The sequence below is a fragment of the Muscardinus avellanarius genome, assembly GCF_963383645.1.
Source record: "Muscardinus avellanarius genome assembly, chromosome: 9".
Taxonomy (NCBI): domain Eukaryota; kingdom Metazoa; phylum Chordata; class Mammalia; order Rodentia; family Gliridae; genus Muscardinus; species Muscardinus avellanarius.
In genome coordinates this window covers 6649599-6793777 of record NC_137795.1, presented here as the reverse complement: position 1 = coordinate 6793777, position 144179 = coordinate 6649599, and the positions used below count along the sequence as shown (strand labels likewise).

Sequence of the window (144179 nt, the reverse complement as noted above, 5' to 3'; positions counted from 1 at the left end):
AAGTTAATGATTTCTGGCATTTAATAACTTCTACTACAGAATAAGATAAGATTTAATTAAGTATCATTGTGAAGACCAGCGAAATGAATGGAAAACACAAAAAATAATCAACACAGCTATAACTGTGTGTTGGTTCTGTGCCAAGCATGTCCTGTGGGTAGCTCCCACGCTTTTTTTTTTTTTTTTTTTTTTTGGTACTGGGGATGGAACCCAGGAGCATTCTACCTCTGAGCTACACCCCCAGCCCTATTTATTATTCTTTTTTTTTTTTTTTTTTTTTTTTTTTTGGTGGTACTGGGGTTCCTGGAAGCCCTTCTACCTCCGGGCTACACGGGCTACACTCCCAGACCTATTTTTACATTTTTATATTTGGAAACAGGGTCTCCTAAGCCAAGCCAACGCGTGCGGCTGGCTTCGAACCTGTGCGATCCTCCTGTCTCTGCCTCCCAAGCGCGGGGATTACAAGCGTGCGCCACCATGCCCGGCTTTATTATTCTTTTTTTTCTTTTTGTTATGGTACTGAGGATGGAAACTAGGGGCATTCTACCTCCAAGTTACACCCTTGGCCCTATTTTTTATTCCTTATTTTGAAACAAGGTCTCAATGAGCTCCAAAGGACCTCACTAAGTAGCTGCGGCTGTCCAAAACCTGTGAACCTCCTGTCTCAACCTTCCAAATACTGGGATTCTGGGAATACAAGCACGGGCCACCATGCCCGCCCAGCATGCGTGGCCCTTTTTAATCTCACAACTGCTCATTGTAGAGATAAGACACTAAGACTTAGTGTGGTGAATAAGTTGCTCGAGGTCACTATCAAATTGCTCAAGAAGAGCGCTGGAATTCAAACCATTCTGAGGTTGTTAACACCGTCCACTAGTCAGCAGGGTCGGTCCCCAGCTGCACTCGCCCTGCACCCTCGTCCTCTGCAGCTTGACTACAGTGGTGTTTTTACCCATATTCTGGTAAGTGTTGAATATCGGGTCTATTTCCCCACCAACCAGCAAGCCCCAGATGGCGTGGTTCCTCACTACGCTTATTTATGTAGGCTCTCGAGCCCGTCATGGCACCAGGCGCATAAATGGATTCCCCTGACGCCTTTGTGCTGATTGATTGAATGAATGGGCTCTGCACAGCGTTCACCCAACCAGCTGAGCAGGGGGCAAGAGAGTGCTGAGACAGAAGAGGACCCCAAAGTCCAAAACCTGGCCTAGTGACACTGCACCATCTTCGGATTTGAAGGGGGGGCAGTGAGGAGAATCGATTCAGCCGCCATCTCTGGAGTCATGCACTGCTGACTCCTGTACCTAGCCACATCCTCATCTATGAAACAACCACTAATAGCAGAATCAACCTCAGCAGAATAAATACATGAAAAACACCCAAAGCCTCGCTCTTAATAAGCACAGAGTATTTACCACTGTGGGTGATTGTGGTTAGTTTGTTGGTGTTGGTGTTGTTTTGATATTTTTAAAGAACTACAGTTTGTCACATGTTTTCCCCATTGGATCAAAGGCCAGAAGAGTTAGGGCAAACAGCTTTATTTCTTTCTGGTCACTCATTACAAAGCAAATCATTACAGCCACAGGATAATGTCATTACAACGATGACTCATTGTTCCCAGAAATAACCAGCGTTTCTGGTCAATCTGAGGTGTCTTTCAGATCTTGAACCATGTGATTGTAAGCCATTTTACTTCTTAAGCTAAACCAAGAATCCAAACCTATCATCTACTCTGATGAATGAGATTTCATTTTTCTAATTTTTTCTTTTTTCTTTTTTTTTTTTTTTTTGCGGTACTGGGGATTGAACCCAGGGGTATTATACCGCCAAGCTATACTCCCAGCCCTATTTTTTTTATTTTTTATTTTTAAATAGGGTCTCATTAAGTTTCAGAGGGACTTACTAAGTAGCTGAGGCTGGCCACGAACATGCAATCCTCCTATTTTAGCCTCCCAAGTACTGGGATTACAAGTGTGCACCACCAAGCTTGGCTCTACTCTAGTACTTAGTACATATGTAGTAAAAGATAGTTGAAATATAATTTGATATAAATAGCAAAACATCAAATTTGACAGCTTCAATTCTATTTGCATAAAAAAGCTTTTTTTTACACTGGTTTTCCCAGTAGAAAAATACAAACTCGTTTGGTCTTGTATTTTGTTATTTATCTTCCAATTAAAAAATACTACCAAGCTGGGCATGGTGGCGCATGCTTGTAATCCCAGCATTTGGGAGGCTGAGACTGTTACGGTTTGAATGGGGGGGGGGGGTCTTTTTCTTATTCAACTAAGGTTGGTTGAATAGAAAAATTAAAACTAATAGGCAGCTCAGTGCAGCTTTAACAAATCTTTATTACAAAATTAGGAAATAGAACAGTAAGAAATAGAGAAGAGAAAGAAAAAGCAGCGTGCTGACCCACAATGCTGGAGAGCCCGAAAATGGAACTCCGGCCCCTTTTGGGGACCCCGACCCTTAAATAGATTTTGTTTTGGTATCTTTCTCATCAGCGTTAACAGGGCAATGGGCTAGTTACTTATTCCTTAGCCAGGTGCTGCCTCTTTGTCTCTGGACAGTGGCACGTACTAAGTGCAAGGGTCAAGAATCTACCTGCCCTTGGGTCTATTGTATTGGGCAGTATTGGTTGCTCATCAACTAGGATGCTTTGAAGCCGCACACAAAGTTTTACCTTCCCTATGCCCAAGCCGGATCCCAGAGCAGAGGAGGTAAACAGGCACCGGTTGCCTCTATTGTAATTTTAGGGCTAAAGGCTTCAGTTGACTCTCAGGCTTTAGAATGAAGGGCAAAGACAGAGAGGAACTATATTTTGCACTCTGGAAATTATCAAAGCAATTTTTCAATACCAGCACATTAATACATTTTGATGCCTCTTCCCAATACTGGCACAGAGACAGGAGGATCGCTGTTCTCAACCAGCCTCAGCTACTTAGTGAGGCCCTTTGCAACTCAGTGAGACCCTGCTTCAAAATAAAAAATAAAAAATAGGACTGTGAAGCCGGGCATGGTGACTCACGCTTGTAATCCCAGCATTTGAGAGGCTGAAACAGGAGGATAACGGTTCAAGGACAGCCTCAGCTACTACTTAGTGAGGCCCTTTGCAACTCAGTGAAACCCTGTTTCAAAATAAAGAATAAAAAATAGGGCTGGGGTTGACTCTTGGAGGTAGAATACCCTTGGGTTCCATCCCCAGTACCGCAAAAAATAAATAAATACTATCAGGCCTCGCAAGCATGGTGGTGCACGCTTGTAATCCCAGTACTTGAAAGGCTGAGACAGGAAGATCCTGGGTTCGCTGACAGCCTCTGCTACTTAGTGAGACCCTCCACAACTTAGTGAGACCCTGTTTCAAAATAAAGAATAAAAAATAGGACTGGGGGTAGAATATCTCTGGGTTCAATCCCCAATACTGCAAATAAATAAATAAATAAATAAATAAATAAATAAATAAACAAACTACAAAGTATTTTGCAATTAAAAAGTTGAAATACATCATTGGAACAAGTGATGGGGTATTTTGTTCTGTTTTTTGTTTTAATTTCTATTTATTTATTTATTGTGGTACTGAAGATTGAATCCAGCGATAGTCTACCTCTGAGCTACTCCCCTAGTCCTTTTTATTTATTTTGAAATAAGATGTCTCTAAATTGCTGAGGCTAGCCTCAAACCTGCAATTCCCCTGTCTCAGTCTCCCAATTATTGGGACTACAGGCGTGCGCCACCAGGACCAGCTACAAGTGATGATATTTTATGTGAACCTGTTTATTAGCTAAAGTATTGTATAAAGTTAACTTTGCTAGGTAGGATAAAGGTGCTAGGTTATATAGAAGGAGTCTCTGTTCCTAGATGTATCACAATACCATCTGTAGGTTTTTCAGTGCATTCAAACACATGAATCATTTTTCATCAACCCAGTTATTAACATTCTATTTTAGCTTATTTATTTTCTAATCTATTCTAGTGGCTTCGTTCTACTTTGCCTTTTTTTTTTTTTTTTTACTATTTTAATCTGTTATTCCCTTCCCCTGACACTTCTGTTCTTAAAATACTTGGACAAAATCACGTGTAGTTCACAGGCTGCTTTCAACTCTTAACTACGAAAGTGAAAGCAATTGGAAATAAACGGAACTGTAGTCCAGAAATAGTTATTAAACCTCAACACTGCTTCACAACCAGGCAATGTCATGGGGAGCGCCCAGGGGGTGAGAGCAATACGTTTGAAACAAGCTAGACAGGACTGTCACACGTTATCCATCAAAATACAGAAATACTGAGCCGGCCGGCGGAAGCACTGCGCCCTTTAGGAGAATGATCTAGTCTTCGAAAACACAGCCGCATGAGCAAGCCATTTCAATCTAGCAAAACAAAATGCGAATCGCTTCAAAAAAAAAGAAGAAAAAGAAAGAAAGAAAATTATATTCACTACCTGCCAGAAATTCAGGTTCTTAAGGGCTCAGGATTTGCTATCAGTCCGAAGATGGGCTCGATTTCACAACATTTTTATTTTCCTTCCACAAGTGAGCAAAGATCCTGGGGAGGAGGGAGGAGGTGGAGACCAGCAGGGGGTGGGGCTTTGTTACAGGAACCTTTAGGCAAAAGGCAAGTATAGCCGGCTGGTTTCACAGAGCTCCAAACCCACCTAACACTTAGATAATCGGTTTTATAGGCATATAATCCTTCTGAATACTTTTTTTTTTCAGTACTGGGGATTGAAACGCCAGAGTCAGCTCTGGCCCCGCTGGGGCTTCTCCCTCTGTGCAAGCTGAGCCCTGGTGACCAGGTCTCTGAACCCAACAACACCTGTGGTTGGGGCAGGACTCACAAAGAAGGTAAAGGGAGGGCCCCTCTGGGGTAGAAGCCAGCCACTCAAGAACAGCTTGGGCATCCTGGGTACTCGCTGACATCCTACCACCACTCAGGGGAATAAGGAGACACCAGACTACAAAGCTGCACTCCTAACTAGCCCATTATCTACTTCCCCCAGGCAAGCAAGGCCCCTCCTACCCTCCTGCCCCCAGGCGCCATTGCTCCTCTCTGGCAACCCCTGCCTTACCCTCCCTGACTCCAGAATGGCCAGGACCACTCCAAGCCCACATGGTTAAAGTTTCCACTTTAACCATGGAAAAACTGAGGCCTGAGAAATTAGGCTCTCCCAAGACCCCATAGCTAGTGAGACAAGAGTCGAGAATTAACCCCACCATCAGGAGCAGAGTCCCCACTGCCACCCTAGGCTGCACGGCCCCTCAGCAAACTCGGACGCCTGGTCCCCTCAGGGCTCAGGACAGGGCATCAGGAGAGAGAGAGGCTATAAACGCTACTCTCACATCATGGAGGCCAAAAGCAAGAGAACAAACAGGCAAGGGGATTAAAAGACAAAGTCCCCAAGGTCACACCCTCAGGGACTCACCATCTCCAGCCACAGCCCACCTGCATAGGTTACCACCCAGTAAACCCACTACATAGGTTACCACCCAGTAAATCCACTACATAGGTTACCACCCAGTGAATCCACTACATAGGTTACCACCCAGTGAATCCACTACATAGGTTACCACCCAGTGAATCCACTACATAGGTTACCACCCAGTGAATCCACTACATAGGTTACCACCCAGTAAACCCACTACATAGGTTACCACCCAGTAAATCCACTACATAGGTTACCACTCAGTAAACCCACTACATAGGTTGCCACCCAGTGAATCCACTACATAGGTTACCACCCAGTGAATCCACTACATAGGTTACCACCCAGTGAATCCACTACATAGGTTACCACCCAGTGAATCCACTACATAGGTTACCACCCAGTGAATCCACTACATAGGTTACCACCCAGTAAACCCACTACATAGGTTACCACCCAGTGAATCCACTACATAGGTTACCACTCAGTAAACCCACTACATAGGTTACCACCCAGTAAATCCACTACATAGGTTACTATTCAGTAAACCCAATACATAGGTTACCACCCAGTAAATCCAATACATAGGTTACCACCCAGTAAATCCATTACACACGTTACCAGTAAATGCACTACATAGGAGTTACATACTAATGAGATTACACCCCCACCCTATTGGCCAAATCATATCAACCCTGAACATGGATACATGAGCTCTTGGGGGATTTTTTTTTTTGTGTGTGGGTCTGGGGATGGAACCCAGGGGCATTCGACCTCTGAGCTACACCCCCTGCCCTATTTTTTATTCTTTACTTTGAAACAGGATCTCACTAAGTTGCAGAGGGCCTCACTAAGTAGCTGAGGCTGTCTGAGAACCGCGATCCTCCGGTCTCAGCCTCCCGAAATGCTGGGATTACAAGCGTGCGCCACCATGCCCGGCTTCTCGGGGGACATTCTCTACCTAACCATAACACTTTGTTTATAAACCTTGAACAGAGGGATCCCCATTGTACTCCAGCTGTACCAGGTCCTGCTGCTTCATTAAAGGACCCTTCTGTTGACCTCTGACAGTGATGTGCATTAGTCTGGTGTCCCCAAAATGACCAAGAATTCTTTGAAAGCTCCCTTTTTGACTCTCACCCAAATAGCAACAGTACATGGTAGATATGTGGAGCTGTTTGACATTCTGGGGGTCGAACACAGTCCTAATGAATCAGGGGTTGGGTTGCCACCTCATCTGCTACTTCACCTTCTATTTTTATTTTTCAAGCTTTTTAAAATGTAGCACATATTCCAAAGTGTAATAATAATAATAATAAATCATAATCATTAGAGGAGGAAAGGTTCATGTGGGCTCACAGTTTCAGAGGTTCAGTCCAGGGCTGGCAGATTCCATAGCAGAAACATCAACAGAGACAGCAAAGAAAAGATGCTCATGGTAGCTGAGAAACAGCAAAAGAAGAGGAAGGGACCAGAGACCTGCAGTCTCCAAGACCCTTCCCCTCAGTGAAACATGTGCTCCACTTACCACTTAGTAAGCCCATTGAGATTACCCCTCCAGGGGGGAGGGCACCAAGTACTGCGTGAATATGTGCCATTATCAACATGATCTACATTATGATGTAAAACTATAGTGCACCAATAAAAATATATAAAAAATTTAAAAAGGCTTGTAATCCCAGCATTTGGGAGGCTGAGACAGGAGGATCACGGTTCATGAACAGCCTCAGCTATTTGTGAGGCCCTCTGCAACTCAGTGAGACCTTGTTTCAAAATAAAGAATAAAAAATAGGTCTGGGGACATAGCTCAGAGGTAGAATGGCACTGGGTTCCATGCTCAGTACTGAAAAAAAAAATATATATATATATACATATATATATATATATATATATATATATATACAAGTTATTCATCTATCCATAGATGTATCCATTGATAATATTAGAGCCCTGATTCAATTATTTCACCTCTGTTGCTTTGCCAACAGTGAGCTTTTCTGGGGGACATTCCATTTCTAACCCATAACAAGAAATAAAAAAGGTCTCCATCCCGCCATTGCCTCCTGATCACTTCTGTATCCTTCAAAAAAAAAATTTTTTTTTTTTTTTTTTTGGTGGTACTGAGAGTGGAACCCAGAGGCTTTCTACCTCCGGGCTATACTCCCAGACCTATTTTCTATTTTATTTTGAAACAGGGTCTCACTAAGTTGCTGAGAGCCTCACTAAGTAGCTGAGGCTGGCTTCAAACCTGTGCGATCCTCCTGTCTCAGCCTCCCAAGCGCGGGGATGACAAGCGTGCGCCACCACGCCCGGCCCTTCAAAATATTTTATGCATATACACATATTTTTATTTGCCCCTCCTACTCTGTAAATGGTGACACTGTGCCTGCATGCCAACTTACATTTCCCTCTCTTAACAATGCAGACTTCACATCTGTCCACAGAATGCCCTCCATCCCTTTTGGGAGCTGCCCACTATGCTACTGTGTGGATGTACCACGATTCATCCAACCGGACCTCTGTTCACACTCTTTGTGAACGCTCTTGACTCTCGTCAGCAGTCTCAGCGGGTAACTGTGAGTCCATCGGAGGGATAAATGCTACTAGGTGAAATTTCTGGGTCCAATAAGGTCACGAGAATAACTCAGTCTGACTGATACTGGCAAGGTGTCCTCTGCAGAGAAAGAAAAGCTGAAATGAGTTGCTTCCCAAGATTTCCCAAAATTGGTGAGTTTTCAAACAGCATTTCACCTTTGCCATTCCCAAATAGGGGAAATGTGCTCTAGTTAAGTGAGATGTAACTGGTATTTTTTTCCTATTATATGTGAGATCTAGTCTTCTCCTTCTCCTTCCCCTTCTCCTTCTCCTTCTCCTTCTCCTTCTCCTTCTCCTTCTCCTCCTTCTTCTTCTTCTTCTTCTTCTTCTTCTTCTTCTTCTTCTTCTTCCTCTTCTTCTTCTTCCTCTTCTTCTTCTTCTTTTGGGTGTTTTGTTTTGTTTTGTTTGTACTGAAGATTGAACCGAAGGGCATTCTACCTCCGAGCTACACCCCCAGCCCTATTTTATTTTATTTTATTTATTTATTTTTATTTATTTATTTATTTTGGTGGTACTGGGATGGAACCCTTCTCTGGGCTACACTCCCAGACCTATTTTATATTTTTATTTGGAAACAGGGTCTCTTAAGCCAGAGAGGCTGGCTTCGTGTTGGGGCCCACTCGGCAGGACCGAGGTGGCACCCAGGCTTGTTGCCAGCGTGGACTCAAGATGGCGCCTGGGCTTGCAGCCAAGTCACGAGGCTCACGAGGCTGGCGGTGCCCTGAGCCTGCGCAGTGAGCCCTATCAGGCGCCTTATGGATAATTAGTGACGCAACGCCTCGTGCTACCACCTGCCCGCCCAGGAGAAGGTTAAAAAGCGCGCATGCCCTAGCGGGGGGAAGGAGAAGGAGAAGAGGGTTGGTGGACAGGAAGAGCAGTTCCTTGGTGGACTGCTCCGGGCTCCGAGCTGGGACGGACATGTTCACAAAGCCACCACTGTGACCGGTGTGTGCTGCAGCAGAGACGTAGAGTGCCACGGAGGAGGGTTGGTGGAGTGATGAGGGAGGAGATAGAAGACTGATGTTGTTTTTACCTGAGAGAGCATTAAAGAGGAACGGGAACTGTATAAGAACCTGGGGTAATAAAACTGCTTGAGGAAGATCGTGAAAGAGTCGTCACTGCGCACGACAGCTTCGAACCTGCGCCATCCTCCTGTCTCTGCCTCCCAAGCGCATGGATTACAAGGGTGCGCCACCACGCCCGGCTATTTTTTTTTTTTTTTTTGAAACAGGGTTTCACTAAGTTGCAGAGGGCCTCACTAAGTAGCTGAGGCTGGCCTCAAACCCTTGATCCTCCTGTTTTAGAGCAAGTCTCACTACTTGCTGAGGCTGGCTGTGAACCTGCAATCCTCCTGTCAGCCTCCCAAATACTGGGATCACAGGCGTGAGCCACCTGCCCAGCTTGAGGGCCAGTATTTTTTTATTTTTCCGGTACTGGGGATGGAACCCAGGGGGCATTCTACCACAGAGCTACAGCCCCAGCCCTATTTTTATTCTTTATTTTGAAACAGGGTCTCACTGAGTTGTATAGGGCCTCACTAAGTAGTACCTGAGGCTAGTCCAGAACCGCGATCCTCCTGAACCGCGATCCTCCTGTTTCAGCCTCTCAGATGCTGGGATTACAAATCTGCACCACCACGCCCGGGTTAAGAGCTAGTATTTTTCACATGTTTAGGAGACACTAACTTCTTTTATACAAATTGTTTATGCATATCCTTCGACCTTTTTTTACGATACTGAGAATAGAACTCAGGGTACTCTACCTCCAAGCTACACCCCCAGCCCTATTTTTTATTCTTTATTTTGAAACAGAGTCTCACTGAGTTGCAAAGGGCCTCACTAAATAGCTGCGGCTGTCCTCGAACCATGATTTTTTTTTTTTTTTTTTTTTTTTTTGCAGTACCGGGGAAGAAACAACCCAGGAGCATTCTACTTCCGAGCTACAATCCAAGCCCTAGTTTTTAATCTTTATTTTGAAACAAGGTCTCACTGAGTTGCAGAGGGTCTCACTAAGTAGCTGAGGCTGTCCTCAAACCAGGATCCTCCTGTTTCAGCCTCCCAAATGTTGGGATTACAAGTATGTACCACCATGCCCGGCTTTGAAGAAGTTCTGTTTTTGTGCTAAATCTCTAACACACATTGCAAATATATTTTATTGATTCGTGATTTGCCTTCTGTTCTGTTGATGGTGGTTTTGCTGTGCAGAACTTTTCTTGATAAAAGAATTCTGTTATTCTTTCCCTTGTGGCATTTAGGTTTTGTGCCATATATAGAAGGACCATTCCTACTCCAAAGTTATAAAAATATTCTCTTGTGATTCCTCTAAAGACCAGTCATCCGAATATGGGGGGAAAGTTTCATTCTATGGTCATGAATTACATCCTGCCAAGGGCTTTTGGCCATAACATATGAAAACTAGATTTAATTTTTTAGTAACTTTCATCTTCTGATACTCTGCAGTGCTACTGTTGTTACTTTGGTACTGGGGTAGGGGTCACAAACTCAGGGGCATTCTACCTCCAAGCTACACCCCCAGCCCTAATTTTTTTTTTTTTTTTTTTTGCAGTACTGGGGATGGAACCCAGGGGCATTCTAACTCCAAGCCTCCAAGCTACTTCCCTAGCTCTATTTTTTATTATTTTGAAACAGGATCTCACTGAGTTGCAAAGAGCCTCAATATGTAGCTGAGACTGTCCACGAACTGCGATCTTCCCGTCTCAGCCTTCTGAATGCTGGGATTACAGGGGTGCGCCACCACACTTGGCTTCTATTTTTGATTCTGTATTTTGAAACAGGTTCTCCACTGAGTTGCAAAGGGCCTCACACTGTCCGGGAACCTGAATCCTCCTGTCTCAGCCTCCCAAGTACTGGGATTACAAGCTTGTGACACTACGCCCGGGGGGTGGGGGTGGGGGGGTATTTCCTTATTTATTATCTGTCATCTCAAAAGTCCCCAGAGGGCAGGGACTGGTCCCTCTCACTCAGGCTATAACCTGAGCACTGAGCAGGCACCTGGCCCGTAGTCAGTGCTCTAGAGACTCAGGAGCTTTAGACCCTATTGAATGGGTCTGGCTAAATCTCTCCATTTCTGCTTCCATCAAGTTCACAAGTGGCCCAGGCTCCTTGGGGGGCAGCCCCTGAAAAAGAACAACATAAAGCCGGGCGTGGTGGCGCACGCTTGTAATCCCAGCATTCAGGAGGCTGAGAGCAGAGGTTCATGGTTCACAGATGGCCTCAGCTACTTAGTGAGGCCCTCTGCAACTCAATGAGACCCTGTTTCAAAATAAAGAATAAAAAAATTGGGCAGGGGGTGTAGCTCGGAGGTCAAATGCCCCTGGGTTCCATCCCCAGACCCGCAAAAAAAAAAAAAAAAAAAAAAAAAAATAATAATAATAATAATAATAATAATAATAACAAACCTGGACTCTCCTGGCACCACCTCCCTTGCCGTGGGTAATCCTGTGAGAAAGCTACCGCAGCGCCTGCGACCGCCCGCCTTCAAGACCACACTCCTCCCAGTGTCTTCTATCTGGAGTTTGGGGGGTTTTTGTTTTGTTTTGCCTTGTTTTCTGTGGTACTGGGGACGGAACCCAGGGGCATCTACCTCTGAGCTACAGCCCCTGCCCTATTTTTTATTCTTTATTTTGAAACCGGGTCTCACTGAGTTGCAAAGGGCCTCACTGAGTAGCTGAGGCTGGCCGTAAACCGCGATCCTCCCGTCTCAGCCTCCCGAATGCTGGGATTACAAGCATGGGCCACCACGCCCGGCCAATAGGAAATATTTTAATGGCTAATTAACCCTCCCTAAGTTCTAACAGCTAAAGAGGCATTGCCACAGGTATGGAGCAGGTCACTTGTAACATGAAGTCTGCATGGGCTGATAGGAACAGCCAGCAGGGCTTCAGAGAAGGCCGGCCTTCAAGAACTGAGTCCCTGCCACCTCCCGGCAGCAGCTCTGCCCCATGGGGCAGTGGGTGATTTCCAGTGCATTATGGTGCTTTCCACTGTAATAAAACAGGCTTTCTCAATTTAAAAGCAAAACTTTTTTTTTTCTCTCTGTACGGGTATCTCACTGAGTTGCAAAGGGCCTCAATAAGTACCTGAGGCTGGCCGCGAACCACAATCGTCCTGTCTCAGCCTCCCAAATGCTGACATCACAAGTGTGCACCACCAAGCCCGGCTTTAAAAGCAGACATTTAATGCTTTACTTTTTTCTCATCTGCACGCCTACACCCTTCCCTTATCTTGGCCCCAGACAAGATCACATGGATATCCTGCCTTGATCATGTCCCGCCATGTTTCCAACTGAACTGACCTTTCTTAGCTCTGAAACAGATGCCCCTCACCCTACCAGGGACACCAGTCACTCTCCAGTCACCGGGCCTGTGAGTCACCCCCGACTCTTTTTCTCCGTCCTGCTCTCTGTCCAAGTTCTTGTTATTTATTATATTAATAGTCTCTGTCTTTTAGGGCAGTTTTAAGTTCATAGGAAAACTGAGCAGAAAGTCCAGAGATCATGGGCATCCCCTGTGTGCCCACTGTGCACAGCCTGTGCCATTATCCTTATCCCCACCAACGAAGAACATCTGTAACATCTGTATAAGCAACCAGCCTTCACTGCATTCTCATCATCACCGAGTCCAGAGTTCATATCAAAGTTCCCTCTTGCTTTTGTGTTCTGTGGATTTTGACATACATTTAATAATATGTATCCACCATTATTGTACCATACAAAATAGTGTCACTGCCCCCAGAATCATACCTGTGTCATGGCATCTTTAGGTGTTAGAACTTAACGGAGGGTTATTTAGCCATTAAAATATTTCCCACTGGCCGGGCGTGGTAGCACACACACACGCTTGTAATCCCAGCATTTGGGAGGCTGAGACAGGAGGATCACGGTTCAAGGACAGCCTCAGCTACTTAGTGAGGCCCTTTGCAACTCAGTGAGACCCTGTTTCAAAATAAAGAATAAAAAAATAGGACTGGGGGAGTATCTCAGAGGTAGAATGCCCCTGGTTTCCATCCCCAGTACCACCAAAAAAAAAAAAAAAAAAAAAAAAAAAAAAAATTCCCACTGGTACCAAACCTAGAACTATCTATCGGCTTTTTGGGTTGGCTTGTAGTTTTCATTTGTGCTTTTGCAATCCCTTTTCCACTTCAAGTCCTTCAATTCTTTCAGCTGGCAGGTTCCAGCAGCCTCCTACGAAGCACATGGCCTATAATTTCTCTCTCTGTTGATCCATCTTCCGCCTGTACCCAGATGAAGCACTGCCATTGTGTCTGGCTTCCATTTATGATCAGCCCTCTATATCCGTGAGTTCTGTGTCCATAGATTCGATTAAGCATGATTTGGGAAAAAATTCCAGAAAGTTCTAAAAATTTGGAATTTGTCATGCACTGAGGACTACGCTGACTCCATGTGAGTGAACTGACGTGTAGGTGTTATTTTAGGTATTATAAGTAATCTAGAGAGCTGGGCATGGTGGTGCACGCCTGTAATCCCAGTACTTGGGAGGCTGAGACAGGAGGGTGACAGGTTCCAAGCCAGCCTCAGCAATTTAGTGAGGCCCTCTGCAACTTAGTGAGGGCATTCCAAATAAGAAAATCAGAAGCCGGGTGTGGTGGTGCACGCTTGTAATCCCAGCATTTAGGAGGCTGAGACAGGAGGGTCGCAGGTTTGCAGCCAGACTCAGCTACTTGTTGAGGCCCTCTGCAACTCAGTGAGACCCAGTTTCAAAATAAAGAATTAAAAATAGGGCTGGGCGTGCAGCTCAGAAGTAGAATGGCTCTGGGTTCCATCCAGGACCGAAAAAAAAAAAAAGGCCAGGCATGGTGGTGCACACCTGTAATCTAATTCCAGTACCTGGGAGGCTGAGATGAGAAGATCGCAGGTTCAAACAGCCTCAGCAAGTCGAGAAACTGTCATCAACCTAGCGAGACCCTGTTTCAAAATAAAAATTAAAAAAGTCAGGCATGGTGGCACAAGCTTGTAATCCCAGTAATTTGGAATTCTGAGACAGGAAGACCCAAACCAGCCTCAGCTATTTAGTGAGGCTCTCAGCAACTTAGTGAGACATTGTTTTCAAATAAAATATAAAGTAGGTCTGGGAGTGTAGCAGGGAGGTAGCAAAGCTCTGGGTTCCATCCCCAGTACCACCAAAAAAAATTTTTTTAATTAAAATAAAAAATTTTAAAATAGGACTGGGGATGTAGCTCAGAGGTACACAATGGCACATGCCTATAATTCCAGTACATAGGAGGCTGAGACAGGAGGATTGTGGATTCAAGATCAGCCTCAGCAACTTAGACTCTCAGCAACCTAGCAAGACCCTGGAGTATAACTCAGGAGTAGAAGCCGGGTATGGTGCACACGCTTGTAATCCCAGCATTTGGGAGGCTGAGACAGGAGGATCGCGGTTCGCAGACAGCCTCAGCTACTTAGTGAGGCCCTTTGCAACTCAGTGAGACCCTGTTTCAAAATAAAGACTAAAAAATAGGGCTGGGGGTGTAGCTTGGAGGCAGAATACCCCTGGGCTCCATCCGCAGTGCTCCCCGCCCCCCAAAAAAAAGAAGTAGAATGCCTCTGGGTTCAGTCCCCAGAACCTAGGTAGGTAGGTAGGTAGGTAGGTAGGTAGATAGATAGATAGATAGATAGATAGATAGATAGATAGATGATAGAACCTGTAGCTCAGTAGTAGAGTCACCCAGGGTTCAACCCCTAACACTATAAAAATAAAGTCAGTTTTTCAAGGTTTCTCAATCATCAGAAAACATGTGGACTAAACAGTCAGAAATCAGAAGACAGTGCGATCAAGGGCCCTTAGAAGAGTGCCGCATTTTAACCTCAGTCAGGCTGGTTCTTGCACGCAAAGTCCTTCTTCTGCCTACACTTTGTGCCACTGGGTTTGTAGAAATTGGGCAATATCCACAGTCACATAAGGAATGAGGCCGTGTGTCCCCTTTAGGCAGAAGTGTTAGGCAAGCGCTCTCAGCCCCCTTGACTAAAGGTCAAAAGGACATCCCATAAGGAAACCTGGATGTGGAAAGGAATTTTTTTTTTTTTTTTTTTTTTTTTTTTTTTTAGTGGTACTGGGGTTCCTGGAAGCCCTTCTACCTCCGGGCTACACTCCCAGACCTATTTTATATTTTTGAAACAGGGTCTCTTACGCCAGCACAGCTGGCTTCGAACCTGCGCGATCCTCCTGTCTCCGCCTCCCAAGCGCGGGGATTGTGCGCCACCACGCCCGGCTCAGCACCACGCCCGGCTCGTGGAAAGGAATTTTAACTATTACCTGCTTCTGTAATCTGCCTCGCTGTGTGTGGTACAAGGACACTGCAAGATCTTATCTGAGTAAAATGTGTTGTCTGTTCTGAATGAACATCTGGTGTTTGTCAAATGATGTAATGATATTTATTTATTTATTATTGCAGTACTGGGGATTGAACCCAGGAGCATTCTACCTCCAAGCTACACCCACAACCCTATTTTTTTTATTCTTTATTTTGAAACAGGGTCTCACTAAGTTGCAGAGGGCCTCCCAAGTAGCTGAGGCTGTCCATGAACTGCAAGCCTCCTATCTCAGCCTCCCAAGTACTGGGATGCCAAGCGTGTGCCACCACCCCCAGCTTGTAATGGTTTTTATAACCATGAAAACTGAAAGACCCTAGCTCAGCTTAGCTAAAGTGAAGCCATGATTAACCTAAATCTGAACCCGGAAGGTAGAGTGCTGCTGTGGAGGGTTTCAAAAGTCAGTAAGCCTGCCAAACAGGAAGAATGGGAGCATAACTGCTCGCTAGCAGTCTCCTGGCAGAACAGACCGTTACCGTATGTCCTATACAATTTTCTATTAAGTAAAGGCCAAAACAACCTCATGATCGAGGTCGTCTTGCTCCCTAGTTACCGGGACCAATAGCAACTCTGTATCTAGGCTAACAATGCTCTTCTGCTTCTGTAACCCCGCTTCCGCTGCCCCTATAAAAGCCCCCTGAAAAAGACCAGGGGCGCGCAAGTCTCTGTGCAGACTCTGCCGCCCACAGGTACCTGTGTTTAATAAAATCCTCATGCTATTGCATCCTGTGGTCTCGGACTGATCTCTGGGTTCCGGGGTCTCCATTCCTAAGGGAAAGACCACTCGGGGGTCTTTCAAAAACCTGACTTTTCCATACCCCCAACTCTGCAACCAAGGGTTAAAAAAGTCAGCTGAAACTGACGCTCAAAGTAGCAGTAAAGAGGGTACTGCTTGCCCTGGCTGGCCAGCAAATAAAGCAAATTCTTTGGTACTTTGGAGTCCGATGTTAGTTACCTCTCAACAAGGAAAGACCTGGAGATCAGGGAACCTGAGACGTGGGAGAGGGCCCCCCAGGCGGCTTCTCTGTCACCCCAGGGAAGTTGACTGACCTAACAAAGTTCATGACGGGTAGGGATTCTTCCATCCACCAGGGAAGGGATTAAGGCTAAGGAAGGGGCCAAGGCTCCAAGTTATGTGTGGAGACAGCTAAAGCAGAAAGATCAGGAGCCCTCCCCACCTGTGTTCCTGGGTGCTAGCAGAAAATGGGGCTCTGGATCTCCCTGGGCCATGACCTGGGGGTCTCACCAAGATGAATCAGCTCCCTAAAGAAGGAGCCTGCCTGATGCCTGGGCTCAGGTAGAGACCATGTCTTTCTTTCCCAAAAGCAATTAAACACAGTCTGATCTTACTGCTTAACATCTAAACATCACTGGCATGCATTGAAAAGCAAAGAATTAAAAGGCATCCACCCTCGCGCTTGGGAGGCTGAGACAGGAGGATCGAACAGGTTTGAAGCCAGCCTCAGCTACTTAGTGAGGCTCTCAGCAACTTAGTGAGACCTTGTTTCCAAATAAAATAGAAAATAGATCTGGGAGTATAGCCCAGAGGTAGAAAGCCTCTGGGTTCCACTCCAGTACCACCAAAAAAAAAAAAAAAGGTATCCACCCTCATTTTGTGTTCGTCTCACAGGCCTTACACTGCACCCATGTTCTTCCAGGAAAAGGTGACGGGCTGGGGCTGACACAGGCATAGTGATAATTCTGGGGTACCCCCCCTATGCACCCCCACTTCTTTCAGACTAGTCTCCAGACCATAGAGGTTGTACAATACGATTCCTCCTTGACCCTCTTCCGTCCATCCACACCCCTGGCCCTGCCTCCAGGCTGCGAGGGCCCGAGCAAATCAGGGGAGGAGCATGCTCCGAATTATGTTGGTTAAAGATTACTCTGAGCTGGGCATGGAGGCGCACACCTATAAGCCCAGCACCTGTGAGGCTGAGACGGGGATCGCAGGCCCAAGGCTAGTCTTGGCAACTTAGCAAGACCCTATTTCAAAATAAAATAGGAGTGGGGATGTGGATCAGAGGTAGAACGCCCCTGGATTCAATCCCTAGCACCACAAAAAAGAGACAGACAGACAGACCGACCTAGATTCCAGGTGCGGTAGTGCATATCTATAACAAGCTCCCCAGATAATTCTTATGAGTAAAAATGATTGCAAACCTCAGATCTGGCAAGAGTGTAAAGGAGCTGGGTGTGGTGGTGCACACTTGTAATCTCAGCATTTGGGAGGCTGAGACAGGAGGACTGTGGTTTGCAGACAGCCTCAGCTACTTAGTGAGGTCCTCTACAACTCAGTGAGACCCTGTCTGTCCAAGGTAGAATGCCCCTGGGTTCCATCCCCGGTAAAAATAAATAAAGAAAGAAAAAGAAAAAGAAAAAGAAAAAAAGAAGCCGGGCGTGGGTGCGCACACTTGTAATCCCAGAATTCAGGAGGCTGAGACTGGAGAATCGCGGTTCACGGATAGTGTCAGCTACTTAGTGAGGCTCTCAGTAACTTAGTGAGACCCGGTTTCAAAATAAAGAATAGCCGGGCATGGTGGCGCACGCTTGTAATCCCTGCACTTAGAAGGCTGAGACAGGAGGATCGCACAGGTTCGAAGCCAGCCTCAGCTACTTAGTGAGGCTTGCAGCAACTTAGTGAGACCCTGTTTCCAAATAAAATATAAAATAGGTCTGGGAGTATAGCTCGGAGGTAGAATGCCCCTGGGTTCCATCCATAATACTGCAAAAAGAAAAAGAAAAAAAAAAAGAGTGTAAAAGAAGAGGGCTCAAGGCAGGCCCCGGGGAGCTGGCAACTGGGACGCCTGGGGAAAGAGGAGGCCCAGGCGAGGAGATGGAGAAATGGCCCAAGAAACAGACGAGAGCTGAGGCGCGCAGAGTCACGCTGGCAAAGACGACAAAGACAGCGTGACAAGTGGAAAGTGCGAGTGGAAATTCTGGGCCAGGCCAGCCACACCGAGGAATCCCAGGAAGAAAGGCACCCAGGGCAGGGGATGTGGAGACCTAAAGCCCTTGGCATTCTGACCAGCAGCCCCCAACTGCCAGTGCTAATTTAGAAGGTCCCTCTTCTTCATAAACAGCAATAGCTAACGTACCAAAATTAACAAGATGGGGGCGCACACCTGTAATCCCAGTATTTAGGCTGAGACAGAAAGATTGCAGGTTCGAGGACAGCCTCAGCAAGTAGTGAGACTTTCAACAACCTAGTAAGAGACTCTGTTTCAAAGAAATAAAAGAACCATAATCCCTAGCCCTAAAAATACATAAATAACAAGAAATTAAAAATTAAAAAATAAGCCGGGCGTTGTGGCGCACACCTGTAATCCCAGCGCTTGGGAGGCTGAGACAGGAGGATCCCGCAGGTTCGAAGCCAGCCTCAGCTGATTTAAGCGACCTTGTTTCCAAATAAAATATAAAATAGGTCTGGGAGTGTAGCCCGGAGGTAGAAGGCCCTGGGTTCCATTCCCAGTACCAACAAAAAAAAAAAAAGATTAAAAAATAATAAAAATAAAAATAAAAGCCAGGTATGGCGATGCATGCTTAGTAATTGCAGTACTTGGAGGGCTAAGACAGGAGGATCACAAGTTCAAAGCCAGCCTCAGCTATTTAGTGAGACCCTGTTTCAAAATAAAAAATTAAAAAATAGGGCCTGGGGTGTAGCTTGGAGGTAGAATGAACCCTGGGTTCCATTCCCAGTACCATAAAAAATTAATAATAAAAATAAAATAAGCCGGGTGTGGTGGTGCACACTTGTAATCCCCGCATTTGGGAGGCGGAGACAGGAGGATCACACAGATTCGAAGCCAGCCATGCTGGCTTAGGAGACCTTGTTTCCAAATTTAAAAATAGATAAAATAGGTCTGGGAGTGTAGTCCAGAGGTGGAAGGGCTTCCAGGAACCCAGTACTACCAAAATAAATAAATAAATAAATAAATAAATAAATAAATAAATAGGGCTGGCTGGGGGTATATATCATAGACAAATGCTTCTGGGTTCGATCCCAGTACCACAAAAGAAAAGACTACTATAAATCTTGAAAAATACTGGCAAAGCTTTTCAAAGCCTTCAGGTCATCTGCCACCCACAGAGCAGATGCATTCTGATCTGGGGGAGGAGAACCCAAAACTGAACCCTGGATTCCCGTCCTTTAGCCGCCCACCCGGGGGGCTCTCTCCAGCTCTGGGTGGAAGCCCAGCCCTGGGTGTGTGCAGCGGACTCGTCACAGGAGCCAGAGCTGGGAGGGGCAGAAAGCTCGGGCGTATCTTGCTCAAGACGCTGCAGGTGAACGCAAAGGATAAGGGCACACACCACCCAAGAAGCCGCATCTTGCCAAGGTCTGGGCTGTGCTTCGTAGACACAGAATTGTGCTGTAGAGAGACAGTGCTGGGCTGTGGGAGAGGAGGCCGCCCAGGTGACCAGGGGAAATGCCCACCGCGCCAATGCGGGCTTCCTCCCAGGGCTGCCTGGGAGGGAGCTCCCACTGGTGTAGGGCTGGGGAGGGTCTCAAGGCAGGGCCAGAGCCGGCGCCCCACACCAGCTACAGCTGCCTAAGGTTCTGGGCCCACAAAGCGGTGTCTTTCTTCCTTTTCTCTGATACCCAGAGATTTTGGTCAAACGCTGCAGGGGCCTGAGCAAGATGGGGGAAGCAAAAGGAGGCACAGAGAAGGAAAACACACAGCTAAGATGTAAAAGGAGGTTAGAAAAAAGACAGGAATAAGCTTGCACCGTTGATCTGAAGGCTAGATAGACTTTCTGAAGTCTTGCGTTTGTTTGTTTGTTTGTTTGTTTGTTTATTTATTTTGCGGTACTGGGGATGGGACCCGGGGCATTGTACCTCCGAGCTACACCCCCAGCCCTATTTTTTAGTCCTTTTTTTTTTATGTTTGATACAGGGTCTCACTGAGTCATGAAGGCTCTCACTCAGTAGCTGAGGCAGTCCGTGAACTGCAATCCTCCAGTCTCAGCCTCCCACATGCTGGGATTACAAGCGTTTGCCACCACGCCTGACTAAATTACGGCCTTTTAGAACCTACATGGAATATGTTTGCGTATTTGAGAACCTCAGTACCCCATATCTAATAATATACCCAATATGGGTTTTTGTTTGTTTGGGCTTGGTTTGGGTTTCATTTCGTGCTAGGGATTGAAGGCAGGGGCATTCTATCTCTGAGCTACACTACCAGCGTGTGTGTGTGTGTGTGTGTGTGTGTGTGTGTGTGTGTGTGTGTGTTACTGGGAATGGAACCCAGGTATATTCTACCTCTGAGCTATACCTCAAGCGCTAATTTTTATTCTTCATTTTGAAGCAGGGTATCACTGAGTTGCAGAGGGCCTCACTAAGCAGCTGAGGCTGTCTTCAAACCGTGATCCTCCTGTCTCAGCCTCCCGAATGCTGGGACTACATGCATGCACCACCACGCCCAGCCAAATGCTGACATTTTTAAAGTGCTTGAAGACCACATAATCTAGGGTAAATGCCTTTCTGCCTTAAGCAATTTTTTTTGCCAAACAACTGTACAAAGATTTCAACTCAGACAGATCTGAAACCAGAAGTTGTGACCACAACTACCCTCATAGGTGTTGGGACACATTTAAAATGAGTTGCAGAAGCCAGGCACAGTGGCACAAACCTGCAATCCCAGTATGTGAGAGGCCGAGACAGGAGGTTTACAGGATTGAGGCCAGCTTCAGCAGCTTAGCGAGACCCTCTGCAACTTAGAGAGACCCTATTTCAAAATAAAATATAGGAGCTGGGCATGGTGGCACACACTTGTAATCCCAGCATTTGGGAGGCTGAGACAAGAGAATTGCAAGAGAATTGGACAGCCTCAGATAGTGAGGCCCTTTGCAACTCAGTGAGACCCTGTTTCCAAAGTAAAGACTAAGCCAGGCGTGGTGGCACACGCTTGTAATCCCCATGCTTGTAATCCCCACGCTTGGGAGGCTGAGACAGGAGGATCGATCGCGCAAGTTCAAAGTCAGCCTCAGCTACTTAGTGAGGCTCTCAGCAACTTAGTGAGATCCTGTTTCCAAATAAAATAGAAAATAGAACTGGGAGTATAGCCCGGAGGTAGAAAGCCCCTGAGTTCCAGCCCCAGTACCACCAAAAAAAAAAAAAAAAAAAGTAAAGACTAAACCGGGCATGGTGGTACACAGTTGTAATCCCAGCATTTGGGAGGCTCAGACTGGAGGATTGCAGTTTGCGGACAGCCTCAGCTACTTAGTGAGGCCCTCTGCAACTCAGTGAGACCCTGTTTCAAAATAAAGAATAAAAAATAAGGCCGGAGGTATAGCTCTAAGGTTGAATGCCCCTGGGTTTCATCCTCAGTACCGCCAAAAAATGAAATAAAATAAAATAGGGCTGGGGGTGTAGCTCAGAGGTAGAATGCCTCTGGGCTCATCCCAGTACCGCAAAAAAAAAAAAAAAAAAAGAGGGAGCAGAAGATGATTAGAAAGAATACCTCAAGGGTTGATAATATACACTGGGCACTTAAGATGGGACCTGACACATACTAAGCCCTAAATAATTATTACCTATTCTAGAAACCTGGGGTGCTGGGTGGGGTTAAGATTGAGAGGTGTTTAGGATAGGAAAGTCATAAATACCTTGGTGCTCTGTGAAGGGCAGTTAACAGAAGGTGCCTCAGAGGATTGTTGTGAATTCTAATGAGACTGTCATGCAAAGACTTTTTCTTTCTTTTATTGTTTTATTTTATTTATTTGTTTATTTGCAGTGCTGAGGATGGGACTAGGCAAGAGGACTTCTATTAAAAATTTTTTTTTGGGGGGGCAGGTCTGGGGATAGAACCCAGAGGCATTCTACCCCCGAGCTTCACCTCCTGCCCTATTTTTTATTCTTTATTTTGAAACCAGGTCTCATTGAGTTACGAAGGGCCTCACTGAGTAGCTGAGGCTGTCCGCGAATCGCGATCCTCAGGTCTCAGCCTCCCGAATCCTGGGACTACAAGCGTGCACCACCACGCCCAGCTTATTTTTTTATTCTTTATTTTGAAATAGGATCTCACTGAATTGCGATGGGCCTCACTAAGTAGCTGAGACCATCCACAAACTGCGATCCTCCTGTCTCGGCCTCCCAAATGCTGGGATTACAAGCATGCACCACCACACCCTGCTTTATTCTTTATTTTGAAACAGAGTCTCACCAAGTTGTGGAGAGCCTCACAAGTAGCTGCGACTGTCCCCAAACCTGAGATCTCCTGTCTCAGCCTCCCAAGTACTGGGATGACAAGTATGTGTCGCCATACTCAGCTTCCAGGTTCGTAAAAACTCTTTTTAGAAAGCCTGGCACATAAGTCAGGCTTGGTGGCGCATGCTTGTCATCCCAGTACTTGGGAGGCTGAGACAGGAGGATCTGGGTCCTCATCTACTTAGTAAGGCCCTTTGCAACTTAGTGAGACCCTGTTTCAAAATAAAAAGAATAAAAAATAGGTCTCGGAGTAGCTTAGAGATAGAATGCCTCTGGGTTCAATTTCCAGTACCACAAAATAAAAATAATAATGCCTGGCATATAATAAGTGCTCGATAAATAGCAGATGTTATTTATCCTGGAGGGGTCAAGGCTATCATTACCCTCTTTTATTTCAGAACGAAAAACAACTCAGACATGGAGACAGGTAAGCATCCTGCTGCCAATACCTCAGCCGGCAAACCACCGTGCAAGATTGCAATTCAGACGCATCTGAAACCAGAAGTTGCTAGCACTACCCTAGACAATGTCTTGTTTCAGCAGGATATAAACACGTAACTGGTACCTCCTGGAACACTAAGAGAAACGCAGTTGACAAAAATGGTCCAAAATCTGGGGAGAATCTCCACAGAGCCAACCATGACCTTGACCCTTCTTGGCCACCCTTCAAAACGAAAGATATGGTAGCCGGGACCCTCACCAGTTCTCTGCTTTCACAAGTAATTACGAAGCCACGACCCTGAAGCCAGAAGAGGAAAAAGAAACATTCTGTCCCATAGCTTATCACAAAGTGCCTGACTCACAAGTGCATCCTTCAAACCGGAGGAACGGGATGCTGAGGCTGAGAAAATATAACCAAGAGCGCTGCCAAGGCGAAAGCCAGAGTAGAGCTCAGATCCGACCCTTCGGTTATGACTTTCATTTGAAAAACTGAGGTCCTTTCTTTATATTTTTTGAATATTCCCATTAGCACAGTAAGAGGAAGTGATTAGCACGGCGCCCAGCAGCAGGAGAAGCTGGCGGGCTTGGGCGGGACTTGGGCGGGCAGAAGCTGGGGGCGGCCAGTCAGGGCACACCCCACCACACCCTACCACCCGGCCAACCCTCCGTGGGGGCAGAGCCGTCAGTGGCGATTTCTGTAAGGCCAGAATTAAACGGACTGGCAGGGGAACAGGAGGATCAGAGAAACACAAGTAACTGCTAGCCAGTGGTGGTGCACGCCTATAATCCTAGTACTAGGGAGATGTACAGGAGAATGGTACGTTCAAGCCTCAGCAGACAGCAAGACACTTAGCAAGACCCTGTTTCAAAACAAAAGAAATTAAAATAAAAAGAGCAGAAGTGGTGGTGCACGCTTGTAATCCCAGCCTTTGGGAGGCTGAGACCAGAGGATCGCGGTTCGCAGACAGCCTCAGCTACTTAGTGAGGCCCTCTGCAACTCAGTGAGACCCGGTTTCAAAATAAAGAATAAAAAATAGGGCAAGGGCTGTAGCTCAGAGGTCGAATGCCGCTGGGTTCCATCTCCAGAGGCAGAATGCCCGTGTTCAATCCTTAGCACCAAAAAAGTCACTGATAAATCACGGCATTTCACATTTCCACATATTTATTCTTGTTTTTAATGTGACACTAAACCCTTTTTTATTTTATTTTTTATTTTGAAACAGGGTCTCACTCGGTTGCAGAGTCTCACTAAATTGCCGAGACTGTCCTCAAACCTGTGATCCTCCTTTCTCAGACTCCCACTTACTGGGATTAAAGCATGTGCCATCATACCCAGCTTCTATTATATTTACTTCTAAATGTAGTTATTTTTTCTATCTTAATTCAAAACAGTGAATCTCAAAGTCTACTGTTTTTTAAAAAATAATTTAAGGAGCCGGGTGTGGTGGCACGTTTATAATCCCAGCATTTGGGAGGCTGAGATATGAGGATGGTGGTTCACATGCAGCCTCAGCTACTTAGTGAGGTGCTTTGCAAATCAGGAGACCCTGTTTCAAAATAAAGAATAAAAGGCCGGAGTGGTGGCGTGCGCTTGTAATCCCCGCGCTTGGGAGGCTGAGACAGGAGGATCGCACGGGTTCAAAGCCAGCCTCAGCTACTTAGTGAGGCTCTCAGCAACTTAGTGAGAGCCTGTTTCCAAATAAAATATAAAATAGTATAGCTTGGAGGTACAAAGCCTCTGGGTTCCACATCCAGTACCACCGAAAAGAAAGAAAGAAACAAACAAAGAAAAAAAATAGGGAACTGGGTCACAATTGTCATCCCAGCATTCGGGAGGCTGAGACAGGAGGATTGCGATTCATGGACAGCCTCAGCTATTTAGTGAGCCCCTCCACAACTTAGTGAGACCCTGTTTCAAAATAAAGAATAAAAAATAGGGCAGGGGATGTAGCTTGGAGGTCAAATGCCTCTGGGTTCCATCCCCAGATACCCCCCCCAAAAAAAAAACAAGAAAAAAGAATAAAAAATAGGAGCCGAGTGTGGTGGCACACGCTTGTAATCCCAGGATTCTGGAGGCTGAGACCAGAGGACCGCGGTTCGCAGACAGGCTCAACTACTTAGCGAGGCCTTCCCAACTCAGCAACTCAGTGAGACCCTGTTTAAAAAAAAAGACTAAAAACTAGGGCGGGAGGGGGGTGTAGCTCGGAAGTAGAATGTCCCTGGGTTCCATCCCCAGTACCACAAAAAAGAAATAATAATAATAACAACAACAACTACTACTACTACTACAGGGGCGGGGTAGAGTGGGGCTGCAGCAGTAGTCAGCACTGCGATGAATGAATGCTGTCCAGCCATATATTCATCTCCATTCCCCTGCCCCGACGCCCTCAGAGCTGGGCCAAGCTTGCAGGAATCCTCCCTACCCACGGATCCCCCCACCCCTGCAGACCAGCCCAGAGGGGGCGCGTTCGAGCCCCGCCGCAGCAGGAAACTCTGCGGGAGTGCGAAGCCCACCCGGCCCGCACCCCCCTCCGCCCCCACCCGGCCGGCAGAGCGGGCCCAGCACTTCCCTCCCGGGCCTCAGTTTCCCCGTCCCTGCGATGACAAGGTGTGATGGGGACCCTGCGGAACCTCCCTCCTGCTGTCAATTTCTAGGCCCATGACTCTCGCATATAAACGCGCCCTGCGGAAACAGAAGCCCTTCTTTCCGCCCTCCATCAGTGTCCCTCCCCCTCCCAATAATCCGTGTCATCTCAGAAAACTCTGATGCAGGCGGAACTTAAAGCAGGCTGTTGCTTTCCGTGCCCCCAGACCTGACAGTCAGCGTGGGTTTTCTCTCGGGCCTTATCCATCAATCCCATAAACCTACGGGGGAAGGGAAAAAAAAAAAAAAAACCTCCCTCACCCCTCCCTCCCAATTCCTAAACTCAAAGCTACCTTTCCTGCATTCAGAAATAAAAATAAAAAAATAAAAAATAAATCCCAAACCCATGGGGTGCAAGGCGGCTCCGCACTTTATGGGGGTGCTGGACGCTGGGATCCCGGGTCCCCTCTCCCTCCTGGTTAACAGCCCATCGCGCCTTCCTCCGGGCTCAGCCTCCTGGGGCGCCCACCCCGCGGTCCCCACCCCGGCGAGTCTCGGATCACTTACCGGCGGCTCCTGGCGGCCGGGCAGGCGATGGCGCGGCCCGTGGACTTTGCTGACTCAAAGGCGCGGCGGCGAGCGCAGGAGCGCACCCGAGCGCAGCCCCGCGCCCCGCGCCCCGCGCGCGCCCGCGCACTGGCCGCAGCCCCGCCGCCCAGCAGGTGCCCGCCGCCCCCACCCCACCCGGTGGGCGGACCCGGCCGCGCCCGGGGGCTGGGAAGGAAACGCCCCCCTTGGCCGCGCCGGCACCCTAGTCGCGGCCTGGGAAACCATCCCCTAGTCCCCCAAGGCCACTTGGGGCTTGGCAGCCGGCTCCAGTCTCCCACGAGGACTGAAGTATGGGGAGAAATGGGCTAGTAAGAGACACAAGAATGGCAGGTGTCAGTACTGGAAAATCCAGGCGGTAGGCCTATGGGTGTTTGCAGTCACGTTTTTTTTTTTTTTTTTAATCCTCTATATTCTTTTTTTTTTTTTTTGGCGGGGGGGATAAACTGGGAATTTAACCCAGGGGCGTTCTACCCCCGAGCTACATCCCCAGCCCGATTTTTTATTTTTTATTTTGAAACAAGGCCTCACTAAGTTGCAGAAGGCCTCGTTAAGTAGCTGAGGCTGGCCACGAACCTGTAATTCTGCGGTCTCAACCTCCCAAGTACTGGGATTACAAGCGTGCGCCACCACCCCGGCTCCTCTGTATTTTTATAATAAAATATTTGGGGGAAAGTTCTGAGACCTGCTGAAGGGTATGAGCCAGCGAAGCATTTCCCAAGTGACACCTTGCGCTGCTTCTCACCCAGGGTCACAAACTGCAGTGCTTAGTGCTGAGAGCTAACAGAACAATAAACGTGGCCAAGCTGAACCCAGGAGGTTTTTGTGTTTTTGTTTGTTTGTTTGTTTTTTGTTTTTTGTTTTTTGTTTTTTTGGTACTGGGGTTCCTGGAAACCCTTCTACCTCCGGGTTACACTCCTTCCCAGACCTATTTTTATACTTTTTTTTTTTTTTAATTTGGAAACAGGATCTCTTAAGGCAGTGCGGCTGGCTCCAAAGCTGCGCGGTCCTCCTGTCTCTGCCTCCCAAGCGCAGGGATTACAAGCGTGCGCCACCACGCCCAGCCGTATCCTAGTCTTACAGAATACATCCTCAGTTCCTTGTACTTGCATGTGTAGTGGGAACGCTGAGGGAATCCCTCACTTTCCTGTTGCATTTATGATGATATACCACTGATGAGTCTTCACTCTGTTTTTTAGGGTCCGGATAGCTTGGGTATATCTCCTTTCACCTTAGAATTGTGGAAAAATTAGCTCAACCTCAGTTCCACATCTGAAAAGGGAGATGGTATGCCAGGCATGTTGGCACACCCTTGTAATCCCAGCATTTGGGAGGCTGAGACAGAAGGATCTTGGTTTGTGGACAGCCTCAGCTTTTTAGTGAGGCCCTTTGAAACTCAGTGAGACCCTGTTTCAAAGTAAAGATTAAAAAATAGGGCTAGGGGTGGAGCTCAGAGATAAAATGCCCCTGGGTTCCATCCCCAGTACTGGAAAAAAAAAAAAAAGTTGTAGTTTTTGCTGTTGTTTTTGTTTTGGAGACAGTCTCGCTCAAGTTGCCTGGGCTAGCCTTAAATTCATGATCCTCTGGCCTCAGCCACTCAAGTAGCTGTGACTAGAGGTATGCTCCACCACACCCAGCTCTTAAAAACATCAAGCATTTTGCCTGGCATGGTGACACACACCTGTGATCCCAGTACTTGGGAGGCCAAGGCAGAAGGATCACAGGTTCTAGGATAGTCTTAGCAATTTAGCAAAAGTCTCAGTAATTTAGTGAGACTCTGTTTCGAAATAGAAAACTTAAAGCCAGGCGTGGTGGCGCACACTTGTAATGCCAGCATTTGGGAGGCTGAGACCCGAGGATCGCGCAGGTGAAGCTCAGAGGTAAAATGCCTCTGGGTTCCATCCCCAGACTCGCAAAAAAAAAAAAAAAAATAGAAAATTTGGAAAGCTGGGTATGATGGCTCACCCTTGTAATCTCAGCATTTCTCAGCTACTTAGTGAGACCATTTGCAACTCAGTGAGACCTTGTTTCAAAATAAAGAATAAAAAATAAAGCTGGGGGTGTAGCTCAGAGGTTGAATGCCCATGGGTTCCATCCCCAGTACTACAAAAAAAGAAAGAAAGAAAGAAAGAAAGAAAGAAAGAAAGAAAGAAAAAAAAAAGAGGGCTGTGGGTATAGCTTAGAGGTAGAATACCCCTGGGTTACATGCCCAGCACCACAAAAAAAATTTTTTTAAATAAATAAAAATAGCACCAAGCAGCCGGGTGCACGCTGGTAATCCCCGAGCTTGGGAGACGGAAACAGGAGGATCGCGTAGGTCTGAAGCCAGCCTCGCTGGCTTAAGAGACACTGTTTCCAAATAAAAATAAAAAATAGGTCTGGGAGTGTAGCCCGGAGGTAGAAGGGTTCCATCCTCAGTACCACCAAAACCAAACAACAACAAAAAATAGCACCAGGCATAGTGGGCACGCTTGTAATCCCAGCATTTGTGGGAGGCGGAGCCCAGAGAATCATGGTTCCAGACAGCCTCAGGTACTCAGTGAGGCCCTCTGCAACTCAGTGAGACCCTGTTTCAAAGTAAAGAATAAAAAATAGGGCTGGGGGTGTAGCTTGGAGGTGGAATGCCCCTGGGTTCCATCCCCAGTACCGCAAAAAAAAAAAAAAAAAAAAAAAAAAAAAAAAAAAAAAGGAAGAAAGAGGAAGGAAGGAAGGAAGGAAGGAAGGAAGGAAGGAAGGAAGGAAGGAAGGAAGGAAGAAAAGAAACTACTAATAAAAACAAAGCTTAGTGTTACTGAGGATGTCTTGAATATAACCTGAGTTCCAAGTCCTCTAATTTCTAAGTCTCTGATACAAATTACCCCAGATAAAGAACAGAGAACAGTGGCCAGGCATGGTGATGTACCTGGGAGGCTGAGACACAGGGTCACAGGTTCATGGCCAGCCTCAGCAACATAAAGAGATCTCAGCATCCTAGCGAGACTCTGTTTCCAAACAGCAAATGAAAAAGAACTGGGGGGGGGGGGTAGCTCAGAGGTAGAGTGCCCCAGATTCAATCCTCAGTAGTATTAAAAAATAAAATAAAATAAAATGAGACCAGGGTGGAAGCCTCCCCCCACCCCCCCCGCCCCAGGGCACGCTCCTCTTCAAGGCAGTAACCTTTACAGCCTCCGCAGGTGCTTCCGGTTCTCAACTGTGGGTGCATTAAAGCAGATGCCCATGTGGGGGCAGTAGAGTGCAGAGGTCAAGGCTCAGACTCCAGCACCTGAAAACGTCCTTCTGTTGCCCCAAAGCCTCTGCAGCCCCCTCCCTTTCCATGGGGATTGGCTCCAGGACCCCCATTATGTAAAACGGTGCAGAATTTCCATGTAATTCTCAAGCATCCTCCAGTATGTGTGTGTGTGTGTGTGTGTGTGTGTGTGTGTGTGTGTGTGTTCCTGGGAATTGAATCCAGGGGTTTTCTACCTCTGAGCTACACTCAGCCCTATGTAATTTATTTTTTATATATATTTTTTCTGGTGTTGGAGATGAAACCCAGGGGCATTCTACCTTCAAGCTATACCTCCAGCCCTATTTTTTTTATTCTTTTCTTTTGAGGTATACATGGTGTTTTTTGTATTATTATTCTTTATTTTTAAACAGGATCTCACTGAGTTGCAAAGGACTTCACTAAAGAGCTGAGGCTGTTCGTGAACCATAATCTCCTGTCTCAGCCTCCCAAATACTGAGATTACAAGCATGCATCACCATGCCCAGCTCATATGAAACTTTAATTTTTTTTTTTTTTTTTTTTTTTTTTTTTGGTAGTACTGAGGGTGGAACCCAGGGGCTTTTCTATTTTCAGGCTATATTCCCAGACCTATTTTATAGTTTGTTTGGAAACAGGGCCTCACTAAGTTACTGAGAGCCTAAGTAGCTGAGGCTGGCTTTGAACCTGTGTGATCCTCCTGTCTCAGCCACCCAAGCTCTGGGATTACAAGCAGGCGCCACCACGCCTGGCTTTCATGTGAAACTTTTGATTTAAAAAATTATAAAAAAAATAATATAGCTGGGCGTGGTGGCGCCTGCTTGTAATCCGAGCATTCGGGAGACTGAGACCTGAGGATTGCAGTTCGCAGCCAGCCTCAGCTACTTAGTGAGGCCCTCTTCAACTTAGTGAGACCCTGTTTCAAAATAAAAAATAAAAGCAGAGCAGAGGGGTGTAGCTCAAGGGTCGAATGCCTCTAGGTTCTATCCCCAAACCCACACAAAATTTTTTTTTCACATTTTAGCCAGGCATAGTGGCGCATGCTTGTAATCCCAGTACTTGGGAGACTGAGCCAGGAGGATCTGGGTTTGCCGACAACCTCGACTACTTAGTGAGGCCCTCCGCAACTTAGTGAGAACCTGTTTCAAATAAAGAATAAAAAATCAAGCTGGGCATGGTGGCACACACTTGTAATCCCAGCATTTGGGAGACTGAAACAGGAGGATCGCAGTTTGTGGACAGCCCCAGCTACATAGAGAGACCTTCTGCAATTTAGGGAAACCCTATTTCAAAGTAAAGAATTAAAAAATAGGGCTCAGAGTGTAGCTCGGAGGTAGAATGCCCCTGGGTTCCATCTCCAGTACCATAAATAAATAAATAAATAAATAAATAAATAAATAAATAAATAATCGGGCCTGGTGGCACAAGTTTATAATCCTAGCATTTGGGAGGCTGAGACAGGAGGATTACGGTTCGTGGACATCCTCAGCTATTTAGTGATGCCCTCTACAACTCAGTGAGACCCTATTTCAAAATAAAGAATAAAAAGTAAGCCTGGGGGTGTAGCTGAAGGATAGAATGACCCTGGGTTTCATCCCTGGGACTGTAATAATAATAAACCGGGCATGGTGGCTCACGTTTGTAATCCCAGCATTTGGGAGGCTGAGACCAGAGGATTGCGGTTCACGGACAGCCTCAGCTATTTAGTGAGGCCCTATGCAACTCAGTGAGACTCAGTTTCAAATAAATAAAGAATAAAAAATAGGATAGGGGTGTAGCTCGGAGGTCAAATACCCCTGGGTTCCATCCCCAGACCTGCAAAAAAATAAGAAATAAAAAATAAAAAATAAAATAATAATAATAATAATAATAATAATAATAGGAATGGAGGGTGTCACTCAGAGGTAGAATAACCCTGGGTTTCATCCCCAGTACTGCAAAAAATCAAAGAATAAAAAATCAGACTAGGGGTATAGCTTGTGAGTGTAGCTTGGAGGTAGAACGCTCCTAGGTTCACTCCCCAACACCACAAAAAATACATATACTTATATTGTGTTCATTTTGACTCTAGTTACATCTTGTTTTTACATTTTCAGATCATTATTATAATAAAAGATAAATTGTGTGACAATCTTAATTATGACAATAAATTCATAATTTAGCTAAGATGAGGTTAAGAAAAAGAATTTGGGAAATAAACAGATAATGATTTATGAATTATGGGTGCATTTGGTTTTATCATATAAATGTCATTGGCCAGTCAACAGAACACCCAGATATGTATGCCCAGTAATAATTAAATTCAGCCATATTTTATATTTTACCAAATGTCAATCACATAAAAACATGACTATAAACATATTTTTCAATTTTGACATTATGAAGGTAGATCTGTCAAGACAATTGAATAGATTATATTTCCTTTTACAGTTTGTCATCTTGATTTATAACTCATAAATATTTGGACAATTGATATGTATGTCTCCTTTTTATACTTGGCCCAGGACCTATAAATGTTAGGGACACATTTGTGAATATAAATATATATATATATATACACACATATCTGTATTTGTACCCATCTATTTATTTATATATGTGTATAAAATTATTTTACTTATATGTATATATAAAATAAATATGCATACAAATAAATATTAATTATTACATGTCTAGGATTAATTGTTTACTAATAAATTATAATGGATTATTGAAGATGTTTATAATAAGCTGGGCAAGGTGGCCCATGCTTGTAATCCCAGTACTTGGGAAGGTGAGATAGGAGGATTGTGGGTTTGAGGACAGCCTCAGCTACTTAGTGAGGCCCTCTGCAATTTAGTGAGACTTTGTTTCAAATAAAGAATAAAAAAATTGGAGCCAGTCATGGTGGCTCACGCTTGTAATCCCAGCATTCAGGAGGCTGAGACCTGGAGGATCGCGGTTCACGGATAGCCTCAGCTATTTAGTGAGGCCCTCTACAACTCAGTGAGACCTGGTTTCAAAATAAAAAGAATTTTAAAAATAAGGCAGGAGGTGTAGCTTGGAGGTCGAATGCCCCTGGGTTCCATCCCTAGACCCGCCAAAAAAAAAAAAAAAAAGAATAAAAAAATTGGGCTGGGGTATGGCTCAGAAATAGAATGCCCCTGGTCTCCATCCCCAATACCACACACCAAAAAAAATGTTTATAATAAATAAATAAATAAATATATGACTGGTTGTTTTGGTGCATGCTTGTAATCCCAGTACTTGGGAGGCTGAGACAGGAGATCACAGGTTTGTGGCCAGCCTCAGCTACTTAGTGAGGCCCTCCAAACTTAGTGAGACCCTGTTTCAAAATAAAGAATAAGCAGGGCGTGGTGGCGCACGCTTGTAATCCCCGCGCTTGGGAGGCTGAGACAGGAGAATCACACAGTTTCGAAGCCAGCCTCAGCTACGTAGTGAGGCTCTCAGCAACTTAGTAAGACCCTGTTTCCAAATAAAATATAAAATAGGTCTGGGAGTATAGCCCGGAGGTAGATAGCCTCTGGGTTCCACCCTCAGTACCACCAAAAATAAATAAATAAATAAAAATAATAATAAAGAATAAACCGGGCATGGTGGTGCACGCTTGTAATCCCAGCATTTGGGAGGCTGAGACTGGAGGATCCCGGTTCACGGACAGCCTCAGCTACTTAGTGAGGCCTTCTGCAACTCAGTGAGACCTGGTTTCAAAATAAAGAATAAAAGCCGGGCGTGGTGGCATATGCTTGTAATCCCTGTGCTTGGGAGGCTGAGATAGGAGGATCGCACAGGTTCGAATCCAGCCTCAGCTACTTAGTGAGGCTCTCAGCAACTTAGTGAGACCCTGTTTCCAAATAAAATATTTTTAAAAAGGTCTGGGAGTATAGCCCGTAGGTAGAAAGCCTCTGGGTTCTACCCCCAGTGCCACAAAAAAAAAAAAAATTAAAATTAAAAAAATGAATAAAAAATAGGGCAGGGGTGTAGCTTGGAGGTCTTATGCCCCTGGGTTCCATCCCCAGACCCACAAAAAAATATAAATAAATAAAATGAAAGAAAGAAAGGAAAGAAGGAAGAAAGAAAGAAAGAAAGAAAGACCAGCCGGGCGTGGTGGCACATGCTTGTAATCCCAGCGCTTGGGAGGCCCTGTTTCCAAATAAAAAATATAAAATAGGTCTGGGAGTGTAGCCCGGAGCTAGAAGGCTTTCCAGAAACCCCAGTACCACCAAAAAAAAGGAGGAGGAGGAGGAAGAGGAGGAGGAGGAGGAGGAGGAGGAGGAGAAGGAGGAGGGGGAGGAGGAGAAGGAGGAGAAGGAGGAGAAGAAGAATCATCATCAGCCGGGCGTGATAGCACATGCTTGTAATACCAGCATTTGGGAGGCTGAGACAGGAGGATCTCCATTTGCAGACAGCCTCAGCTACTTAGTGAGGCCCTTTGCAACTCAGTGAGACTCTGTTTCAAAATAAAGAATTTTTAAAAATAGGGCTGGGGGTGTATCTTGGAGGTAGAATGCCCCTGGTTTCAATCCCCAGTAATGCAAAAAAAAAAAAAAAAAAAAGAATAGACTGAGCATGGTGGCACATGCCTGTTATCCCTGTACTTGAAAGGCTGAGACGAGAGGATCACATGTCTGAGGACAGCCTCAGCTAATAGTGAGACTCTCATCAGCCTAGCATGACCCTGTTTCCAAATAAGAAATAAAATTGATACTGGCAGGCTCTAAGAACCTCTTTGGCTATGTGGATTATAAACTCATGCTTATAATCCCGGCATTCAGGAGGCTGAGACAGGAGGATTGCGGTTCGCGGACAGTCTCAGCTACACCCCCAGCCCTCTTTTCTTATTCTTTATTTTGAAACAGGGTCTCACTGAGTTGCAAAGGGCTTCGCTAAGTAGCCAAGACTGTCCCCACATCGTGATCCTCCTGTCTCAACCTGCCAAATGCTAGGATTACAAGCATGAGCTACCACACACAGCCAACGAGGTTCTTAGCGCCTACCGGGACCCAGGCAGTTATTAGAGGTTACAGACTGAGCCGGGCATGGTGGTGTGGCTCAGAGGTAGAAGGCCCTTGGATTCCATCTCCACTGCCAAAGTAAATAAATAAATAAGTAAAAAGAGGTTACAAACTATGTGATAGCAATAGACACATAGCACAATAGATTGCACTCTCAGAAATAGCCAAGTCAAGGTCTTCTGCAAAAGAATCTGTCTGGTTACAAGTAATATACATGTTTCTAGAGCTGTTAGATTAAAACATATTGATTTGGCAGGAAGTCTGAGAACATAGCCAAGGCCACACCTCGGTCCGGGCACGCTGAGCGAAAGACCTTTGTCCTTCTCAGAGCTTCCTCAAGAGGCTTCAGGTGTTCCTAAGAAGACATCCCCATGAGCCCATGTGCCAACATCCAATTACACTTCGGATGGGGATCCACCCAGGTTGTTCTGAGAAGCCACAAGATGTACTCTTAGCAGAGGCCACTAGTCTCATATTCTTAGGTGTATTTTGTTTGGTTGGGTTTTTTTTCATTACTGGGGGTAGAACCCAGGGGTATTCTACCTCCAAACTATACCCCCTGCCCTATTTTTTATTCTTTATTTTGAAACAAGGTCTCACTAAGTTGCAGAGACTCTCACCAAGTAGCTGAGGCTGTCGGCGAACCCACGATCCTCCTGTCTCAGCCTCTCAAGTATTGGGATTACAAGCGTGCGCCACCATGCCCGACTTGTTTGTTTTTATTGATACCATGAATTGAACCCAGGAGCATTCTACCTCCAAGATACACCCCCTGCTTTACTGATTTATTTAATTAGTGCTGAGGGTTGAACTCAGGAGCATTGTGCCTCCAAGCTAAACTCTCAGCCATATTAATACATATATGTATATACATGTATACATATATATAAATATATATGTATATATATATGTGTATATATGTGTGTGTATATATAAATATAAATATATATATATATATATAGTGTGTGTGTGTGTGTGTGTGTGTGTGTGTGTGTGTGTGTGTGCGATACCAGGGATGAAACCCAAGGGCATTCTACCTGCGAGCAACATACATCCTCAGCCCTATTTTTTTATTCTTTATTTTTATTTATTTTTATATTTATTTATTTATTTATTTATTTATTTGTGGTACTGAGGATGGAACCCTTCTAACTCTGGGCTACACTCCCAGACCTATTTTATATTTTTATTTGGAAACAGGGTCTCTTAAACCAGAGAGGCTGGCTTTGAACCACCATGATCCTCCTGTCTCTGCCTCCCAAACACTGGGATTACAAGCGTGTGCTACCACGCCCGGCTTTATTCTTTATTTTGTTGTTTTTTTGTTTTGTTTTGTTTTGCGGGTCTGGGGATGGAACCCAGGGGCATTTGACCTCCGAGCTACACCCCCTGCCCTATTTTTTATTCTTTATTTTGAAACCGGGTCTCACTGAGTTGCAGAGGGCCTCACTAAAGTAGCTGAGGCTGTCTGCGAACCACAATCCTCCAGGTCTCAGCCTCTCAAATGCTGGGATTACAAGTGTGCGCCACCATGCCTGGCTTTATTCTTTATTTTGAAACAGGGTCTTAATGAGTTGCAAAGGGCCTCACTAAGTAGCTGAGGCTGGCTGCAAAACTGCGATCCTCCTATCTCAGCCTCCCAAATGCTGGGATTACAGGCATGGGCCACCATGCCCAGCTGACACCTTCTTGAGGGAAACCTCTGCTGTTCTTTCCCCAGGGCCTTCTCCAGGTCCCACTGGGAGCCCCCACAGGGTTCTCACGTGTACCTCTGAGTGTGACAGCCTCCGTCACCATCCAGAACCTCCATACTCTTCCTCTCTTCCTCCAGTGACCTCCCCGAGACGCCCACCGCCCAAAGTGCTTCTTCACATTGCATTGGTGAGTGTGAATAGGGGCAGGGGGCTTCATCTCTTCAAACTCAAATGCCCATTTTTTTGGAATCTATATAAAAAAATAATGCCAGGCATGGTGGTGCATGCCTGTAATCCCAGTACTTGGGAGGCGGAGAAAAGAGGATTGCAGGTTCAAGGATAGCCTCAGCAACCCAGTGAGGCTCTCAGCAATTTAGTGAGACCCTGTTTCCAAGTTACAAATAAAATAGGCAGCCGGGCGTGGTGGTGCACGCTTGTAATCCCCGCGCTTGGGAGGCAGAGACAGGAGGATCGCGCAGGTTCGAAGCCAGCCGTGTGCGCTGGCTTATGAGACCCTGTTTCCAAATAAAAAAGTATAAAAAATAGGTCTGGGAGTGTAGCCCAGAAGTAGAAGGGCTTCCAGGAACCCCAGTACCACCAAAAAAAATAAAAATAAAAATAAATAAAATAGGCAGCCAGCCATGGTGGCACACGCTTGTGATTCCAGCATTTGAGAAGCTGAGACAGGAGGATCGTGGTTCGTGGACAGGCTCAGCTCTTAGTGAAGATGTTCACAACTCAGTGAGACCCTGTTTCAAAACAAATAAAAAATTGGGCAGGGGGTGTGGCTTGGAGGTCAAATGCCTCTGGGTTTCATCCCCAGATCCACAAAAATAAATAAATAAATAAATAATAAAATAATAAAATAAAATAGAAGCCAGCCATGATGGCACACACTTGTGATCCCAGCATTTGGGAGGCTGAGACAGGAGGATTGCGATACGAGGATAGCCTCAGCTACTTAGTGAGGCCATTGCAAGTCAGTGAGACCGTGTTTCAAAATAAAGAATAAAAAATAGGAAGCCCGGCATGGCGGCACATGCTCATAATCCCAGCATTCGGGAGGCTGAGACCAGAGGATTGCAGTTCGCAGACAGCCTCAGATACTTAATGAGGCCCTCTGCAACTCAGTGAGACCCTGTTTCAAGATAAAGAATAAAAAATTGGGTAGGGGGTGTAGCTCAGAGGTCAAATGCCCCTGGGTTCCATCTCCAGACCCTCAAAAAAAAAAAAAATAGGGCCAGCTGTGTAGCTTGGAGATAGAATGTCCCTAGGTTCCACCCCAAGAGCCGTAAATAAATTAAATAAATAAGGCTGGGGTATAGCCCAGATACACACAAATAAAAATAATAATAATTTTGAAACAGGGTCTCACTGAGTTGCAAAGGGCCTCACTAAGTAGCTGAGGCTGTCCACGAACCGCGATCTTCCTGTCTCAGCCTCCCGAATGCTGGGATTACAAGCGTGCGCCACCACTCCCGGCTCATAATTTTTAAAATATATGACTGGCAATTAAAGTCTTGCAATACAATATTTATCTAGGATTTCCCTCTCCCATGGTACATAATTTAGTTTTAAATATTATTTCAGCCGGGCGTGGTGGCACACACTTGTAATCCCAGCATTCAGGAGGCTGAGACCTGGAGGACTGCGGTTTGCAGACAGCCTCAGCTACTTAGTGAGGCTCTCTGCAACTCAGTGAGACCCGGTTTCAAAATAAATAATAAAATATAGGGCAAGGGGTGTAGCTTGGAGGTCAAATGCCCCTGGGTTCCATCCCCAGACCCGCAATAAATAAATAAATAAATAAATAAATAAATAAATAAATAAATATTATTTCATCATCAATGAAAGTCTTGTACATACAATATTTAGCCAGGAGACTCTGTTTCAAAACAAAAATAAAGCAGGACCCGGCAGGACAGTGAATGCTTGTAATCCCAGTACTTGGGATCTTCCGACAGAAGAATATTAGGTTTTTTTGTTTTTTGTTTTTAGTGTTGAGGATTGAACCCAGGAGCATCCTACCTCCAAGCTATACCCCAGCCCTGTTTATCACGCCTGACAGGATCTTAGGTTTGAGGACAGCCTTAGCAGTGTAACAAGACTCTCAGCAACCTAGTAAGATTTTATTTCACAACAAAAATAAAAGGGTGGGGGTATAGTCCAGAGGTAGAATGCCTCTGGATTCGATCACCGTTCCTAAAAAAAAAAAAGCAAAAACAAAATAACACACACACAGAGCCCAGAAATCCTCTTCCTTTTCTCTCTCTCTCTCTCTCTCTCTCTCTCTCTCTCTCTCTCTCTCTCTCTCTCTCTTTTATTTTTGCAGTGTCATTGCAGTGTCATTCCTTGAATTTGTATTGCATGCACGTTCCAAGGATAAAAACTAGGATATGGCAAAGCAGGAACAGTTCAATCTAAAAGCTAAAGGCACAGAGCCTTTCAAAGAGCTCTGTCGTTTTTTAGTTTCATTTCTTGGTCCTGGGGATGGAACCCAGGAGCATTCCACCACTGAGTTCCATCCCCAGCCCTGTTGTATTTTTTTTGTTTTTGAGCTAGGATCTCACTAAGTTGCTGAATGCCTCGTTAAGGTGCTGAGGCTGGCTGCAAACCTGCGATCCTCCTGTCTCAGCCTCCCAAGTACTGAGATTATAGGTGTGACCACCACACCCCTCTCAGAGGGCTCTTAAGGCAACCCCAAGTCCAGTCCACACTGAGATCAGCAGTCTCTGAAAAGCTGTGTCCTATCTAATGGTGGCTACCATGAGTCAGTGCCCCTGGCCAGGCGTTCCGTATAGCATCTTTTTTTTTCCCCGGTACTGGGGATGGAACCCAGGGGCATTCTACCTCCAAGCAACACCTCCAGCTCTAGTTTTTATTCTTTATTTTGAAACAGGGTTTCACTAAGTTGCGAAGGGCCTCGTTAAATAGCTCAGGCTGTCCACAAACCATGATCCTCCAGATGAGACCCTTTATTTATTTATTTATTTATTTATTTATTTTATTTTATTTTATTTTATTTTATTTTATTTTTTGTGGGTCTGGGGATGGAACCCAGGGGCATTCGACCTCCAAGCTACACCCCCTGCCCTATTTCTTATTCTTTATTTTGAAACAGGGTCTCACTGAGTTGCAGAGGGCCTCACTAAGTAGCAGGCTGTCCGTGAACCGCGAGCCTCACTAAGTAGCTGAGGCTGTCAGAGAATCGAGATCCTTCTGTCTCCGCCTCCCAAATGCTGGGATTACTAGCGTGCACCACCACACCCGGCTGAGACCCTTTCCCTCCCCCCACACCACCCCCACCCCCGGTGGTACTGGGGGTGGAACCCAGAGGCTTTCTACCTCCGGGCTATACTCCCAGACCTACTTTTTATATTTGATTTGGAAACAGGGTCTCACTAAGTTGCTGAGAGCCTCACTAAGTAGCTGAGGCTGGCTTCGAACCTGTGTGATCCTCCTGTCTCACGGGGATGACAAGGGATTACCACGCCCGGCCCTGAGACCTTTTTTTTAAAAAAAAAAAAAAAAAAAAAGACTTTCAAAGCTGGATGTGGTGATGCAGGCTTGTAATCCCAGCTTTTGGGAGGCTCACAGTTCAGACAGCCTCAGCTACTATTCAGAAAGGCCCTTCACTACTTAGTGAGGTTCTCCACAATTTAGTGAGACCCTGTTTCAAAATAAAGAATAAAAAATAGGGCTGGAGGTGTTGCTCAGAGGTAGAATGCCCCTGGGTCCAATCTCCAGTACCAGAAAAAAAGAAAAAATCTTAAAACTTAAAGAAAAAAAAAAGACTAATAGAGCCAGGCATGGTGGCGCACGCTTGTAATCCCCGCGCTTGGGAGGCTGAGACAGGAGGATCGCATGGGTTCGAAGCCAGCCTCAGCTACTTAGTGAGGCTCTCAGCAACTTAGTGAGACCCTGTTTCCAAATAAAATATAAAAAAGGTCTGGGAGTATAGTCCGGAGGCAGAAAGCCTCTAGGTTCTACCCCCAGTACCACCAAAAAGAAAAAGAAAAAAAATGCCCTGGGCTCCATCCCCAGTACAATAAACAAACAAACAAACAAATAAATAAATAAACAAATAAACAAATAACAGAATTGTATGAAGAAGACAGTTAAGTCTTTCTCTTGTGATATCTATTCCTTTTTTTTTTTTCTTTTCTTTTTTTTCTTTTTTTTTGCGGGTCTGGGGATGGAGCCCAGGGGCATTTGACCTCCGAGCTACACATCCTGCCCTATATTTTATTCTTTATTTTGTTTTGTTTTGTTTTGTGCAATCCTCCTGTCTCAGGCTCCCAAGCGTGGGGATTACAAGCGTGCGCCCCCACCCCCGGCTTATTCTTTATTTTGAAACAGGGTTTCACTGAGTTGCAGAGGGCCTAAGTAGCCGAGGACCACAATCCTCCAGTCTCAGCCTCCCAAATGCTGGGATTACAAGCGTGTGCCACCATGCCCAGCTTGTGATATCTATTCTATGAAGCAAAGAGAATCTTGCAAAGAGAAACACACATTTTATCAGAAGAAAACCGCCTACATCTTTGCTCCATGCTCTCCCACTAGTTTCCAGAAGGTCCTTTCTTTTCCTCTCCAACTACACCTTGGCCCAAATATATCATAGCCTGATTCTGGAACGATCTAAAATCTCACCATCCAGGGAGGCTGCTTCAGTTCCCAGTTTCGAGAAAATGCAATTAATTTAAGTGACACATCCCGTTCCTTTGCCATCAGTACAAGTAGCCTTTAAGTGTGAGCGGCGGCACGGAGACGGCGAGCCAGTCTGTCCTCTCCTGACACATCTTTCCGAACGTCTGTCTCACTGTGATGAGTCACTCTTCCTGGAAATTAGTGGGGACCCAATGACACAGCCCGTCCTGCAGACTTTTTCCTACTCTGAAATTAACGTACTTCGGCCGCACACCACTGTGCTAGGATAAAATATCACTTCCAAACCAGGCTTGGTGGTGCAAGTAGCGAGACACTCATCAACCTAGGGAGACTCTGTTTCAAATACAAAATAATAATAATAAAATAAAATATTAGGGCTGGGGCCAGGCGTGGTGGCACACACTTGTAATAACAGTACTTGGGAGGCTGAGACAGGGAGATCGTGCAGGTTCGAAGATAGACTCAGCTACTTAGTGAGGCTCTCAAAAACTTAATGAGACCCTGTTTCCAAATAAAATAGAAAGTAGGTCTGGAGTGTAGCCCAGCGGTAGAAGGCCTCTGGGTTCCATCTCCAGTACCACACAATAAATAAATAAATAAATAAATAAATAAATAAATAAATAAATAAATAAAAATAGGGTTGGGGTTGTAGCTCTGAGGTAGAAAGCTCCAATACAAACAACAACAATAAAAATCACCTCCACGCCTGCTTGTTATTATTTAATTTTTTTTCGGTACTGGGGATGGAACCCAGGGGCATTCTACCTTTGAGCTATACCCCCAGCCCTATTTTTTATTCTTATTTTGAAACAGGGTCTCACTGAGTTGCAAAGGGTCTCACTAAATAGTAGCTGAGGCTGGCCGCAAAGTGCAATCCTCCTGTCTCAGCCTCCCAAATGCTGGGATTACAAGCGTGGGCCACCACGCCTGGCTAATTATTTAATTATTTAATTTTTTTGAAACAAGGTCTTGCAGCCAGGCATGGTGGTGCAAGCTTGTAATTCCAGTATTTGGGAAGCTAATACAGGAGAATCGCTGTTCACGGCAAGCCTCAGCTACTTAGTGAGGCCCTCCACAACTTAGTGAGACCCTGTTTCAAAATAATAAAAAAATGGGCTGGGCGTGGTGGTGTATGCTTGTAATCCCCGCGCTTGGGAGGCTGAGACAGGAGGATCGCACAGGTTCAAAGCCAGCCTCAGCTACTTAGTGAGGCTCTCGGCAACTTAGTGAGAACATGTTTCCAAATAAAGTATAAAATAGGTCTGGGAGTATAGCCCAGAGATAGAAAAAAAAAAAGCCCCTGGGTTCCACCCTCACCATACCAAAAAAAAAAAAAAAAAAAAAAATGGGACTAGGGGTGTAGCTTGGAGGTAGAGTGCCCCTGGATCCCATCCCTAGTGCCACAAAAGAAAAGAAAGAAAAAAGAAAAGAAAAGAAAAGAAAAGAAAAGAAAAGAAAAGAAAAGAAAAAAAAAAAAGAAAAGGTGTTGCTAAATTGCTGACTGTCTTGCTAAACTGGCCTCAAACTTTCTGTCTCAGCCTCCCAAGTCCTGGGATTATAGGGCTGCACGCACCACCAGGCCTGGCCCTACTTGTTTTTGTTTTTGTGGCGCTAGGGATTGAACCCAGAGGCATTTTACCTCCAAGCAAAACCCCAGTCCAATTTTTATTTCTTATTTGGAAACAGGGTTTCACTAAGTTGTGATGGGCCTCACTAAGGTGTCAAGGCTGGCTTCAAACCTAAGTTCCTTCTGTCTCAGCCTCCCAAGTACTGGGGTTACAAGTGTGAACCACTATGCCCCGGCTCCTACGTGTTTGTTTGTTTTTTTTTTTTTTTTTTTTTTTTTTTTTTGCGGATCTGGGGATGGAACCCAGAGGCATTCGACCTCTGAGTTACACCCCCTGACCTATTTTTTATTCTTTTATTTTGAAACGGGGTCTCACTAAGTTGCGGAGGGCCTCACTAAGTAGCTGAGGTCCTGGAACTGCGATCCTCCTGTCTCAGCCTCCCCAATGCTGGGATCACAAGCGTGCCCACCACGCCCAACCACAGACACAGTCTTGACACGAAACAGGAAGAATCCACTCCGAGCTCCCTGGTGCACGTCAACAGACTCTGCTGGGCGCAAAGGTGACCACCAGACCGGAATGGAGAAACCAGCGTCCACTCGGCCCGCAGGACGGTAGCAGTACTGCCAATTTTGGAGGCAGCCTGGAGGGCCGAGGAAGGCCTGAGTGGGATGGGTAGGCTGCAGTCAGTCCAGAGCCTCGAGCAGGGTGGATCCGCGGGCGCACGGCGCTCACGGGCGATTTCCCATCCCAGAACCAAGGCGTGTCAGAACTCGGCGCTAGCACATTATCACCATTCCAACCACAAACTGGCACAAGCTGCCGTGCCGTAGCCAATTTTCTCAATGAGGGTGCTGACTTTCTGAATGATTTCTTTGTATGTCTGGCTTCTGGCTATAGGGCAGCTCAATAGACTCCACCTCCTGAACGCAAGCAATTAACGTGTTTCACACCCAGTCAGTGTATAGGCCAGAAGGCATGCTCACCAATCTGTCCATTCTTGGAGGTGCCAGCTTTAAATTCACCAATACAAGCCAGGCGTGGTGGCGCACGCTTGTAATCCCCGCGCTTGGGAGGCTGAGACGGGAGGATAGCACAGGTTCGAAGCCAGCCTCAGCTACTTAGTGAGGCTCTCAGCAACTTAGTGAGACCCCGTTTCCAAATAAAGTATAAAATAGGTCTGGGAGTATAGCCCAGAGGTAGAAAGCCTCTGGGTTCCATTCCCAGTACCACACAAAAATAAATAAATAAATAAATAAATAAATAAATAAATAAATAAATAAATAAATAAAATTCACAAAAACGAGCCAGACGTGGTGCACGCTTGTAAACCCAACCTTTGAGAGGCTGAGACAGGAGCACCGCGGTTCGTGGACAGCCTCAGCTACTTGGTGAGGCCCTTTGCAACTCAGTGAGACCCTGTTTCAAAATAAAAGAATACAGCCGGGCGTGGTGGCGCACGCTTGTAATCTCCGCGTTTGGGAGGCTGAGACAGGAGGATTGCACGGGTTCGAAGCCAGCCTCAGCTACTTAGTGAGCCTCTCAGCAACTTAGTGAGACCCTGTTTCCAAATAAAAAAATTTCTACCGGAGGTAGAAAGCCTCTGGGTTCCTCCCCCAGTACCACTAAAAATAAATAAATAAATAAATAAATAAATAAATAAATAAATACAAAATAGGGCTGGGGGGTGTAGTTTGGAGGTAGAAAGTCCCTGGGTTCCATCCTTAGTCCCACCCCCCAAAAAAAATTATTACCAGGTGGGAGTGGTTGGGCACATGGTTGAAACAGGAGGATCACATATTTACTGCCAGCCTAAAAAACTTAGTGACACAGGGCTTATGCTTGTAATCCCAATATGTTTTTTCATATGTTTTTGATGGGACTGCAAGGAAGTACATCTTTAAAAGATGATTAAGAGCCGGGCGTGGTGGCGCACGCTTGTAATCCCCGCGCTTGGGAGGCTGAGACAGGAGGATCGCACGGGTTCGAGGCCAGCCTCAGCTACTTAGTAAGGCTCTCGGCAACTTAGTGAGACCCTGTTTTCAAGTAAAATATAAAATAAATAAATAAAAGATCATTAAGTACAATCTATTGTCCCCTTTGATATAGTAGTTTCACCACTGGGAGTATGTTATAGCTTCCACTTTGCAGAGAATGTACCATACCCAAGGCCATTAATTGTAGCATTGTTTCAAAACAATATAAATGTCCATCACCAGGAAACTGGTTAAATAAAAAATGCAACATCAGCTAATAAAAAATAATGAGTTTTTAAGCCAGGCATTCACACTCTCCTAACCCATGTAGTTTAGGAAGAACCTAAAAGAAATGGTAGTGGTGGGCAGCGGTGGACCAAGCGCTTGGGCCCACACCGACCAACCAGGAAACCACAGCAACGCCAGGATCAGAAACTCGGCACCACAGACCATCTCCACTGATACTGCAAAACCTTTGACCCCGGTCTGTTTGTGTCCAGAAATTTTCACTTCTAAACAATGAAAAGAATTTCAGGCGGCATGATTAGATTAGGAGCCGCAGGTGTAGGTTTGAATTCCAGCCCCACTGTTGATAGGTTGTGCAACCTGCGGGTTATTCTCATCTGAAAGAGGAGGACCAGTGAGCGCGTACATTCAGACTCAGGGTGTGGTAGGGGACTGGAATGAGCTAGTGGATGGAGAAAAGTCCGTTTCTGGCACGTAGTAATTAAAACAAAAAAGGGAGCCATTTTTATTAGTATTATTGGACACAGAGCGGAAAGGGAGCTTCTAAACTCTTGTTTTGTGCATGTGTGTGTGTGTACGTGTGTATGTGTGTGTGTTGTGTGTATGTGTGTATGTGTGTGTGATATTCCCAGCCCTATTTTATTTTTTAATGTTTTTCTTTTTGCGGTACTGAGGATGGAATACAAGGGCATTCTACCTATGAGCTACACCCCAGCCTTAATTTTTATTCTTTTTTTTTTTTTTTTTTTTTTTTTTTGCGCTACTGGGGATGGAACCCAGGGGCATTCTACCTCTGAGCTACACTCCTAACCTTATATTTAATTCTTTATTTTGAAACAGGGTCTCATTGAGTTGTAAAGGGCCTCACTAAGTAGCTGAGGCTGGCTGTGAACCCACAAACATTTTCCAAACCACACCCTAAACATTTTATTTTTGTTTCTAAACAGGGTCTCACTAGGTTTATTAGAGTCTCACTATTTGTTGAGCTTTTTCTTGAATCTTCGATCCTTCTATCTCAGCCTCCCAGATCCTGGGTTTACAAGCATGCGCTACCATGCCCAGCTGAAGGTGTTCAATTGACAGTTATTGTCTGAGTCATTAGCCCCCTGAAGACAGCTTCAATGTTTCTCTTTCCTCTGTCTTTCTGTATATCGAGATCTAGCATAGTTTCAGGGTTTTGATGAGAATCTTTTTTTAAAATTTATTTATTTAATTTTATTTTTGGTACTGAGGATGGAATCCAGAGGCATTCTACCTTTGAGCTGCACCCACTGCCCTATTTTTTATTCTTTATTTTGAAACAGGGTCTCACTGAGTTGCAAAGGGCCTAAGTAGTGAGGCTGGGTTCGAACCTGCACGATCCTCCTGTCTCAGCATCCCGAATACTGGGATTACAAGCGTGCACCACCACGCCCGGCTTCTTTTTATTTATTTTTTGAGTGTTGAGGATTGAACCCAGGGACATCTAACTCCAAGTTACACCTCAAGCCCTATTTTGTTTTTATTCTGAAACTGGGTTTTGTCTGGCGTGGTGGCGTAAGCATGTAATCCCAAGCGTTCTGAAGGCTGAGACCAGAGGATCACAGTGCACAAACAGCCTCAGCTACTTAGTGAGGCTCCCAACTTAGTGAGACCCTGTTTCTAAATAAAATATAAAAACAAGTTAGGCAGGGGTGTATCCCTGAGGTAGAAGGTCCCTGGGTTCTATCCTCAGTACCACAAAAAAAGTAAATAAACGAAATAAAAAACAAAAAATAGGGCTGACTCAGCATGGTGGCGCACGCTTGTAATCCCTGCACCTTGGAGGCTGAGACAGGAGGATCGCACAGGTTTGAAGCCAGTCTCGGCTACTTAGTGAGTCTCTCAGTAACTTAGTAAGATTATGTTTCCAAATAAAATGTAAAATAGGTCTGGGAGTATAGACTGGAGGTAGAAAGCCCCTGGGTTTCACCCCAGTACCACAAAAATAAATAAATTAAGTAATAAGTTAATAAATTTTAAAATAAATAAATAAAGGCGGGCATGGTGGCGCACACTTGTAATCCCAGCATTCGGGAGGCTGAGACAGGAGGATCATGGTTCGAGGACAGCCTCAGCTACTTAGTGAGGCTCTTTGCAACTCAGTAAGGCTCTATTTCAAGATAAAGAAGAAAAATAGAGCTGGGGGGGTATCTCAGAGATAGAATGCCCCTGGGTTCCATCCCCAGGTGCGTGCGCACACACACACACACACACACACACACACACACACACACAATAGGGCTGGGGGTGTAGTTCAAAGGTAGAATCTCCCAGTGCAGAAAGAAGAGAGAGAGAGAGAGAGAGAGAGAGAGAGAGAGAGAGAGAGAGAGAGAGGGGCTGGGGTGTAGTTTGGAGGTAGAATGTCCCTGGGTTCCATCATCAGTTGTTTTTACCTCTGTCGTATTGGTTACCCATCAACTCTGGGTGGTTCATAAAGAATAGAGAGGAACAAAGGCACTGATTACAGCCAGTGTAGCTGTATGTAATCTCCCTGCTTTTTTTTTTTTTTTTTTTTTTTTTGGTGGTACTGGGGTGGAACCCAGGGACGGTCTGCCTCCGAGCTATACTCCCAGACCTATTGTATATTTCATTTGGAAACAGGGTCTCAGTTGCTGAGAGCCTCACTAAGTAGCTGAGGCTGGCTTCGAATCCTCCGGTCTCAGCCTCCCAAGGGCGAGGATTACAAGCATGAGCTACCACACCCAGTTTGCTGTCTGTAATCTCTAAGAGCAAGGTATAAGGTCCTGCCAAGCAGAGTCACTGTGATTTTAGGTTTTTTTTTTTTTTTTTTTTTTTTTTTTTTTTTGTGTGTGTGTGTGTGTGGTGCTGAGGATAGAACCCATGGACATTCTATCTCTGAGCTACACCCCCAGCCCCATTTTATTTTTATTTTGAAACAGGCTTTTGCTAGGTTGATGAAAGTCTCACTACTTGCTAAGGCTGTCGTTGAGCCTGCAATCCTCCTGTCTCATCCTCCCAAGTACTGGATTGATTATAAGCATGCTCCACCAAGCCCGGCTCATGGGGTCTCTTTTGTAAGGGAACTAGCCCCTTCAAGAGGGTGCTATACTTAGGACCAAATCGTTTCCTAAAGGCCCCACTTCCTAACCCCATTTACTGGAGGTTAGAATTTTGAGATGACTTTTTTTTTTCCCTCTTAAAACAAGTCATGTAGGCATACGTCTGTAATCTCAGTACTTGGGAGGCTGAGATGGGAGGATCACAGGTTTTAGAACAGCCTCAGCAAGTAATGAGATAGTGTTAGCGAGACATTGAAAGGTTCAGGGGAGAAGGAAACAGTATAGGCTTTATTAGGATAAAACCTGCGTTGAGCAGGCTTCTGTGAAAGATGGAGCCCATGTCCACTCACAGGCTAGAAGTTTGTATAGGTTGTTTAAGGAGAGATTCTACAGGCAGCGGAATGATAGTTAGCTATTGCCCAGGGGAGTTGTTTAGGGGAGGTTACCTGGGTTTTGCTACGGAACTTTCCCATAGTAGAGAAGTAAGATAAGGAAAGGGGTTTATCAGCAGGACAATGGGAACTTTCCTAAGCAGGGGGAAGGGTGTACTCAGCAAGGCTTGGGAATCTCATCTTCACAAGATAATCACTTTTCTTTGAGGCTCTTTCTTTCCATATTTATTATTATTATTATTATTAATTATTTTGCGGGTCTGGGGATGGAACCTAGGGGCATTTGACCTCCGAGCTACACCCCCTGCCCTATTTTTTATTCTTTATTTTGAAACAGGGTCTCACTAAGTTGCAGAGGGCCTCACTAAGTAATAGCTGAGGCTGTCCAAGAACCGCAATCCTCCAGTCTCAGCCTCCCGAATGCTGGGATTACAAGCGTGCACCACCATGCCCACCTATATGTTATTTTTATTGGTGTATTGCAGACATACATCATTTTTTGTGTGTGTGGTCCTGAGGATGGAACCCATGGCATTCTACCTCTGAGCTACACCCCCTACCCTATTATTTATTCTTTATTTTGAAACAGGGCCTCACTAAGTAGCTGAGGCTGTCAGTGAACCTTGATCCTCCAGTCTCAGCCTCCCTAATGCTGGGATTACCATGCCCAGTTGAAGTCATACATCTTTTTTTCACCTTTTTTGTTGTGGTGGTGGTGGTACTGGGGATGAAATCCAGGGGCTTTCTACATCCGGGCTGCATTCCCAGCCCTATTTTATAATTTATTTGGAAACAGGGTTTCACTAAGTTGCTGACAGTCCCACTAAGTAGCTGAGGCTGGCTTTGAACCTGTGCAACCCTTCTGTCTCAACCTCCCGAGTTGATTATTATTATTATTTTTGTCGGATTACAAGTATGCGCCACCACGCCCGGCTCTGAATCTTTTCATCTGAGCATGGCGACACATGCTTGTAATCCCAATACTTGGGAGGCTGAGACAGGAGGATCGCAGGTTCACAGCCAGCCTCAGCTACTTAGCGAGGCCCTCTGCAATTTGGTGGGACTCTGTCTCCAAATAAAGAATAAAAATAGGGTAAAAATAGGGCTGGGCCCGGCATGGTGGCGCACGCTTGTAATCCCAGCATTTGGGAGGCTGAGACAGGAGGAGCAGGTTCACAGCCAGCCTCAGCTATTTTTTTTTTTTTTTTTTTTTTTTTTTTGCGGGTCTGGGGATGGAACCCAGGGGCATTTGACCTCCGAGCTACACCCCCTGCCCTATTTTTTATTCTTTATTTTGAAACCGGGTCTCACTGAGTTGCAGAGAGCCTCACTAAGTAGCTGAGGCTGTCCCCGAACCGCGATCCTCCAGGTCTCAGCCTCCCGAATGCTGGGATTACAAGCGTGCGCCACCACACCCGGCTCTCAGCTAGTTTTTGAGGCCCTTTGCAAACGCATTGAGGCCCTGCTTCAAAATTAAGAATTAAAAAATAGGGCTGGGAGTGTAGCTCAAAGATAGAGTGCCCCTGGGTTCCAAGTCCAGTACCAGAGGGGGGGAAAAAAAAAAAGGAAATAAAAAAGATGAAAAAAAGAAAGAAATGAAAATTTCATTTTATTTGATTTGTGGTTTAGCCTTCTGATCTCTGCCCAAATTTTTGTACAATTAAAACATCACTTCTTCCTGTTCAAGGAAATACATTTATTATCACGGGACCTAAGGGGTCCACAGAGAAATGACTCCTGATTTCTGCTGAAACAATGCACTGCGCCAGGACCGGTCCTCCGGAGCCGCCTTCATGCTCCCCGGGTCCGGGTATCACCGCGGGCTGCTCCACCCACCGAGCGGCGCCTGCGCGCTGGGCCTCGCCGGGTGCCCGCCGAGCTCGCCCGGCTCCTCCCTTCCCTTCCCTTCCGCAGGCCGGGTGGTGATGGCGGTACACCTGCGCCCGCGTCCTTGCTGGACCGTCCCCTCCCGCCCTCGCCCCTCCGCCCTTGTCCGTAGTGTGTGTGTGTGTGTGTGTGTGTGTGTGTGTGTGTGTGTGTGTGTGTGTGTGTGTGTGGAATAAAAAATAGTGTTGGGACCTGGGCATGGTGTCGCACACTTGTGATCCCAGCAGTTGGGAGGCTGACACCGGCGGATCACGGTTCAGGGAAGCCTCAGCTACTTGGACCCAGAGGCATTCTACATCTGAGCTATACTCCCAGCCCTTTAAAAAAAAATCTGTATTATTATTATTACTGTTATTTATATTGATACTGGGGATGGAAGCCAGGGCCTTCTACCTCCAGGGTACACCCTCAACTCTTTTTTATTGTAGTGGCACCGGGAATTTAAACCTAAGGGCGTTCAACCTCTGAACCACAACTCCAGCAGTATTTTACTTATTTATTTTTGCGGTACGAGAGATATAACCTAGGGGCATTCTATCTTAAAGCTACATCCCCCAGCCCTTTTTAAATCCCTTATTTCTCACTGAGTTGCACAGGGCCTAAGTAGCTGAGGCTTCCCTGAACCGTGATCCTCCGGTCTCAGCCTCCCAAATGCTGGGATTACAAGCGTGCGACACCATGCCCAGGTCCCAGCCCTATTTTTTATTCTTTATTTTGAAACAGGTTCTCACTGATTTGCAAAGGGGCTAAGTAGCTGAAGTTGTCCTCGAAACATGATCTTCCTGTCTCAGGCTCCCAAGTGCTGGATTACAAGCCTGTACCAGGACTCCTGGTTTACACATAACATTTTTTTTTTTCTTAAAAATTTGTTATCTCAGCCGGGCGTGGTGGTGCACGCTTGTAAGCCCAGCATTCGGGAGGCTGATACTGGAGGATCGGGTTCGCTGACAGCCTCAGCTACTTAGTGAGACCCTCTGCAACTTAGTGAGACCCTGTTGCAAAATAAAGAATAAAAAATAGAGCAGGTGGTGAGGTGGTGTAGCTCAGAGGTCAAATGCCCCTGGGTTCCATCCCCAGAACCGCCAAAAAAAAAAAAAAAGAATTCATTATCTCCTTCCTCCCAACCTGCTTAGCCAATAGCCCTCTTTTCCCACCAAAAACAGGTGCAGGGCTGCTGGTTAACTCTGTTGTGTACGCTTTGTCTGTTAAATAACTGATCAAAATGTCCCCTTTGAAGTTGAAGGCATGTCCTGTCCACCTGTGTCCTTGGTGAGTTCCCAGCCTTTTTTTTTTTTTTTTTTTTTTTTTTTTTTTTTGCAGGTCTGGAGATGGAACCCAGGGGTATTTGACCTCCAAACTACAGCCCCTGCCTTATTTTTTATTCTTTTTTTGGTGGTACTGGGGTTCCTGGAAGCCCTTCTACCTCCGGGCTACACTCTCAGACTTTAGTAGCTGAGGCTGTCCACGAACCTCCATCCTATGGTCTCAGCCTCCCAAATGCTGGGATTACAAGTGTGTGCCACCACACCTGGTCCCAGCCTTTCCCTATCTCTGTCTGTCTGCTAGAAGTTACTTATTATGCTGAAAACTTGGAAAACTTGTTTTACAATAAGGAAAAGAAAAACAGGAATATAAACTTTTTTTTTTTTTTTGGTGGTGGTACTGGGAATGGAACCCAGGGGTATTTTACCTCCGAGCTACACCCCCAACCCTTTTATTCTGAAACAGGGTCTCACTGAGTTGCAAAGGGCCTCACTAAGAAGCTGAGGCTGTCAGTGAACCGTGATCCTCCAGTCTTAGCCTCCCAAATGCTGGGATTATAAGTGTGTGCTACCACACCCAGGTGTAATATAGTCTTTTAAAATATGAAGGTTTGGGGCTATAACTTTTTTCTTCTGTACTGGGGATGGAACCCAGGGGCATTCTACCTCTGAGCTACACCCCCAGCCCCATTTTTTATTCTTTATTTTGAAACAAGGTTTCACAGAGTTGCAAATGACCTAAGTAGCTGAGGCTGGCCACGAATCATGATCCTCTTGTCTCAGTCTTTTGAATACTGGGATAACAAGCTGTACTACCATGCCCGGCTTGGGCTATAACTATTTTGTGTAATTAGTAATTAATACTGTGTTAATATAGCTCACTTTTTCATCTTTTAACTTTATTTTATTTTTGTGTGTGGTACTGGAAGTGAAATCCAGAGCCTTTCTACCTCCGGGCTATACTCCCAGACCTATTTTTTAATATTTTATTTGGAAACAGGGTCTCACTAAGTAGCTGAGGCTGGCTTCAAACCTGTGCGATCCTCCTGTCTCAGTCTCCCAAGCACTGGGATTACAAGCGTGCGCCACCACACCCAGCTCATCTTTTAACTTTAGTCTAAACTGTTGTTAGGAGCCGGGCGTGGTGGCGCACGCTTGTAATCCCTGCGCTTGGGAGGCTGAGCCGGGAGGACCGCACAGGTTCGAAGCCGGCCTCTGCTACTTAGTGAGGCTCTCAGCAACTTAGTGAGACCCTGTTTCCAAATAAGATATAAAAATAGGTCTGGGAGTATAGCCCGGAGGTAGAAAGCCTCTGGGTTCCACCCCCAGTACCATAATAAAATAAAATAAACTGTTGTGAGAGTCTCTATAATTCTTTTTCTAAGTGTAGGAGTCTCTGTTTTAGCAGTCAGTATTTAGCTGGGCTAATAGCCAACTTTTACCTGACCAAGGTCAACCCTGGCTGCAACTCTTGGCTAATAGATTAGAGACAGAAAAAAGAATTTTATTGTTCTGATTGAATGTGAAAACTCATTCTTAGCAGGGCATGGTGGCGCATGTTTGTAATCCCAGCATTCACATTCTGGAGGCTGAAACAGGAGGATGGCAGTTTGCGGACAGCCTCAGCTACTTAGTGAGGCCCTTTGCCACTCAGTGAGACCCTGTTTTCAAAATAAAGAATAAAAAAATAGGACTGGGGGCGTGGCTCAGAGGTAGAATGCCTCTCTGGGTTCCATTCCCAGTACCACAAAAAAAAAGAGAGAAAGAAAGAAAGAAAGAAAGAAAGAAAGAAAGAAAGAAAGAAAGAAAGAAAGAGAGAGAAAGAAGGAAAAGAAAAGAAATATTTGCCCTAGGATCTGTCACAGGAAAAGGGACCAGGTTCAAGAAAGAGACAATGAAGCCGGGCGTGGTGGTGCATGCTTCTAATCTCCAGCATTTGGGAGGCTGAGACAGGGGGATTGCAGTTCAAAGCCAGCCTCAGCTACTTAGTGAGGCCCTTTGCAACTCACTGAAACCCTGTTTCAAAATAAAGAATAAAAACCGGGCATGGTGGTGCACGCTAAAAAAGGAGGATCGCAGGATTGCACAGGTTCAAAGCCAACCTCAGCTATTTAGTGAGGCTTTCAAGCAATTTATTATTTATTTATTTATTTATTTATTTGTGGTACTGGGAATGGAACCTTGGGACCTTCTACTTCAGAGCTACACTCTCAGACCTATTTATTTATTTATTTATTTATTTATTTATTTATTTATTTATTTTGTGGGTCTGGGGATGGAACCCAGGGGCATTCGATCTCTGAGCAACAGCCCCTGCCCTATTTTTTATTCTTTATTTTGAAACCGGGTCTCACTGAGTTGCAGAGGGCCTCACTAAGTAGCTGAGGCTGTCTGAGAACCGTGATCCTCCGGCCTCAGCCTCCCAAATGCTGGGATTATAAGCGTGCACCACCACGCCCGGCTTATTTATTTATTTATTTTTGGTGGTACTGGGGTTCCTGGAAGCCCTTCTACCTCCAGGCTACACTCCCAGACCTATTTTATATTTTTATTTAGAAACAGGGTCTCTTAAGCCAGCGAGGCTGGCTTCGAACCAGCGCGATCCTCCTGTCTCCCCCTCCCAAACTCAGGGATTACAAGCGTGCGCCACCACGCCCGGCCTCTCAAGCAATTTAGATTCTATTTCAAAATTAAAAATAAAATAGGAGCCGGGCGTGGTGGCGCACGCTTATAATCCCAGCATTCGGGAGGCTGAGACAGGAGAATCGCGGTTCTCGAACAGCCTCAGCTACTTAGTGAGGCCCTCCGCAACTCAGTGAGACTCTGTTTCAAAATAAATAATAAAAAATTAGGCAGGGGGTGTAGCTCGGAGGTCAAATGCCTCTGGGTTCCATCCATCCCCAGACCTGCCAAAAATAAAAAATAAAAAAAAATTTTTAAAATAAAAATAAAATAGGGATGGGTATAGCAAGTATGGCTCAGAAGCAGAATGCCAGTAAAACATGCACTCCTAGGAAGCTGAGAATGTGTGAAATAAATAATCTCCAAACTACTACTTTCTACAGCAAGCCCATAAGTGTATGTGTGTGTTACTGGGGAACCCAGGAGCATCTACCTCTGAGCTGCACCCCTAGCCCTGTTTTTATTTTTATTTGGAAACAGTCTCATTAGGTAGATGAGACAGTCCTTGAGCCTGCAGTCCTAGTGTCTAAAGTACTCCCAAGTACAGGGATTACAAGTGTAGTACACACCACCACACCCAGCTTTTCTAGAACTTTTACTCTTTCTTTTGTGATTATAATGATTTGTGAAACTGGGTACTGAACCCAGGGACGTGAGCTAGGTTCCCAGCCCTTTTTATCTTTCATTTTGAAACAGGGTCTTACTAGGTTGCCAAAGCTTTGAACCTGTGATCCTACTCCCTCACCCTACAGAGGGGATTACAGGCTTGAACCGCCGTGCCCAGCTTTTCCCAGAGCGTTTAAAATGCTGTTAATGGCTGGGTATGGCGGCACTCACTTGTAATCCCAGTACTAGGGAGGCTGAGAAGGAGGATTGCAGGTTAAAGGACAGTCTTATCAACCTAGTGAGACCTTGTTTCAAAATAAAAATAAAAAAATAGGGCTGGGGGTGCAGCTTGGAGGTAGAAAGCCTCTGGTTTCATTTCCCAGTACCCAAACCCACCCACCCACAACCAAACATAAAATACCGAGTACTTGGGAGGATGAGACAGGAGAATCACAGGTTCAGGGGCAGCCTCAGCAATTTAGCAAGGCTCTGTTTCAAAATAAAACATAAAATTGGCCAGGGGTAGCCAGGCATGGTGGCACAGGCTTGTAATCCCTGCACTTGGGAGGCTGAGACAGGAGGATCATGCAGGTTCAAAGCCAGTCTCAGCTACTTAGGTTTTCAGCAACTTAGTGAGACCCTATTTCCAAATAAAATATAAAATAGACCTGGGAATGTAACCCAGAGGTAGAGAGCCCCTGGGGGTTCCATACCCAGTACCACACACACAGAAAAAAATTGGCCAGGGGGTATATATCAGAGGTAGAATGCCCCTGGGTTTAATCCTCAGTGCTACTAACTAACTAAATAAATAGTAAAAAGTAAACAAAGGGCTGATGGTACAGCTCAGAGATAGCTGCCCCTGGGTTCAATCCTCAGTACCACAAAAACAAAAAACCCAAGAATAAACTATGTTACAGTTGTTAATTTAAATTAGGATATCATTATCTAATAAATGCACAAGGGACTAGGTAGAAATTGGTGGATAGCTGATTTTGAGCCCTATAGTAGAAATGGAAATAGTATATAAAAGGCTGCTATAAAAGATTTCTTAATATTAGTTTCAGTGTATTTATTATTATTATTATTATTATTATTATTATTATTAATTATTTTGTAGCACTGGGGATGGAACCCAGGGCATTCTACTTCTGAGCTACATCTCCAGCCCTATTTTTCTTTCTTTCTTTTTTTTTTTTGGTGGTACTGGGGTTCCTGGAAGCCCTTCTACCTCTGGGCTAGACCTATTTTTTTTTTTTTTTTAAATATATAGTTGTATTTGGAAACAGGGTCTCTTAAGCCAGCATGGCTGGCTTCGAACCTGCCCGATCCTCCTGTCTCCGCCTCCCAAGCGCGGGGATTACAAGTGTATGCCACCACGCCCGGCTATTTTTTATTCTGTATTTTGAAACAAGGTCTCACTGAATTGCGGAGGGCCAAAGTAGCTGAGGATGGCCACAAACCACAATCCTTCGGTCTCAGACTCCCAAAAGCTGGGATTACAAGTGTGCACCATCACACCCGGCCTTTTTCCCCATTTTATTTTTTACTTATTTTATAGGGATGGAACCCAGGGGCATTCTACCTCCAGGCGACACTCCCAGCCCTATTTTTTATTCTTTATTTTGAAACAGGGTCTGAGTTGCAAAGGGCCTAAGTAGCTGAGGCTGTCTCAGCCTCCCAAGTACTGGGACTACAAGCCTGGGCTTTCTAGTCCTTTATATTATAGTACTGGTACTGGGTAGGAACCCAGGGGCATTCTACCTCAGAGAAATACCCTAAGCCCTATTAATTTTATTTTTGTGGTACTGAAGATGGAACCCAGGGGCATTCTACCTCCAAGCTACACCCCCAGCCCTATTTTTAATCATTTTATTTTGAAACAGGTCTCAATGAATTGTAGAGGGCCTCACCAAGTAGCCGAGGCTGTCTGTGAACTGCGATCCTCCTGTCTCAGCCTCTCAAATGCTGGGATTACAAGTGTGTGCCACCACATGCTCAGCCTAGTCCTATTTACTATTTTGAAACAGAATCTAAGAGCATTTGGCCTTGAACCTATGATCCTGTTTCTGCCTCCCAAGTAGTAGAATTAACAGGTGTTAATTCATCATATCTGACTTAAAAAAAAAAAAAAAAAACTTTAAAAACCAGGTAGCTTCTAGCAGGACCAGTTAGAATTACGAGGAACCATGAACGGCTTACTAAGGAAGGATAGCAGCCAGGCGTGGTGGCACACGCTTGTAATCCCAGCATTCAGGTGGCTGAAACTGGAATCGCAGTTTGTGGACAGCCTCAGCTACTTAGTGAGACCCTCTGCAACTCAGTGAGACCCAGCTTCAAAATAAAGAAAAAAAGCCCGGCGTGGTGGCACACGCTTGTAATCCCCGCGCTTGGGAGCCTGAGACAGGAGGATCGCGCAGATTCGAAGCCAGCCTCAGCTACTTAGCGAGGCTTTCAGCAACTTAGTGAGATCCTGTTTCAAAATAAAATATAAAGTAGGGCTGGGAGTATAGCCCGGAGATAGAAAGCCTATGGTTCCACCCCTAGTACCAAAAAAAACCAAAACAAAACAAAAACAACAAAAAAAACCCCCAAAAAGTACCTGAAAAGGAAAAAAAAGATTCCAGTACCCGGATTTCAGATTCAAAAAGTATTTTATTAGCTGGGCTTGGTGGCACATGCTTATAATCCCAATATTTGGGAGGCTGGGACAGGTGGATCACATATTTGAAAGGACAGCTTCAGCAAGTAATGAGATGCTTGTCAACCTAGGAAGAGACTCTGTTTCTAATTAAAAATAAACGGGGCTCAGGATGTAGCTCGGAGGTAGAAGACTCCTGGGTTCAATCTCTAGTATTACAAAACAAAAATACCTCCTGGATCTGGCCAAACCAATCAAAACATGTTGAAGGATTGAGGTTCCAGGCCAGCCAGGCTTGGTGGCACACACTTGTAATTCTCGTGCCTGGGAGGCTGGGACAGGAAGATCATGCAGGTTTGAAGCCAGCCTTAGCTGGCTTAAGAGACCCTGTTTCCAAATAAAATACAAAATAGGTCTGAGAGTGTAGCAGAAGGCCCCTGGGTTCCATCTCTAGTACCATCACCAAAAAAAAAAAAAAAAAAAAAAGAGGTTCCAGGCCTTTCATTATAGCTTTGGTTTTATTTGTTGATCAATTAATATTACTATTAATGTTTCTGGTACTGGGTATTGACCCAGGGGCATTCTATCTTGAGCAATACCCCGAGCCCTATTTTTTATTCTTTATTTTGAAACAACCTCAGCATTTGGAGGCTGTGACAGGAGGATCGCTGTTCACAGCCAGCCTCAGCTTAGTGAGGCCCTTTGCAATTTAACTCAGCGAGATCGTTTTAAAATAGGGCATATTTTATATGGGGTATGGCTTGGAGACAGAATGCCCTTGGATCCATCACCTTAATAAGACAAACTCCTTTTAGAGATCACATAAAATTAATTTTTGTCTTCCTATTAGGAATGTTTCTGTGGAAATGGTTTAAAACTCATGCTCAAAGGCTCTAGAATATCTCTAATGCCTTACTGGCATCACATTTTAAGAATTCAGTAATTCTGTATTTCCATTCCTATCAAAGGAAATCATATTAAAAAGTCTCATCACATAAAGGAATATAAAACTATTTATTGACCACTGCTCACCAGTATTTACAATAAACAATATACAGTTGGATAACATTCTGATTACTACAAAGTTATTTCTTGATTTGTATTGAACCAGTAAACCAAATACTGAAAAGACTGGGCCTACATGTTAAGGAATGAGTTGGGGTAAATACATGCAGGTCAAAAATTTAGATCGTAAAAATGTGCTCACTTATGTCAGGTCCTAAATTGCCCAATCATGTTCTCATCAATCATGAGACATTCCATGTATCATGATCTTTTAGATTTTAATTTAAAAAAAAAAGAGTGGAACTAGGACTCAACCCCCAGGGAGTTCTACCACCATCTACCCCCCAGTCCTATTTATTTCCAAACAGAGTCTTGCCAAGCCACTGTGCACAAGTCTTGAACCTGCTATTTTTCAGCCTCCCAAATCCTGGGATTACGGTGTACACCACTATACTCCTAGGCGTCAAACTCTCTAAGAGTGGGGGGCACGGAGTCCAGGGGCATTCTGCCTTAAGCTACACTCCAGCCCCTTTTTAAGTTTGTTTTGAAACATTACCACGCCCAGCCCAGCCTTTTTTCTTAAAGGAATGGCTCACCAGAGGAACTTAAAAAATGCTCATTTACCAGGTCTTGCTTAGTTAACTAGAAGAAATCAGGATTTGTGTAGTATTCTTGTCCAGGAGGGGATGTTATTGGTAGTGATAGTATTTTTCTTTAAAGAATTTTGCTAATAAACTTGTATTTATGTAATTATAAAGATATATGAACTTCGCTGCTGCAGCTTTTAAATTATCCAACTTAAATGTCCAATGAGCTATAGAATCATTAACTTGAAAGGTTATGGCTTTGAAAAAAAATTTTCAATTTAACTTGATGTGATATATTTCATAGTTTGCTCAAAAGAATGTCATCTTAGAAACATGCACTTAAAAACTGTGGTTTTTGTTATGATGAATGCTTAAGAACAAAAACCGTTTACATATATTATGTACACACACGCACATACACACAAAAACTCAAAATGGTCCTTAGACATATGAGTTTAAGACAAGCTCTGCTTGAGTATGACTATGGAAATTTTCCCAGTATTTAGAAAGGCAGAGGAAACATACCATGGTATCAAATGCTGTTTTCTGATAAAGGAAGCAACTACAGAAAGCTTTTATTTGCTCAAAGTAACCAGTGCTACTGATGCAAAACAAAAAACCCAGCAACTCCCCCAATGCTACTTCCAAAACCAACATATCAAACTTGATTTTCATTAGAATGTAGTTATTTTCACACTAGTAAATCAAATAACCAAGACTCCGATTTTATATATATATATAAATATATATAAAAAACAATGCAAACAATTATTGCGCTTCATCTTCTGGACAAGAATGCCAAGTCAGTCTCTCTTCATAAAAAGCAATTACAATCTGAGGACACTTCATGTTGGCCTCTTTTGCCAGCACCAAGTCGGCCTCATCAGAATCTTTCCTGTTGTGAGGAAAAAAACTCAGTTAATAAACAGTTCATGTCAACTGAGAACTGCTCAAGAACAATCCAATCAAGATGTATCTATCTGGGTATGGAGGCACATGCCTGTAACATCAGTTTTTGGAAGACTGAGACAGGAGGACAGAAGGTTTAAAACACAGCCTCAGCTACTCAGAGGCCTCTGACACTCAGTGAGACCCTATTTCAAAATAAAGAAAAAAGAGCTGAGGCACAGCTTGGAGGTCAAATGCCCCTGGGTTCAACCCCCAGTTCCCAAAACAAAACAAAATCCAACCACAACCAAGTGCTTTAGGAGGATTAGATAGCTATAGCCATGTCTGAATACTTATTTTCAAAAACAGGCCATACTGCAGGCTCTTGCTTGAAAACATTCCAAAAGTAAAAGAATTATTCTTCAGCAGATAATTACCCTTTATCCATGATGGGAACTATAAAACTTCTCCTAGGTAACTTCCAGAGAAGTCTTAAACAGGTCTACTCTTAAGGCATCACCAACCACCGACAGGCTTACCATTTCATGAGGAACATCAGCTCCCCACTGCTGTCTGTGGCGCCGATGATCCGCTCAGGGTCGAGACCTCTGGCAAAGCCGCGTGGTTTGTCGGCCTATTTACAAGAAGTGATTACTGTTCACACAGTGAGCTAACAGTATTAACTTCTAACTTGTGCTCATAATATAATTTACACCAAAACTTTCTAGTAGCATAAAACTAGAACAAACATTTAGAACTAATATAATAATTCCCGCTAATTTTACAAGAAAAAAATCTGCACATCTGGTACGTGATAGAAAATGCTTAAGATATTTTTAACAAAATATTGCATCAAGCCGGGCGTGGTGGCGCACGCTTGTAATCCCAGCGCTCCCAGTGCAGGAGGCTGAGACAGGAGGATCACACATGTTCTAAGGCAGCCTCAGCTACTTAGTGAGGCCTCCACAATTTAATGAGACCCTGTTTCAAAGTAGAGAATAAAAACTAGGGCTGGGGGTGTGACTCAAAGTTGAATGCCCCTGGATTAAATCCCTAGTGTCTATCCCCAAAGCACTTCATATAAATTAGTAATTTATACTGTAGTAGGTCTGAAAATCCCCGAGACCCCTTCGGGAAGAGGTTCTAGTCTCTTTTTCATGGACTGAAACAATATATCACAGCAAGAAAATGCAGTAGAGGTAAGCTGGAAGTGGTGGCAGAGGCTTGTAATCCTAGTATTTGGGAGGCTGAGATAGAGGATCACAGGTTCACGGCAAGCCTCAGCTGTTTAAGTGAGGTCCTGCACAACTTAGGGAGACCCTGTTTTAAATATTCTTCATGGAATAAAAAGTATTTTAGATTGTCATGAAGATTTAATGGACCATCTGTAAAGTTTTCTTTGCATCTAGTTAAAATGACCAATTTCAAATCCATGGTCCTTTACTAATTTGACTGTATACAGACTGCCTGAACTTAGAAAGACTAACTCAGCACCAAGACTTTCCACAAATTGCCAGGGTAGACCAGTTGGCAAGGCAAAAATGTTTATTTTTTGGTATAGGAAATTGACTCCAAGAGCACACTACTTCCAAGCTATAAACCCCCAAGTCCTTTTTTATTGTTTGATTTGCTATCACCAGATTCACTGTCAGACAGATTTCTTTTTTGTACCATAAGCCCAGTACTTGGAAGGCTATGTTAAGACAGGACAATTGCAGGTTTGTGGCCAGCCCCAGCAATTTGGTGAGGTCCTTTGCAACTTAGTGAGACTCTGTTTCAAAGTAAAGAATAAAATAGGGCTGAGGTAGCTCAGAGGTAGAATGCCCCTAAGTTTAATTCCCAGTACCCCACCCCAACAAAATCCGGGATCCTCCAGTCTTAGCCTCCTGGCTATAATCTCAGCTTAGGAGGAAAAAAAGAAGAAAAAAAAAAAAAAAAAAAAAAAAAAAAAAAAAAAAAAGCAGCGGGGCGTGGTGGCACAGGCTTGTAATTCTAGCATTAGGGAGGCAGAGACAGGAGGAGAGTGGTTCACGGCAGCCTCAGCCACAACTTGAGTGGACCCTGTTTCAAATGAATAAAAAGTAGGGCAGGGGGTGTAGCTTGGAGGTAAAATGCCTCTGGGTTCCATCCTCAGACAGACAGACTCATATATTTCAGCGGGGCATGGTGGCACACATGTGTTATCCCAGTATTTGGGAGGCCGGAGCAAGGCAAGTTCAAAATCAGCTTTAGCAATTTAGCAACTCTTAGCAACCTAGTGAGACAGTTTTAAATTAGAAAATACAAGCTGGGCGTGGCGGTACACGCTTTTTATCCCAGCATTCCAGCATTTGGGAGGCCGAAACAGGAGGATCATGGTTCACGGACAGCCTCAGCTACTTAATGAGGCCCTCTACAACTCAGTGAGACCCTGTTTCAAAATAAAGAATAAAAAATTAGGGCTGGGGGTGTTGTTCAGAGGTAGAGTGCCCCTGGCTTCCACCCCCAGTACCACAAAACAAAAACAAAAAACAAAAGGGTAGGGTGTAGCTCATAAGTAGAATGAGCTGAGTTATATTCCTAGTACCACACACACACACAAAAAATAAATAAAAATAAAAAAGCCCAAAATAAAAGCCAGTCCTGGAACACAAGTTAATTGTCTGTTCAGGAATGAAAGCTATCATCTCCCTAAGACAGCAGAGCAAGGCATTCTTACTGTGCATTTACAACCTAGCTAAACGTGTTTATCCCTTCTGACCTACACATCAAGCACTTACAGTGTTTACCCACCCTTTATGGGGAAGGGGGTAGTCAGTCTAGTAGGCAAATGTTTATACTTACAGCATCTCTTTTCTTCTTTGATTTGCTATCATCAGATTCACTGTCAGACAAAGATTTCCTTTTTGTACCATCTTTTTCTTTACCCGCTTTTTGAGAATTAAGAAATGCTTCAATTAATTCTGGACAATCTAAATTTTCTTCAGGTTCCCAAGTATTGTCAGCACTGCATTCAGAAAAAAAAAAAAAAAACCCAAAAAACAAAACCAACCTGATTAAATATGGTTTACCATTATCTGGATCTAGTTTGAGATTTTTTATTTTTATTTATTTTTTTGGTGGTACTGGGGTTCCTGGAAACCCTTCTACCTCCGGGTTATACTCCCAGACCTATTTTATTTTATTTTTCTTTTTTTGCGGGTCTGGGGATGGAACCCAGGGGCATTCAACCTCCGAGCTACACCCCCTGCCCTATTTTTTATTCTTTATTTTGAAACCAGGTCTCACTGAGTTGCAGAGGGCCTCACTAAGTAGCTGAGGCTGCCCGCGAACCGTGATCCTCTGGTCTCAGCCTCCCAAATGCTGGGATTACAAGCATGCGCCACCACGCCCGGCTTCCAGACCTATTTTATATATATTTTTGGAAACAGGGTCTCTTTAAGCCAGAGAGGCTGGCTTCGAACCAGCGCGATCCTCCTGTCTCCGCCTCCCAAGCGCAGGGATTACAAGCGTGCGCCACCACACCTGGCTAGTTTGAGATTTTTTATTTTGAGGGTCTGGGGATGGAACCCAGGGGCATTCGACCTCCAAGTCACACCCCCTGCCCTATTTTTATTCATTTTGAAACAGGGTCTCATTAATTTGCAGAGCCTCACTAAGTAGCTGAGGCTGTCCAGGAACTGCTATCCTCCAGTCTCAGCCTCCCAAATGCTGGGATTACAAGCGTGCGGCACCACGCCCACCCTCTAGTTTGAGATCTTACGAAAAAAATTCTCTGTACTATAGATACTAAGCATCCTCTTCCTATCCTCTCCATTTGTTCTTTTTTGCAGTACTGAGGAAGAACTCAGGGGCATTCTACCTCTGAGCTATACCCCCAGCCCTTTTAAAAAATTCTTTATTTTGAAACAGGGACTCAGTGATCCTCCCGTCTCAGCCTCCCAAGTGTGGGGATTACAAGCGTGGGCAACCACACCCGGCATTCCGTTTTAGAACAATGATTTTGAGCCAAGCTTGGTGGTGCACGCTTATAATCCCAGCATTTGGGAAGCCGAGACAGGAGGATCACAGGTTCACAGATAGCCTCAGCTACTCAGTGAGGCCCTTGTCAACTTATTAAGTTCCAAAATAAAGTATAAAAAATAAGCTGGGCGTGGTGGCGCACACTTGTAATCCCTGCATTTGGGAGGCTGAGACAGAAGGATCGCACAGGTTCGAAGCCAGCCTCAGCTACTTAGCGAGGCTCTCAGCAATTTAGTGAGACCTTGTTTCCAAATAAAATATAAAATAGGTCTGGGAGTATAGCTTGGTGGTACTAGGGATGGAACCCAGGGGCATTCTACCTTGAGCTGCATCCCTAACCCTATTTTTTATTCCTTATATTGAAATAGGGTCTCATTGAGTTATGAAGGGCCTCACTAAGTAGCTGAGGCTGTCTGCAAACCGTGATCCTCCTGTCTCAGCCTCAGGAATGCTGGGATTAGTAGTGTGTGTCACCACACCCAGCTTTTAGTCAGGCGGATCCTGGTTTGCAGCCAGCCTCAGCTACTACTTTAGTATTGCAGGGGAAAAAGTTTTGAAAAAATTGTCCAAGTGAAAGTTACATGATTTAAATTCCAGAGCCCAGGCTGGGCATGGTGGCGCAGGCTTGTAATCCCCACACTTGGGAGGCTGAGACAGGAGGATCACAAAGATATGAACCCAGCCCCAGCTACTTAGTGAGATCCTGTTTCCAAATAAAATATAAAATAGGTCTGGGAGTATAGCCCGGAGGTAGAAAGCCTCTGGGTTCCACCCCCAGTACCACCAGAAAATAAATAATAAGTAAATAAAATTCAGAGCCCATATGAAGCATTACTAGAACACAGTCATGTGCATTTCTTAACATCTACTGCTGCTTTTACACCATCTGCACAGACTTGGAGAGATGCATGGCCTACAACAGTAATTTATGATGCTTTAGGGAAAAAAGACTGCTGACCCCTGGCATAAGGGCGACAGGACCATTACCATGTACTTTTCAGAATGGCTGAAAGGTGAACTTCCGGTGCTTTGGTCCAAAAATCCTTTACAAAACTATGTAGAATTAAAATTATTCTAGGGATGCTGGGAAAAGTACTAACCTCTGCCATTTAGTATTTTGTCTTTAGATATCTAGAGACTCCAAACCTGGTAAACCTAAATCACTGGATGGGGAAAAAACTAGAAAGTCTCTAACCTAATGTTATTTCCAACATAGATTTCTGTATTGTATTATACATGGTAGTTCTTAGTTTTATCAATGGTCTTAGTGGTGAGGAATAGAAAAAGGGAACCAGATTTTATTTATTTATTTACTTATTTATTTTGTGTGTGGTACTGGGGGTGGAACCCAGAGGCTTTTCTACCTCCCGGCTATACTCACAGACCTATTTTTATATTTTATTTGGAAACAGGCTCTCACTAAGTTGCTGAGAGCCTCACTAAGTAGCTGAGGCTGGCTTCGAACCTGTGCGGTCCTCCTGGCTCAGCCTCCCAAGCGCGGGTATTACAAGCGTGCATCACCACACCCGGCTGGGAATCAGATTTTAATGTTTCATGGAGTTCTAAGGAAAAACTGGTTAAATCTAAATTTATAATAACCCAGACTTAGCCAGGTGCGGTGGTGCAACTTGTGATCGCTGTACTTGGATGAGAGAGACAAGAGGAGGCACTCAGCAACTTAGTGAGACGCTGTTTTGAAATAAAGAATTTATCTGCCAGGCATGGTGGCACACGCTTATAATCCCAGTGCTTTCGCACAGGTTCGAAGCCAGCCTCAGCTACTTAGTGAGGCTCTCAGCAATTAAGTGAGCTCCTGTTTCCAAATAAAATATAAAACAGGTCTGGGAGTATAGCCTGGAGGCATAAAAGCCCCTAGGTTCCACCCCCCCCAGTACCACCATAAAAGAAATAAAAATCGGGCCTGGCACGTGTAGTTCAGAGGTAGAATGCCCCTGGGTCCCATCCTCAGTACCACACGCAGCATACACACTCCTACAGGGGGCAGAACCAAACAAGTCCTTTTTTTTTTTTTTTTTTGTGATACTAGGGTGGAACCCAGGGGCTTTTCTACCTCTGGGTTATACTCAGTTAACTTATACTCAGTTAACATCACCAAGAACAAATAGGAGAGCAACTCATATTGAAATTCATATTGAAAACCTCACTTAAAAAAATCCCAGACTCAGCGGGCGTGGTGTGGCACGCTTGTAATCCCTGCGCTTGGGAGGCCGAGACAGGAGGATCGCGCAGGTTTGAAGCCAGCCTTAGCTACTTAGTGAGGCTCTCGGCAACTTAAGTGAGACCCTGTTTCCAAATAAAATATAAAAAAGGTGTGGGAGTATAGCCTGGAGGTAGAAAGCCTCTGGGTTTTACCCCCAGTACCACCAAAAAAAAAAAAAAAAAAAAACCCAAAACAAAACAAAATCCCAGACTCTACCTAAAGATTAGGGTACTAAAAACCTGGTGTAGGGCCTATATTATTATCAACACTTAAGTTCCAGAAATTATTATGTAGTTTCAACTTTTTTTGGTGTGGTACTGGGGATGGAACCCAGGGGCATTCTACCTCCGAGGTACACCCCCAGGCCTATTTTTTTATTCTTTATTTTGAAACAGGGTCTCACTGAGTTGCAAAGAGCCTCACTAAGTTGCTCAGGCTGAGTTCGAACCTGCGCAATCCTCCCGTCTCAGCCTCCCAAATGCTGGGATTACAAACATGCACCACCATGCCTGGCTACTCCCAGACCTTTTTTATACTTTATTTGGAAACAGTGTCTCACTAAATTGCTAAGAGCCTCACTACGTAGCTAAGGCTGGCTTTGAACCTGTGCATCCTCCTGTCTAAACCTCCCAAGCGCTGGGATTAGCTGGGATTACAAGCCTGTGCCACCACACCCGGCTTTATAGATTAAATTCTTTTAGGTCTGTTTGGACCAGAAACCACCACCATTACATATTTCAATTAGTACAAGTTAATGACATTGATATGCATTACACAGTAAGCTAAATTCTGTCATTTTAGAAACTTAACTCCCCTAGCCGGGCATGGTGGTGCACGCTTGTAATCCTCGCGCTTGGGAGGCTGAGACAGGAGGATCACGCAGGTTCGAAGCCAGCCTCAGCTACTTAGTGAGGCTTTCATCAACTTAGTGAGAGCCTGTTTCCAAATAAAATATAAAAAAGGTCTGGGAGTATAGCCCGGAGATAGAAAGCCTCTGGGTTCCACCCCCAGTACCACCAAGAAAAAAAAAAAAAAAAAAAAAAAAAAAAAGAAACTTGCTGTATGCTAAAGTCTTGGCTTGTTAAAAACAGATCTCAAACAAGATAACCTGCAATTAAAAGTATCTTTAAATGTAAATAGACCTATGGGAAGATTGATAAAAGATCTAGGCTAAAAACAGTTACATGTGAAGACACCAAGAAATTCAAAAGGAGCGCCGTGGCTGCTTACTCTGTGAACCCCTTCCACTTCAGGAAATACTCCACCTTCCCGTTCACCACACGCCGGTCCAGTACTTTTTCCACCACAAATTCTTCAGGTTCTGCCTCTTCAACTTTTTTGCTCTTTCCATTCTGTTTCTTTCCCATTTTTTGCTAAAATAAAAAGAGAAATTACACTCACATGTTGAGTATATATATGTTTTTTGAGGCACCATGGGACACTCTACCTCTGAGGTCTCACTGAGTTGCAGAGGGCCTAAGTAGCTGAGGCTGTCTATGAACCATGATCCTCCTGTCTCAGCCTCCCAAATGCTGGGATGACAAGTGTGGGCCACCACACCCCACTCGGCTGCCCTGTAGTTTAAAAAAAAAAAAAAAATCCAAGCAACACCTGATTTTGTTGGACATGGTTTGCAAGTCAGGCCTTATTATTTTTGTTAGTAAAATACTTTAGGACTGGGCCCACTAAAGTAACACTCTGCCTCTGTTGGGTACAAGAAAGGTAAAAAAAAAAAAAAAAAAAAAAAAAAGACAAAAAGCTGGGTGTGGTGGCACACACTTGTAATCCTTGACCTTGGGAGGCTGAGACAGGAGGATCCCAGTTCACTGAGGATTGCAGGTACATGGCCAGCCTCAGCTACTTAGTGAGACCCAGTTTCAAAATAAAGAGTAACAGCCAGGCGTGGTGACGCACACTTGTAATCCCAGCATTTGGGAGGCTGAGACAGGAGGATGTGGTTGGCAGACAGTCCCAGCTACTTAGTGAGGCCATTTGCAACCCAGCAAGATTCTGTTTCAAAATGAATAAAAAATCAGGCTGGGGGTGTATGTAGTTTGGAGGTAGAATGCCCCTGGGTTCCCCCAGTAGTGGGGAAAAAAAAAAAAAAAAAAAGAATAAAAAATAGGGCTCAGAGGTAGAATGCTTCTGGGTTCAATCTTCAGTACGAAAAGATAGAATGGCAAATAAACTGGAGTAGACAAAAGTTTATAAGATAATGACCCTTAATGAAAAGCAAAACAGCTACTGTTCAGGAAGGGAGAAGGCTGAAAGGAAAATATTGTCTTAAAAACAAAACCAACAACAACAAAAACAACCAGCATACAACTGGGTGTGTGTGGTGGCCACATGCTTGCAATCCCAGCATTTGGGAGGCTGAGACTGGAGGATCATTGTTCACAGACATCCTAAGCTACTTACTGAGGCCCTCTGCAACTTGGTGAGACCCTGTTTCAAAATAAAGGAAAAAAAAAAAAAAAAAAAAAGGGCAGATGGTATAGCTCAAAGGATGAATTGAATGCCCCTGGGTTCCATCCCGAGACCCACAAACAAAAGTAAAAAACAGCATGCAAGACGTTGTATTAACATGGGCATTGGGAGCCGGGCGTGGTGGCGCACGCTTGTAATCCCAGCATTTGGGAGGCTGAGACCGGAGGATCGCGGTTCGCAGACAGCCTCAGCTACTTAGTGAGGCCCTCTGCAACTCAGTGAGACCCGGTTTCAAAATAAAGAATAAAAAATTGGGCAGGGGGTGTAGCTCGGAGGTCAAATGGGCATTGGAAAACTGCTTTGAAGAGCTTATTTTTTTCTCTTTTAAAACTAAGGCCAGAGCCAGGCATGGTGGCCATGCTTGGGAGGCTGAGACAGGAGGATCACACAGGCTGGAAGCCAGCCTCAGCTACTGAGTGAGGCCCTGTTTCCAAAAAAAAAAAAAAAAAAAATAGGTCTGGGAGTGTAACCTAGAAGCAAAAACCTCTGGGCTCCACCCCCAGTACCACCTCCCCAAAAAATAAATAAAATGAAAGCCACAGCTGGACACGGTGGTACATGCCTGCAATCCTAGTACTTGGAAGGCTGATGAGACAGGAGGACAAGAGATTTCATGACAGCTTCAGCAACTTAGTGAGACTGATTCAAAATAAAAACATGGGTGGTGGCACACGCTTGTAATCCCATTTTCGAGAGGCTGAGACAGGAGGACCTCAGCTTAGTGAGGCCCTTTGCAACTCAGTAAAACCCTGTTTCAAAATAAAGAAGAAAAGCTGGGTGTGGTGGTACATGTTTGTAATCCCCATTCTTGTGAGGCTGAGACAGGAGAATTGCACAGGTTCAAAGCCAGCCTCAGCTACTGAGTAAGGCTCTTAGCAACTAAGTGAGACTGTATCCAAATAAAAATATAAAATAGGTCTGGGAGTACAGCCTGGAGGTAGAAAGCCCTTGGGCTCCAGCCCCAGTACCACCATAAATGAAAAATAGAAATAAAGGGCTGGGGGTGTAGCTCAGAGATCAAATGACCCTGGGTTCCATCCCTGGACCTGAACAAAAATAATAATAGAATGCCTGAGGTTCCATCCCTTGTACCACACACACAAAAAAGCTGCAACTTAGCAAGACCCTATTTCTTTCTTCTTCTTTTTTTTCTGGATAGTATTGAGGATTGAATCCAGGGGCATCTTACTTCCAAGCTACATCCCCATCCCACTTTTTTTTATGTTGAAAACAGGGTTGGAGCTGTATAGTAGAGACTGGACTCGAACCCGCACTCCTCCTGACTCAGCCTCCCAAGATTAAATATGTTACACCACCATGCCCAGCTACCCTGTTTCAAAATAGGATTGGGCCTTAGCACAGGGGCAGAAAACCCGTTTGATACCCAGAAAAAAAAAAAAAAAAAAGGTAAATAATAAACCCAGAATAGGGCATGGTGATGCACGCTTGTAATCCTAGCTCTTGAGAGGCTTAGAAGGATCACACAGGTTCGAAGTCAGTCTCAGCTACTTAGTGAGGCTCTCAGCAACTTAGTGAGACCCTGTTTCCAAATAAAGTATAAAACAGGTCTGGGAATACAGCCCAAAGGTAGAAAAGCCCCTGGGTTCCACCCCCAGTACCACACACACACACACACACACACACACACCCCACAATACCCTCTACAGTATGTACTTGGCTTATGCTAGCAGTTTTTCCAAGGATAAGGTGGACTTTGGAGACAAAATATATTCGTTATTTAAAGGAAATTCGCTGTTTCCCACTTGCAAAAGCAACAATTTTAATGAGCACCAACACGCTTGCTTTCTGTAGATATGCATCCTCAAAGCCTCACAGAACGCCCATTCCATTCCTTTTTCATCTAAGACTAGTAAGACACAGGTGACTGTAACGCCAACCTGATTTATCTACAGCTTGGTTTACTGACCACACAGAATTTGATAGTTACCTCAGTCTTGAAGAGGCTCAGAAGTTTCATGCATTTATCATGGATGGTTTTGACCTATATTTGGGAATCTACCACAAAGCTTGCCCCAAGAGATAGGCTACACATCACAAAACTCTATTTTCTAGAATATATATATATATATATTTTTTTTTGCGGCACCGGAAATGGCACCCAGGGGCATTCCATCTGAGCTACACCTTCAGCCCTATTTTTTAATTCGTTTTTAAAGAGTCTCACTGAGTTGCAAAGGGCATTAGTAAGTAGCTGAGGCTGTTTACAAACTGTGATCCTCCAGTCTTGGCCTCCCAAATGCTGCGCCACCATACCAGGCTTGCTATCATATACATTCTAAAGATGGCACAAATTAAAAAATGAACCAGAACTTTTAATTGCAGTACTGGGAACGGAACCGGGGCATTCCACCTCCCATCTACACTCCAGCCCTATTTTATTCTTTTTATTTGAAACAAGGTCTCACCAAGTTGCAGAGGGCCTCACTGTGTAGCTGAGGCTGGTCTCCAACCTGTGAGTGTTTGGTGAAGCAGGGGATCAGACTGAGTTAGTTGTTCTACCTTTGAGCTACACCCCCAGCCCTATTTTTTGTTCTTTTTTTTGGGTGGTATTGGGGGTGGAACCTAGGGCTTTTCTACCTCTGGGCTAACTCCCAGACCTATTTTATACTTTATTTGGAAACAGGGTTTCTCTCAGTAAGTTGCTGAGAGCCTAAAGCCGAGGCTGGCTTCCAACCTGTGCAATCCTGTCTCAGCCTCCCAAGTGCGGGGATTACAAGCTCGCCACCACGTGGGGCCCATTTTCTGTTTTTGAAATAGGGTCTTACTCTGTTGCAGCAATGGTCCTTGAACTTGGGATCCTTCTCTCAGTCTCCCAAGTACTGAGCTTAGAAGTATGGGCCACCATGCCTGGTATATATTAGTGTTTCATTTAAAAAATAACCCAGCAAAATTCCTACTGTGCTGTCGTCCTGAAATCAGATTTAAGTGCATCTGGACACTCGAGATAGTATTTTAATACTCTTTTGCGTTAGGGCCTAATTTTCCGTCTATTATCACTACTGGTGGACCTGGGAAATGCATGTACAGAAATTTCGCAACTACAGAAATACAAAATTATAACGGGGTGGGCCTTCAGCGAGAGCCTTACAAATTTAGGTTTTCATGAACTTACCAATGTGGTTTTATTGGAAGCCATTTTTTATTGCAGACTTGAAGAGCTATCAATAGAAAAATGTGTTAGAATGCTTTCATACACGAAAAAGGTAATCATAAATTTGTTTAGATTTTAACCCACTTATAGGTAGCCCGCATTTTTAAAAGATACAGAGAACAATTTGGACTCCTGAGTGATGATATATGCCTGGATCAGTGATCTAAGCGAGTTAGTTTAGAAACACTTTACCAGGGACTTTGGTACCTGAGATACCTCTGCATGGAGGAAAATAGGCAAACACTTTTGCTAATCCAGGTCTCATTTACAGTAAAATAACCTCCAATTTTTTACTAAAAAAAAAAAAAAAAAAAGATAAACCTTTTCGCTCAGAAACGGGCCTGATTCCTAAACACAACGGTAATCTAGCCCGGATCTTTCCTCTAGACCTCGTAACGGTCCCGTCCGCACAATCCAGCGCGGCCCTCCGGGCAGGCCCGCCTCGCCCCCGGGCCCGCGACTACCCCGCGCGCGGCGCGCCCCCACCCGCCGCAGGGCCCGGCCGCGCGCGGGCCGCGTGGTCAGCCGGCGGGAGACAAAGGCGGCGGGCCGGCCGGGCCGGGCGGCGCCACGTCGCGGGGCTGGGCGCGGCGGGGCGTCGGGCCTCGCGCCGGCCCGCTTTGTCTGCCCGCGGCCGCCGCCCGCCGCGGCCTGGGCTCCGCGCCGCCTCGGCCCGCGCAGGCCAGCCGCCTCGCCGCCCGGCCGGGCCGACCTCACCACCGCGCCGCCGCTCCGTCCGTCCGCCGCGTCTCCGGCCTGCGCGCCTCGGGCGGGAGTGGGCGCGGGGGAGGGGCGGCGCCGCCCACCGGGGGAGGGGCGCGGCGGCGGCGGCGGCGGCGGCGGCACTCACCGAGCGCGGCTCCGGCCCGAGGAGCAGAGGGCGGGCGCGGGCCGAGCGTCGCCGCGGGCGCCGAGCCGGGCTCCGCCCACCCCGCCCCGCGCCCAGCAGGTCCGCGGCCGGCCGGCGGGGGCTGCGCGGCGCGGCCCGAGCGGCCTCGGGTGTCTCCGGAAGGGCCGGGCCGCGGGGGCGGGGCGGCGAAGGAATCTGGTGGCGGGAGCGGGAGGGGCGGGAGCGTGGGGCGGGCGCGGCCCGAGCTCCGCCCACGGGCCGGGGGGCGGGGCTCCGAGCTGCCCGTCACGCTCCGCCCGGCCGCGTCCTTTCAAACGGCGCGACCGTTTCTCGCCAGCCCGGCGCCCTCCAGCGCGCCTGCGCAGCGCGCCCGCCACGCCCCCAGGCCGCCTGCGCCGGGGGCGGGGCACGCAGGGCGGGCCGGCGCCTTCCCGCCATTGGCGGCGGTTGGGGCGTTTACGTAACGGCCTGACGTCAGCGGACGCGTTCGACGGGGGGAAGGTTCTAGAAAAGCGGCGGCAGCGGCTCTAGCGGCAGTAGCGGCAGCGCCGGGTCCCGAGCGGAGGCTCCCAGCGGCGTCTTTCTCCCCCGGCGGCGGAGCCCACCCCAGCGCCAGGACGAGTCCGGCTCGCGTGCGTCCGCGGAGATCTCTCTCATCTCGCTCGGCTGCGGGAAATCGGGCTGAGGCGACTGAGTCCGCGATGGAGGTAACGGGTTTGACATGAATGCGTTCTGGCGAGGGCATGGCGAGGCCGCGGCGGGCGGCGAGCGGCGGGCCGGGCCGGGCCGCGCCGAGCGGGCGGCCGGGCGGCGGCCGGGCCGGGCCGGAGCGGGCGCAGGCCGCGGTGCGCACGCCTTCCCACCCTCGGGCGCCATTTCCCCGGGCGGGTGGGGGAGGGGAGCGCCCTCATGGCGGCGCGGCCTCGTGGGCGCGGGGCGCGGGCGCGGCGGCGTGTCCCTCGGGGTCGCCGGCGCGGGCGGGCGGGCGGGGGGCGGCCGGGCGTCCGCGGGGTCGCCGGGGCGCGGGCGCGGGTCTGCGGCGCTCCCCTCCCCCGCCCTCCTCCTTCCCCCCCTCTCCCGGGAACCGGATTTGGCGGCCGCCATTTTCCCGTCTCTGCTCCCTCGCAGCGTTTTTTTCTTTGAACGCGCCCCGTTCTTCAGGCGCGAGCCCCCCACCCCCTCCCCGAAGCATGGACGTGGTTAACTATTTTTCTTTCTTCTCGGGCTGCTTTTCGTACCGTTTCGAGGTGGATTCCGAGGGTTTTGTGAGCTTGGATCTTTAGCGTCCTGCGCACCTCGTTAAAGGCGCTCTGCCTTCCCCTCGATGAAATGGCGCCATTGCGTCCAGAAGCCACACAGAAGAGGGGGGGGAGTGGTTCCGCAGGGCGGGTTGGCCCGGGGCGGAGAAGGCAGCGCGACCCGGGGCCTCGGGCCGGGCTGAACGCGGGCCTTGCCACAAAGAAGCCATTTTTATACTCCCCAGCCCTTGTTCTTGGGGTAACGGTCTTTTCTCGGTCTGCATGCAGCAAGTAAGAAAGCAGTGGAATTGTAGGAAGCTAGAAGTTAGAAAAAATTGAGCCCTCAGATTAGGACCCAGCGTGAGGCAGTGAGCACATTTATTTTGGGGGGGGTGGTGTAGAAATACTCGTCAAAGTCCTTTAACTGTCCTGTAGGCTTCGCTTGCACAGTAGAATCTATTTTAAAATACCTTTTAACGGAAATTTAATTTTTGCTGCGTAAATAGTACGAATCCTTGCAAATGATAAGCCCGAAGTTAGGGAAGTGAAATAATAAATGATCTTACCCCAACTGTACTTTGCTTAAAGCAAGATTCGTCCTTTAATGCGAATATTTTAACAAAAGCTGTTTTTAGCCCTGGGCCCCTATGTATTTGAACTTTGTCACTTGCTGTTCTCATTTGTTTGCAATCATGGTTGATCATTACATTGATAAGCATAAGGTTTCAAGCGAAGGGGGTCTTCCTGGTTATTTTCTTTGACCCTAAGCACATTTAAAGTAACTTTGTTTATAATCGATAGTGGACATCGGGTAAGTTTGGAAAAAACTGTGAGGTAAGTAATGAGTTTTTGCTTTTTGTTAGCGATATGTAAGAATTAGTGTAGATAACACTGATTTAGTTGGATTTAGATGTTTTTAACGTATTTATAATTGAATTTTTGCCGAATAGCCTTCTTAAAAGTTAACTTGAATGTTATAAAGGGGCTAGTTTGATTGTATAAGTTGTCTAATTTTCAGAATCCTGAACACCTAACTATAGAGTGAAGATTTAATTGGTATTTGATCACTTTTCTTGAGCAATTGGGAGGCTATGAAGAACAATTTCCGTAGACCTGGGTTGAGAGCAGTCCTGTTTAATAGGAACCAGATATTTCTTGTAGTCATAATTACATTTGACCTTTTAGTTTATCTTGCATTCAAGGTAGCTGGTTGTAGGTATTTATAATCTAAATAAAAATAAGAACAGTTCCTTGTAATCCTGGCTTAATAGCCTCTCTTAATTGCCCAAAATGTTTTGTGCAGTATATTTGGTGGCTAAATTGCAGATATTTTAAGACTTTAGTTTTCCTATTTGTACAGTTTTAAGACACTTGTGCTGCTTGGTTTACCAGATGGCCACCGACGTAAGGAAACCTGATAGGCATTGCTTAGTTGGAAATAAATGGAAGCGTTAAAACATGAAATTTTCATGGCTTTTAAGATGCCAGATAACTGTAGATAAATGTTATTGACTATACTGGTGTCTAAATAGGTTAATATGAGACTGCCCTCCCCCAAAAAAGTTTGTAAACTTTTTGACCTTTACATGTCTATTTTTGATACAGCTGATCAAAAGAATTGATTTTGTTTGATAAGGTGTTGATTTTATCATTTTCATGCATATTTTAAGTGTTTAGATTTTTTTCATTATCTCCAGTTAAGTGGAGAAAGGATGCTCTGGTTGGGGGGAGGTTGAGATACTTCTAATCACCACCAGAGGGGGGTAGTAAAGAGAAAGTTGTCACTTCAGATATTGAATCCTTAAATAAATGGTAACCTTTGGATGATAATTACGGAGCTGGGTTTTTATATTAAAAAGTTTAAGTGGGTAACGATAATGTATTTGTAAGTGAAAAATGGCTTAAAATTAAGTAAATTTAGATCAAGCATTTAGCAATATTTTGGTGTAACACAACTAATAATGCAGTTTAACATATGGTTTAAATTTGATGTAAGTTTTTTTTTTCCCCCCCAGAAAACTTTAGAAACTGTTCCTTTGGAGAGGAAAAAGGTACTCTGCCAGCAGGTCACCTCATATTTAAGAATTTAATTTCCAGCATACAAAGAGAAAATGTAAATAAAAATTGAAATGGTATTTTCCTTTGCAGAGAGAAAAGGAACAGTTCCGTAAGCTCTTTATTGGTGGCTTAAGCTTTGAAACCACAGAAGAAAGTTTGAGGAACTACTACGAGCAATGGGGGAAACTTACAGACTGTGTGGTACGTTAATTGAAAGTCTGGCTGCAGAGGCTAGTCTTAGGTTTAGACTGGCACTTAAAATGTTACAATTAGCTGATACAGTAAAAAAAAAAAACAAACTTCTAATATATGTTAACTTCATAACGCAGGTAATAAAACTAAATGCTAAAGTGTCCTTTTCGGTTTTAAAGGTTATGAGGGATCCTGCAAGCAAAAGATCTCGAGGATTTGGTTTTGTAACTTTCTCATCCATGGCTGAGGTTGATGCTGCCATGGCTGCAAGACCTCATTCAATTGATGGGAGAGTGGTTGAACCGAAACGTGCTGTAGCAAGAGAGGTAAGCAAAACATAATTTCTTTGCACGATAAGTATGGGGGGAAATGTCTCGAATGAAGTTTCTGAAACAGTAGTTCAGTGTTCTTATTAAAACTGTATTAGGTTTGTGGGCTTTTTTTCCTCTCTTTAAGCTAGTAAGATAGGTATAAGCTAGATGTGTGGTACAAAGGCATGTCTACAATCATGTTTAGTTTTAGCCCAGATAACGTTTTCTTTCCCACTATTTCAGGAGTCTGGAAAACCAGGAGCTCATGTGACTGTGAAGAAGCTGTTTGTTGGTGGAATTAAAGAAGACACTGAGGAACATCATCTTAGAGATTACTTTGAAGAATATGGCAAGATTGATACCATTGAGATAATTACTGATAGGCAGTCTGGAAAGAAAAGAGGCTTTGGTTTTGTTACTTTTGATGACCATGATCCTGTGGATAAAATTGTATGTAAGTGTCTATAAGCAGTGGGTTTGTAGCTCTTATATAAATTACATTCGGATATAAGAGCTACATCATAAGTAATCATTTAATGGAGTATAAATTCTTCATTACAGTGCAAAAATACCACACCATCAATGGTCATAACGCAGAAGTAAGAAAGGCTCTGTCGAGACAAGAAATGCAAGAAGTCCAAAGTTCTAGGAGCGGAAGAGGAGGTAATCTTACTTCTTTTTTTGTTGTTGTTATAAAAAAGTGCTTGCTACTAACCTAGGGCATTTCTTGTAGGTAACTTTGGATTTGGGGATTCACGTGGTGGCGGTGGAAATTTCGGACCGGGCCCAGGAAGTAACTTTAGAGGAGGTTCTGGTAAGTTCTGTTTCTAAGTACTTGAAGGGTGAAGTAGACTTGATTTTTTTTTTTTTTTTTAATTACAATTTTGTTTTGACTAGAATTAGATCCAAACTAGTTTTTAAATGTTATCTCAGATTTTTAAGTTGTCTAAAAATAGTTCTGGGAGTGAGGTAATAGGGATTAGTAATTGGTACTGTAACTGCAGTGCAGAATGAACTCTTAAAATCTCCAGTTTTAAAAATCAGTTCTAGATACTGGAACATCCTTAAAAATACAGAAACATACACAAAGTTGGCAAACAAGCATTATGAGCTTAAAAATAAGATTTGGAAGTGTGCTTGTTTTTGTAAGCTAGTAATGGTGTTTTGTATCTCAGTAATGGTGTTTTGTATCTCAAGGTTCCTTTTTTTCATTCTCTGAGGCATTAACATGGACTAGCTGTGCGCAGTGGCCTATGCCTGTAATCTGTGTACTTGGGAAGGCTGTGGCAGGAGGATCACAGGTCCAAAGAAAACATCAACAGCTTAGTGGAACCCTGTTTCCAAATAAAGCACAACATAGGTCTTGGGGTGTGTAGCCCAGAGGTAGAAGGTCCCTGGGTTCCATCTCTAGTACCAAAAAAAAAAAATGGGGAGGATAGGTGTTAAAAATGCAGAGGATTAAACAGGATAATAGTAATCATGATTTCTGACCCCTTGACAGATGGATATGGAAGTGGACGTGGATTTGGGGATGGCTACAATGGGTACGGAGGAGGACCTGGAGGTCAGTTTTTTTTTTTTTTTTTTTTTTTACATTTTGGTTCATGTGACTTAAGATTTTGATCACATTTGAATGTGTTGTATGTTTGAGTAGTTTTTAACCTTTGTTAAAGGGTTTAGGTGATAGTTTAATTACTTGGGTTTTTTTAGGTTTTTACCTTTTTTAAATACTGTACGAATTGAATTGGGTGAATTTTAAATGGCAGGTAAGGTGCTATTATAAAGTACTATTTCACAAGAAAAAAATTGGAACTAGATGTTTAATTACGTGTACTGTTCTGCAAAAGTGTAGAATACTGATTTGACCGAGATAAGATTTAAGCAGAGTATATCCTACAAGAACAATTGTTTTTAGTCCTTAAGTAATCCCCCAGCTCTTGGAAGATTTATAAGTATTCTGACTACAGGCAAAGTTGTAAGCCACGAATACATCAAACAATGACATTAGATGTATTAAAAATAGAGGCCAACAAGCCGGGCATGGTGGCGCACGCTTGTAATCCCCGCACTTGGGAGGCTGAGACAGGAGGATTGCACGGGTTCGAAGCCAGCCTTAGCTACTTAGTGAGGCTCTCAGCAACTTCGTGAGACCCTGTTTCCAAATAAAATATAAAATAGGTCTGGGAGTATAGCCCGGAGGTAGAAAGCCTCTGGGTTCCACCCCCAGTACCACCAAAAAAAAAAAAAAAAAGGTCAACAGATTTTCCAAAAAGAAACTTACCCAGGTGTGTTGCACATTTGTGTAGTTCCACAGAGGTTGAGACAGGAATATCACAGGTTCCTGGACATTGAGCAACTGAGTGAGATCCTATTTCAAAACAAAATGTCTGGGAGTATATATGCTCATGCCCTTGGGTTCTATCCCCAGTGCCTCACACACAAACAAAAAAACCTTAAAACTGAGTTAGGCCAGATCTTGCAGTTTAATTCCAGTCTTAGAGAACAACTTTACTTTGAAATTCAAATTTTAATTGGAGAGTCTAGACATTTGAGATTTACTCTTTATCAAAGTTCTTGTTTTTGTGGTACTAGGGATTGAATCCAGAGGCCTTTTTACTCTAAGCTATATACCCTGAGAACAGGGTCTTGTTTGGTTGCTGAAGCTGGCTGTGAATATCTGATCCATCTGTCTTAGCCTCCCAATTATTGGGATTACAATCTTTTGGGCTAGTTAGGGTGATACAACCCTTCTTAATAGTTAATGTTAGTTTGCTCGTATCTTTATTCAAAATACAAATCAGTTTTTCAATAGGGAAAGGAGTGTGGTATTTCAAGTAATCCATATGGCTTTATCAGGTTGTGTGTTAAAAGTCTAGATCCCCAAATGTTCAACTAGATGTTTTTATGAAATTTTATAGAACACTTTTTATAAAAGTGGCTTAGGAAACTAGAAATGGACATGGTAAAATAATTCAAATGACAATGAGAATATTAAGTGATTAAAGGTATTTTGTAACAGGTGGCAATTTTGGAGGTAGCCCTGGTTATGGAGGAGGCAGAGGAGGATATGGTGGTGGAGGACCTGGATATGGAAACCAGGGTGGGGGCTACGGAGGTGGTTATGACAACTATGGAGGAGGTAAGTAAATATACCTGCAAACTTTAATGGTTATTAAACAATGAATCTGAATAATAACCATTAAACAGATTTAATCAGGGCCTCACATGTCCTAGGCAAGCTCTCTACCACTGAGCTAGGTCCCAGCAACTTTGAGGCAGGAGTTGGGGTTGGAATTAATGACTCTGGTTATACTTTTTACTTGTTTCAATGTTTTCTGTATGCCATTTAAAAGTTGTAGATTCATTTTGCCCTTACTTGGCATTTTTGTGGGAGCATCCTAGTTATTACCTTGGCGTGCACCATTGGCTTACTGTTCTGTTGCTTTTTCTAAGGTTCACTCTGCTGCTCTTCATTTCTCTTTACAGGAAATTATGGAAGTGGAAATTATAACGATTTTGGGAATTATAACCAGCAACCTTCTAACTATGGCCCAATGAAGAGTGGAAACTTTGGTGGTAGCAGGAACATGGGTGGACCATATGGTGGAGGTAATTCATAACCTGAAATTGAGATGCTCCAAAATTTTTTCTGATTAGAAGATTAGACTATTTTTGGCAGTACTGGGGATAGAATGCCCCTGAGGTTCCATCCCCAGGCTATACACCCCCAGCCCTATCTTGAAACAGGGTCTCACTAAGTGGCTGAGGCTGGCCGTTATCCTCTTGTCTCAGCCTCCCCAAGTACTGGGGTTACAAGTGTGCTGATACTGGTTTAAGATTATTCTCTTTATCCTAAGGATGTTTATGTTTTGGGATGTTTTATGTTATGTTTATATTCTGTTTATTTAATAACAGCCAAAAAGGAATTGGAATATCACAGTAGGGATTGGGGTGGGTGGTGAGGTGGAATTTGATATGGTGTAAATGCTGTCAAAAGGATGGGAGGTGGGAGTTCTTAAGAAATGGCCAAATAAGATTCTGAAGCACAGGGAAGTAGTATGTTTATGTGGTGAAACTCATTGAGAAGTAGAGACCTTTATTCAAGCCAGTATTTAGCTTGAGAAACCAGGCTCAGCAGCTTTAGTGAGACCTCATTTCTAAATAAAATATAAATGAGGGCTCGGAATGTGGCCCGGAGGTAGAAAGCCCCTGGGTTCCATCCCTTCATACCACAAAAGTTTCAGAAAGTTAAAATTAGTGAGCCAAGATATTTTATTCCCCAAGAAATTAATGAGGTAAAAACTGATAATTGGGTTGGTTGGAAAATCATAGTAAGTTTGCTTTTCTTGCTGTGTTAACTATTCTAGGAAACTATGGTCCAGGAGGAAGTGGAGGAAGTGGGGGTTATGGTGGGAGGAGCCGATACTGAGCTTCTTCCTATTTACCATGGGTAAGTAGCTTTTGAGTTTTATTATTAATATTGTCTTGGGAGACCTAGCTGCAGGAGTAAAAAAGCTTTTTAGGATCATGTTATCTTTCCTTAAAATCTGGTTAGATGGATAATTTCATAACCTATTTTTTTTTACTCTTTACTTCTGTTGAAACAGGCTTCACTGTATAAATAGGAGAGGATGAGAGCCCAGAGGTAACAGAACAGCTTCAGGTTATCGAAATAACAATGTTAAGGAAACTCTTATCTCAGTCATGCATAAATATGCAGTGATATGGCAGAAGACACCAGAGCAGATGCAGAGAGCCATTTTGTGAATGGATTGGATTATTTAATAACATTACGTTACTGTGGAGGAAGGATTGTAAAAAAAATGCCTTTGAGACAGTTTCTTAGCTTTTTAATTGTTGTTTCTTTCTAGTGGTCTTTGTAAGAGTGTAGAAGCATTCCTTCTTTGATAATGTTAAATTTGTAAGTTTCAGGTGACATGTGAAACCTTTTTTAAGATTTTTCTCAAAGTTTTGAAAAAAGCTATTAGCCAGGATCATGGTGTAATAAGACATAACGTTTTTCCTTTAAAAATTTAAGTGCGTGTGTAGAGTTAAGAAGCTGTTGTACATTTATGATTTAATAAAATAATTCTAAAGGAAATTGTGTAATTATAGACTTTTTATTTTAAATAAGTTAAGGAGTGGAGTGGGTAGTATAATTAAGGTCTATTGCAAAGTTGTTAATATTTGTGTTAAGATAAATGCTGGTCAGATATAAGTGTGTTGTCTGCAATTCATCAGGATTAAATTATCTAGATAACTTAAGGGATATCTCTGCAAGGAGAAACACCTTTTTAGATCTTTTAGATGCTGCTTCTTCAATGCAAGGAAAGGAAATAACCCCAGCGAGGTACTCTTCAGGGACACAGGTCTAGTACAAGAGAACTCTTGACGGCTACTAAGTTCAGCCAGTCTTAAAAAACTGTGCTGTTTCTACAAAGCTTTAACTACAGTAGTTTATAAGGATGCCAACGAAAGCTGAGGGTGTAGAGCAAAATAGTTCTAAGCTTCAGTTAAACTTCTTTAGGTAAGATCTTATTTACTTTTTCTTTCTTAATTTTCCTCCCTAAAAGATAAAACTAATAACTCTTCAATGGTCTTTCAGTATAGTGGCTCTTATAGTTTTAACATAGCTACAAATTGAGTTTAACAATTTATAAACTCAAGAAAATAATTTTTTTATACCCTGTTTTCCTATCTGTCATTTAAATTATTTTGGTTGTTTTCCCCTTTTTTTCCTTCTTTCCCATCCCCTCCCTCTCCATGAAGATTCAGGTGCTTAACATATCATTTTTTTCCCTGCTGGAATTTAGCATTGATATGAACCATGGACAAGTATATTCTGCTGCCACAAAGACTGTAAAGTGCTTCATTTCAACAGCTGAGGCAAGCCAAGTGATCATTAATAAAGCTTTTCTTGGTTCCTTCAGTGGTGTTGGTAGTAAAATGGTAGGTAAAAGTTAGGCTATACAAGTTCAATAAATCATGAAATTTCCCAGCATAACACCCTTGTTGTATTCACATTTCTTGGATCAAGCATTTTCAGTGATCTAGGGCTGTTATTAAAATTAAGACATTTTGTTGGTTCTAGCTATATACCTAACCAAGATGAGGCTGAAAGGAGGCAGGGCAAAATGGTTGGATCTGTTGCCAGATAATAGTTTCAAGTGTATGTCTACTATGAATCTCGTATGTATCCATTATCACTAATTGGGTTAAAATGTAATTCTTGCCCCATGTCATTACCTAAATAGAGCTGTAGGTTGACTGCTGAAATTCATTTCTTGAAAGTATCTTCAGAGTTTGATTTCCTGGCTTTATTGCCTTTTCAGGAATGTGATACCCAGGGCTTATTCTAGATATGCACCAGTGAGTCATCTTTGATCCTAAGACCACCACTGAAGTTATTTAGGTTCTTTTGGACAAACATGATAAACTTCTTCAGATACTTTTTTTTTCCTTTGGCAGGAAGGTGTCTTGCTGCAGGTAACTAATGAAGAAGTGGTCAACCACAGAGTCTTCAAGAAATAAGAAATTCTGTACCATCTGAAAGTAGTTCTTGTTTGTGCCTTCATTTAAGAAGCACTCTAACATGAAAGGGAAATGTTTTCTGACAAAACAAACAATTCATTTAGTACCAGGTTCTTGATAAAATAACAAAATGAGTGTTTGTAAAAAGTAACATCAAGCCAGTCAGATAAATGTATCGTGTTTTAAATTAGGATTTGTGAGTAGACAGATTGAAGCGCTCTATTTTAAATACAAAATTTATAAAATAAATGCTTTTGTATCCAAGCACTTGGTGTAATGTTTACACAAAATGTGTGAATCTTGTTCTATCAACATCCAGTTGTCTACAAGATTGCCATTCCCTAAATTTTTAAAGCAGTTTTCACATATTTTTCAAATGAGAAAAGCATTGTGGACATTATTGGCTGTCCCTTAATAAAATGCTATTTACTTATGCACTGCATATTCAGCGTTTGAATACTACAGTTTCCTGTATGTTTAATATTGGTGGCATTTTGAAATCTCAGATTTCACCCAGGTCAAGGTTCCATAAGAGCTGGCTTTTCCAGAAGTGCTGAGATAGATCTTGCATACTGTAGTTAAAGTGTCAGTTCTATTGCAACTACACTTGGCAAGTGAGTATTGGTGGTTGTCTTTTATTAAGAGTCAAGGTTCAGGGGTCATAGTTAATATCAAGTATTGTTTTGGGCACTTAAACTGAATTAAACCAGATAAAAGGAATGAACCAAGGTATTGACTATAGTTACTTTGATTTTATAATCTCACAGGTAAGTTGGATGGATAACCAGAAGTATTACCAATTATAGCTTGGAATTGAAATAGCTGTGTCAGCTATGAACTTGTCAGAATACTTGGCTTCCAATTTTTAAGGTCCTAAGAAAATGATGATGCTTTTTACCTCAGGCATAAGCTAATACATCACCTGCATGCTTTGGGCAATTTAGGACAATAGTCAACTGACCTTTGTGTATGGGTCACAAGAGTACTTTTTAGCTGCATGGGTTCTGCCTCAAGCTCCAGGGGTACAAGCACTGGAAATTATGATGAAAGAATTTACATTCAAAATAACTGGTTGATCACTGAGGTCAGTAAGCAACATTGTTCAAACTCAAAATAGAGCCAAGTCTGATAACCTCACAGTTGGAAGATTGTACTAATCATAGACCAAGGAGTTGTGAAAATCATTGGGGAACTTTGAAACTGGCTGACATTCTGGTTGAGAGGTTTTTTTATAAGTTTATAAAATTGGATATGTCTCTTACATGAAGGTTTTCCAGTAATCTGGTTTGGAGAATCAGCATATGGTGTATGTGACCTTAACAAATGTTTTAGACACAAGGAGCTAAATCATACAAAGCCAAAAAGTCTCATATGTAGAAAGTGGTTTTCAAGGTGGTTGTAAAAGCATCTTTTCTGCAGACAGTCTGGTGACCCCTGAACTACATTGCTCTTAAGTCCACAAGATTGGGAAGTAATCTACAGGGTGGTTCACTGCACAATTATATCACCATGGTACTTTGTACAGTAGCTTTTAGGATGTGGGGTTTTACAAAGCCAGTAAGGTAAGTAAAGCAAATACCATCTCTGGAATGGGTAAGGTAAAGAAGCTGATCTAGTGACAATGCAGTCCTACCAAACCCCTAAGGCTGCTTTGTCCCAAAGGTGACTGGAGACTTGGCAAAGCCCAGTCTGGAGATAGAGATGGTAATCAGCATACATTTGCTTACAGTCATTAAGTATTTGTACCAGTGAAGATAGTCATCTGTTGACTACTCGCCAGGAAAAGTTTCAGTAGAAAAAGATTTTACATATAACCCAGGTCTTGATGATGATAGGTGATAGGTTTTGGCCAGTACACTCGAGGAGTGGCCCATTTTCCAGGGAGGAAAATGTTATGTATTAGGAAATGCAGTATGGAAGACAAACATTACAAATGTTATTTTGTTGGCTCCACTCAGGTTTGTATTTGACCCACTAAAGGCTACTCTAACTTGATACTGGGGTGCATCCTGGCTAGCAGAATTGGCCAGCATTTGGGCATTGGGTCCTGATAAAGCAGTATAAAATCTGATTTTTGGTTTTGATGATCAAGCAGCTTTAAGTTAATTTACCCTGAATCTAGAATGTTAGGGCAGGACTAACATTTCTGCTGAATCTAGTTCATTTGCCTTTGGTAATAACCATGCATAAGTACCTTATGACTTTTTAGGGCTCAAATTACTGTCTTGGTGATAATACTGCCTTGTATTTTTCCTTTGCAATTTCAAGAATATGGGAATATTGTGTCTGACAAGTACATACTTATTTGACAATATCAAAGTTACTGCATTTTAAGGTACTTGGGAAGATAGGTTAAACAGGTAATCAGTGAGTCTTGAAGTGGTATTTACAGAGTTTTCCTTGAAAAACAAAGGTTTGAAAAATGTCTACGTTTCATGATGTGAAAGTCCAGGTTGTGCAAACTATGTTTCTGTGTCTCAAGATAGTACTTTTTTTTTTTGACATCTACATCACTGGGCATTTGATAACCTATCTGTATGGGGAATTGTGACAAAACCTTGTTCTGACGACACTGACAATGCCAGTACAGGTCTTTTCCAAATTTGTTGATCTGGGTAAATGTTTTCAGAAGATCATCTGTTGATAAGGCTTCTGACATTACTGACTTATTTTCAGATCCTTATGTTCTGACATTTTTGTTCTTAATGAAGTATATGCCAATTTTCAGTATTCACCTTTCAGACTTTACATATGTTGATTTTAAAATATGAAATTTGCTAAGTCAACTTCCCTTTCTGGTTTTCTCATGTGGCTTAATAGTGCTTTGGGAGGAGGCTGTGACATTTGGTGAGTTTCCTAGGATGTGAAATTTCATACTGCTTTTATTACTGCCAGGGAATAACCTTACAGTGATTATGTGCTGGTAGCTTTATCCTATGTCTGCTCCCATAGGTCTTCCTCTTAAGCTGTTAAAATTGGCTATGTTCTTAGTGCTGTGTATTTGATAAAGGTAACTTTTTGTTATTGCCTTAGTGATAAGTCTGGTGTATTTCTCACACTTGACATCCTACGTTGACCTCATGTCAATATATGTGAATCTTAGTATTACATGTTTTGAAAGTACATCGACTTGGAGTCTGTATAAAAGGGAGAAGTTTTTGTATAAATTCAAGTATATAAAATTTATTTCCCAGATTTTAAGTTAAATATTAGTAAAAATCTTTTGAAAAGCTCACTACACAGTTAATCATGGATGTACTTTAAGCCATAAATACCTCATTAATTAACCCAGTGCTTGCATTTTGAAATACCATCTTACTCAAATTGGCTGCCAAAGTAACTGGAAACACTTAGGTTTTCATGTACCCCCTTCTTTCAAACTTAATCTTTTACAAGAAGTGACCCCCAATTCCTCAGTGAGTTTGAAGTCCTAAATGCTTCCAAATACAAGCTTCAACTGAATAATTAAAAAAGTCCTAAGATTGAGGCTTTGTGATTTCAGGGATTTGTGAACCATCAGTTTCTGAGCATTGGAAAGTCCACCTCAGGTTTTTCTTTCACCTTTTCTCTTTTCCTTTTGGGTTTCTTTTTTGTGGCCTGTGACTACCAGCTCTTTTGGTACAATCAAAACAGTCCCGTCGTGGCTGCACTGAAGTGCATACTGGTTTGGGTTGACAGGTCTACCTTGGTCATCTCTCAACCTACTAAAAACATCATGGTAAAGGTCATGCAGTTTTTGTTTCATTATACTAATCGCTTTGTTGCAGTGGGCTCCCTCCCTCTTAAGAGTTTCCTTCTTAGCTTGCAAGTCACATATATCATTCTCCAGGTTGAAAATTATGTCTAATTTGCGTCTGCGACAGTTTTGAGCAGCAACTTTATTTTTCCCTCTTCGTCTAATATCTCGGATGAGTGAGACTTGTAGATCTGTTAAATAGTAACTGGTTAACATGCTGTTGAAGGAATCAACAGGCATGTGGACAATTTCATCTACAGAAAAAGGGATATGGAGAGCTTTAGCCCGCCTCTCATCACGGCTCAGGTTTCCGTCCCTGTCACCAAAGTTCCTGCTCATTTTCTGCGACTTCCCAGACCATGAAAAAGATTGAGAAGTGGGTTCTGGTTCTGGCTGTAAGTGGTAAGTGTGGTTGTGTAATACATGCTGAAGCATAAGCTCCCTGTGAAAACCAGGTCCATCCCTCTGATCCATGTGAAAAAGTTTACTGGGTTCTGCATAGTAGCCCCCTACAGCTCCTTCTAAATTATGGGAAAGTGATTCAGGGTTGCTACTATAACCTATAGCACCTTCATCACATAGAGAATGGGAAGAATTCGACTGGGTAGTAAAGGTACTATTGGGACTTGAATTTAATGAAAGGCCAGAATCAGTATCTGGTTCTTCAAAAAGCTGAACAACTTCCATTGGGTCAAAACCTTCTGTGGCCAAAGACATTAAGTTGATCTCATCAAATATGTTTGCATCCAGGTCATATAGGAGGTCTTGGCTGGTTAGATTCCTCATTTGATTGTCAACAGGTGGAAGAAATACTGTCATATTAGCTCCTGGAGGGGTTTGCTCAGGATCAGTGTGAAAATTCAACTGTGGAAATGGTTCTTGTGCCTGTGAAGTCCTTGCTACTGAGTATCTTCTGGTTGAGTTGTTGGGACACAGCAACATGGCCTCATGAAGATTCACATCCTGACTTATAGCCTGGCTAAAATTAACATTATAATGTGCTGATGAATTCATGTTATTGATACTGCTTGGGAAAGGTGGAATATCTTCCAGTGAGATACCCTGAAAAAGAATGGGGAAATGGCTCTTAAATATACGTAGGTCTATTGCAGTTCTGTTGCCTAATACAATTCTCACTCTTGTCATTCCTCTATACTAACAGGGATGAATGTTGGCTATTAATAACTGTAGTTGCCCAAGTCAGGATGTGCTGTTCTTGGGAAGGAAGGTTGATTCTAGTTTGGAAAGTTAACACATCTTGTAATTTGCTAATTTATAAGATGAAGCTCTTGTCAAAGTCCACAAGGAGGATTTGGGATATCAAGCTATACTGAAGCAGTGTAGGGGGGAGGTTGGCTAAAGACTCAACAATTATGACATAGCTGGGCATGGTGGTGCACCCCTGTAATTCCACCACTTTGGGATGCTGAGACAGGTGGGTCACAAGTTTGAGAGCAGCCTCAGTAACATGGCTGGGAGCCAGGGATGAGGGTGTAACTTGGAGGTAGAGCACCCCTGAGTACAAACCCTATTATTACAACACTACCAGAAAAAGGCTTAAGTCTGTTAAAGTTTTTTTTTTTTTTTTTTTGGGGGGGGGTGGTACTGGGGGTGAAACCCAGGGGCATTCTAACTCCAAGCTACACCCCCAGCCCTTTTTGTTCATTTTTAAACCGGGTCTCACTGAGTTGGAGAGTGCCACACTAAGAAATTGAGGCTGGCCAGGTTTGGTAGCACACACTTGTAATTCCGGCATTTGGGAGGCTGAGACAGGAGGATCCGCTACTTAGATCCTTTGCAACTCAGTGAGACCCTGTTTAAAAAAAAAAAGGCTAGGGGCTCTGGCTCTGAGTTCCATCCCCAGTACTGCAAAAAAAAAAAAAAAAAAAAAAAAAAGGCTGTCCGAGAACTTCCTGTCCTGTCTCAGCCTCCAAGACACTGGGATTACAAGTGTGTACCACCACGTCCGTCAAAGATTTACTATCAGTTTGCTTCAAGTAAAAGTTCTAAATTTGCTGTATCATGTTTCTGAGGTATTTGGCAGAATGTTATACATATTTGGTTGATTATACAAAGTTGAATGTTTGTTAATGCACCTGGTGTCAAAGTACTGCATCTGTGTTATGTTGATCTGCTGCCATTCAAGTTAAAGGGTTGTGTTTTTCCAAAGAGGTCTGTGAAATTTTGTTTTCTCGCTAAATTGCTAAAGCTGACTTCAAACCTGCTATCCTCGTGTCTCAGCTTACAAGTGTGCGTCGCCACGCTTGGCTTCCGTGCAAGTATTTCAAGAATAAAAGCAAAGCCGGGCTTGGTGGCACACCTTTGTAATCCCAGTACTTGGGAGGCCGAAATAGGATCACAGGTTCATGCCAGCCTCAGCTACTTAGGCCATTTCAAAATAAAGAAAATGCCAGGCATGGTGGTGCACACTTGTAATACCAGCACTTGAGAGGCTGAGACAGGAGGATTGCACAGCCTCAGCTACTTAGTGAGGTTCTCAGCAACTTAGACCCTGTTTCCAAATAAAGTATAAAAATAGGCCTGGGAGTATAGCCTGGAGGTAGAAAAGCCCCAGTGTTACACCCCCAGTACCACCAAAAAAAAAAAGTGTAGCTTGGAAGTAGAATGTCCCTGGGTTCAATCCCCAGTAACACACACACACAAAAGTCAAATTCCAATTACCTCCAGAGAATATTCAGGTTGTGATGAAATTAACTGAAATAAGTCTTCTAGAGAAAAAGATGTATCTGTCCCATTTAGATGTCTCTGAAAGAAAGAAAAAAAGGTATTCAGACAAAAGATGTGATTGAGTGGGGCTTTAGGCTTAATATTTAAAGGATACCAGGTCTGATATCCATATAGTACTCTTTATTCCTATTTTATTTCTTGGTTGGGAGTTTTGCATTATATTTCTCTTATACTCTTTATCCTGATGAGTATATTTAGAGTTAAAAACCAGCATTTCTGCTGTTGCTTAAAGAAGATCCTTTTAAAGACAATTTTAATATTGCTCTTTCTAAATAAGATCGTTTAGCATCAAACTTCCCACCATTCTTGCCGTAACCATTCTCCATGTTTTCAGCTACTATTTTTAGTTCCACCTTATTTTGTCCCTTCATAATTGGCACTAATCATTGCTTTATTTCACTTCTGCCTTCAAGGTTTAGCTTGTTGAAATAACTCCTTTGGTGTTGGATATGAACAATACTTAATTTTGTATTCTGGAATTATTTTGCCTTCATGCTTATTGTTTCTGGTAAAAGATACCAGTGTTAATGTTTTTCCTCAATACTTTGTTTTAGGGCATTTATTTATTTACATTTAGTGGTACTGGGGATGGGACCCAGGAGCACTGTACCTCTGAGCTACACTCCCAGCCCTATATTCTTTTATTTTGAAACAGGTAAGTTGCAAAGGCCCTAAATTCCTGAGGCTGTGTTCTCCTGTCTCAGCCTCCCAAGTGGGATTACAAGCGTGTGCTTTTTTTTTGAAAGGTGAACGCACCTGTTTCTGTGTGAATCCCATAGACCAAGGGCTGCTTACTTAATTGTAAGGCAGTTTTGCTTTTTTAAAAAATTTATTGACTTATTTTGCGGTACTGGGAATGGAACCTGGGAGCATTCTATCTCCAAGCTACACCCTAGCCCTATTGTTTATTTTGAAACAGGATCTCACTGAGTACTGAGGTTGGCTTCGAACCGGTATCCTCTTATCTCATCCTCCCAAGTGCTGGGATTACAAGCGTGAACTACCATGCTTGGCTTGCTTTTTTTTTTTTTTTTTTTTTTTCTTTTTCTTTTTTAATCTCTGGAGCCCAGCATTTAAACTTTTATTTGGGCCAAGGATTCCTTGTGATGGTAGCAAGAATTCAGACCCCGTGTCTAGCTTTGGGTTTTTATTTCTAATAGGTAAACAGACTAAAACATTGAGCTTTAGGTGGGACATCCACATCCTCGCAGGCATGGGCTCTATGCCTCATACAGACCATCCACTCAACCTGAGTCTCTCATATCTGGTTCCAACTCCATTTTGAGGCTCCTTAATAATAGTGCCTAATTATCTTAAATTCTGGATTTGAGTTCCTTTGTTTTTCCTTTTTTTTTTTTGGATTAAACCCAGGCAGGGGCATTCTACTCTGAGCTACACCCCAAGCCCTATTTTTTCTTTATTTTGAGACAGGGCCTCACTGAGTTGCAAAGGGCCTCACTGAGTAGCTGAGGCTGGCCTTGGAACAAGCATGCACCACCACACCTGGCTAGAATTCTTTCTTGCTTCTGAGTTCTACTGTTCTTTAAAAATGTTCATTATATTTCAAGGTATCTCTGCTTTTGGTTGTACATAAGAAGTAGCTTTACATGTTACTGAATTCATGATACTGGCTGAAGCACTCATATTCTATGCCTCGCTCCCACCCCCAAGTATTTATTTAGGGTTTCTTTTTAAGATTCAGACCAGTTGAGTGTGAGTGTGTGTGTTTGCAAATGCATGGTTTCCTTTCCTGCCAAATACCCTGGGTTCTATGAAGCCATGTTTTTTAGGGCCCGGTATCTATGCCTATTATTACTATAGAATTATTTGAGCCAATTTGTTGGATAAGATTTCCTTCTGGATCTTTAACTGGAAAATTACACATTTTAGTGGATTGTGGATTTTTCTTTGCCAATTGGGTTATTTAAAACAAGTCCTCATTAATTTTCAGAAGTATTCCAAGCTGGACATGGTGGTACACGTTTATAATCCTAGCATTTGGTAAGTTGAACAGGAGGATTGCATGTTTGTGGCCACCCTCAGCTACTTAGTGAGGCCCTCTGCAACTTATATGAGACCCTGTTCCCTGTTTCAAAATAAATAATAAAAAATACGGCTGGGGGTATAGCTCAGAGGTAAAATGCCCGGGGTTCAATTCCCAGTCACCCCTCCCCCCAAAAAAAAAAATTCCAAACTTGGCCAACCAAGTTGGAATTGATCTAACAAGGGTCAATTCCTTGGTCCTTGGCCAACTATTGTCCAAAATTTATTGATGTCACAAGTGAGAAGGGATAACATCATAAATCTGCCTAGATTCCTGCAAAAATAATTTGTGTGTGTGTGTGTGTGTGTGTGTGTGTGTGTGTGTGTGTGTGTGTGTGCGCGCGCGTGCGCCTGTGTCTGTGTGGTACTTGGGATTGATCCCAGGGGCATTCTATCATGGGAAGGAGGGATGGGGAGGGAACGGGGTGGGGACTGCGTACGGGCTAACTGGGCGATGTGTGCATGTATGTCTACACAAGTTTTTTTAATCCCATTATGATGTATGAATACAGTGCACCAATACAAAAATTTAAGAAAATAAAAGCTATATCCCCAGACTTTATTTTTATTTTTTAATTTCTGTGGTACTGAGGGTGGGTTCAATACCCAGTACACTTAAAAAAAAAAAAAGAAAAAGGGCAGGTACAGGGCTCCCAGCTGTGTGGTTGAGGTCTCAAAGAACCTTCAAAATGAAAAGTGTCTATCTACGACAAAAGGTTTCGGTGTCCCACCGTCAAGGGAAACAATGACAGGCTGGTACCAAATAACACCTTTTCTGAATTCTTACCACCTCATACCCCAGCCACAGGGAAAGCTGCCAGACCAGCAGGGGAAAGGGGCTGCCGGACTACATAGAGCAGAGGCTTTGGGAGGAGAGAAGTAGTTAAATTTGGGTTGAAGGTTTTAGAATTACACTGCATTGTTCTTGTCAGTTGCTGCAGTTGGATGAGCAGTGGGTTTTTGGTTTTTTATTATATTTTTTTGTGGTATTGGGGATGGAACCTAGGGGCATTCTACTTCCAAGCTATACTCCCAGCCCTATTTTTTATTTTTTATTTTTTAAAAATTTTTATTGGTGCACTGTATTCATACATCATAATGGGATAAAAAACGTGTAGACATACATGCACACATCGCCCAGTTAGCCCCTACTCAGTCCCCACCCCATTCCCTCCCTATCCCTCCTTCCCATGCTTGACTTAGTGGTTGACATCTAATATTATAGCAATTTATCCAAAATTAACAATGATAATCTCATAACAGATTCATTTGTCTGATATCAAGCTTTTGATCACCTAGAGATAACATTTCAATATTTCTTTCTGCTTTCTTAATTACCAGAGGATATTTTCTTTTTTTAAGGTGAAACTATTATACATTTATTTTTCAAAAAACTATCCTAACATGAAATATGAACTCTAAATACCCAAAGCAATCTCAAAAAAGAACAAAGCTAGAAGATGTACCTTTTCTGATTTTAAACCTTATAAAGCTACAATAATTGAAACAGTGTAGTACTGCTATAAAGGCAGATATATAAACCAGTGGAGTAAAATAAAGTCTAGAAATAAATTCTTCCATATTTTGACAAGGTTTCCAAGAACATTTGGTGAAGGAAATAATTTTTTCACTAAATATGGTTGAAAAATAATTACATGAAAAAAAAATTGGACCCTTACCTAACACCACATACAAATATTAAAATAAATAAAAGACCTAAATGTAAATCTTAAGATTATAAACTTTTAGAAGAAAACTTGGATCATAAAAGTTCACAACATTGAAATTGGCAGTGATTTCTTGGATATGATTTCAAAGGCACAGACAACAAAAGAATAAACAAACTTCCTAAAATATAAAAAAATTGTACATCAAAAGAATGTAAACAGAGTTAAAAGTTACTGATAAAATGGGATAAAATATTTCCAAATGCTATATCTGAAGGTATATTAATATTCCAAATAGAAATCCTAAAAATTAGCAACAATAAAAGCATACAATTCAGTTTAGAAATAGGTAAAAGACTAAAGTAAATAATGAATCTCCAAAGATTTTATATAACCAATAAACACATGGATATCACTCATCATTATAACTAATCATTAAGGAAATACTAATAAAAACTATAGTGAAATACTACTTCACATTTGTTAGGATGGCTGCTTAACATGAATTACCTTGCTCCAGCCCTTTACCTTGAGTTTCTTACTCTCTTTACTTGTAAAGTGTGTTTCTTGTAAGCAGTAGGTGGATGGATTCTGTTTTTTAATCCATTTTGCCACTTTGTCTTTTTATTGGGGAATTGAGGCTATTTACATTCAGTGTGATTATTGAGAGATAACTTAATTCCTAACAAGTTAAGATTTTATTTCTATTTTAAATACTATTTATTCTTTGCTTAGTTGTCTGCTGGATGGAAAATCTTGTTTCTCTGGTTCTGGTGTGTATTACCTATTTCTTTGTAGTTAATCTCTTTGAGTATTTTCTCTAGCGCTGGTTTTGAAGACATAAATTCCTTCAGTTTCTGTTTGTCATGGAAGCTTCTTATTTCCCCATCTAATTTGATAGATAGTTTTGCTGGGTAGGAAATTTTTGGCTGGAAGTTGTTTTCTGAGTTTGGAATATGTTACTCCAAGCCCTTCTGGCTTTCATGACTTGGTTGGGGAAGTCTAGATGGAGTGATTCTAATTGGTTTGCCTCTGAATGTCACTTGGCCTTTTGTTTTTGTTGCCTTTAAGATTCTCTGCTTGGCTTCCACATTGGTCATTTTGACAATTATGTGGCGTGGGGAACCTCTTCTCTGATCCTGTCTAAATGGAGTTCTATAAATTTCCTGGACCTGTGTATCAATCTCTTGCTCTATGTTTGGAAATTTTTCTGCTATTATTTCTTTGAAGATATTATTGATCCCTTTGGTTTCACCTTCTTTTCCCTCCTCTATTCCGATTATTCATAGGTTAGCTCTCTTAAAATGGGCCCATATTTCTTCAATGTCAGATTCCTGCTGTCTGATTTTTTTTCTAAATTATAAATTATGCATTAATTTTTGGAGTGATCATCTTTTAGGAGCAAGATTCTATTCTCCATGTGGTCTAATTGATTGTTTATACTTTGAAGTGAGGCCTTTACCTCAATGTTTGCATCCTTTATTTCATTTAGACTCTCTCTAAATTCTTTTTGAAGGTCCTGTATTATTTCTACAGTTATATTCCTGATTTGATTTTCTGGAGATCTCTGAATTTCTGTGTTATTAGGTTCTGATAATATGGGGTTGTGGGCATTCATTGCTGTATTGTTGTTCCTCTTTCCCATGATTTCAGAAGTTTGGGCCTTCCCTGGGTCACTATGACTTCACTTAGGGTACTCTGTATCTTGAGTCTGTGGTAATCTCAGCCGCCACTACTCCTTTACTGGGTTGTTTTGCTAAGTCTCAGACCCAAGGAGTTAACTGAGGCTGCTCGAGACCATGGGGGTGCTGGGCTGGGCATTTTCCCATGGGGAGCTGTGACTAGGGTGTGGTATCTCTGCCAGTGCTACTCCTTCACTGGGTTGGATTGCAAAATCTCAGACCCAAGGAGATTATCAAAGCTGCGCCAAGTCCCTGGGAGTGCAGTACAGGGATTTCTCCTTTAGGGGCTGCAATTTCACTCACGGTTATGTGCACGCTGATCAGGAGCTGTCGTGGGGCACAGTGACTTCGCTGTCGCTGCTGGCAATATGGCGCTGCTGCTATGCCCTCAGCTCTGAGGCTGCCTTATTTCTTTTCTGGTTTTGAGCTCCGTTCTGAGTCCCTGGAAGGTGTGATGAGCATGGCCACTGGGAGTTTTAGGCATTCTTTGAGCTGAAAGAACTGCTGAATTACACCCGAATGATCCGCAGCTTCTCACTTCAGCTCCTTGTTTACCTTTCCTCTCTGGAGCCTGGTGCTGTGAGGGAAGATGGTGCTGGCATGGCTCCGCCGCTGCATTGCAGGCTTGATTTCTTTTCTGGTCTCTGGTTGTTCTTCTAGTCTTTCTCTGTCCCTTGTGTTTACATTTTTTATTTCTCTGCTGATAGTGTTTTCTGGCTATGAAAAGCGCTGATTTTGTGGCAATAGAGATCGAGTTTTAGCAGGACTCGTAAACACTGCATTTCTCAGTCACCATCTTCCTGGAAGTTCCCTATTTTTTATTTTGAAACGGTCTCACTGAGTTGTAAAGGGCCTCACTAAGTAGCTGAGGCTGTCCCCGAACCCGTGATTCTCCTGTTTCAGCCTCCTGAATGCTGGGATTACAAGTGTGTGCCCCCATGCCAGGCCTTTTTTTATTTTTTTATCTGAGTATCTACAAGTCATGTGGCCTGGCCCAAGACCTGCAAGGGTGTGCCTTCCAGGTGTAAATGCCATGTGGTTAAGGGTTCATGGGGCCTCCAGGCCTCTCTGGGTACCTGTGTGCCAGGCTGTGGGCAGGACTTCAGAAGGGCTGAAAGAAAAGCAGAGGACAGCCATGCTAGATGAGGGGCAGCAAGTCCTGGCTCTGGCCCCACTCCTGCAGTCCGTTAGCCCCTACGCTTGGCCGAGGAGTATGGTTAGACAGGCAGGTGTTCCTGTGTGCCTGGCCCCTTGCTCAACACCACAGGTACCAAGTGGGCACCTGGATGCCAGTGGTTCTGCCTGGCCCACCAAAAGACTGCAGATATTTTAGCTCAAGCCTGAACAGAAGCATAGAGTCATTTGCCTGGAGGGTTGGCCCTCAAGTTTGATCTCTAGGACCTAGCCAGCCTGGGTTCAGAATGCCAGTGATCTCTATCCCTTCTCTTGCCCAATTAAGACTAGCAGAACCTGTTACCAAGTCCCTGGCAGGGTGTGTATGTGTGTCCATACAAAATCAAGTTTAACCAGAAAACATTTCTATAGGCTGATTTTCTTTGAAAATTCAACTGCCTTTCCTATATTTTTATTTATTTATTTTTGGTACTGGGGATAGAATCCAGGGGCACTTTACCTCTGAGATATATCCCCAGACCTATTTTTTATTTATTTTTTATTTTTTTATTTTTTGGGGGGGGGTACTGGGGTTCCTGGAAACCCTTCTACCTCCGGGCTACACTCCCAGACCTATTTTGTATATTTTTTAAATTTGGAAACAGGGTCTCTTAAGCCTGTGAGGCTGGCTTCGAACCCGCATGATCTTCCTGTCTCTGCCTCCCATACACAGGGATTACAAGCATGTACAACCACACCCGGATTTTTTTTTTTTTTTTTTTACATGGTGCTGAGGATGGAACCCAGGGGACCTTCTACCTCCAGGTTACACTCCCAGACCTACTTTATATTTATTTGGAAACAGGGTCTCACTAAGTTGCTGAGAGCCTCACTAAGTAGCTGAGACTGGCTTCGAGCCTGCACAATCCTCCTGTCTCAGTCCCCAAGTACTGGGATTATAAACCTGCGCCAACATGTCTGGCTTTTTTTTTTTTTTTTTTTAAAGGTACTAGAGGTAGAACCCAGGAGCATTGTATCTTGGACCTACATTTTAGACTCTATCTTTTAGTCTTTATTTTCTGAAATGGTCTCACTGAGTTGCAAAGGGCCTCTAAGTAGCTGAGGCTTTCTGCGAACTGTGACTCTCCGGTCTCTGCCTCCCAAATGTTTGTTCTTTTGTGGGTCTGGGGATGGAACCCAGAGGCATTTGACCTCTGAGCTACACCCCCTGCCCAATTTTTTATTCTTTATTTTGAAACAGGGTCTCTGAGTTGCAAAGGGCCTCACTAAGTAGCTGAGGCTGTCTCTGAACCATGATCTTCCTGTCTCAGCTTCCCATATGCTGGGATTACAAGTGTGTGCCACCACACTCGATTTATAAATTTTTTTGTATGTGTGATACTGGGGTTCCTGGAAACCCTTCTACCTCTAGGCTACGCTCCCAGACCTATTTTATATTTTTACTTGGAAACAGGGTCTCTTAAGCCAGCGAGGCTGGCCTCGAACCAGCGTAATCCTCCTGGCTCTGCCTCCCAAGCGCGGGGATTACAAGGGTGCGCCACCACCTGGCATCCATAATTTTTTTTATAAATTTTTATTGGTACATTGTAGTCATACATCTCAATAGGAAAAAAACTTGTGGAGATATAGGTGCACGTATCACCCAATCAGCCCCTATCCAATTTCTAATCCCTTCCCTCACCCCCCCACCCATGCCTGGCTTCCTGATTGACTTTGATATGTTTAAGTCCATCATGTGCTTTAAAGAGTTTCCCTTATCCTCCCTCTTATCCCCTCAGATATGTCACCTTCACTGCTCCTCTGTAGGGTCCCTTCTTCATCTAGAGTTCCTCCTGTTACCCATTTCTCCCTAATATTTTGCACATTAGGAAAAGCATCTGATCTCTTATTTTTTGTGACATTTCACTGTAAATGCCATAGTTTTGTTCTCCTTTATGTCTGAGCAAAATTCCATTGTGTACACATCCCATAGTTTTGAAATCCACTCATCCATTGAAGGACATCTTGGCTGGTTCCAGTTTGGCAATGGTGAACTGTGCAGCTGTGAACATGGTTGCTCATGCATTAGTTTGGTGTTTTGGTTTTCATTCTTTCTGGTAGACACCCAGAGGTGGTCTTGCTGGATCATACGGTAAGTTCATTTTCCTTCTTCTGAGGATCTTCTATACTGTTCTCCAAAGTGGATGCACCAACTTGCAATCCCACCAACAGTGTATTAGAGCTTCTATTTCTCCACACTTATTCCCACTTACGGAAAACCTGAAAGCCAGAAGGTGAGTAACTTTGACAGGATGATCCACTCACAACCACTTTTTTTTTAAATAGAGATCATTTGGGTCTGGAAATCTGAAAGATTAGGTGAGGCAGCCGCAGCTTCTATTGCTTCCCGGACACACAGATGAAGAAACCCGCTGGTCCTTTGCTGTGAACCAGGCCCAGTTCCAGGCCTGCCGCACAACAGGCTCCGGGCTCGGCCTCGCTGGCTCCAGACCTGGCCTCACTGCTCGGCAGGCTCTGGTTACTGTCACTGTGGGTATGACATTTACAAGAGGTTCCTATTTTCCTCTCTCTCTCTCTCTCTCTCTATATATATATATATATATATATATATATATATATATATATATATATATATATTAGTAGGAGAAAGCAGCATGTGTCATTTGCAGAAGCTGAGAGCCCAATTCCCTCGCAGCAATGGATTTTATCTCCCCACTGAAAGTGGAGGCTCACAGCCTCACCATGGAGAGCGGGATCCGCTGCTCCAAGCACACCTTGACCCCCAGCGCAGTGCAGAGGAGTGCAGCAGCCATAAGCTGAGGTCTCCCGGGACCTCCAGTGCAGCGGATAGGCCCAGCAGTACGGTCAGGGCTCCCTCCGACTTGCCCCGGAAATTCTTCTTTCATAGTATGTTGTCCAGAATTCCTGCACATGTGTAGCAAGAGCGGTCTACTTTTGGGGAGATATCTTCAAAAATTCAAGGTGGATTGGATTGGATCTGTCTGCCTCTCCTGAATACTGACTGCCACTGCTACCACCATTTTGGTCCGTCTCCGCAACTTTTTCTTACATAGAATGTTGTTTAGAGTTCCTGAGCATGTGGGGCAGGAATCTACTTTTGGAGAGATTTCTTCAAAAATTCAAGGTGGATTTTGGTTGGATCTGTCTGCCTCTCCTGAATACTGGCCACCGCTGCCGTCTTCTTGGTCTCTCCCAGAGTGTGCTGTTGTTAAGAATTCCTGTGCATGTGTGGCAGGAGCCGTCTGCTTTCTGATCTCTTCTGGGATATCCCTCCAAAAATCACTTTTCTTGCAGTGGTGGGCACCACACTTCAGTCTTGCCTCTAATTCTGCCATTTTCCACTCTCCTATATTTCAGATAGGATGTGATGGCTGGACATGTTTCTGTGTGTCTCTTTCAGCTATCAAATCAAAATCTGTTGTCCAGGGTTTCTCAGGAGGATGCGTATCACATCCGGTTGCTACCAACCATCACTGCTGCGGTCGTGGTCGCCGCTGCAGCTGCAACTGCAGCTCCTGCCATTTTGGCCTCTCCCTCAATATTTTTTAATAAAAGAAAACAGTACATGTCTTTTGCAGGAGTTGGGGGCCCAAGTACTTAGTAGCAATGTGTTTTATCTCCCCACCAAGAGCGGAGGCCCACAGCTTCACCTTGGAGAGCGGATTCAGCTGCTCCGAGTGCACCCAGCCCCAGTGCTGCACAGAGGACCGTGGTGGCCGGGAGGGAGCGCCCTTGGCTCCTGGGATGCCTGGCCCGGCCGATCTGACTATGTGGGGCTCCATCCGATGTACCCCCGAACATTTTTCTTATTTAGTATGCTGTCCAGAGTTCCTGAGCATGTGGGGCAGGTGCAGTCTACTTTGGGGAAGATTTCCTCAAAAGTTCAGGGTGGATTAGAATGAATCTACCTGCCTCTCCCCAATACTGGCCACCACCACCATCTTGGCCCTCCTCCTGAGCATTTTTCTTACATAGTATGTTGTCCAGAATTTCTGAACATGTTGGGCAGGAGCAGTCTTTTTTGGGGGGTCGATTTCTCCAACAGTTCAAGGCGGGTTGGATCGGTTTTATCTACCTCTCCCGAATACTGGCCACCACTGCCATCTAGTCCGTTTCTTATATTTTAGTTAGGAAGTCATGGCTATAAATGTCTATCTATATTGTCCCAATCTGATATTGAACCAAAATCTGATGTCTGGGGCTTCTCAGAGGAATACCTGTCCTATTTGGCCACTGCCATCTTCCCGGAAATCTCCCCATAATTTTTTTAAAAGTGTCTTTTAGTATGTCAGATTGACTAACAGCTGAGGACATTTGCATGCAGAATTCATTCTCAACCAATGTGCTGGGCGTGGTGGCACACACCTGTAATCCCATTACTGGAGAGGCTGAGACAGGAGGATCACGGGTTCGGCAAGTAGTGAGACTCATCAAACTAGTGAGGCCCTGTTTTAAAATAAAAATACAGCCGGGCGTGTTGGCGCATGCTTGTAATCCCCGCGCTTGGGAGGCTGAGACAGGAGGATCGCACGGGTTTGAAGCCAGCCTCAGCTGCTTAGTGAGGCTCTCAGCAACTTAGTGAGACCCTGTTTCCAAATAAAATATATAAAAAAGGTCTGGGAGTATAGCCCGGAGGTAGAAAGCCTCTGGTTTCCACCCCCAGTACCACCAAAAAAAAAAAAAAAAAGATAAAAATACAATAGGGCTTGGGGTGGAGCTCAGAGGTGGAATACCCTGGGTTCAACCCTCAGTACTAAGTAAATTAACAAATAAATGACCGACTCCGGAGTCTTACGTGGAAGGCAGAGCTGGGCACTAGACGCCTTACCTCGTTTCTAGATTCAGTCTTTTCCGCTAGTTTGATCCCATCTTCATTCTGCTGTAGCGCGTTCTCCTCCACTTCCTGCTCAAAACTGTGATCCGCACCTTCACAAACCTCTCCCAGCACCTCATTCTCCTAAAAAGTACCCGAGGATGTGCTTAGTAGGAAGCTTTATCTCACCAAGCGAGCAAATAGCTTTTAATTGATTATTTTTGTAGCACTGGCAATTGAATCCAGAGGCATTCTGCATCCGAGCTACACCCCCAGCCCGGTTTCATTTCTTATTTGGAAACAGGGTGTCATTAGGGTGATGCGAGTCTCACTATTTGCTGAGGCTGTCCTCGAACCTGTGATCCTCCTGTCCCAGCTTCCCAAGTATTAGGATTACAGGCATGTGTCACCATGCCCGGTTTGCAAATAGCATTTAAAATGGTGTTGCATTTAAGCTAGGCAGGGTGACTCATGCCTGTAATCCCAGTACTTGGGTGGCTGAGACAGGAGGATGCGCGTAGAGCTGTTTCAAAAAAAAATAAAAATAAAAATAAATAAATAAATAAATAAATAGGATTGGAGGTGTTGCTGGGAGTTTCCATTCCCTGTACCAAAAACAAAAGACAAAGGGAAAAAGGAAGGGAGGGAGATTTGAAAATCTGGGAAGTGTTATTTTACAAACTATTTTTTGAACCCAGGGGCATTCTAACTCCAAGCTATACTCCTAGCCCTATTTTTTATTCTTTATTTTGAAACAGTCTCACTAAGTTGTAGAGAGCCTCACTACTAGAGGCTGGCCATGAACCTGTGAGCCTCCTGTCTCGGCCTCCCAATTACTGGGATTACAGGCATGGGTGGCAGCTGGTTTATTTTACAAACTACTGTGTTTCTCTCTGGAAGGCAGAATGGGTAGGGGATAGGTTGGGAAAGGGTTAACTTTGTAACTGAGTATTTTGCAACAAACAAGTATTTTTATAATCAGGAAAACTGTATCAACCATGCTTATTTACCCAGATAAGTCCTTCTACATTTTAACATTCAGATAGTTAAAATTTAGCATGTACTGTTTACGCTGACATTTCAATTATGATATTAAAGTTCTCCATAATATCTTCTCTTTAACAACAAGGCTTCTCAAAGGATTTTTAAAATTTTTAACTTCCAAAGCCGGGCGTGGTGGCACACGCTTGTAATCCCAGCATTCGGGAGGCTGAGACCTGGAGGATCGCGGTTCATGGACAGCCTCGGCTACTTAGTGAGGCCCTCTGCAACTCAGTGAGATCTGATTTCAAAATAAAGAATAAAAAATAGGACAGGGGGTGTAGCTTGGAGGTCAAATGCCCCTGGGTTCCATCCCCAGACCCACAAAAAACAAAAACAAACAAACAAAAAATTCAGGAAAGGGCACTACTGGGCTAACTCAAGGACAGCACATCTCCCCCCTGCCACCACCACCAACCCCAAGAAATGTTCATCATAAAAAAAGAAGTGAAGGTCAGAGAGATAGGAATCCACAGATAGGAGGAAAAAAGTCCCAGAGAGGAAAGGAACACTGATATGGTGGCCTTGTGGCTGCCCGGTTTATCTGTCTCACTAACCACAACCCAGTCATTATTATTTTATTTTGAAACAAAGTCTCACTAAATTTCTGAGGATGGCCTCAAATCTTCAATCCTCTTTTCTCAGCCTCCCAAGTACTGGGATTACAGGCGTGTGCTACTGTGCCAGTGGGCATGGGCTCTTATTTGCTTGGTTCTTTTATTTTTTTCGGTATTGGGGATGGAACCCAGGGGCATCGTACCTCTGAACTACACCTCCAGCCCTATTTTTATCCTTTATTTTGAAACAGGGTCTTACTGAGTTGCAGAGGGCCTAAGTAGCTGAGGCTGTCCTTGAACCGCAATCCTCCTGTCTCAGCCTCCTGAATGCTGGGATTACAAGTGTGCGCCACCACGCCCGGCTCTCTACTGATTTCTGATTCTGAAGAGCTGCAGCTAATGACAGCGGGCAATGCAGTTGGAATTTCAAGAGTGATACCAACCCTGCAGGTAGCAACTACCACCTGTGCCCTCTTCCTTCCTGCCTTTCTCAACTCTGTGGAGCAGCGCGGAGACAGGGACGGGTTTTACAAGTGCTACTGTGTACGCTGAAGGTTTATGGTCCATGCTCTTAAAGAACAGGTATGCGAAACCCATCATTAGGTTACCTTTTATTTGTGTGTAGGAGATTCTTACCCATGTAGGACTGGGACCCAATTAAAAAAATAAAAAGTTTCCATGCTTGCCGTAGGAAGCTCTGGTGAGCTTGTGAGCAAGGCAACCTACAGCCCAGGCAACTTGAGACCCGGCCCCTGCCCCTGCAAGGAGCCGGGGCTCAAGGGCCCAACTGGCTTCTCTTGTCTCTAAAGTCCCAGGGTTCACCGGATGTGGTAGTACACACCTGGAAGCCCAAGACAGGAGGATCGAGGTTCGCGGCCGGCCTCAGCAACTTAGCGAGGCCCTCTGCAACTTAGACCTTCTTTCAAAATAAATAATAAATAGGTGTGGAGGGCTGGGCGTGGTGGCACACACTTGTAATCACAGTATTTGGGAGCCTGAGACAGGAGGACTGTGGTTTGCGGACAGCTTCAACTACTTAGGGAGGCCCTTTGTAATTCCGAGAGACCCTTTTTCAATATAAAGGATAAAAAATAGGGCTGGAGGTGTAGCTCAGAGGGAGAATGACCCTGAGTTCCATCCCCAGTACCACAAATATATAAATAAGTAAATAAAATAAGTAAGTAAATAAAGTAACAGTCACGGGGGCCTTTCGGGAGCAGCTGGGTCGCCCTCTGCCCCTGTGTGGTTGTGGGCAGCGCTGCGAGGTCCCCCGTGGAGGTTTCTGCATGAGCACGGGCAGCAGGGGAAGGAAGGCTTTGCAAAGCTGGGGTTCCCTCTGCGGCCTTGCCACCAGCAATGTGAACTGATTCCACCAGATGGGGGCCTGGATAGTGGGGTGGAGCTTCTGCCCTGAAAACACCCTCTGTGAGCAGCCCCGGGCTTTCATCTGTTCTCCTGGAGGAGGAGGGACTGAGACCTGCTTTGACCTCTGGGGCGGGATGAACCTTCAAAGAAAGAGAACAGAGCAGTGCCTGTGAGCAGCATGACATCACAGGGTACCGGAGGCCAGAGAGCTCTGGAGCCATCAGGTCTACAGAGAGACCAGGAGCCAGATAAAGGGCGCCTGTGCCCTGCCTGGAGCTTGGCCTGGCTGGACTAGCTGCAGTTATAGTCATCACAGCTCCTGTCTGCCGAGCTTGCTACGGGCCAGGCATCCTGGCTCAGCCTCCCTGCAGGGGAGGTGCTGTTACATCCCTCTGTCAAAGGAGGAACCTGTCGGGCATGGTGGCGCACTCTTGTAATCCCCGCGCTTGGGAGGCAGAGACGGGAGGATCGCACAGGTTTGAAGCCAGCCTCAACTACTGAGTGAGGCTCTCAGCAACTTAGTGAGACCCTGTTTCCTAATAAAAATATAAAAAACAGGCCTTGGAGTAGGAGTATAGCCCGGAGGTAGAAAGCCCCTGGGTTCCACCTGCAGTACCACCACAGTAAACAAATAAATAAATAAATAAATAAATACTAAAATATAGGGCTGGGGGTATAGCTTGGAGGTAGAATGGTTCTGGGTTCCATCCCCAATACCGCAAAAAAAAAAAAAAAAAAAAAAAAGTGGAATGTCCTTGGGTTCCGTCCCCAGTATCATAAATAAATAAATAAATAAATAAATAATAAAATAAAACAGGTAATTTGAACACAGATACCCACACAGAGAACCCCATGTAGACTAAGGTGTATGAAGCCGAGCACTGCCAGGCTGCCAGCCAGCCACAGGAAAGCAGGAGAGGACTGCGAACAGACTCCCTCACGGTCCTCAGAACCACCCCGTTACACCTTTGTCTTGGGCTGCTCGCCACCCAAACTGCGAGGCACTCAGTGTTCATGTAAGCCACCCAGCCTGGCATTTTGTTATAGCGGCCAGAGGATACTAATACAGCGACTGATGCCATCCATTCCCACGAGGACCATAAGTACATCTTTACAATGTACATCTTTTCATTTTGCTTACTAAAATGAAACTCTGGAATCATGACATGTAGGTAATTATAAGACTATTCCTGAATCACAGTGAGTTACAAACAGGCAAAGGTTTCTTTTTCATCTTTGTCCAGTTGCCCCAGCAATAGGAATTATCTTTGATTTTGAGATGAAAAACAAATTTTAACAACCAAGGACCTTTCTTATTTTTCCTTTACTTTTGAGCTAAATACTGACAGTATCAGGTTCTTTCCAAGAGCTGAAGAAACTTGCTCAACGGGCAGTAAATCAAGAAGTCCTGTGTAGGACCTCTCACCAGCAGAAGGTAGCTGTCACCGGGCACAAGACCAAGTCAGGATAACCACCTGAACTCTTGATGTGGTGGCGTACGCCTTCCAGGACTCGGGAGACCGGGACGGAAAGGTCGCAAGTTCGAGGCCAGCCTTGGCAACTTAGTGAGATCCCCGGTTGAAAATAGAAATGGCTGGGGGGTTGTTTTTTTATTTTTGTTTTTTGTGGTCCTTGGGGTGGAACACGGGGGCTTTTCTACCTCCGGGTTATGCTCCCAGACCAATTTTATACTTTATTTCAAAACAGGGTCTTACTAAGTAGCTGAGGCTGATTTCGAACCCGTGGCTGAGGGTTTATATAGTTTAGAAGTAGAATGCCCCTGGGACAAGGAAGGGGGAGAGAGAGAACGAACCACCTGCCCTTTTGAGTCTCAGTGTGGCAAGAGCTCTGGCAGGAGGCAGCCGCCTTGGCTCATCTCACAGCTGTAGCTGTTGTACAGAGCAGCCACTTCTCAGGTTATCCATCCATCGCTTTGGAGGAGGTGTGCTGCAGTTGTAAGTAAACGGCTACAGTTAAGAGGGAAGCTTGGGGGTCCTGGGGAATTCCAGAGTCTGTTTTCAGATCGTGATTAGCCCCATTAAGAAGTGAAACCAAAGCAGTACATTTCTTTTGATACTTGGAAAATCCCCTACTACGCCGGGCGTGGTGGCACACGCTTGTAATCCCCGCGCTTGGGAGGCAGAGACAGGTGGATCGCGCAGGTTCGAAGCCAGCCGCGCGCGCTGGCTTAGGAGACCCTGTTTCCAAATATAAAATGTAAAAAGAGGTCTGGGAGTATAGCCCGGAGGTAGAAGGGCTTCCAGGAACCCCAGTACCACCAAAAAAAAAAAAAAAAGAAAAGAAAAAAAAATCCCCTACTACAAAATATTTTTGCACGTGCTTGAGAGGCTGAGATAGGAGGATTTGAGTTCGCAGCCAGCCCCAGCTACTTAGTGAGGCCCTCCACAACTTAGTGAGACCCTGTTTTGAAAAATGAAGAATAAAAAATCAGGCTGGGAGCTGGGCGTAGTAGCACACACTTGTAATTCCAGCACTCGGGAGGCTGAGATGGGGAGGATCGCGGTTCGCTGACAGCCTCAGCTACTTAGTGAGGCCCTCCACAACTTAGTGAGACCCTGTTTCAAAATAAAGAATAGAAAATAGGGCAGGGGATGTAGCTTGAGGTCGAATGCCCCTGGGTTCCATCCCCAGACTTGCAAAAAAAAAAAAAAAAAAAAATCAGGCTTGGGGTGTAGCTCGGAGGTAGGAAGCCCGTGGATTCAATCCTCAGCACCAAACACACAAAATAAAGTATACTCTAAAACCAAAATCTTGCCTGGAATGGTGGTGCACGCTTGTAATCCCAGTACTTGGGAGACTTGTAATTCCAGGATTTGGGAGGCTGAGACAAGAGGATTGCAGTTTGAGGACAGCCTCAGCTAATATTTAGTGAGGCCCTCTGCAACTTAGTGAGACCTTGTTTCAAAAAAATAAATAAATAAATAAAAAATAGGGCTGGGGGGAGTAGCTCAGAAGTAAAATGCACCTGGGTTCCATCCCCAGTATTTAAAAAAAAAAAAAAAGTGAACCCAAAATCTCATATGTTTGAAATACGAACCATCGAACTTAGTGATTAAAAGCTGTAAACAAATAAACACACCTATGATACTTCTAGGATGCCAAGTATTCCCTCTCCAAGTTAACAGGAATTGATACTTATTAGGAGACTACCACACAACAGACACAGTTCTAAGACCTTTATATGGATTTTTTTTTTTTTTGGTATTGGGGTTCCTGGAAACCCTTCTACCTCCGGGCTACACTCCCAGACACCTATTTTTATACTTTTATTATTTGGAAACAGGATCTCTTAAGCCAGCACGGCTGGCTTCGAACCTGCGTGATCCTACTGTCTCCGCCTCCCAAGCGCGGGGATTACAAGCGTATACCACCGTGCCCAGCTATGGAATAAAATTTTAATTCTCTTTTTCCTTGTGTGTCTGTGGCACTGGGGACTGAACCCAGGGCCACTCTACCACTGAGCTATGTCTCCAGACCTTTTTATTTCTTTTTGTATTTTACTTCATTTTTTGCGGGAATTAAATCCAGGGCCATTCTACCTCCGAGCTACACCCCCAGCTCTATTTTTTTTTATTATTTATTTTGAAACAGGGCCTCATTAAGTAGCTGAGGCTGGCAGTGAACCCGCATCTTCCTGACTCAGCCTCCCAAGTACTGGAATTACAAACATGCACCACCACGCTTGGCTCTTTATTTTTTATTTTGAAATAGAGTCTGGTTAAATTGCCCAGCTGGCCTTGAACTTTCCATCCTCTTGCCTTAGCCTCCCGAGTTGCTGATATTATCAGTGTGCTCCACCAAACCCAACCAAACCCATTTGAATTCTTTTTTTTTTTTTTTTTTTTGTGGTACTGGGGATGACGGAACCCAGGGGCATTCTAGCTCCGAGCTACACCCCCAGCCCTATTTTTTTATTCTTTATTTTGAAGCAGGGTCTCACTAAGTGGCAGAGGGCCTCACAAAGTAGCTGAGGCTGGCCACGAACCTGCGATCCTCCAGTCTCAGCCTCCCAAATGCTGGGATTACAAGCGTGCACCACCACATTTGAATTCTCCATCGGTCCTAGGAAGTAGACACCTTTCTTACTCTCCCTGTGCAGGTGAGAAGAAGGAAGCACAGAAAAGTTAAGAAATCCATCTGAGATCACAGAAGGCCTGGGATGCAAAACCAGGCGGTCAGGCTGCCACACACCCACTCCCTCACCAACCAGCCAAGCCAAGGCATGCAGACAGACCAGCCTAAGGGATACAGTGAACGGACACAGGTTAGGGCTGAGGGGGAGGGGAAAGAACGAGTGCAATCCACGCACTGTGCGGGCCGTCACACGTGCTTTCCCGATTTAACCACGCAACCCGGCTGTGAGGTAAGCACCACCCCACTTTACACTGGAGATAATCAGGCGTAGATGGCCATGGGACGCGATAAACTTGGGGCTAGTGAACTGCAAAGACTGGTGGTGTTCCCCTGCCCATTTCCCTCAGCTCATGGTGTGTGTGTGTGTGTGTGTGTGTGTGTGTGTGTGGTACTAGGGATGGAACCCAGAGGCATTCTACCTCCGAGCTATACTCTCAGCCCTATTTTTTTTTGGTGGTACTGAGGTTCCTGGAAACCCTTCTACATCCGGGCTACACTCCCAGACCTACCATATATATACACACACACACACACACACACACATATATATATATATATATATATATATATATATATATATATATATATGTATATATATATTTTAAATTTGGAAACAGGGTCTCTTAAACCAGCAAGGATGGCTTCGAACCTACGTGATCCTCCTGTCTCCGCCTCCCAAGCACTGGGAAAAGCGTGAGCCACCACAGCGCTATTTTTTTAAGTCTTTATTTCAAGACAAGGCCTAAGCCAGGCGTGGCGGTACATGCTTGTAATCTCAGTATTTGGGAGGCTGAGATAGGAGGATCACGGTTCGTGGACAGCCTCAACTCATTGAGACCCTGTTTTAAAATAAAGAATAAAAAATAGGGCTGGGGTGTAGCTCAGAGGTAGAAAGCTCCTGGGCTTCATCTCCAGGACTGAGTAAAAAAAAAAAAAAAAAAAAAAAAATAGGACTGGGCTCAAAGGTAAAATGCCCCTGATTCAATCCGTAGTACTGCAGAAAAAACCAATCAGTCTAGCTGTACTAAGAGACCCCACGATTAAGTATCATTATAATGCACCAATAAAAACACCTTTAAAAAAAATCAATCCAGCATCAGAGAGTTGTTGTAGAGCCAGGAGACAAGTGGGGCTGAGTCACCCCATCCAAGACGCTTGGTGTCCAGAGAGCCTGAGTACAGTGTACGCTGCTTAATTAATGCACCAGCCTGGGAGGCAGGCAACTCAGGTTCCAGTCACACTGGCAGCATTAGTTAATGTGTGGCTTTAGCCAAGTCCCCGGACTCACTGGGCTTCTGTTTTCTTCAAGTACGAGTTGGAAAGGAGAGTGCCACAACAGCTGATGCTACTAGACGGCACAGAAGCAAGTTATCCCAGCAGCTCAGTCGTCCAACAGGTGCGCAGCGCCAGCCCCGGCGGGGAGGGCACCGCAGCGGACTGGCCCCGGGGAACTTCACTCTCTCCTCTAGGAAAGCTACAGAGGAAGGGGTCTGGCTGGGCCTAGCACCAGGGAGTGGTCCCCAAAGCCCACCCGCCAGTCTACAGAGCCCCCACCAGGAGATGCTGGGAGGGAAGTCCTCAGAGAACAGCCCCCTTCCTGCTGCACGCTTTGCAAGCGGGTTGGCGTTCAGCTGCAAGGGGGAGTGGTGTCATGTAGTGCAGCATCCAGTAGGGGTTTTAACTCTGTAAGTCACAGAACCAGGAAAGGCAGAGAGCAGCAGGTGCCCCTCGTCAGGTGGGATGCGACCTATCCGTGTGTGTGGGAGCAGGAAGAGGGTCCGAGAATCTTCCCTTGTTTGCTCTGAACCAACAGGAGCCCATCGGGACTCTGGCTAACCCCAGCCCATTAGTTCTGGTTCCAGAAGGGGGGAGGGATCAGATCAGGGTGAGAATGAATCACTGGGCGGGCGGGCGGGCGGGCGCTTCACACCCCATCCTTCAGGAGAGGGCAGAGAAGCCCGTCTGGCAACTGCCTACACAACAGTATCCTGAACGGCTGTAATTCCTGCTTTGCGTAAAGCCACACTTCACAAAAACAATATTCCAAGGATGCTTGTGGGTCCAAGATCCTTTACCCCTTTACATTAAAGGCCCAGGCCTAGAAGGAATTGAAAAGCCCCCCCGGGGGCAGGAACCTTCTCTGGATGAGGAGGGTCTGTTGGAGAGCAGCCGACAGTTCAATCCACAGAGCTTGAGGAACTTTGAAAATAACTAAGGGGTTGGTTACCCCATAAGCCAATAGGAGCATTCTAGTCACAGGCAACTGGGTGCTTGTTTTTTGTAATCTAGCAAATTGCACAAGTTCCAGAAGAGAGGAGTGTCAGGCCAGGGGTTAGGTCTCTACTTCTGGCTGCACCTGAGCGAACACTGCCCAGGGCTCCTTGACCCAGGCAGCAGCACCATGGACGACACCTGGGTTCTACTCAGGGCCGCTCCATTAGGCCTGGGACAGAACCCAGGGGCATTCTACCTCCAAGCTATACCCCCAGCCCTATTTTTTAGTCTTTTTTATTTTTTTGAAACAGGGTTTCACTGAGTTGCAACGGGCCTAAGTAGCTGAGGCTGTCCGCGATCCTCGATCCTCCCTTCTCAGTGGTTCTCAGAGGTCTGGGTCTCCTCCAGGCCCGCCCGTACAGGCCCAAGGTAAAGACCTATGAGTGTGTGGAAGGGACTGACCCAAGACAGTGGGCACCCACGGCCTCCCCCACCTTTAACAGCCATCAAACACAGGGAGAGCCTTTTCTGCGCCCAAACGGACACCCAGTTCTTTCCCCCAAACCTAAAAATCCTACAACAGGTTCGGAATCACCAAAGGGGGCAGTCGTGTGCGAACCTACAACTAAGGGGCTGCAGGGGACGGAAGGGGTCCCCTGCCTGGCTCGGCCACGGCCTGGGGGGCTCCGGGCGGGGCTCTCCGCCTACCTGGCTGGCGGCGTGCGGCACCTGCGCCGTCGGTTCCGCGGGCGCCGTCTCTTCCTCGGTGGCCAGAAGGCTACTGCGTCCCACGCGAGGGTCCCCGCCGCCCCCAGCCGCCGCCTGGCTGCCGCCGTCCACGCCCGCGCCGGCCCCTCCCGAGGCACCGAGCATCCTTTGGGCGCCGGCCGCGTCCCCGGCCGCCACGCTGTGCACCAGCCACGCGTCCACCCGGGTGTGGGGGACGAAGGGGACCCCGAGGGCGCGCACCTCGCGCAGCAGCCGGCCCTCGATGGGCACCGCGGGGTCGGGCTCCGGGCCCTTGGGGCGCAGCTGGCCGGCGCGCCCCCAGGCCCCCGAGGCCGGGGAGGGGAGCAGCGCGGGCGGCGGCGGCGGCAGGTGGAGGCCCAGGTCCAGGCGGAGCCCGGCCAGGCTCAGCAGCACGGTGAGGTGCAGGAGGCCGCCGCCCGCCCACCACCACGGCTTCAGGGGCTTCATCGCCCCGCGCGCCCGGGGACCCCGCCGGCCCGGGACAGCGTCCGCGATGGCCCCCGCGCGGGGACACCTGCCCCAAAGGACGCGGCCGCCGAGCAATGGGCCCCGCGCTGCAGCCGTCGCGGGCTCCGGGGCCGGCACCAGGCGATCCCTCGGCCGCACGCAGCGAGCCTGGCGCGGCCGGGCTCGGGGAAGGCGGAGGAGGAGCCGCCCGCGGCCCCGCGCCCGGCCAGGCCCCGCCCCGCCCGGGCGGCCCGCCGGGGACGCGCCGCGAGGCCTCGGTGCCCCGCGCTCCCGGGGACCCCGAGGGTGCTGGGAGCCGGTGGTCCCGGGCAGCCTTGCGCTGAGCGAGGCCGTCCTAGCTGGAGGGTGTGGGGCGCCGCGGAAGGACAGGAGGAGTAATCCAGAGAAAGTCGGTAGCCTAGAAAACACCTGCCAGTCTGCACAGGGCCGTCCCCAGGAGTGGGTGCTTAGCGGGCCCCGAGGCCAAGGCCAGGGCCAGGAATCTGACCGTGGGCTCAGACCCCAGCCCCTCCGCCCGCCAGCTGGGTGGCCCCGGATGAGTTAACCTGTGTCCCAGTTCCCTTTATCTGCAAAATGGGGATAATAGCACCTGTGTGATAGGACGAGGTCAAATGAAGTCCGGAATTTGCCATATAAGTTCCAGGCTGCGATGGGTGGAATAGTATACACACACAACCTCAAAGACTTCACAGTCTCCTGGGCTGCACAGTCCCGCTGGCCTACAGTGGGGCTCGGTAGCTGAGGCTGGCCGCGAGAAGTGTAACTCAGAGGTAGAATGCCCCTGGGTTTCGTCCCCAGTACACTAAAACAAACAAATGAATAAATACATTAATTAACTCGTGGACATATAGTTCGTAGGTAGAAAATGCTCCTGGTTCAACTCCCAGTAGTAAAACAAAAACATTTAAGCCGGGTGTGGTGGTGCACACTTGTAATCCCAGTACTTGGGAGGCTGAGACAGGAGGATTGTGGTTCTCGACCAGCCTCAGCTACTTGGTGAGGCACTCCACAACTTAGTGAGACCCTGTTTTAAAATAAAATAAAATAGCCCACCGTGGTGGCGCACGCTTGTAATCCCAAACTTCAGGAGGCTGAGATCGGAGGATCCTGGTTCCCGTACAGCCTCAGCTACTTAGTGAGGTCCTCTGCAACTCAGTGAGACCCTGTTTCAAAGCAAAGAATAAAAAATAGGGCAGGGGGTGTAGCTCAGAGGTCGAATGCCCCTGGGTTCCATCCCCAGACCCATAAAATAAAATAAAATAAAATAAAATAAAATAAAATAAAATAAAATAAGGCTGTGGTTGTACTCAGAGGTAGAATGCCCTTGGGTTCAGTCTTTAGTACTGTGCACACACACACACACACACACACACACACACACACACACACAGTAGGTGGTTCATATCACAGAAAGAGCTCACAGAAAGAGCTCAGAAATCCTGGGCCTAATTCTAATTTGACCCAAACAAATCACTTGAAAAGCACACTCCACCTGCATAGAAAGAACTTGAATTGAATTGGGTAGGATTCCAAGGTGACAAGGGATTACACCCAGACTCCAGTGTCCTTGCTAACTGGGGCTTTCAGTCCTAAAGTGCTTCCCTGTAGATCTGAAAAAGAAATCAAGTGTGGTGGCCCACGCTGGTCATCCCAGCATTTGGGAGGCTGAGAAGGGAGGATCGTGGTTCGAGGACAGCTTCAGCTACTTAGTGAGGCCCTCTGCAACTCAGTGAGACCCTGAAAAAATAAAAAAGCAAAGAATAAAAAATAGGGCTGGGGGTGTAGAATGCCCCTGGGTTCCACCCCCCAGTACCACAAAGAGAGAGAGAGAGAGAGAGAGAGAGAGAGAGAGAGAGAGAGAGAGAGAGGAAGGAAGGAAGAAAAGAAACAGAAAGCAAGGGCTCTCCACCCTGGCCCTTGGGTCTGTTTCCATCTGGAAGGCTCTCTCTGGCTTGAGGATGCAGCTCCTGTTCTCGTCAGTTTGAAAGCGTAACACGCATTAACCTGCGTGCCCTAGCTTCATGCTGTTTGCTGAGGAGAAAGCACCATGTGAACAGGTTGGATTCCACAAAGTAGGAGATCCACGCATCCCAAGCACCCCTAACTGGGAATTAAAACAGTACAGCTGGCAGAGGCTCAATTTACTGCTAGACGAAGTGTGTGTGTGTGTGTGTGTGTGTGTGTGTGTTTTACCAGGGATTGGGCATTCTACCTTCAAGCTACACCCCCAGTCTTATTTTATTTTTTATTTGGAAACAGGGTCTCACTAAGTTTTGGAGGGCCTCACGAAGTTGCTGAGGCTGGCCTCGAACCTTCAATTCTCGTATCTCTGCCTCCCAAGTACTGAGATCACATGGGTGCACCACCACACCTAGCTTGAAATTTTAGATTTGAAGCCAGTGACCATGATCATTAAGAAAGTTGAGCGGGCGTGGTGACGCAGGTTTGTAATCCCAGCATTCTGGAGGCTGAGACCAGAGGATCATGGTTCACAAACGACCTCAGCTACTTAGTGAGGCCCTCTGCAGCTCAGTGAGACCCGGTTTCAAAAATAAAGAATAAAAAAATAGGGCAGGAGGTGTAGCTCGGAGGTCGAATGCCCCTGGGTTCCATCCCCAGACCCACAAAAAATAAATAATAATAATAAAAAAGAAACTTGGCATCCCCAGCACCATAAAAAAAAAAAAGAAAAAGAAAAAGGAAGTTGGTGGGCTTTCGTTATCTGAACTGAGCATTACTTTAGCACCTGAATCCTCCTATTTGATCTCCCTCAAGCACATTTCCGTTTTCCATTTTCGTTTTAATGTTCTCTTGACTAATTCACATCATTAACCAATTCCTTTCCAACGACTTCTCTGTTCTTGTTGGTTTTCTCTAATTCCTTCTTCTGTGGTCCTCTTGTCTGGGATCTCCACGTCTGTGTGTGTCCCAAGGGGTGGGGGTCCTAGGGATCGAATGCAGGAGCATTCTACCTCTGAGCTACACCCCCAGCACCCCCTTTGTAAAAAATTTGAAACATGTTCTTTCTAAGTTGTGGAGGCTGGCCTCAAACCTGAATTCTCCATTCTCAGCCTCCCAAGTACTGGAATTACTGGTGTGGGCCACCATGCCCGGCTCTATCATGCCTGCCTTCATCATCATCATCATTATTATTATTATTATTATTATTAGTAGTAGTAGTAGTATTGTGAACTTAGGAGCATTTTACCTCTAAGTTATAACTCAGTCCTTTTTTTAATTTTTAAATATTTATTTATGGAACCCTGGGCCCCGGGCAGGGGTCGCATGGGGCACGCCGGACCCCCGGAAGAACCGGGGCCTGGGCCTCAGGACCCTGGGCCCCAGGCAGGGGTCACGCAGAGCATGCCGGACCCCCGGAAGAACCGGGGCCCGGGCCACAGTGCTACCGAGTGCCTGATCCCACAACCTCCTCAAACCACACATATTGTCTTCTCTTATTTAAAAAAAAAAAAAAGGAAAAGAAAAAAAAAGAAAAATATTGGAGAGAGGTCAAGATGGCTGTGGTGGCTGCCAGGATACTGGAGATGCAGACAGAACTTATCCAACTGAACTGGAACTTTTGGAAAAATTCCCTGCGAAGGGGGACTGCTTCTTCTCTACATCCTTAAGAATCCTGGACATCATCTGTAAGGAGAGAGTTTAGCGGAGACCTAGGAGGAAGGCGGTGTTGGAAGCGGTCACCGTGATGGCGGTGGGCATTTGTATTCGGGAGAGGCAGAAATCTGGTCCTACCAACCTTATCTTCTGGAGAAATTACCCCAAACATCGAATGCTACCGTCACGCATGCTTAGGAACACTGGACAACATGCAAAGTAGAAAAAGAGCTTGGGAAAGATTTGAAATGGTGGAGGCAGTGGCAATGGCAGCAGCCAGTACTCAGGGGAGGCAGAGATCTGGCACTTTTGAAGAAATAACTCCAGAGGCAGAATGCTACTACCACACATCCTCGGGAACGTAGGACAATCTGCTGGGTGAAGAGGGTGCTCGGATTGGAGCCTGCCAAGGGGTGAGGCCGGTGACAGGGACAGCAAAGCCAGAATTGGAGCCTGCCATGAGACAGGGCTGGTGTTGGGATCAGAGCCTGCCGAGGGGTTAGGCCAGTGCTGGGGCCAGCGAGGCCAGGATCGGAGCCTGCCGTGAGGCAAGGCCGCTACTGAGGCCTCCGAGGCCGGGATCAGAGCCTGCCGAGGGGTTAGGCTGGTGCTGGGGCCAGCGAGGCTGGGATCAGAGCCTGCTGTGAGGCAAAGCTGGTGCTGGGGCCTCTGAGGCCTGGATCGGAGCCTGCCAAGGGGTTAGGCCGATGCCGGGGCCAGTGGCCGGCATCAGAGCCTGCCGTGAGGCAAGGTCACGACTGAGGCCTCCGAGGCCGGGAGAGGAGCCAGCTGAGGGGTTAGTTCGGTGCGGGGGGCAGCGAGGCCAGAATTGGGGCCTCCCATGAGGAAAGGCTGGTGCTGGAGCCAGCGAGGTCGGGATCAGAGTCCTCTGGGTGGCCACGCCACTACCGGGGCCATCAAGAATGGGATCAGAACTTGCAATGTGGCATGCACAGAGAAATATCACAGAAAATAAAAACCAGATGCTTCCCCTAATTAGCAAAAACTAGGAGGAAAGGGGTAACAGGAGGAGGTCGAGTTATAGAAAGGGCCCTATAGCGAAGCAATTAAGGTGACTAATCAGAGGGGATGGGATGGGGGAGGATGGAACCTCTTTAAAACTCAGGAGGTATGTGAACAAATGTATCAAAGATAATCACCAAACAAGCATGGGATCGAGGGAGGGGGAGGGAATGGGATGGGGGCTGGAAGAGGGCTAATTGGATGATGTGTGCTTGTATATCTTCTCAAGTCTTGTATTCCAACGTGATGTATGATTACAATGCACCAATAAAAATATTTTAAAAATAAAAATAAAGTTAATAACATTAAAAAAATAAATATTTATTTATTTACTTTTTTGTGGTACTGGGGGTGGAACTCAGGAGCTTTTCTACATCTGGGCTAGATCCCCAGCCCTATTTTATTCTCTTTCTTTTTTTTTTCTTTTTTCTTTTTTTGGTACTGGGGATCGAACCCAGGGATATTCTACTCTAAGCTATACCCCCAGCCTGAATGATTTTCTTATTTGGAAACAGGGTCTCCCTAGGTTGCCTAGAGCCTTGATAAGTTGCCAAGGCTGGGTCTGAACCTGCGATCCTACTGTTTCAGCCTCCCAAGTATTGGGATTACAAGTGTGTGCCACCATTCCTGGAATTTATTCTTTTTATTTTATTTTGTTTTGTTTGTATTTGTGTGGCACTAGAGGTTGAAACCCAGGGCATTCTATCTCCAAGCTACACCCCCGCCCCTGTTTTTAATTCTTTATTCTTTCTTTATTTATTTTTGTTATACTGGAATGGAACTCAGGGGCATTCTACCTCTGAGCTACACCCCCTGTACTATTTTCTATTCTTTATTTTGAAACAGGGTCTGACTGAGTTGCAAAAGGCCTCACTAAGTAGCTGAGGCTGGCCATGAACTGTGATCCTCCTGTCTCAGCCTCTGGAATGATGGGATTACAAGGTATGCCACCATGCCCAGCTGGCTTTTACTCTTTATTTTGAAACAGAGTCTCACTGAGTTGCTGAGGCTGACCACAAATCTGCAATCCTCCTGTCTCAGCCTCCCAAGTACTGGGATGACAAGCTTGCGCCATCACACCTGGCTTATTCTTTTTAAAACATGTTCACGAAGTTGCTGGGGCTGGCCACAGATCTTTGACCCTTGTGTCTCAGCCTCCCAAGTACTGGGATTACCGGCGTGTACTATTTGCTATTGTGCAGGAATCGAAGTCATCTTAACAGAGCAGCAAGAACAGGATTGGCCCAGCATGGTGGCACACGCTTGTAATCCCAGCACTTGGGAGGCTGTGACAGGAGGATCGTGGTTTGCAGACAGCCTCAGCTGCTACTTAGTGTAGCCCTTTGTGACTCAGTGAGACCCTGTTTCAAAATAAAGAATAAAAAATAGGGCTGGGGGTGTAGCTCGGAGGTAGAATACCCCTGGGTTCCATCCCCAGTACCGCAAAAAAAAAAAAAAAAAAAAAACAACAACAACAAAAAATCTCATAATAATGTGAAGTTTCTTGGAGAGCATTTTTCTTCTTCTCTCTCCCTTCTACTCATCCTCATTTCTGTTTGGCATAGCTTCGGGATCACAACGCCTTGCTCAGTATTACTGCAGTGTGACTTTTATAAGCATCAATTAACCAAGAGCGTTACTCTACTGATGTAACGTCTTACAATTCTGCGGTAAGTGCACTTCCCTTATTCTACTGAAGAACTGGACCTGGTTCCTATAAAAATGTCAAGATTTGGTAAAACAAAGAGCAAGGAGCACCCCCCCCGGAGCACCAGCCGTCTCTGTCTTTGAGGCCCTGCCAGGAAATCCTTCCCCAGCGGAGAAAGGATCTCTGGGCACGGCTGCCTCTGAACTTCAGCGGGGTGGCTCGCATATCTTAAACCGGCCTGTGCCAAGAGATGCTTCGCTAGGAGTGAACTGGAAGCTAGAAGTGCATTTCAATGTTTGAAACTATTATGGCTTTACCAAGTATTTCCCTAAGAAGATTTTCATCAGTAGGATCATCTAATTGATTTTGGAAATTAAGTTCTCCTCCTCCTCCTCCTCCTCCTCATTATTATTATTATTATTATTATTATTATTATTATTATTATTATTTGTAGTACTGGGGATGGAACCCGGGGCATTCTACCTCTGAGCTACACTCAGCCCTATTTTTTATTCTTTATTCTGAAACAGGGTCTCACTGAGTTGCAAAGGGCCTCCCTAAGTAGCTGAGGCTGTCCATGAACTGTGATCCTCCTGCCTGCCTCTCAAATGCTGGGATTGTAAGCGTGTGCCACCATGCCCAGCTCAGACCTATTTTATATTTTATTTGGAAACAGGATCTTACTAAGTTGCTGAGAGCCTCACTAACCTGCTGAGGCTGGCTTCAAACCAAGTACTAGGATTACAAGCATGTGCCTCCATGATGCCTGGCTACAAGTTATTTTATTTTCTGTTTTTGTTTTTGTCTTGTGTGTGTGTTGTGGTACTGGGGATTGAACCCAGAGGCATTTTATCTCTTACCTACACCCCCAACTCTATTTTATTTTTATTATTTTTATTATTTTATTCTCATTTGTTTATTTTGTGGGTTTGGGGATGGAACCCAGAGGGATTTGACCCCCGAGCTATACCCCCTGCCTAATTTTCTATTCTTTACTTTGAAACAGGGTCTCACTGAGTTGCAGAGGGCCTCACTAAGTAGTTGAGGCTGTCCAGGAACTGTGGTCCTCTGGTGTCAGCCTCCCGAATGCTGGGATTACAAGCGTGAGCCACCATACCCGACTCTTTATTTTTATTTTGAAACAGGGTCTCACTAGGTTGATGAGAGTCTCACTGTGTGTGTGTGTGTGTGTGTGTGTGTGTGTGTGTGTGTGTGTGGTACTGAGGATGGAACCCAAGGACATTCTACCTCTGAGCTACATCCTGAGCCCTAATTTTTATTCTTTCTTTTGAAACAGGGTCTCACTGAGTTGCAAAGGGCCTCACTGAGTAGCTGAGGCTGTCCGTGAACCATGATCTTCCTGTCTCAGCCTCCCGAATGCTGGGATTACAAGCGTGCGCCACCACGCCCAGAGAGTCTCACTATTTGCTAAGGATATCCTTGAACCTGGGATCCTCCTGTCTCAGCTTCCCAAATACTGGGATTAGAGGTGTACACCATCACACCTGGCACAAGCTTTTTTCTACAGCTTTTTGGGAAGCGAGCAGGTGATAAGTTGAAACAACTCCTTTCTTTCTTCCCTTCTTTCTTTTTTTGGTGGTACTCTGGATGGAACTCTTCTACCTCTGGCTACACTCCCAGACACATTTTATACTTTTATTTGGAAACAGGGTCTCTTAAGCCAGCGAGGGGGCTTCGAACCTGTGCGATCCTCCTGTCTTCGCCTCCCAAGCGCGGGGATTACAAGCGTGCGCCACCATGCCCGTCCACAACGCCCTTCTTATCGCTCCATGATTTCGACCATGCTGCCTCTGCAGCAAACAAACTTGCCCCTTTTTCCTATTTCATGTGGAAACCCAGCTCCAGTGTAGTTTTAGGGTTACAGCAGGACACATGAAGCCCGGCAGATTGCAGTCCCTGAATCTGTGTGGGGATCCCATATGCGTTGTCTATAGCCTTGATATTTTTTTTCTTTTAGGAATTGAACTCAGGGGCATTCTACCACTGGGTTACAACCTCAGCCCTTCCTATTTTTTATTTTTGAGACAGAGTCTTGCTAAATTGCTGAGGGACTCACTCAGTCGCTGAGGCTGCCCTTGAACCGCCCTTGTCTTGGCCTCCCAAGTGCGGGGGTTGCAGGTGTGCACTTTGCCGATAGCCGTTCTTTGTGGGAGGTGAGCGTGCCCAGCGTGCTCCGGACTGTGGCTGGTGGTCCAGACTGAGCTCTGGAGGGGGCTGCAGCCACCTGGATCCCTTTGGAGAAGACACAGCTGCTCCTTTGAACAACAACCTGAGGGGTCATTTTGAATGGGAGAGAAAGTCTCACAATGCATTGAACAGCTCCTAGGGCGCAGTTACAGTGCGATGTCTGTCACTCAGAGTTCCTGAGAATCTGAGAATCATCCTGCTCTCCCTGAAAATGATAATTTGGGAGCCTCACGCCATCTGTGGCATCTGACTACAACGTCTTGCAACCACCAAACGCTCCATCTAGCTAGGGCACTTCTTCCACGTTTATTTCCAACAGGCACTGCATTCCTCCTTTGGACCTTGATCCAAACTTGTTCTTCGCAGGAAAAGAACAGTCATTCCGGCCACAATCGGAGCTCTCTGCCGGCTTCCCTGGCTGTCCGCTCTCAGGTCGGAATGGACTAGGGGAGCCCGCCTCCCTCCTGCAGGCCTCCAGCTACACAGCCCGGATTTTACCTCAGTTTAACTAGATCCAGCAAATCCAGGAGGATCCCGATCATTATGTATGAACACTTCATTCTAGCCCCCAAAGATGCAGGCATGTTAACGTAATAGGTGTGTGTGTGTGTGTGTGTGTGTGTGTGATATTGGGGATGGAGTCCACGGCTTTCTACCTCTGGGCTATACTCCCAGACCTATTTTATATTTTATTTGGAAACAGGGTCTCACTAAGTTGCTGAGAACCTCACTACGTAGCCGAGGCTGGCTCTGAACCTGTACGATCCTCCTGTCTCAGCCTTTCAAGTACTGGGATTACAAGCGTGTGCCACCACGCCCAGATACCTAATAGGTTTTGATATGGGCTAAGCTAATTAACTCAGTAAATATTTAATGAACATCCACTATAGGTCAGGCATTGTCTAGAAATATTGTTCTATGAATAAAACCAAGCCCTAGTTTTATTCATAGAGTGGCGTTTGTAATCCATATGGGAGAGGCAGACAATAAACAAAAGATGAAAGGCAGGACACTATTAAGTCCTGTGGTAATGGGTAGGGAAAGTCCGACCCAAAAGCCACATGGTTTTCTTTTTTCTTTTCTTTTTTTTTTTTTTTTTTTTTTTGCGGGTCTGGAGATTGAACCCAGGGGCATTCTACCTCTGAGCTACACCCTCTGGCCTATTTTTTATCCTTTATTTTGAAACCGGGTCTCACTGAGTTGCAGAGGGCCTCACTAAGTAGCTGAGGCTGTCCGCGAACCGCGACCCTCTGGTCTCAGTCTCCCGAATGCTGGGATTACAAGCGTGCGCCACCACGCCCTGCTAAGCCACATGGTTTTCTGAGGACTGGAATATGTAGCTAGTGAGGATAGCCAGCTCAAAGGCCCTGTGGCAGTGGAGTACCAACTATGTTTATGGAATTGTAAGAAGGCCAGTGTATCTATCAGGCCAAGTCATACAGGACATCACAGACCAAGAAGAATATTTTTGCTGTGCTGGAGATAGAACTCAAGTCTCACACATGCTAGCAATTGCTCCAGCACTCAGCTACACCCCCAGCCCTAAGAATTCCTACTTCACTCTCAGTGGGATGGAGCGCTATCAGAGGATTCCAAACAAAAATCGATTCATGCAAAAACCTGCAATGCATAATAAGCACCCCCCCCCAAAGAAATCTTAGCTTTTATTTTCACTGTCTTTGATTTTTTTTTTTTTTTTTTTTGGTGGTACTGGGGTGGAACCCAGAGGCTTTCTACCTCTGGGCTATACTCCCAGACCTATTTTATATTTTATTTGCAATAAAATATAAAATAGAGTCTCACTAAGTTGCTGAGAGCCTCACTAAGCAGCTGAGGCTGGCTTTAAACCTGTGTGATCCTCCTGTCTGAGCCTCCCAAGCACGGGGATTATAAGTGTGCGCCACCACGCCCGGCTTACTGTCTTTGATTTTAAAGGGGATCTCCATTCTGCTTTAAAGGCTATGTTATTTTCTTTTCTAAAATCGGGAAGCAAAAATAAAAATCCTAATCTTATCATCTTTATGGCCAGTTTAGCATCCTACATTTAAAAGAGGTTGGATTATTAGAAAGTTAAGTTCCCAAGCCAGGCGTGGTGGTGCACGCTTGTAATCCCAGCACTTGGGATTACTGAGACAGGAGGATCGCGGTTCTCAGCCAGCCTCAGCTACTTAGTGAGGCCCTCTGCAACTCAGTGAGACCCTGTTTCAAAATAAAGAATAAAAAATTGGGCTGGGGTTCTAGCTTGGAGGTAGAATGCTCCTGGGGTCCATCCCCAGTACTGCAAAAACAAAGCAAAACAAAAAACCCAAAAAAGAATTAAGTTCCCATGTCGAAGATATTAAATCTTCTTTATATTTCACTACTCATCAATGCACTTAAATCTTTTTTTCTATTTATGAACATTTTGTTTGTGTGCATGTGTGGTGCTAAGTTGCTGAAGCTGGCTGTGAACCTGCAGTCTCGTCTCAGCCTCCTATGTACTGAATTAAAGGCACACGCCACCATTCCCAGTGACATTTGTAAACTAAACGCAAAATTAGACTTGCCCTGCCCTAGCACCAGCAGCTATGAAATTCAGACTCGTCTTGTTTCTTCTATGCTGTCATTCATTTTTCTCTCCTTCCTTGCACTGAATTGTTTCAAGGCCAATCCCAGATACATCAGAGATATCTTTTCATCTGTGGATGCTTCGTTACATTTCTCTAAAAAGAAAATATTTTTTTTTGCATTACTGCTGTACCATTACCACATCCCAAAATTTGACAAAAATTCCTAAATAACATAAAAATCTCAAGATTTATTAATCTTATTAATTTTTCTAGTTATCTCACAAATGCTTTTAAAAAGTAGTGGCTTTGATCAGAATCCAAATACTGCATTCAGTCGGCAGGCCTTGTAAACCTTTCTGTGTCTGACTGTTTACTTTCTCCCCTTTAAAATTTTAATTTAATTTAATTTACTACGGCACTGGCAGCTGAGCCCAGGGGCATTCTACCTTTGACTTACACCCCCAACCCTATGTTATTCTTGTCTGGAAATGGGGTCTCACTGGGTTGATGAGAGTCTCACTACTTGCAGAGACCGTCTTTCAACCTGCGATCCTCCTGTCAGCCTTACGAGTGTGTGCCACCACGCCCAGACCCACCCTCCCTCCCTCCCTCCTTCCTTCCTTTCCTTTCCTTTTTCTTTCTTTCTTTCTTTCTTTCTTTCTTTCTTTCTTTCTTTCTTTCTTTCTTTCTTTCTTTCTTTCTTTCTTTCTTTCTTTCTTTCTTTCTTTCTTGTGGTACTGGGGGGTGGAACCCAGAGGCTTTCTAGCCCCCAAAGATGCAGGCATGTTAACGTAATAGGTGTGTGTGTGTGTGTGTGTGTGTGTGATATTGGGGATGGAGCCCACGGCTTTCTACCTCTGGGCTATACTCCCAGACCTTTTTTTATATTTTATTTGGAAACAGGGTCTCACTAAGTTGCTGAGAGCCTCACTAGTAGCCGAGGCTGGCTTCGAACCCGTGTGATCCTCCTGTCTCAGCCTCCCAAGCGCAGGGATTACAAGCATGCGCCACCATGCCCGGCCTCCTTTTCTTTCTTTCTTTCTTTCTTTCTTTCTTTCTTTCTTTCTTTCTTCCTTCCTTCCTTCCTTCCTTCCTTCCTTCCTTTCTTTCTTCCTTCCTTCCTTCCTTCCTTCCTTCCTTCCTTCCTTCCTTTCTTTCTTTCTTTCTTTCTTTCTTTCTTTCTTTCTTTCTTTCTTCCTTTCCTTCCTTCCTTCCTTTCTCTCTCTCCCTTTCTTTCCTTCCTTTCTGTCTTTCTTTCCTTCCTTCCTTCCTTCCTTTCTCTCTCTCCCTTTCTTTCTTTCTTTCTTTCTTTCTTTTTTCTTTTCATTTACTTATTGAAGAAACTTGCTCATATGTTCCTTAGCCAAATCTAGGTGCTGTCTGAAATGGCCCTTTCTGAGTGGAGAAGGAATTCCAGCACAGAAAGAGGTCACCTGAGAAGACTCCAAGGAGGATGTAAAGCGGGCCGCCGTCAGTATTTGAAGACGCACCCAGGTCAGGCCAGGAGGTGTGGCCAGCCGCTCCTGGGGTGACAGCCCGGGGCCAGCGAAGGGAAGCGTTCCTCAGCCACCTGCTCCTGAGCGGAAATATTCAAATGGGACCCAAAGCAGGGACCTGGCTCGCACTTCATCTGACTCAACTCAGGCCCCGTGTGAGTCAAGATTTAGCAGGTGATTCCACAGAGATGTGACCCCAAAAGGCACCAGAGAAAAGAGCCCCGCCAGCCCTGCCAGCAGGTACAGAGGACTTTCTGAAGCCTTGCTACTAACCAAAAAAGTGTGGGCTGATCTGTGGCTCTGCCAGGGTGTCTTGCAAAACAATTGAGCCTGCCCTTGACGTTTACAATTAACCAGCCGAGCCAGGCGTGGGTGTGCATGCTTGTAATCTCACTACTTGGGAGGCTGAGACAGGAGGATCACAGGTTTGGGGACAGCCTTGGCAATTTAGTGAGGCTCTGTTTCAACCTAGCGAGACCCTGTTACAAAGTAAAAAAATTTAAAAAACAGGGCTGAAGGTATAGCTCAGAGGTAGAATGTCCCTGGGTTCAATCCCCAGTACCACACACATACATAAATAAACAAATAAAATATAATTTGCTAATTGCCTGTAATCTCAATACTTGGGAGTTGAGACAGGAGGATTGCAGGTCTGAGGTCAGTCTCAACTTAAGGAGCCCCTGTTCCAAAATTAAAATTAAAAAAAGATGCCAGGCATGGTGGCACACATCTGTAATCTCGGTATCTGGGAGGGGGGAGCTGAGATAGGAGGATTGTAGGTTTGTGGCCGGTTACAGACTTACCAAGTTCCTTGGCATTTTTCTAAGACCCTGTTTCTTTTCTTTTCTTTCTCCTTTTTTTTTTTTTTTTTTTTTTTTTTTGCAGTACTAGGGATTGAACCAGAGGCATTCAACCTTTGAGCTACACCCCAGCCCTATTTTTTATTCTTTACTTTGAAACAGGGTTTCACTACGTTGTGGAGGGCCTCACTAAGTAGCTGAGGCTAGCCGCAAACCCGCAATCCTCTGTCTCAGTCTCCCAAGTACTGGGATTATAATTATATGCCACCATGCTCGGCAGAGAGCCTGTTTCAAAATAAAAAAATAAAATAGGGCTGGGGTGGTAGCATGGCACCCCAAAAGGTAGAATGCACGTAGATTCAATCCCCAGCATCACATTAAACAGACAAACAAATAAGTAACTAACTAACTAAATAAATACATAAATAAAGCTTGGGGCTGGAGCTTGGAGGTAAGCACCCCTGGGTTCAACCCTCAGTAATCCCCAAATTGCCAGTTATAGTGTGTGTGTGTGTGTGTGTGTGTGTGTGTGTGTGTGTGTGTGTAACCCAGGATTAAACCCAGAGCAATTCTACCTTTGAGCTACAACCCCAGCCCTTTTTATTTTTTATATTTAAAAGGATCCTGCTAGGTTGCTGGGAGTTTCTCTATGTTGCTGAGGCTGTTCTTGAACTTTCGACCCTCCTGTTTCAGCCTCCCAAGTACTGGGATTACAGGCGTGCTCCACAACAATCAGCTGCCAGTTGTAGATTTTTTCCCCAGGTACTGGGGATGGAACCCAGCTGCATTCTACCTCTGAGCTACACCCCAGCCCTACTTTTTTATTCTTTATTTTGAAACAGGGTCTCACTGAGTTGCAGAGGGCCCCATTAAGTAGCTGAGGCTGGCCGCGTACCGTGATCCTCCTGTCTCAGCCTCCCAAGCACTGGGATTCCAAGCGTGCGCCCATACCCAGCTCAGCTGTAGATTTGCAAGGGGTATCACTGTTGTTTTGTTTTCATGATTGCTAATAAAAAATTTCAAACCATTCATATGACTATACACAATTTTTACCAATTTAATTATTGCTTAAAAAAAAAAAAAAGAAGTCAGATTCAGGCGCCAGGAAAAGCTGCGACTGCCAAGTATCACGCTGTTTACAGTGTCCACGGCAGACTCGGCGCCGATCAAAACCTTTCAGAGCCTTTGGTCTACGTGCCGTGGTTTAAAGTGGCATCTAATTAGCCGACTTGGTTTGTGGTCCCTTCTTCACGATTGCGTGTTGGGCAGTATCAAAAGAGATCTGCCTGAGGCTATTTATATAAATCTTTGACTTCGGTATCTTGTGGGCTTCCATAAAAGAAAAGGGAGAGCTTTTGTCTGCAGAATATGCTTGTGGGAGAAAATCTTGAAAAGATGTTAGACCCATCTACAGGAGAGGTAACAGACTGTGACCTCCATTCTTTCGGGGGGAGGGATGTACTAGGATTGAACCCAGAGGCTTCTACCTCCAGGCTTCAATCCCAGCCCTTTTTATTTTTATTTTTATTTATTTATTTTTTGGTGGTGCTGGGGGTAGAACCCAGGGGCTTTCTACCTCCGGGCTATACTCCCAGACCTATTTTATACTTTATTTAGAAACAGGGTCTCACTAAGTTGCTGAGAGCCTCACTAAGTAGCTGAAGCTGGCTTTGAACCTGTGCGATCCTCCTGTCTCAGCCTCCCAAGCGCTGGATTACAAGCGTGCGCCACCACGCCCTACCTTATTCTTTATTTTGAAATAGGGTCTCACTAAGTTCCGGAGGGCCTCACTAAGTAGCTGAGGCTGGTCATGCATTGTGATCCTCCTGTTTCAGCCTCCCAAATGCTGGGATTACAACCATGCACCGCCACGCTTGGCTTTACTTTTTATTTTTTATTTATTTTTGGTGGTACTGGGGTTCCTGGAAACCCTTCTACCTCCAGGCTACACTCCCAAACCTATTTTATATTATTTTTATTTGGAAACAGAGACTCTTAAGCCAGCGAGGCTGACTTTGAACCTGCGCGATCCTCCTGTCTCTGCCTCCCAAGGGTGGGGATTATAAGCGTGCGCCACCACACCTGGCTTACTTTTTGTTTTGAAATGAGATCTTTCTAGGTTGCTAAGTCTTACTAAATTGCTAAGGCTGGTCTTGAACCCGCAATTCACCTGTCTCAGCCTGCCAAGTACTGGGATTCCAGGAGTGGGCCATCATGCCGAGCTTCATTTTAAGTTTTTGTATGTGTGTATGTGCTAGGGATTGAACCTAGGGTTGTTATACCCCTGAGCTACACCCCCAGTCTTATTTTACTTTTTATGTTGAAACAGGGCCTCACTAAGTTGCTGAGGCTGGCCGCGAACCTGTGATTCTCCTGTTTCAGCCTCTCAACTACTGGGATTACAAACATGTGTCACCATACCCGGCCCCACATACATTTAACCAAGTTATTTTCAGAGCTCAACTAAAGTCCCATTTCTCCTCCTCCTCCTCTCCTCCTTCTCCTTCTCCTTCTCCTTCTCCTCTTCCTCCTCCTCCTCCTCCTCCTCCTCCTCCTCCTCCTCCTCCTCCTCCTCCTCTATTTTCTTTCTTTTTTTTTTTTTTGTGGTACTAGGGATCGAACCCAGGGGCATTCTACACTCCCAGCCCTGTTTTTTATTCTTTATTTTGAAACAGGTCTCACTAAGTAGCTGAGGCTGGCCGCGAACCTTGATCTTCTTGTCTCAGCCTCCCGGATGCTGGGATGACACGCCTGCGCCACCACGCCCGGCTAGTCTCATTTCTTCTATGAAATCTTTCACTGTAGCAGTTAACCTTGGCTTCTACTGATACATTCTGCCTTACGTAGATCTTTGATCATGACATGGATGTGTCAAAAAATCGCATCTGAAATAAAGCTCTTGGAGGTCAGGATAAATATTTGCTTCCAATAACTACAAGAAAAACCCGTATATATGAAGGGAAAATAGAAGTTTTCATTAACTAATTGGAAGTGATTTTTCTCACCTAATAAAAAATCAGATAGGCATGGTGGCACCTGCCTATAATCCCAGTACTTGGGAGGCTGAGATGGAAGGATTGCAAATTCAAGGCTATTCTCAGCAATTTAGTAAACCCTTTGCAATTTAGCAAGACCCTGTTTCAAAATAAAAATTAAAAAGGGCTGGGGGAGCCGGGCATGGTGGCACAGGCTTGTAATCCCAGCATTTTGGAGGCTGAGACAGGAGGATTGAGGTTTGAGGCCAGGTTCTTGGACAGCCTCAGCTACGTAGTGAGGCCCTTTGCCACTCAGTGAGACTCTGTCTCAAAAATCAAGAATAAAGCTGGGTGTGGTGGCCCACGCTTGTAATCCCCGCACTTGGGAGGCTAAGATAGGAGGATCGCACAGGTTCAAAGCCAGCCTCAGCTACTTAGTGAGGCTCTCAGCAACTTAGTGAGACCTTGTTTCCAAATAAAATATAAAATAGGTCTGGGAGTATAGCCTGGAGGTAGAAAGCTTCTGGGTTCCACCACTAGTACCACCAATAGATAAATAAATAAATAATAATAAATAATAAAAAATAGGGCTGGAGGTGTAGCTCGGAGGTAGAATGTCCCTGGGTTCCATCTCCTGTACCACTATATATATGTATATATAATAAAATAAAGTAAAATAAAAAATAATAAAAGTGCTGGGGATGTAGCTTAGAGGTAGAAAAACCCTGAGTTCAATCTCCAGTACAATAACACGCAAAGTCAAGGGCTGGGGCTGTAGCTCAGTGGTAGAGCGCTTGCCTAGCAGGTGGGGAGCCCTGACTTCTACCCCTAATGCCATAAGGCGGGGGGAAAGAGACAAGGCTCTGTATTTCCTTGGAATTCTAACATATGAATTTTCGAAGAATCATTCCTTATTTATTTGTATCTAATTTATTCAGCTACATATTCCGGTGCATTACAAATATAGAAATAATCTGGGAGTGATGGTTCATGCCTGTAATCCTAGTCCTTGGGAGGCTGAGACAGGAGGATTGAAGATTCAAAGACAGCCTCAGCAAGTAGGGAGACTCAGCAACCTAAGGAGACCCTGTTTCAAAACAAAAAATATTATGTTACAAAACATAAAATAGGCATGGTGGTGCATGCGTGTAATCCCAATACTTGGGAGGCTGAGACAAGAGGATTGCAGGTTTGAAGCCAACCTCAACAATTTAGCGAGGCCCTCCACAATTTAGAGAGACCCTATTTCCAAAAAAAGAAAGAAAATCGGGCTAGAGATAGAATGCCTCTGGGTTCATTCCCAGTGCCACAAAAAGAAAAATAAATAAATAAATACAGAATGTGAGACATTCATTAGGAACGTATATCTACCCCTTTCTCTTCAACAGAGTCCTCTCAGATGGAGGGACATCTGAGATGTAAAGTTATGGTAATAAAGATGTGGGGATTGGACTACTATTCGCAGCAAGTTCCACAGGCTGTAGTGTCAATATTCATACACACACACACACACACACACACACACACACACACATATATATATATATTATATATTATATACAGAGAGAGATAGAGAGGAGACGAATATAACGTAAAGCACACAGCTTTCAAATTTTCCTGTATCGCCGGGCATGGTGGCGCACGCTTGTAATCTCGGTATTTGGGAGGCTGAGACAGGTGAATCGCGGTTCGCGGGCAGCCTCAGCAACTTGTGAGGCCCTCTGCAACTCAGTGAGACCCTGTTTCAAAATAAAGAACAAAATAGGGCTGAGGTTTTAGCTCGGAGGCAATGTGCCCCTGGGTTCAATGCCCAGTGACCCTCCCCTCCAAAATAAATTTCCTCTATCTTAGTTTTCTCTCTTCTGGGGACACTGTGGTCATCAGGGCAGCTTTCGGGGGTCTAACCTGGTGGTCTGGGGGTTTGATCTTTTTTTTTGTTGTTTGTTTTTTTGGTGGTAATGGAGGTGGAACCCAGAGGCTTTCCAGCCCCTTCCCTCTTTTCCTTGGGAAGCTGGAGGACATTCGTGCAAAGCGCCCTCTAGAGGCCTTCTGTGGAATCCCAGTTACTCCAATGGAGGCATCACCACACTTGTATGCCAAATACGAGCATCCAGCCCAGTGGTCAGGAGAAGGGTGAGAAGTCTTTTAAATGACTATTTCTCTTACAAGAACAATCTGGCTTGGACATGACAGCTAGTTTCTCTGGGAGACTGCGGTTTTCATAGTGCATTTTCACGTCAAGTTGGACTGATCTGTCTTACGACTTTTGAGAATTGAAAACACTTCATTCCTTGAGCCGGGTGTGGTGGCGCACACTTGTAATCCCCGCGCTTGGGAGGCTGAGACAGGAGGATCGCGCAGGTTGGAAGCCAGCCTCAGCTGGTTTAAGAGACCCTGTTTCCAAATAAAATATAAAATAGGTCTGGGAGTGTAGCCCGGAGGTAGAAGGCCCCTGGGTTCCATCCTCGGTACCACCACAAAACAACAACAACAACAACAACAACAAACAAAAACACTTCATTCCCACAGTGTAGATTCCTTGTTTGTGTTCGGTGAAACACCCCTCGAGTCTGTCAAACCCTAAGGGCTCTCTTGGCCAGTTTGGTTCTATCCTTTAAAACATCTTACCCATCTTTATTACCATAACCTTAGATCTCACATGTCCCTCCATCTGCGAGGATGAGGTGGTGCACACCTGGAATCCCAGGACTCCGGAGGCTGAGACAAGAGGATCGTAGGTTTGAGGTCAGCCTTAGCAATTTAGCAAGTCATTGTTTCAAAACAAAAAATTAAAAAGGGCTGAGGGTGTAGCTCAGCAGTAGAATGCCCCTGGCTATCATCCCTAGTACCACAAAAACAAAATCTTACTCAATTTGGGGAAAAAAACACCCTAAACCTCCACCCTTTGTGCCCCTGTGGGTGTTTACTACCAACTCACCTTCAGAAGATACTATCTGTTAGATCATGTAAATTGAGCGAAAAGAACCTACTTTTCTTTTTTTTTTTTTTTTTTTTTTGGTGGTACTGGGATGCTGGTGAAAAAACCCAGGGGCATTCTACCTCCAAGCTACACCCCCAGTCCAATTTTTTTTTATTCTTTATTTTTATTTCTTTATTTATCTATTTACTTATTTATTTTTGTGTGTCTGAGGATGGAACCCAGGGGTATTCGACCTCCAAGCTACACCCCCTGCCCTATTTTTTAAAAATTATTTATTTTGCAACAGGATCTCGCTAAGTTGCAGAGGGCCTCACTAAGTAGCTGAGGCTGTCAGAGAACCGCGATCCTCTGGTCTCAAGGATGCTGTCACCATGCCCAGCTATTCTTTGTTTTGAAACAGGGTCTCATTGAGTTGCAAGGGCCTCACTGAGTAGCTGAGGCAGTCCAGAACTGCGATTCTCCTGTCTCAGCCTCCTGAATGCTGGGATTACAAGCCTGTGCCACAATGCCCGGCTTTTCCCTTTCTTTGTCTCACTCTATAATGAAGTTTTGCAAGGTTTATTTATTTATTTATTTATTTATTTTTCAGCAGGAGGAAATAAGGGAGGACCAGGACCAGAGATCTACAGATCTGACCTTCTCCAGAGAACAGACTCAGATTGCAGGACTAGCTCTTACAAAAGACAGCTCACAAACCAGGCATGGTGGTGCACCCTCTTGAGAGAGGGTTCGTGGGTTCGCAGCCAGCCTTAGCTACTTAGTGAGGCCCTTGCAATTTATTGAGACCTTGTTTCAAAATAAAGAATAAAAAATAGGGCTGGGTGTGTAGCTTGGAGGTAGAATCCGTCAGGGTTCCATCCCTAGTACTGCAAAAACAAAAAATAAAATAAAAAAGGGTGCTGGGCCTGGTGGCGCACGCTTGTAATCCTCGCGCTTGGGAGGCGGAGACAGGAGGATCGCGCAGGTTCGATGCCAGGCTTTGCTGGCTTACGAGACCCTGTTTCCAAATAAAAATAGGTGTCTTGGAGTTTAGCCCAGAGGTTGAAGGGTTTCCAGGAGCCCCAGTACCACCAAAAAAAGAAAAAAAAAGCCAGAGCCCGAAGACCAGTTTAGTCACACAGTGGCTCACACCATGGAGAGCGATCACACCGTCTTAGGCACACGGTGGCTCACACCCGGAAGGGAGAGCGTTCCTCGTCTTTGTCAGGAGTGGCTAATGCTTAACTCGAGGGAGAAATCCACACCAGTTTAAATCAACACCACAGCGTCCAGTTCAACTCAGAAATCCTGATGTTGCCAGATAGAAGCACTGGCCTTTACTCATTTCTCAAGCACAATGAAATGAAATTGATTGCCTATAAAATATTTATCAGATCTAGGCTAGTGCTTGAATTATAATATCTCCTGCAGGCTTTAAAATGTCATCTCTCTGCTTATTTCATTATTGATTAGACAGACAAAATTTTTACTTAATGCAGTGCTTATGATGTGTTTACTGGGATTAATTTGCTCACCCTTGAGGATTAATTTAATTCCTTTATAGCAGCAATTTTTTTCTGAAATTTTTTTCTACCCAAAGGGTTACATCCAAATTTATTAGGCTGTTCTGTGGGTCACAATAATTTGGATGTAGTTAAATAATTTATACTTGTGGTTTTCGAAGCTCGACTGCCCATCAGAATTACCCAGGGAATGTCTTAAAAATATGGATACCCAGGTCCTAACCCAAACCCAGGGAAACAGAATGTCTCAGAGTACAGACTGGAAAGTCTTCCATGAAAAGAGCTGAACGTGGTGGTACACACCTATAATTCCAGTACTTTGGAGACTGAGATAGGAGGATGGATTGTTTGAGGCCAGCATGGTAATTTAGCAAGACTCTAATTTTTTATTTTTATTTTTTTGCAGTACTGGGGATTGAACCTAGGGGCATTCTACCTGCTAGCTACACACCCTTTTTTATTCTTTGTTTTGAAAGAGAGTCTCACTAAGTTGCAGGGGGCCTCCTTAAGCAGTTGAGGCTGGCTGGGAAAGTGATCCTCCTGTCTCAGTCTCTCAAGTGCTGGGATTGCAAGGATGTGCCACCATATCTGGCTCTTGGCGCTCATTTTCCATTTGCAAGTCACCTGTTTCACCACACCTTGGTGCAAGGCCCAACTGTTTTCTTGGTTGATGTAAATTATTTCTTGCTTGAGATGATTATTTAGCAATTTAGGAAAAGCTTTAGAAAATTCTCCCTGAATGTTCAGACTATAGGACTCGGGGAAATCTCATTAGTTGCCACTGTCAGAGAGCATAATCGCTTCCTCTCATCCCCCTACGAGTTTCTGTCTCAGTTAATATGGAAAACAACACTAGTCTCTGCTCTAATTATGAGCCCTATCAGGCAAGACCCAACCTTGCTGGAATTGTTTCTTCCTACTCTAAACAAAGAAGTAATGCCCAGGGGTTACTGTATTTCTACCACACTCCAGGGGATGGTTTTTCATAGGTAGATAAAGAAGTAATGCCCAGGGGTTACTGTATTTCTACCACACTCCAGGGGATGGCTTTTCATAGGTAAAGCCCTGGGTCTTTGGGGCTGGTGATGAGCTACTTTGTTGATTGCTCCCGGAGACTGGCCTCTAAGTCCTCTTCCCTCCCTGCAGGTGTCCTCTGGAACCGTGGTTTTCATATAATGACCCTCCCACCTGGGCCAGTCCTGAGACTCACCAGATAGGGAGGGCAGTCTTCACACTGAGGTTTTATGACTTTATATCTGAAAGATTACTCGTATGTGGGGACAATTAAAACATGAGCGTTGCCGGGCGTGGTGGCGCACGCTTGTAATCCCCGCGCTTGGGAGGCGGAGACAGGAGGATCGCGCAGGTTCGAAGCCAGCCGTGCTGGTGTAAGAGACCCTGTTTCAAAAAAATATATAAAAAATAGGTCTGGGAGTGTAGCCCAGAGGAAGAACGACTTCCAGGAACCCCAGTACCACCACCAAAAAATAAAAAAAATAAAAAATAAAACATGAGCGTTGGCCTGGGACCGGCAGGGCCTTGGGGAAACCAGATATGAAGGGGTATGTATGTTTTGCAACTAGCCCTTTGTCTCCTGGTCAGCTTTTGACAGAAAGCAGAGAAAGTGACAAGAGGAACTGATGGGGGATGCCCAGGAAAGTTTGGACGAGGGAAAGACCCTCTGTAAAGGCAGCAAAGAGGGCTTGTCTGGGCTTTAAAACAATCTGAGTTTCCATTTTTGTTTAGGAGAAAGAATTATAAAAATAAAGCAGTTACATACTTATCTATCTGAGATTATATATAATACATAAAATAATTATATAAAATAAGTATGATATAGAAGTATATAACATATATATGTACACACACATATATATTATATATAGTCTGCTATGGGAGTATGGAGGACCTCACCTGTCTACAGAAGGCTAGGGAGTAGGTTTTGGGTGAGACGGAATGAGCAATACATTAAAAAAAATTTTTTTTTTGTGGTACTGGGGATTAAACCTAGGGGAAATCTACTCCTGAGCTCTACACCCAGCCTTATTTTATCTTATTATTATTTTTTTCCCCACGGTACAGAGGATGAAACCCAAAGGCATTCTACCTCCGAACTACACCCCCAGCCCTATTTTTTATTCTTTATTTTGAAACAAGAGTCTCACTGAGTTGCAGAGGACCTCACTAAGTAGCTGAGGCTGTCCTCGAACTGTGATCCTCTTATCTCAGCCTCCTGAGTGCTGGGATTACAAGCGTGCGCCACCACACCCAGATTTATTTTTATATTTGAAACAGGGTCTCATTAGGTTGATGAGAGTCTCACTACTTGCTGAGACTTTCCTTGAACCTGCGATCCTCCTGTCTCAGCCTCAAAGTACGGGGATTAGAGGTATGAGCCACCATGCCCGGCTGTTCGTGGCGGGTTCTAAGACTGTGACGTCAGCTGTGACTCCAGCATCGGTTCCTATGCGGAGATCTGACAGAGGGGCAGATTTCCCGGATTCAGGAAATCCAGGCACCAGCAGTGTTTCGGAAATGTCCTTATATAGAGCCCTCCCCAGGGAGGAGGGTTGCAGGTGTGAGCTGAGCTAAGAAGGTGCCAGAGACCCTCCCACAAGTCTCCATAAGGATTTAGGCTGGGTCCCAGTTACCCTGAGCAGGAATTACTGAATCAGTATTTCCTTTAATTGAATAGAGCACAGACTTTCTCTCCTCTCTCTCTCTCCATCTCTCTCTCCATCTCTCTCTCTCTCTCTCTCTCTCTCTCTCTCTCTCTCTCTCTCTCTCTCTCTGTTACACACACACACACACACACACACACACACACAAGAAAAGAAATTCTTGCAAGATGAATATTACATTAAGTGATTTTATTGTGACTACTCAAATATGTAAAAATACGAAACTATCATATGTGATATATAAAACAGTATGGCTTTGGGTTCAGAATGCAGATTCTGGAGCCGGGCCTGCTTGGGTTCAGATTCTAGACTCACTGCTTACTTGATGTGAATCTTGAGTCAGTTAATTTCTCTGTACCTCAGTTTACCCACTGGTAACAGCCAGGTAAATAGTACAGACAAGGTGGTTGTAAGGATTAAATAGCTAATCTAGAGCCGGGCGGGGTGCCTCACACTTATAATCCCAGCGCTTGGGAGGCTGAGACCGGAGGATCACACAGGTTCGAAGCCAGCCTCAGCTACTTAGTGAGGCTCTAGTGAGACCTTGTTTCCAAATAAAGTATAAAATAGGTTTGGGAGTGTAGCCAGGAGGTAGAAAAGCCCCTGAGTTCCACCTCAGTACCACACACAACAAAAAAACAGCTAATCCACACAAAATGCTTACCATAGTGGTTGACATTGAGCAATCACTTAATAAGTATGAGCTATTGTATCATAAAAACAAAGCCAGTGTGCGAAGGGATGCTAAACACGACTGCACAACCGGGCGTGGTGGCGCACGCCTGTAATCCCAATACTTGGGAGGCAGAGACAGGAGGATCGCAGGTTGGTGGCCAGCCTCAGCTACTTAGTGAGGCCCTTCGTAATTTAGTGAGACACTATTTAAAAATAAAGAATAAAAATAAAACCAGGCTGGGGCGTAGTTTGGAAGGAGAATGGCCTGGATTCAATCCCCAGCACCACAAACACGGTTATATATGCAGTATTATTCAAGTAAGCAAAAGCATTAGTTTAATATGAGAAATGCTATTCTCTTGGAACAAACCAGACAGGTTGAGGGTAACTGTGGGAAGACATGGTCTCAGGTCCAGGTGTACATTTATTGTCTTTGGCCTTTGTGTTCAAGGGTAATGCAGACAATGCCTGATAGCCTGGTCTTGTCTGCTGCTTGAGAACAATCAGACCTCATAGTTCATTAAAACTCTTCCTTCAAATATTCCTGAAATACTGATTTTAATGAAATGTTTCTTGGTAGCTCTATGCAACTGTCTTATTCCTTCAAAAGCAAAGGCAAGCCGGGTATGGTAGCACACGCCTTTAATCCCAGTACTTAGGAGGCTGAGACAGTAAAATCACAGGTTGGGAGAGGGCCTCAGCAGTAGTGAGACTCTTAACCTAGTGAGACCCTGTTTCAAAAAGAAAAAAATTAGGCCAGGAATGTAGCTCAGAGGTAGAACCCTTCTGGGTTCAATTCCCAGAGACAGGAGGATCTCGGTTCGGGGACAGCCTCAGCTACTTAGTGAGGCCCTTTGCAACTCGGTGAGACCCTGTTTCAAATTAAAGAATAAAAAATAGGGCTGGGGGTGTAACTCAGAGGTAGAATGTGCCTGGGTTCCATCCCTAGTACTGCAAAAAAACAAAAAAACAACAAAAACAAAAAAACAAAAAACAAAAACAAGAAAGAAAGAAGGAAGGAAAGAAAGAAAGGAAATAAAGAATAATGAAATTAGGAAAGGACTTGAAGTGCAGGAGCGCTACAGCCGACTTAATGAACACTGGACCACAGTTTCTTCACAGACTCTATAGACCTGGTTTAACTAAACAAGCGGCTGAGTTAATTAATTAAACAGCCAGACTGTCTTTGCTGATTGCCTACCACGTCTGGCAATTGCGCTTGGGCTCCACGCCTCCGCTGACTCCAGCCGGGATCCAGTGACTGCTGTCGTGTTCCTGTAATTAAGCCGTCCCCGGTGGCCCACTTCACTCTCTGGGTACCTGTGCTGTTCCCTGTTCTGAACCCTAGCTGGTATCGGTGTTCAAGTTCCCCAGGAATGGGAATTCCAGGATGCCCTTGGAACTTGGTTCCCTGGTGCGGGCCCACTGCCTCTCGGTTTCCTGAAGCTGCAGCGGTCACTGGTCCAGCCGCCCTGTCCCCTGGGGCTCAGTGCCTCTCCCCAGGCACAGATGATTGGATGAGACCGACTCAATGCTGTCCCATCCTAGCCGGACTGGAGGCCTGATGGAATCAAGACCTGGGGCAGAGTCTGGGAATTTGGAGTCTAGTGATAGGTGCTAAAAGGTGATGAAGAGCTTGGGTGGTCACTTTGTAGGTTTTCTGGAGTTAGGTGGAAGCTGTTTCAAGGATACTCAGCTTCAAGGAACGTTATAAAACTCAAAGCCACGCGTGGTGGAGTGTAATCCTAGTACTTGGTCGAGATGGAAGGATCACTTGGTTCAAAGCCAGCCTCAGCAACTTAGTGAGTCCCTGTTTCAAAGTAAAAAAATAAAGCGGGGCATGGTGGCACATGCTTGTAATCGCAGCATCTGGGAGGCTGAGACAGGAGAATCGAAGATAGCCTCAGCTACTTAGCGAGGTCCTTTACAACTCAGTGGGCCCTATTTCAAAATAAAGAATTAAAAACCAGGGCTGGGGGTGTATCTCGGAGGTAGAATGCCCCTGGTTCCATCCCCAGTACTACAAAAAAAAAAAATAAAGTATAAAATAAAATAGGGCTGGGGATGTTGCTTGAAGGTTGAACACCCCTGAGTTCAAGCCTTAGTACCCTCAAACTCAGCACACACAAATTCAGACAAAAAAAAAAAAAAAAAAAAAAAGCAGCGGCCAGTTCTCAGTAGACCAATTCTTCCATTCTTCCTCATACCCGGCGGCTGACCTGTTGTTCTGGCTTCTGCGCACGCGCGTCCATTTCAGCAGTCTCGCCTTCCCAGGGCAGCAAGTCCAGACCAGCACAGCCATCTGCCCACACGCTGCCCCGGTGGCCTGGACCGCGCCAAGCCCAGGCCCCGCTCCATATGTCACTGCTCTTCCTCAGTGGATGCCCGGGCCTGGGTGGGATGTGGCCCCGGGACTCAGGCGTCCTCACGTGGGTGTGAGGCGTTCCCTTGACCATTTTGACCACAGCCTCCAGCCTGTGGAAATATGCGTGTGACTCTTGAGATCATTCTTAATGGAGCATAAACATTTACTGTAACTCACAATGATCACATTGTGTATTTCACTGGATTCATCATTTTGTGATTTGAAACAGTTGTGCCAATCTAGTTCTTGGAACCTGTTTCATGGATTAGAAAAAATAAAGGAATTTATTGAGCCACAGAGCCAGTGTTTCCTGAGCATTTACTGTCTGCTCTGCTCTGCGGGAGGAGTGATTTGAATACCCCCAGTGCTACTGGGTTAGATTCCCTTTGGGTTTGAAGACATCCCTTAATCTTAAGCTTCTAGTGAAATTCAAGGGTTGTGAACATTGTTCCAAAAAGAACAACAACAAAACCCCCGCGAGTCCTTTGTCAAGGGAGACCTTGCTTCTCCTGGTGGGCGGGCTAATTCTCAGATTTTGTGGGGCCTCTTTTTCTTCCTTGGGTTTCTTTCATCTAAGATACCGAAGCTCTCTATAAACAGCAGTTATGTCTCGTAACACCCTCGCTGGCCCCATTTCACTGAGAGGAAAAGCGAGACGGAGCCAGACTCCACTGTTTACTATGGAGGAACCACCAACAAAGGGTGAGGCGGTGGCTGCCAGACCAGCTCTGCCTGCGGAACGGAAGAACAACAGCTCAGGAGTTAGCAACCTGGCTTCTTGGTTTGGTTTCCCCACCATCTGGGTCCACAAAATGGGCTAATTTATTTATTTTTGTGGCACTGGGGATTGAACCCAGAGGCATTTTACCTCTGAGCTGAACCATCAGCCTAATTTTATTTCTAATTTGGAAACAGTGTCTCACTAAATTGTGGAGGACCTCGCTAAATTGTCGAGGCTGGCTTCGAACCTGCGATCCTCTTGTCTCAGCCTCCCAAGTACTGGGATTACAAGCGTGCACCACCACCATGACCGGCCACAAAGTGGGCTTTTAAAACTCACTTGTAGTCAGGCGTGGTGGTGCACGCTTGTAATCCCAGCGCTTGGGAGGCTGAGACAGGAGGATTGCACAGGTTCGAAGCCAGCCTCAGCTGCTTAGTGAGGCTCTCAGCAACTTAGTGAGACCCTGTTTCCAAATAAAACATAAAATAGGTCTGGGGGTATAGCCCGGAGGTAGAAAAGCCCCTGGGTTCCATCTCCAGTACCACTAAAAAAAAAAAAAAAAAAAAAAAAAAAGGTCTGGGAGTGTAGCCCCGAGAAGGGTTCCATCCCCAGTATCACACACACACACACACACACACACACACACACACACACACACACACACCACCACCGACAACAACAACAACAAAAATCCTCACTTGTAATCCCAGCATTAGGGAGGCAGAAACTGGGGGATGGTGGTTCGCAGACAGACTCAGGTACTTAGGCCCTTCCCAACTCAGTGAGACTCTTTCAAAAAATAAAAAGAGTAAAAAATAGGACTGTGGGTGTAGCTTGGAGGTAGAATGTCCCTGGGTTCCATCCCCAGTAACACACACACACACACACACACACACACACACACACACACACACCCTAAAGAATCATAGGAAACTGTTATGATATCCCAGGAATCCTTCCCTAAAAGCTCATCTGCTCTTTGTATGTAAGATATTGGAAGAGGCTGCGCATGGTGGTACATGCCTGTAATCCTAATACTTGAGAGGGTAAGACAGGAGGATCGCAGGTTCAAGAACAGCCTCAGCAAGTAGCGAGACTCATCAACCTAGCAAGATCCTGTTTTTAAATAAGAAATAAAATTGAGTTAGAGGTATAGCTCAAAGGGAGAATGCCTCTGGGTTCAATTCACACACACACACACACACACACACACACACACACACCCCTCTGTCTCTCTGTCTCTCTGTCTCTGTCTCTGTCTCCCTCTCTGTCTCTGTCTCCCTCTGCTTTCTTGCTGCACCTGAGTGCCATGGTCTATGGATGATCCCTCTTACCAGAATAAAACAGCCAAGATGCTCTGGGTTGAGGAGAGTGGAAGGCTGGGAAGCCGGTGGCTGAGGGTCCCACAGTCACTGCTTGCTCCTTTAGGGGAACCAGCACACATTTCCCCAAGGAGGAGTTGGGGTGCTTATAAAACTTTTTTTTGTGTGGTACTGGGGGTGGAACCCAAAGGCTTTCTACCTCCGGGCTATACTCCCAGCCCTATTTTATAATTTATTTGGAAACATTCTCACTAAGTTGCTGAGAACCTCACTAAGTAGCTGAGGCTGGCTTCAAAACTGGGATTACAAGTGTGCGCCACCACGCCCAGCTTGCTTTTAAAACTTTTGTGTGAGCTGGGCATGGTAGTACACGCTTGTAATCCTAGTACTTGGGAGGCTGAGACAGGAAAATTGCAGCAGGTTCAAGGCCAGCCTCCGCTACTTACACCCTCTGCAACTTAGAGCCTGTTTTAAAATAAAGAATAAAAAATAGGGCTGGGAGTGTAGCTCAGAGGTAGAATGCCCCTGGGGTCCATCCCCAGTACCGAAAAAAAAAAAAAAAAAAAATCAGCTGGGCTCAGTGGTGCACCGTTTTAATCCGAGTGCTTGGGAGGCTGAGACAGGAGGATCGCACAGGTTCAAAGCCAGCCTCAGCTACATAGTGAGGCTCTCAGCAACTTAGTGAGACCCTGTTTCCAAATAAAGTATAAAATAGGTCTGGGAGTATGTGCCCAGAAGTAGAAAAGCCCCTGGGTTCCACCCTCAGTACCACACGCACAAAAAAGATCAAAATAAAGAATAAAAAATAGGGCTGGGGGTGTAGCTCAGAGGTAGAACGCCCTTGGGTTCAATTCACAGTACTGCAAATAATAATAATAATAATAATAATAATAATAATAATAATTTATCTACAAGCTTCAACAAGGGGAACAGCATTAAAAAATGGATGGTATTCACCTGTCACATTACAGCTAAAAATAAAAAATAAAAAAAAGGGCAAGGTACCGTGCGATAGCACTGAGGGCACAATGCCAGCTGATCGACACATTCCCATAGTTATTTCCAGTGGAAGGAGCTGAGGCGCAGCTGGCTCTGCCAGGCAACATGGCAGTGACTTCTGGCCACTCGTTAGGACCCTGTTCTGCCGGGTTCTGCGAGAGATTGACATTGATGGCCGCATCTTTTGAATACGAAGGACCACGGCACACGGGGAATAAGTATAATCTAGACAGGCTTGGCTAGGATCCTTGGATCAATGCTGCCTTGAAGGCTGGAGTCCCTACCACACGCCGGCGAGGTAAGTGATGGGAGTCCCGGTCTGCTGCAGGAAGGCCCGCGCTGGGTTTACACTGGGTCTTCTAACGTGCCTTCCATCTTAAAGTCATTTTCCAATATAGCTTGATTTGTTGAGATAGAATTTTAAGTGGAATTGCTGAGGTCCTCAGAATCAACTTCTTGAGGCCGTATTTCCCTCAGGGCCTGTCTGTCTCAAAGTGCGTCTTTGCCGTATACGTGAGTTTTTAAATGATGAAATGGGCTTAGTGATCAGGATGTACCATGGTGTTACCATAGAAACTGGGATCTTGAAGGGGATGCTTGCCTGCTGGGGCAGTGTTTGGCTTTTGGCACATCTGGTGCAGAGGTTCTAGATGAAAAGTTTTCACCTGTGCCAGGAGGGTCCTGTCCCAGCAGGAGTTGACCTGTTGGGACACCAGAGAAGCCATTTCTCAAGACTCACTTAGATGTACTGAAAATGGAAACCGCTTCACTTAGAAAAACTTGGCAAATATTAGTGAATATCTTTCTTTCCTTAGTTTTTAAGTTTAGAGTTCTTGATGGGAATAGGCATAACAGTAACATAACCTCACCTGGTGGAAATATTATAAGTGGAAAATGACTTCTCTCATAATAGCAAATTCTGTTGGGTGTGGTGGCGCACGCTTGTAATCCCAGCATTAGGGAGACGGAGACCGGAGGATTGCGGTTCTCAGACAGCCTCAGCTACTTAGCGAGGCACTTCGCAACTCGGTGAGACCCTGTTTCAAAAATAAAAGGCCTGGGGGTGTAGCTTGGAGGTACAATGCCCCTGGGTTCCATCCTCAGTACCACACAGATACACACACAAAAAGGCAAATATTCTTCTTTCTTTCTTTCTTTCTTTCTTTCTTTCTTTCTTTCTTTCTTTCTTTCTTTCTTTCTTTGGTGGTACTGGGGATGGAACCCTTCTACCTCTGGGCTACACTCCCAGACCTATATTTTTTTATATTTTATTTGGAAATAGGGTCTCTCAAGCTAGCAATGCTGGCTTCGAACCTGCGCGATCCTCCTGTCTCCGCCTCTCAAGCACGGGGATTACAAGTGTGCGCCACCACGCCCGGCCTTATTCTTTATTTTGAAACAGGGTGTCACTAAGTTGCAGAGGGCCTCACTAAGTAGCTGAGGCTGGCTGTAAACCTGAGATTCTCCTGTTTCAGCCTCCCAAGTACTGGGATTACAAGTGTGCGCCACCATGCCAGGCTCATGATGGTAAATTCTTTCTCAGTATCTTTTCTAGAACTAGGACTTTGAAGAGGAGGTGTTGGGTCTCCACTCAAGATGAGTTTATTTAGGGATAAACAAAAGGAGGTCCATTGAGAAACTTTTACTTTGAGCACCCACAATTAAAAACCTTTATCTTTGGGATATGTCTCCTTTTCTTAGACTGATTTTGCCAATTTATGAGTAAGATTTCCAGTATGAACAAAAGTTGAGGGGGCATATTCTTTATCATGAGCTTTTCTTTTCTTTTCTTTTCTTTTCTTTTCTTTTTTCTTTCTTTCTTTCTTTCTTTCTTTCTTTTTTTTTTTTTTTTTGGTGGCACTGGGTTCCTGGAAGCCCTTCTACCTCTGGGCTATACAAGCCAGCGCGGATGGCTTTGAACCTGCGCGATCCCCCTGTCTCTGCCTCCCAAGTGCGGGGATTACAAGGGTGTGTCACCATGCCCGGCTTTCTTTTCTTTTTAAATCTTTTTATCGCAACAAAACACACATAACAAACTTCATCATCTTAGCTACTTTTAGTGCACACTTCAGTGGTACTAAATACATTCATAAATTCTGGGAGAGGTGGCGCAGGTCTGTAATTCCTCAGGAGGCTGAGACAGGATGATCGCAGGTTTGAGGTTAGCCTCAGCAATTTATTTTTATTTTTATCTTACTTATTTTTATTTTTTTGTGGTACTGGGGGTGGAACCCAGGGGCTTTCTACCTCCAGACTACACCCCCAGCCCTATTTTGTATTTTATTTGGAAACGGGGTCTAAGTTGCTGAGAGCCTCATTCAGTAGCTGAGGCTGGCCTTGAACCTGTGCGATCCTCATGTCTCAGCCTCCCAAGTGCTGGGATTACAAACCTGAGCCACCATGACCGGCAGCCCCAGCAATTATAGCAAGACCCTGTTTCTAAATAAAACAAGACAACCAAAACGTTCGTAATGCATAAGGCACAACCACTGCCCTCTGAAACTTGCTTCAGTCTTATACAATGGGAACCTCTTCACTCATTAAATGATAATTCTCCATTCCCTCTGTTCCCAGCAGCCACCATTATAAGCTTGATTTTATAAGAGGTACTAGAAATTCGAAATGTGAGACTTGAATGCAGACGTTTAGGGGTCACAGAATTTTTATTATCATGTGTCTCCACTTAAAAAATTAAGGAGGAAGAAACTTCTTGGCTTTCAGGCAAAGGCTGCTGAGATCTCCGGGGACCAGGTGGGAGAGGCTTTAACTGGATTTGAGCTGCAGCTGCTGAGAACAAAGGTGCTGTCCTTGTAGGCAAAACAGAGACACCTGCTGGTGGGTTGGCAGAAGTGCTTCTGCAGACATCCCCAGGCCTCTGGGAGAGTCGCAAGAGGGACAACTCAGAGTGCATGTTGTCTCCTTCTATTTTATTTATTTATTTATTTATTTATTTATTTATTTATTTATGGCAGTACTGGGTATGGAATCCAGGGGCAGTCTACCTCCGAGCTACACTCCCAGCCCTATTCTTTATTCTTTCTTTCTTTCTTTCTTTTTATTTATTTATTTATTTTAATTGGTGCATTGTAGTCATATATCAATCACATTGGAGTACAAGACTTGAGAGGATATACAAGCACACATCATCCAATTAGCCCTCATCCAGCCCCCATCCCATTCCCTCCCCCTCCCTCGATCCCATGCTTGTTTGGTGATTAACTTTGATACATTTGTTTATGTACCTCCTGCCTTTAAAAGAGGCTCCATCCTCCCCTATTCCATACCCTCTGATTGGTCACATTAGTTGCTTCACTATAGGGCCCTTTCTATAGCTCGACCTCTTCCTGTTGATTAGGGGAAGCATCTGATTTATATTTTCTGCAATATTTCTCTGTGCATGCCGCATTGCAAGTACCGATTCCACTCTTGACGGCCCCAGTAGTGGCCTGGCTAACCGGTGGACTGATCCAGACTTCGCTGGCTCAAGCAGCGGCCTTGCCTCATGGGAGGCCTCAATTCTGGTCTCGCTGGCCCCGACACCAGCCTAACCCCTCAGCTGGCTCCGATCCCGGCCTCGGAGGCCGCATTAGTGG

General features: G+C 45.0%; 3 protein-coding genes across 3 annotated transcripts; 1 reads left to right on the top strand and 2 right to left on the bottom strand.

Moving 5' to 3' along the window:
* Positions 1 to 59490: 59490 nt before the first annotated feature.
* On the bottom strand, positions 59491 to 71477 carry CBX3 (chromobox 3; the record flags this gene model as incomplete). The annotated part of the gene is made up of 5 exons (XM_080701588.1): positions 59491 to 59617; positions 60150 to 60244; positions 62434 to 62596; positions 67064 to 67206; positions 71454 to 71477. 5 exons carry the CDS (start codon positions 71475 to 71477, stop codon positions 59491 to 59493), a joined length of 552 nt encoding a protein of 183 aa, XP_080557714.1.
* Positions 71478 to 72936: 1459 nt separating this feature from the next.
* On the top strand, positions 72937 to 80570 carry HNRNPA2B1 (heterogeneous nuclear ribonucleoprotein A2/B1; the record flags this gene model as incomplete). The annotated part of the gene is made up of 11 exons (XM_080701464.1): positions 72937 to 73049; positions 75596 to 75631; positions 75729 to 75839; positions 76010 to 76156; positions 76385 to 76595; positions 76703 to 76804; positions 76875 to 76955; positions 77643 to 77705; positions 79161 to 79280; positions 79628 to 79750; positions 80509 to 80570. Exons 1-11 carry the CDS (start codon positions 73044 to 73046, stop codon positions 80568 to 80570), a joined length of 1062 nt encoding a protein of 353 aa, XP_080557590.1. The 5' UTR covers positions 72937 to 73043.
* Positions 80571 to 86216: 5646 nt separating this feature from the next.
* Positions 86217 to 111045, bottom strand: NFE2L3 (NFE2 like bZIP transcription factor 3; the record flags this gene model as incomplete). The annotated part of the gene is made up of 3 exons (XM_080701148.1): positions 86217 to 87470; positions 89091 to 89174; positions 110557 to 111045. The coding sequence occupies 3 exons, from the start codon at positions 111043 to 111045 to the stop codon at positions 86217 to 86219; spliced, it is 1827 nt and encodes a 608-aa protein (XP_080557274.1).
* Positions 111046 to 144179: the final 33134 nt, after the last annotated feature.